The sequence below is a fragment of the Hibiscus syriacus genome, unplaced genomic scaffold (genome assembly GCF_006381635.1).
Source record: "Hibiscus syriacus cultivar Baekdansim isolate YM2019G1 unplaced genomic scaffold, ASM638163v2 tig00111542_pilon, whole genome shotgun sequence".
NCBI classification, from domain to species: Eukaryota; Viridiplantae; Streptophyta; class Magnoliopsida; order Malvales; family Malvaceae; genus Hibiscus; species Hibiscus syriacus.
In genome coordinates this window covers 543,009-657,432 of record NW_024063115.1, presented here as the reverse complement: position 1 = coordinate 657,432, position 114,424 = coordinate 543,009, and the positions used below count along the sequence as shown (strand labels likewise).

Here is a 114,424-nt window from a genome sequence, read left to right as displayed (position 1 = left end):
CAAATTTTCGTCTGGTGGAGTTGAAGATTGAATAGAAAAACTCCCTGTCGAATGGGGTTGCGGATGGCTCCTCCGTCGCGAAGTCGAGTCCATCTCGAAATGATATAGAATTGAAGCCGCAGTTCGAGATTTGAATCGGGATGTGGCTTCTCGTTGTAGTCCGCCTCGGTCTTTTCCTTGGTTTAAAGATCTGGGTTGGAAAATTCGACTTGAAAGTAGTTTCTTGACTCCACCCTGTGGTTGATAGGCCCTCGAGCTGAATAAAATCGAACTCCGAAGGTCTTCGTTGACAAATAGTTTTTCTCGACTTAAGCTATGCTGTCGGAAAGCGATTTTTTTTGCCACTAAGGCACGGTTAACCCAGGTGTTCTTCTTGACTTTGAAAACCTTGATTGCAGCCGGACAGTAGTGTGATTGAGGTATCGTTGAGCTGAATAGAGTCGAACTCGACAATTTTATTGACAAATAGCCCTTCTTGCCTTGAGCTATGTTGTAAATGATATGACCTCGAAGTTGAGTGTAATCGAACTCGGGGGTCTTTGGCAGATAGCCCTTCTCGACTTAAGCTATGCTGCAAATGATGTGCAGTTGAGCTGAGCGTAGCCGAACTCAAAGGTCTTTTGGTCACAGATAACCCTTCTAGCCTTGAGTTATGCTGCAAATAATGTGCCCTCGAAGCTGAGTGTAATCTAACTAGGGGGTCTTTGGCAGATAGCCCTTCTCGACTTAAGCTATACTGCAAATGATGTGCCTTGGAGCTGAGCGTAGTCGAACTCGAAGGTCTTTGGTTGGCAGATAACCCTTCTCGACTTAAGTTATGCTGCAAATGATGTGCCCTCGAAGCTGAGTGTAATCGAACTCGGGGGTCTTTTGGTCACAGATAACCCTTCTAGCCTTGAGTTATGCTGTAAATGATGTGCCCTCGAAACTGAGTGTAATCTAACTCGGGGGTCTTTGGCAGATAGCCCTTCTCGACTTAAGCTATACTGCAAATGATGTGCCTTGGAGCTGAGCGTAGTCGAACTCGAAGGTCTTTGGTTGGCAGATAACCCTTCTCGACTTAAGTTATGCTGCAAATGATGTGCCCTCGAAGCTGAGTGTAATCGAACTCGGGGGTCTTTTGGTCATAAATAACCCTTCTAGCCTTGAGTTATGCTGTAAATGATGTGCCCTCGAAGCTGAGTGTAATCGAACTCGGGGGTCTTTGGTCGGCAGATAACCCTTCTCGACTTAAGTTATGCTGCAAATAGTTTGTTTAAAAAATGGCTTCCCTTAACGGGTCGAAGCCGGTCATGATTCTTCAGGTGGTTCCTCTGAGCGAGAATCAAGTAAGACAATCTTTGGATGACTCCCATTTTATGGGAAAGCCCGTTGATGAATTCTGATAGCCAAATATCTTCCGTTGTGGAATTGAAATCTGGCTTGAAGACATAAACTGGAAACATGTTGCTCATTGTTGAGTTGAGCTGAACTGAATTTGATCTGAATTGGTTCTCGAACCCATCTGAAATTGGTTCTGAGATCTGTAGATATGTAAAGTCGGTTGAGGTGTAGCTTCTTACTGCTGAGTTACACGATCGTTCTTTAAAGGTGCCTCCAAGTCGAGTAGCCTTCATCCTGAAGTCGAAGCTTGACTCTGAAAGCTGCAAAATTATGCATGCTAAAATGATGGATGTGATGCACCTAGGTATGTCTAAGATGCATGCAATCATGAATGAATTATGATTTATTTCTTGGATGGAGTCTCGTGCTTTGTCTGCCAATCTGGTCCTTGGAATCGATCGTGCCCCATTTGCTTCTCGAGCTTGGGTTTTACAGACATTTCATATCTGAGATTGTTCTGTTTGAAAACGTTTTTCTCCTTTTTCTTGTTTTAGGAGAGAGAAATGATAAAAATGTTGTAAAGTATTGTTCGCAATTGAATCAAATTGTAAATGTGAGTTCAAAAAAATATCAAAGGAATCAAGAGCACTTTTAATGCTTTCAGAGTTACAAATCTTTGACAAATGTTCAAAGGGACGAGTCGGCTTTAGGTTGGCCTCATTTCTATGGTTTTTGGTAAAAAATGTCATTTTTTTAAATATCGCAACATGCTTTGGCACTTTAATTGGGTGCGGACAAAATGACACAACTAGCATAATTACTAGACCTTTTATCTCAGTCCTCTGAAATCTTCCATTTGTTCAAGCTTTGTAGGCTCTTCCAACAAAGGCAGTGCAAAAAATATCGATCTAAAAAATGAAATTCTTGAGTGCTTGTGTCTAGTCAACTATAACAGGTGTTCCTTAACTCCCTTAGTCCAACATTACCGAAAATTTCTTTTTTAGATAAATTTCATTTACTTTTCCATTGTCTGGCTAGCAAAATCCATAAAGCCGGGGCGTTCAACCAATTGCTTTAGAGGGACAGCTTAGTATTATAATCACTTTTATCAGGTTTAACTGAAGGGTTTGTCTCATCACAAAGTCTTCAGTCTGACATAAGCAGTGGAGCAAACACCGAATTGCCAAGTTTTCGAGCAATGTCATGGTTTGAACGTAATCTACTCATAAGGCCAGGGCTTTCAAGTTTCCTCTATAACCAATTGCCTTAGCGGAATAGCTCAGTTTTTACGGATTTAATTTCTTAAGATTATCAAGAAGAACCTGTTATAGCCTAGGTATTTGTTGAAAGTCAAAAATTTCATCTTTAGAGTTTAATTTTCAAGCAACTGACCTAAACTGGATTCACCTACTCGACTCTTTCATTTGTAAAGATCATCATCGTCATTGAAAGTCTTAAATAAAAAACATAGTAATTGTCATATGCAAATGATGCCCCGTGTTGTCCGCATCTTATGAAAGGAAAAGGGTATATTGGTTAATTCCAAGAGCGGGGTATGGTGTTTGAGGGTATATTCTGGATAAGGTCAAAGTCCTTGTTTTAAATCATGTTACTTCGTCAAAGATTCGTAACTTTGAACCGTTTACAGAGTTTCTTAATTCAAATGATATGCAAAGAATTGCAAATTTGCAAATATGATCCATTGCTTAACATCTTTTAAAGTAACATAAATTTGATTTAAAAACTTGAGAAGAAATGGAAGAAAAACAAAGTCAAACAGAATGCCTCAAATGATGAAATGATATTCCTCACTTGGATGCCCCCAAGTTGTTGAAGTCGATCCAGTTCTGGTTACGCATCTTTTGTACAACCCTCTTGAATGCGTAACAGTTCTCAATTGTGTGCCCTGGGACTCCGCCGTGATATTCACAATACGCATTCTCATCATACCACTTGGGGTATGGGGGCTTCATGGGTTCTACTGGATATGGTGACACCACATGGGTGTCAAGAAGTTGCTGGTAAAGCTCTTTGTAGGTCATGGGAATTGGGTCGAAATGTTCCCTTTCCCTCCTGGAATCTTGTTTAGAAGTACCTAACGGTACAGCTGCAGTTGATTTTGGGCTGGAGATTGTAACACCTTTGCTGGAGTGTTTGATGTTGTTAACCTCTCCATCCCTCTCCCTCATAGGAGGCTTCTTACTGGCTTCCCCATCCTTAATCTTGCCTTGCTTTATGGCTGACTCAATCATTTCTCCGGCCATAACCAAGTCTGAAAAGCTTCCTGATGTGATCGCCACCAGATGCCCGAAGTATGGAGCCTTCAGAGTCTGCACGAAAAGTTTTCGGGTTTCCTTTTCATCTAACGGTGGATGAACTTGCACAGCCAAGTCCCTCCATTTTTGTGTGTACTGCCTGAAACTCTCGTTATGCTTCTTTTCCATGTTTTGTAGCATAACTCGATCTGGCCTTATGTCATTGTTATGCTTGTATTGTTCCAGAAATGACTTGGCCAGGTCCTTCCAGGTCTTGATATTTGATCGGCTTAGCTGGTTGTACCACCGAATGGCTGAGCCCGACAGACTATCCTGAAAGCAGTTGATCAGGAGTTGGTCGTTTCCTCCATATCCTGTCATCTTTCGGCAGAACATGGTGATGTGAGCGGATGGGCAACTATTCCCGTCAAACTTCTCGAACTCTGGGGACTTAAATTTCGGGGGAAGAACCAAGTCTGGGACTAGACTAAGTTCCGTTGCATCGATTTCATGGTAGTCACGGTCTCCTTTGACTATATTCATTTGGTCCTCCAATTGTTTGATTTTTTCCTCCATCTTCCTCGCTTTTTCCTCTTCGTCCAAATCCGGTACATGGTAATAACCCGGATTGTTCCTAGGGTTAAATACAGAGGACAAGGGCTTTGTTTTTGCAGCAGATGAGTCCCCTCGAAGTTCTGGTAGGATTTCAGGTGAGATAACTACTTGCGGGGTAGGTTGTATAGTTACCCCTTCCGGTGAACCTGCCCCGGGCGCACTGGTCTGTTGTAGGCCAACTAACTTGGCAACGATCTGGTCAACCAAGGACTCTTGGTTCTTTGTGATTGTTTCCAGAGTATTTCGACTGTTCTGGTTTATCTTGTCTTCTAGCTCCTTCTGTAGTTTTAACATATTCTCCTCGATTTGTGTAATTCTGGCTTCCATCCTCTTCTTCTTCAAACGAGTGTTATGTGGATGGGGCGTGTCCAATGCTTGAGGCGGTGTATCCAGTATTTGTTTCCTTTGATGAGACATGTTTATGTTAGTTAATGTGAATGCAAAGAAAATAACAAAATGTAAAGAAAATAAGAAATGCAAAATGTCTAAATATATGATGCATGAAATGTCCGAGGCATTGATCCAAAAAATGTGCCTGTTATTCTGAATAACCCTTATTGGGGACAAAAGTGTTACGTCTGAAGAGACAAAAAACTCTTTTTGATGGTACAAATCCTGTACAGCTTCTGACAAGTTGATTCTTCTTTTTCACTAGTTGAATATCCTGTCGAACCATTCCGGTTCCTTTGGCTAAAATGTGCAAATAATGAGATGTTTGCCCCAAAAAAGATCTCGAAAAATTGCATCTCCGACTTTCACTTTCTACCGAGCTTATTTCTAACGAAAGTGTCATTGGAGCCCTCCATCGAGAGAAACTATCCGAAGCTTGCTTCTTGAATTCGTCAGTAATGGCATCCAGCTTAGCTAGGGTTTCACCATCTTGTTCTTGTAGTTTTCAAAAGGAGCGACCGGGTCAGTGACCTTTTCCTCGTATTGCCCCTGCAACTTTACCTTTGAGTATTCTTTGACCACAGTTGGACTTCTGAGTTTTTTTATCTCTTTGTATTATAACCCCTTTGTCCATTAATGCAGATTATTCATGTTTAACAAACATATTTTTGGTGGATCAACACATCGTTTTAAATGATGCAAACGATGAACACAAAATAAAAGAGAACAAAAATAAAAGGGTTAGTGAGGTAAATCAAAAAATGAAAAATGCTACCCCACATGATATCCTACCCCACATGCTTATTATTCCTACCCGGACATGATCTCTATCCCGCATGCTAATTTCAAACAAAACCTAACCACATGTTTGTCTAGTTCGCATGCTTTGAACAGAAAATAAAGTAGGAAATAAAACAGCCTAGGGTTTGGAATGAGGTTTTGGGGTGGGCTCTAATTCCTTGTACTCTCCCGGTATAGGTTCTAAAAAATGGTACTCGAGTTCTCCTTGTCGGTGCCCCCTTGGGCTTACCAGACCCTTAGTCCTAAACCCATCACAGGCTTGTGTGGACTAAGTTAAACTCGAAGGGACACATTCCCTTATGCCCACACGGTGAATAAATTCACACGAATACATAAGGTATATGAATCCCGAAGGCTACTTGCTAGGCATATGCGGTGAATAAATTCACACGAATGCGTCGCTTTCACCCCCACTTAAAAGGGTTCGGAGCTCGGGTATAGAGCCTGAGATGAAACTTTTCGAAAATCTGAAATCATTGAAAAAATGTTAGTACAACTATTTACTTGGAAAAATAATCAAAGGTAAATAATTGGAATCGAATAAATAAATTTAAATTTAAATTTACAATCTTCGCATAAAAAGACAACCGAAAATTAATTCTGGCCTGACTCACTTACCGGTCCCCAGCGGAGTCGCCAAGCTGTCGTGACCGTCTTTCGGTTTGGGCCCCGGAATTGGGCTTCGACTTGAATGAATTGGGTTAGAGTCGCCACCGACCATTTTAAAACGAATTTAGGTAGGTCGGACACCATCTTACCTGATCTGCGTTTTACCAGAAGTGAATCGGGTTCGGGAGTCGGTTACGGTCAAGGAAGGATTAGCACCCTTGAACCGCCCTTTCGGTACCAATTAATTTGCTGATTGTCTTTAATTACGAAAATTAGAAAATTTAAATTGAAATTTAGAAATCCGATTCGAATTACTTACCTTTGATCGGTTGAAATTCTTCTAAAAGAAAAATCGAAAATGTTAGATAAAAAACAATAAACAAATATTAAATGAATCGCAAACAAAAATAGTAATAATAATAACAAGTCAAAAGAAAAAAAAATTAATAAGTGAAAAAGAAATAAATAGACAGAAATAAGTCAAAGAGGAAAGAAAAATATGATAGATAAAAATAAAATTAAAAAAGTAAAAAAAAAAAAAAGGTAAAGTTCAATAGTAACAAAAAAAATATGACGGAATAATAATAATAATGATAGCGATAAAATACAGTAAGACGTTGGGGGACCAAATTAAAAAGAATAAAATTAACGGGCCAAATTGACATTAAAATGGACTGTAAAAAAAATTGAAAAAGTTAGGAGCCAATTCACAAAAGATAAAAGAAATGTAAACCGGGACCAAATTAATTGAATTGCAAATTCGGAGTCAAAATTACAAATAGTGACCAAAATGAAAACGATCCAAAATACCAGGGACTGCGGAGAGGATTTAAAAATCCTCTATTTGCAGACCAATCCTTCGTAAAACGATGCCGTTTTGAATTTCGTATTTAAAGCCGAAAATAGGGTTATGTTTCTTCATTTCTCTCATTTGGTCGTTTTTCCCTCTCTCTCTCTGCGCTCTCTCTCGTCTCTCAAACTCTCTCAAATGGGAGATATTAGGCCACAGCTCCGGTGGTCTCCCCGTCGTGCCAACGCCGTGCCGGCCGCCGCTGCCGGCGGCCGTAGGAAACCCAAACCTACCAAAATAACTCCCCCAACGTCGTGCACCCGAATCTGAGCCCCAAATCTTTAAAACACACCCAAATAACCGTAGATCTACAAAAAATCGTTCGACATCTACCCGTCTCCGGCGACCTTTCCGCTTCCAATGGCCCTTCGTGGCCTAGATCGGGGCTGTCTGCTTTTGTTTTTGTTTTTTGCTGTTGTTTTGGTTTATTTTGCGTTCTGGTTGTGTTTTGTTTGGACTTGTGTTTGGTTATGGCTCTCGGTGTACTGTGGTTATGTATGTGGTTGACGTTTGGTGTAGATCTGTGTTCTCTGTTGGATGGTACAGTGGGTTTGAGCCCTCAGCTTACTGTGATGGTTTTTTGTTTACTGTCTTCAAAAAAATCCCCCCCGTTGATGATGGTGTTCTGGTTGGTATTTATAGGCCTCCACCGGCCGTTGTGGTCCCGAAATAGGGGCGCTCGTGACCGGTCACCCCGGGATGGGTCAGTCCCGGGGATCTCGGCCGTCGTTGGCACTGTTGCCCGTCTGTTTCGCGTGGCTTTTGGTTGCCCGGGTCGTGCGGCGCCTTGGTTGAAACTGGATATGAAACCTAACATGCTGCTGGGCTGGTTCAGGCCCAGTCTTTGTTTTTGGACCCCGTTTGGACCCTGACAAAAACAAATAATAATAATAATAATAAATTAAATTAAGTTAATAAAATGAAATGAAATAAAATAAAATAAATATTAATAATAATATAGATTATATAATATATATGTTTCAAAAAAATAAATAAATTATATATTATATATAAAAACATTTTCAAAACTATATATTATATAGTTTTCAAAAATGATTTTAAAAATATTATATAAGTTTTCCAAAATGTTTTGTTAAAACTATATATTATATAAATTTTCCCAAAATGTTTTTAAAAAATATATATTATATTTTCAAAATGATTTCAAAACTATATACTACATAATTTCCAAAATGTTTTAAAACTTGTATATTGTACATAAGTTTTCAAAAACGTTTTAAAAAAACTATATAATACCTATTTCAAAAATATATTTTTCAAAAACATTTTCAAAAATTATACTATATTACTATAATAAAAATAAATAAATAAAACGCCCAAAATCCGGACGAAAATGAGTGTCTACACTAACAAAACCCATAGCCTACCATTATCAACAGTATTGTAATTACAAATAACATGCTAATCCACAACTAACTTAGAGACAATACCAACAACATTTATATATCTAACTCGAGTCTCTATAAGACAAAAAACATCAACCTTCTAGCTATTAATTCTCTTCAGCGCCTTGACCTGCTTATGGGGATTATTAAATCCCCTAATATTCCAAAAACACATTAACATTGAGCCATTATGTCCCCCAAACCACATTATCACCACATAACTTAACCTTATCAGTATTATCCTTTTTTCTAACCTTCGTTTCATTTAAAATTGCTGCCACCCCTAAATAAGCCATATGAGGCTTCCTAGGAACATCCACGACCTCATTATTCAGAACAACAAACCTATTTGAAGAACTAACCAAAGCCCTCTTATCCTTAGCTCTCCCTTTGGCTTCTGCTTTTGCACCAAGGAATCTTGCAAACGACGTCTTTTTACATCTATATAAAAGCTCATTTTAATAATGTTAACTATTTAACGGGTCGAGTGACCAAAAAACTCAATGTATTAGGTTTAGTGAGGAAATTGAAAAGATTCTCTTTAAAGTACAATGAGTGAAATAAGAGAGATATTAAAGTTCAGTTACCAAATTTGCAATTTACCAAAAAAGTAGGGAAGTTGAAGAATTATTCAAGGGGATGGAGTAAAATTTAGGGTAAACTAAACATTTAGTACCCAAACTATTAATTTTGGCCTATTTTAGTACCTATAATTTTTATCCTTTTAGTACCTAAACTTTCATTTTTTTCAATATTTAAATTTTGAACAATGGTACTAAAATGAAACAAAAATTAAACTTTAAGTATGATTTGGAAAAAAAAAAAGTTAAGATATTAAAACAAATTAAAACTGATAGTTTAAGTACTAAATACTAATTTACCCTAAAAATATGATAAAACCGAAGTTGCCTTTATTTAAGTGTCGATTTTAGGTAGAGTTAGTTGTGTGATGGAAGAAATTGAGATCGTATTTATAAGAAAAATTTGTGATGAAAAAGGTTTAGAGATTGTTTTCATTGTTTAAGAGATGTTGGGACGTTGTTAAAAATTCTCTCATAATTAAAGATTGTCAAGTAAAATTAGTTTATAATTATTGATAAATATAATGATTTTGGAGAGGGCCTCGACTCTATTTTCTTAATGAATATAGTTAAAAATTATTATTAAATACTTGATAAAATTAATATTCAACTTGTATATGATTACAAAAATAATAATATCACGTAGATTTATATTCTTCATATGAGTACGAATTAAGTAACCTCCGTGATAAAATAATTGTTGTTATTCTAGAAGACTTGGATTCAAGTATTATGAATATCAGGGGTGTGAGCGTTCAATGTCAAAAATTTGAGAGTTATTTTTTAACATATAATTTCTTGAACTTATCTCAAATTAATTTAAAAAAAACTTCTTCCTATGTGGGTTGTTGCTTTCATTTGGCCAAGTCTATGTCAATAAATAAATACACATGTTTCTTTCTTAACAAAATATACTTAATTATATTTTAATTTAATTTAGTTCCTATCTGTTTTTTTTTTATTCATTTGAGTCTTTGATTACTTTGTTTGAATCTAAGTACAACTTTGATAAAGTCGTCAATTCCACTTATAAAATACAATCTCAAAATCTTTATATCACATAACAATTTCACTCAAAATCAATAATTAATGAAGATGACTTTATTTTTACGATATTTTATTTTATTTATTTTATTTTTCTATATATTTTGAATAAATAAGAGTACGCTTAATTAGGGATGGGCATGGGTCGGATCGGATTTTCGGTCCACCTAACTTGACCCGAAAATTACAAATCCTCCATTTGACCTGAACCCGACCCGAAAAATATACACCTTTCACCCGACTCGAATCTGATCCGATTTTTTAGAAAATTATATATAGACGGATATTATTGCAATTATCCCTAAACACGAACCCGACCTAACCCAAACACAACCTTAAAAAATCCCGACCTCAATTATTTTCTTTAAAAAATCTGACTCAATCAGGTCAGGTCGGGTCTGATAAAAACTCGTCGGATTCGGGTTCCATGCACATCTCTACATTTAACAATAATTTTGAATTTTTTTAAAAAAAAACTTATTAGAATTCAATTATTTAATTACCTCTCCTATTCATGTATTAGGAATGGCAACGGGTCGTGTTAGGGGCGGATTTTGCTCGCCCCGTCCCCAAACCCGAAATGAATCCTTGACCTCGACTTGATCCCCAACGGGTTTTTTATCGGGGAGCCCCGTCGGGGATTTTTTTGCCCCATCCCCGAACCCGACCCGAAATATTATACCCAAACCCGAACTCAAAAATATTTTATATATAATTAATATAAAAATATAAAATATTATATATATATATATATATAATCGGGGCGGGGCGGGGATACCTTGCCCCGAACCCGAACCCGACCCGAACTTGACCGGGTTTCGGATTTCCCCGTCGGATTCGGGTCATATTGTCATCCCTATCATGTATTAACGGCAAAATCTCGTTGATAGTGCGTTGAAATTTTTTTATTCGTTAAATAGTGGGATCGCCAGATTAATTGCTAAAGTAGTGTCCTCTACAGTAACGGAGGTAGGTCGCCATGTACGCCCGGCGACCAACCAGGTCGCCATGCACGCCCGGCGACCAACCAGGTCGCCATGCACGCCATATACTCACCATGCAGACGAGCCATACCCATGCAGACGCCATACAAGCCATATACTCACCATGCAGACGAGCCAGCCAACGGAGAACCATGCAGACGAGCCAGCCAACGGAGAGGTCGCCATGCGAGCCAGCCAATAGAGAGGTCGCCATGCAGTCTGGGCGACCTTGTAGGTCGCCATGTAGATGTAGTCCCGGCGACCTTGTAGGTCGCCCCCTGCAAACCATGCATGCACCAGCCGACCATGCATGCACCAGCCAAATAACTTCACGTGCTCCTGCTCCCGCTGCATGCCTGCATGCATGCCAAGATAACTTCACGTGCTCCTGCTCCCCGCTGCATGCCTACAGCATGCCATGTGATCCTAGCTCACGAGACGAGACCATGCATGAACAATAATTGAACCATTGTTGGTGAAATAATTGAGGCAGCCGGTTATATATGGGGTGTGCAAATTGCAAGAAGAAAGATCACACATAAAAGAAAGAAAGAAAGGGAGAAGAGATTCAGCCGAGAAAGAAAGAAAGGGAGAAAGAAAGGAAAGTAAGAAGAAGAAAGGGAGATAAGGTAAATTTGTTTATATTTAAATTAGTTTATTATTATAAATGTTAATTAGTTTATTAGTTTAGGGTTATATGATTGTTAGTTTAAGTTATAGTATACATAAATTAAAAATTATTTAATTAGTATATGTTTGATAGTTATATAGTTAAAAAATAATTAATTAGTTTGTTTTGTTAATAGTTAGTTATATAAAAAAATTATTTAATTAGTTTTTGTTAGTTAAATAGTTAAGTTATATTTGTTTGTTGAATATATATTATATAAAAAATTAGTTAGTTATTAGTTAGTTTTAGTTAGTAAGTTTATTAGTAGTATATAATGAAAAAATAGTTTATTAGTTAGTTTTAGTTATATAAAAAAATATTTTATTAGTTGTTTAAGGGTTTGGTGTTTACGTTTATATTTTAAAAAGTTTAGTTTGTTAGTTTATTAGTTTCTTATATTATAAGTTATTATATTAAAGTTTAGTGTTGTAAATTAGTTAGTTAGTTTATATTAGATTATATTAAATGATTTTTTTAAATATTGTTGTTTAATTTTTTTTACAGATTCATTCCAATGGCTGACCAAATTCCACTGTTGAGGCTTGACAATGAACATATTTCAAGTCATTTGGGAATAATGGTGAATAAAATATTTGTTTAATGAATTATAATTAATAAATATTTGAATATTATTTTATGATTGTGATAATTTTTTTGAAATATTTAATTGTAGGAGGACGAGCAGCGAGTCCTTCGTCATATGCTTGTGACCATTTTTCCCGCGGTATTTTTGAAGCCCACTTCCAAACACGCTGATCATCGTAAAATACCTTCAAATTCTCCAATCTCTTATCAAAATTTGGTCGACGTAGTTCGTATCCTGTTTCATAATATACTGTGTTAAACCGCAATTAAAAAAACCATGTAAAAAATGCACAAATATTGAAAATAAAACTTACCCATGCTGACTATCTCGCTACGAATGTGTGCGTTATGAAATTGGTCGATACTATTCTTGCCAATATGACGGATACAATATGTCGGATATGCATACGGAGGTATCCAACGACTTCCTGGTCGTTCAATTGCCGCCAAAATACCCGTTCCTCTATCGGATATCAAGCAAACTCCATCTTCACGAACGACATATTGACGTAGATTGGTCAGAAAGAAATCCCAAGCCTCTGTTGTCTCTCCCTCAACAATGGCGAATGCAATTGGGAAGATATTTCGCTCACCATCTTGAGCAACTGCCATCAAAAGTACATGCCTATATTGACCATACAGCCACGTACCATCTACTTGGATCATACGTTTACAAAATGGAAATCCTTCAATACATGCCTTGAATGCCCAAAATAGTCTATGAAATATTTTCTTCCCTGGCAGAAGTTGACCTTCTTCGTCATATGCGGGCATGGTTTGAGACTTCACTATGGTTCCTGGGATAAATCGCTTCATTGCTTGTAGCAAATGTGGTAGCTCATTGTACGATGTATCCCAATCTCCATACGTCAGCTTCATTGCCTTCATCTTCGCATTCCACACCTTGCCATATTTTACTTGATATCCAAATTGGCTTCGAATAGATGCAGCTAACACTGAACAAGATATCCTTGGATCCTTTTCAACCATCGCCTTCACGTATTCACATATTACATCGGAGTCCAATAGTCGGTGGTCTTGTTCGATGAAGTTTCGCAAACACGTGTGCGGACCATTGTACCTCGTGATGACCCAAACATCGTGCCTTTGATTTTTCGACACTCTGATCTTCCACTTGCACTCTAGGCCATATTTTACACACTTCGCGTATAGGGTTTTCTGGTTGGACTCTGCAACATGGATATCAACATGGCATTTTATGCAGTACTCTTTAATCGCTAGGGTAGCTTCATTTTTTCCTCTGAATTGCACCCCAACTGAAAATTCACCAGAATTATCGAATGATGCAGTCATTTGGTATGGAGGTAAATGTGGCATGTCTGGGAATTCAGGTGCCCTCATCGCATCATAGTCTATCTCGTACATGTGAGGAGTAGCTTCATACGGTGCCGGAACTTCATCAATTGCACCTCCACCAAAAATATTTTCGTCGCCGCCCAAAACGGGTTCTTCGGTTTCTTCATCTTCGCTTGAATCATCATGAATTTCTCCCCATCGATTTTCAGCGTCAATATCAATAACCAATTCCGGTATGTTTTCGTCTCACACTCTTCTGTTGCAGATGTCCCCCGACTTCATTTACACTTTCCAATAGTGCCATAAAACTGTTCGGGAACCTGTATGTCGGCTCCTCAAACTGACTATATAAAGTCATTTCAGATGGATTTGAGCCACACCTCTTGATGACCCAGGAACATCACATATGTTATGCACATCAACAAATAACTCAATAACTGCTATATTGGTTAACTCATGTAATCGAACCATGGTTCCAATATCATCATCTTCTTCAAGTGGAACTGCAGCATATTTGACTGGGTTGGGGCATATCATAAACCTATACCTCAAACCATCAACTGCAACTCGAATTTTTCTTTCTATCTTATGCTTCATTTCTATAAATGTGATGTCTTTTTTGAACATCATATTTATTGGTTTTTCAGACTGAAAAACTACTCCGATCTCATTTTCCATAATCTGTCCATTATAATGGACAATCGTGAAAAAGTTGTTGCTCATTCCTTTCCTTTCCTTTCCTTTATTGTTTCTTTCTTCGAATCAATATGTGCGTGGAAAATGTTGTGGAATAATGCTCTGTACGTGTAAAAAAATTATTTCTTTAAACAACAATAAATTAAAAAAATTAAATTATATAATCTAATATATTATAATATAACTTAAACTAATAAACTTTTTCTTTATTATATAATTTAGTTAAAATAACAAACTAACAAACTAATTAAGCACTAATTAACTTTTTTAATATTTTAACTTAAACTTCAACAAACAACTTAATATACGTTTAAACACACTAACAAATTAATTAAATATTTTTTACATTTAATAACTTAAACTAAGAAACTAATTAACTAATTTTTTATATAATCTAATATATAACTTAAACTAACAAATTAATAATATAACTTAAACTAACAAACTAATAATTTATACTAACAAACTAATTAACTAAATTTCTGTTTTATCCTAAACCCTAAACTAACAAACTAATTATTTCATAATTCATATTAATAAACTAAATTAAACAATTAAAAATTACCTCACAAACGATATTTGAGCCTTTATCTCCATTTCCTTTGATTCTACCCTAAACCCCTCATATCCAATATATAATGATATTTCAACGGTTGGTAGGTAAGTTGCAATCAATTTGAGCTGTATAATTCACGTTAAAAGCTGTAAATTTTTCAACCGTTGAACGCTGCAATAATACAACACAGCTGATTTTATGCTGCACCAATACAGCTATGATAACAAGAGTGAACAGTCTCGAAGCTATGGCATGAGGGACAAGCTATGGCTAGAAGCTAGGGCACGAATCTATGACACTTTGCAGCTCAAATCATGCTGCAATAATACAGCAGATGTAAGAGGAATCACGCGAGGAGCAGGAGGAATAGGTTCTCCTGAGCAGCTGCAAGTGGAGAGGATTGTATGGCTACCTATCCTACATGGCCCAACGTTGTTCAGTCCAAGCATGGACTGCATGGTGACCTTTGGCGAGCTGGGCGTGTATGGAGGTCGTTGGGCGTGCATGGCCGTGCATGGAGGTCGTTGGACGTGCCTGGGCATGCATGGAGGTCGTTGGGCGTGCATGGGCGTGCATGGGCGTGCATGGAGGTCGTGGGGTAGGTCGCAGGGCGTGCATGGCGACCTGGTTGGTCGCCGGGCGTGCATGGCGACCTGGTTGGTCGCCGGGCGTGCATGGCGACCTGGTTGGTCGCCGGGCGTACATGGCGACCTACCCCCGTTACTGTAGAGGACACTACTTTAGCAATTAATCTGGCGATCCCACTATTTAACGAATAAAAAAATTTCAACGCACTATCAACGAGATTTTGCCATGTATTAACATTAGCTATACAAGTTTTTAACTTTTTTAAGTTGGAAAAATGAGGTTAAAATATTTGATGATTGTAAATAAAAAATCGTAATGAAAGTCAAATGAGATGGATTAAAAGTTAGAAATGACGACCAGTTTAGTAGATATATAGGAAAGGGTTGATATAATCATTTAGTAACAAGAGGCTCATAGCAGCCAAATACATGGGAATCGTTGATGAGCTATGTATAGGATGGAGGTTTGGGCAATCCCTTGACGATGCCGCATAATAGAGCGTTCTCGGGGATGTTGTACTCATCCCTCAGTGATCTTTCGGGTGATAGAATGCTAGCGTAGAGCTGTTGGCCCAGGTATGTCCTCTCCCATCTCTCGGACCTGATATTCCACATGCCTGCATTGTCGAACGTCAGAAGGATGGCTGCCCATGACTTTGGGAACACCTGTATAGTGTGCCTGCTCACTGCGTCAAGAAGGTTATAGTTCATCCTCTTCTCCGGACTCCATGTCCCTGGTTCGACGGCCACCGCAAAGAACGAATATCCGTCGATGTGGTACGACTGGATGCTTTTCTCGTGGTTCTCAAATATGATCTCCACGAAGTTACGGAATGTCATGTTGAGTACATTTGGCTGCACGCTGAGGTCTGTGGTGTTTTCTGGTTCATCCTTGATCACGTCGTATTTGAAAACCTTGTCCGCCACGTTAAAATATTCCGCCAACTTCAGTGGAGTAGTTGGGTCGGTATGGGAGACACCGTTAAAGCCGTAGCGGAGCTTGCCGTTGGTTTTGATAACACTGTTCACCAGCCTGATGGTACGAGTGATGTTAATAGCACCATAGTGGTAGGATCCCTGTGGATTTGGCCTTGCAGCACTGGCAGTGAGATTCCACCGGAAGGTGCGGAATTGATTCAGTGACCAAGCCCAACCAACAGGGGCCGGAGGAAGCTCAGATGAAGCTTCTCTTTTGCCGTTGGAGTAGCTAATGATGGCAGTGCCAGTCTGCACTTCCCTAAGAAATCTTGTGGATGCTACAATGTAGTAGTCCTTAGGATCTTGGTCGGCAGTCACAAGCACCGTAAAACACTGTCCGATATGTACATCCAAGGAATCGTACACGTTCTGAACGGTGTGGGAACCTTCCATTTCCACAAGTTTCATCGTGTGGCCCTGGATCCTGAAGTTGAGAGAGGCTTTGAGTCCAACATTGCAGACTCTGTACCTATATGTCTTGCCAGGCTCCATGGTGAACAACGGTTCCTGTTTGGCTCCAACTTTACCAGCTTTCCCATTAATGAGAACCCCATCAGGCCTGCCCAAAGGGCGACCGCTGTCTAAGAAGCCCCTCAATTCCTTGTGGCTCTTGGTGTACCAGTCACCAATGAGAACAGTATAATCATCGGAGGGTTCATCATAGGGCACAGGAATGAGCGCACGACTGTGGATCCTAAGACCACCAAAAGCACCAGCCGCCCTATGCATTCCCATGGAAGGATAGTAGATGTAGCTTCCAATTTGGTCCTTCACTTGGAACTTGTATGTGAAGTTGGTTCCTGGGGCAATGGGACAGTTGGTTCCGGGCACTCCATCTTCCCATGAATTTTTCCTCTGCTGGATTCCACTCCTGAAGATAAAAATATGAAAACAATCACTGAATGATATATAATTAGTGAGATATGTAGAATGCATATAATGTGAAAATAGCATACCATGTAAAGAGGAAGGGCTCATCAAGATGGTTAAAGACATTGACGACAACATTATTATTGGTGGTGGAGTTGATATTGGGGCCCGGGAATTCACCATTGATGAGAATGACTTGTTGATCAACTCCCAATGGAGAGATGGTGCCGTAGGTGACGTTCCATGTGAAGAACAAGTAGGGGTCTTCACCTCGGACGCCATGCATAAGTGCTCCCACTAAGAAGCACACGATAAGCTTAAGGATCACCCCGGAAGCCATCTCTCTTCTGTAATCGGCTACTAGGCTCTCTTTGCAAATATTTAAGTTATAATAAATGTATCAAACCCTTTCCCTGTATTATTAAACCCACCTATTTAGTAAGCTGCGAGGAAGAAGATGCTTTGCTTCTTCCGCACTGCCTTATCTCTGCGTATGTTCCCCCCAATTTTATAGCACAATCTGGGGAATGCCCCATCTCCAAAAATCCTCCCACCATCTCTATTTTTGGCTATTTTGTTGCTCTAACTTAGAATAACGTCCGATTCCACTGCCTTATATTACTCTCTTCTTCATTTTTCTTTCTTGGTTTAATACAACTCAGTTTCTTTACCTATTTTTGTCCATTTAATATCTAATAAATATTTGGTTTTACCCATTTTTTTCTCCCTAAAATTATAAGATTATGTTAACATATAAGACAATACATGGTAAAATTACATTTTGAGCCTTTTTAACCGATGGAAAATGATAATTCCATCCTTTTACAAATTACATTTTGCTTAATCATTCATTTGATTAGAAAAATATCATATGTTGTTTGATTGTGAAATTGGGTTGTTTGAAGCTTAAGTCCAATCATGTTCGAAGGACAAAGATAAAGTCGTAGATTAACGGATTAGAGGTTAATTGATAGTAGGTAAGGTTAACAACAAAATCGAGCCACAACGGTCAATTGATTTATTTGGTTTAAATTTATCTATTGAGTGGTTCAATTGTTATGAATTTACCTATTGAATTGTTATTATATGTTCAAGGTACATATGCTTCATACCAATATTGTTGGTTGTTATAATATTTGATTTAAATGACATTTGAATTGATTATTACGTTTAAACATATGATAATTAAATGGTTTAAAACTGAAAAATTAAATCTTGATTGTATTAGTATTATATTGTGTATAAATTGATACATCATAGAGTTATGGCTTAATAAAAAAAAGTGTACGAACTATGTCTCGAAAGACGTTTTTTCTTAAAGAATTGTTCGTTAAAAATAGGTGTCTAATGTTTCAAATGTATATTTTTAGGTGACTAGACGTTAACCGCCGTTAAAAATCTCAGTTAAGTGAGACATGTCACGTTATGATAATTTTGAGAAATTATTTAAAAAATAAAAATACTTTTTTTTGTTAAAAAAACCACCTGCATAAGCCCCTGTGCTCCATCCCCTCTCCGCCTTCTCCCTTCACCCTCCTATAGTCATTGGGCGACCGGAGGTGATTGTCACCTCCATCGTCATCAGCACCGGCGTCGACCCCGTTGAACTTTCATTGTAATATGCCACCGCTTGTCGTGGAGAAGCGTTCAAAGATTCATCGGATACCGTCACCGTCCTTCGTCAATTCTGATCGATTCCGACGTCCATAAGGCACACCGCAGCCACCATTCAAACCACTGTGCAATTTCGATCAAAACCCAACCACTCGGCGATGATGATGATGGTCAGAGATGATCGACGACCGTTTCGGTTTCGAAATTGAAATTGAGAATTAGTTATTTGGATTTTGGGAATTTTAGATTTAGGGATTTCGGGTGACGGTTAGGACAACGATTGATCAATGGGTGGGTAGCGACGGGTAGATGACCGTTCGGCGATGACAATGGTGATCGGAGATGACCGACGACGGTTATAATAGGGGTTAAAATGAGAGATTTTAGTTTTTACGATTTTTTTTATAATTTCAGTAAAAATTGTGTTTTTTATAAATAAATTTTTTAATATATTTTTTAATTAAAATAATATTTTTATTATTAAAAAATTTAAAAAAATAAACGGTAGACATCTAAAAGTATAACTGAGAAAATGTTAGACACCTATTTTTAATGAAAAATTATTTAGACACTAAAACGTTTTTAGAAGCAAAGTTTGGATACTTATTTTTGTATTAAATCTAGAGTTATGATAGCTTCAATACGAGTTAATAAAGGTATGAGTAACACTCTGATACGTGTGACACACTTCAGTGCTTTATATTTTGATTTTTATACTTGATTAAAGATATTTTTAGGCAAAACTTTCGAGATAACGTTATCGAATTTTTTATTTAAGGATATAACGTACTCCCAAAATTAATTGCTCAAATAGGACGAATTGCACAGTATTGGCCGTAGGTCGCCATGCACGCTGGGCGACATGGTAGGTCGCCATGCACGCTGGGCGACCTTGTCCTGCGCCTTGCTCCCTGTTGCATGCTCGCTTGCTCCCCACTGCATACAGGCGACCTCTTCCGACGTGCATGGCGCATGCAAAGCTTCATCCTCTCGCCACAGCTCGTAGCAAAGCTTCATCCTCTCGCCACAGCTCGTAGCAAAGCTTCATCCTCTCGCCACAACTCGTATAGAACACTTTTATCGTGATTTCATAGCTGCATGCATGAGGGAGACAAGGGTGAGGGAGGCAGAGCCACCTTTGTCGTGATTTCAGCAGAATCACGGAGGAATTCGAGCCATTTGCATGGCGACCTACAAGGTCGCACCGAGTGTATGGCGACCTATGATCTAGTTTGGCTTGCATGGCGACCAATCCATGCACTGTATAATTCACACCATTTGAACAATTATTTCTTGGACAACATTATCACGTGAATTATTTTTTTTCATAGCAATATCTCGTGAGTTTTGCCGATATTTTTACTACCAACGAAACTCAAGAAAAATACCTCATTAAAAATTCTTTCTTTAACGGAGGAAAATAATATATTTTTTCGGGAAACAAAGAGGAGAGGCTTCCCAACAAATAATACAATTCAAAATCATACAATCAACTCCCATGGAAAAAAAATGAAAGAGCAGCACCCAAACTCATACATGTTGACCACATGCTTACCATTTTCTTATTTTAACCAAACCAAAGCTCAAGTTTAGAATCAAATATGGCGTCTCTCATATTAATTGATTTCTTGTTAAACATAAAATCATTACGATGCCGCATAGTAGAGCGTTGTCGGAGATGTTGTACTCATCCTTCGGTGATCTTTCGGGGGATAGAACGCTGGCGTAGAGCTGTTGACCCTACGTCCTCTCCCATCTCTCCGACCTGATATTCCACATGTCCGCGTTGTCGAACGTACGTCAAAAGGATTGTTTCCCATGACTTTGGGAACACATGTATGATGTGCCTGCTCACTGCGTCAAGAAGTTTATAGTCCATCCTCTTCTCCGGACTCCATGTCCCTGGTTCAACGGCCACCGCAAAGAACGAATACCCGTCGATGTGGTACGACTGGATGTTTTTCTCGTGGTTCTCAAATATGAGCTCCACGAAGTTACGGAATGTCATGTTGAGTACATTTGGCTGCTCGCTGAGGTCTGTAGTGTTTTCCGGTTCATCCTTGATCATGTTGTATTTGAAAACCTTATTCTCCACGTTAAAGTATTCTGTCAACTTCAGTGGGGTGGTTGGGTCGGTGTGGGAGACATCGTTAAAGTCGTAGCGGAGCTTACCGTTGGCTCTGCTAACATTGTTCACCAGCCTGATGGTACGAGTGATGTTAATAGCACCGTAGTGGTAGGATACCTGAGGATTTGGTCTTGCAGCACTGGCGGTAAGATTCCAACGGTGGGGTGGTTGGGTCGGTGTGGGAGACATCGTTAAAGTCGTAGCGGAGCTTACCGTTGGCTCTGCTAACATTGTTCACCAGCCTGATGGTACGAGTGATGTTAATAGCACCGTAGTGGTAGGATACCTGAGGATTTGGTCTTGCAGCACTGGCGGTAAGATTCCAACGGAAGGTGCGGAATTGATTCAGTGACCAAGCCCAACCAACAGGGGCCGGAGGAAGCTCAGGTGAGGCTTCTCCTTTGCTATTGGTGTAGCTAATGATGGCAGTGCCAGTCTGTACTTCCTTCAGAAATCAGGTGGACGCTACAATGTAGTAGTCCTTAGGGGCTTGGTCGGCAGTCACAAGCACCGTACAACACTGTACGATATGTACATCCAAGGAATCATACACATTCTGAACGGTGTGGGAACCCTCCATTTCCACAAGTTTCATGGTGTGGCCTTGGATCCTAAAGTTGAGGGAGGCCTTGAGTCCAACATTGCAAACCATGTACTTGTATTTCTTGCCAGGCTCCATGGTGAACAACGGTTCCTGTTTGGCTCCAACTTTACCAGATTTCCCATTAATGAGAACCCCATCAGGCCTGCCTAAAGGACGACCGCTGTCTAAGAAGCCCCAGAGTTCCTTGTGGCTCTTGGTGTACCAGTCGCCAATGAGAACAGTATAATCATTGGCGGGTTCATCATAGTGAACAGGAATGAGCACACGACTGTGGATCCTAAGACCTCCAAAAGCACCAGTCTCCCTATGCATTCCCATAGACGGATAGTAGACGTAGTTACCAATCTGGTCTTTCACCTGAAACTTGTATGTGAAGTTGGTTCCTAGGGCAATGGGACAGTTGGTTCCGGGCACTCCATCTTCCCATGAATTTTTCCTCTGCTGGATTCCACTCCTGAAGATAAAAATATGAAAACAATCACTGAATGATACATAATTAGTGAGATATGTAGAATGCATATAATGTGAAAATAGCATACCATGTAAAGAGGAAGGGCTCATCAAGATGGTTAAAGACATTGACGAAAACATATTATTGGTAGTGGAGTTAATATCGAGGCCTGGGAATTCACCATTGATGAGAATGAGTTGCTGAGCAAATCCCAACGGAGAGATGGTGCCGTAGGTGACGTTCCATGTGAAGACATATACACCATGAAACTTGTGGAAATAGAGGGTTCCCACACCGTTCAGAACGTGTACGATTCCTTGGATGTACATATCGGAAAGTGTTTTACGGTGCTTGTGACTGCCGACCAAGCCCCTAAGAACTACTACATTGTAGCGTCCACCCGATTTCTGAAGGAAGTGCAGACTGGCACTGCCATCATTAGCCACACCAATAGCAAAGGAGAAGCCTCACCTGAGCTTCCTCCGGCCCCTGTTGGGCTTGGTCAATGAATCAATTCCACACCTTCCGGTGGAATCTCACTGCCAGTGCTGCAAGGCTAAATCCTCAGGGATCCTACCACCATGGTGCTATTTACATCACTCGTACCATCAGGCTGGTGAACAGTGTTAGCAGAGACAACGGTAAGCTTCGCTACGGCTTTAACGGTGTCTCCCATACAGACCCAACTACCCCACTGAAGTTGGCGGAATACTTTAACATGGCGTACAAGGTTTTCAAATACTACATAATCAAGGATGAGCCAGAAAAACACGAGAGACCTCAGCGTGCAACCAGATGTACTCAACATGACATTCCGTAACTTCGTGGAGATCATATTCGAGAACCACGAGAAAAGCATACAGTCATACCACATCGACGGGTATTCGTTCTTTGCGGTGGCCGTCGAACCAGGGACATGGAGTCCGAAGAAGAGGATGAACTATAACCTTCTTGACGCAGTGAGCAGGCACGCCATACAGGTGTTCCCAAAGTCATGGGCAGCAATCCTTTTGACGTTCGACAACGCGGGCATGTGGAATATCAAGTCGGAGAGATGGGAGAGGGCGTACCTGGGCCAACAGCTTTACGCCAGCATTCTATCCCCCGAAAGATCACTGAGGGATGAGTACAACATCCCCGGCAACGCTCTACTATGCGGCATCGTCAAGGGATTGCCCAAGCCTCCATCCTATACATAGTTGATCAACGATTCCCTTGTATTTGGCTGCTATGATCCTCTTGTTACTACTACGTGATTATATCAGCCCTTTCTTATATATCTACTAAACTTTTATTATTATTTTTCGCATTATTTCTAGCTTTGAATCTATCTCGTTTTACTTACATTACTATTTCTTATGTACAATCATCAAATATTTTGACCTCATTTTTGCAACTTAAAAGTGAAAACTTGCATAATTGAAGTTAATACAAGCGTAAAAAAGATAATTAAATTCTAATGAATTTATTTTAAATTAAAAGTAATTAAAAATAATTGAATCATATGCGATATTGATGTATTTGAGAACTTTTTGTTAATTCAAGCACAAAAGAAGGAAATTCTAATAATTTGAGTTAATTCATTTTAAAAATATATGATTCAATAATTAAATTATAAATTTTTAACAATAAAATTATGTGATGTTGACATTTTTGAAAATCTCTTTTCATTTAATATTTTTTTAATTATGTTTAGTCGAATACCATGTCAATTTGTGGGGGGGGGGGGGACTTCTTTTAATATTAACAGATATATGATTATGGTGTATTTGTCTTTCATAATTTTATATAATCTTTCAATATATTGAACTAAAATTCTATTTGAGGATTAAATAAGGGATAACTCTTTTCGTGTACAATTTACTTTCCATTTCACCCACAACCAATTGATGAATAATTTATTTTGCATAAACATTAACACTTTTGTTTTGATGAATAATTTATTTTGTATAAGCTTTAACGCTTTTGTTTTATTAATCTAGGTATGTCTAATTTGAGTAAGTACAAGATAATACATGTTCAAGGATAATTCTTGACCGTTTGACATTAAATGCTCACATCGTAGCATTCATTGTGCTCAAAATTAGACCATCAAGGAAGAACAGCAATTTCTGATGCAACCTTTAACACTTACATACATATGTCATCAATAATCCTCCTAAACACTTAAAACGAAGAAAATTCGGTTTAAATACATTCAATTTTCCATGATCTAAACGCATATATGGCAAAAAACGAAGGGGGAAAATGAATTTATGTCTCATAATTCAATTGTACTCGTATTATTATTTTGGCCGAATTAAGTTGAAGCTCTACGAGTAACATTGTATCTAGAAAATGCAGGCACCAGTTCAGAGATCCTTCCAAAACATCAATTTTAATAACAGGAGACTTTGCCAAAGTTATCAGACAGGTACCCCCAATTCGGATACCTTCCTTATCCTTTTGTCAAGTGAAACTCTCTGCTTCCTCAAATGCGATGTCATCGAAGCAACCTAAAATAAATGTTATTCCGTAACGACATCAACACGCACCGTCGGTAAAATTCTGATCGAGAACTGCAAAAGCACTGCAAAGATAATAAAGAAAATGCACGACTTGCCTCTGCTCGTAGTTTCAGTGCCTCCCTGCCAGGGATTTCTCGCAGCCCATCCATCAAATCTATAGACAACATTAAAGTAATTGTAAAGATGCAATATCATCCCGTAAAATTTCAAAACAATCAGTAGATTCCACTAGTTCACATTCTTTAACCCGTATTTGACCTAAAAATGGCAAGACTTCATGCCACATGTGTGGATAAGAATGGCAATTGGAAACGCAAGGTGCTTCTTAATGTTGATACCAAGTGCAAGTAACATGCTTGACTACAGTCCAATCTAAGTGCTAATGTCGGCCTACAGAACTATATTGTCTAAATGGCAGTATCAGAGAGAAGACGTTGTAGCGCATGCTAGAATCATTTATGCAAAATTTGAGTTTCTAAACTTCCTATTATGAACATCCTTCTTAGCTGTATTAAGAAGAGAGAAAAGGGGAGGCCAGAGGGAACAGAATGTTTGAAAACACCAGTGTCATTAAACGTAAATAATGACAAACTATATATACGGGAAATCAAATTCAGCTAAGGCTTCCGAAAGGGCCCAACATGGCAACAACTGTTTATCAAAGGATGACAATCCATATATACACTCATATATAAAGGAAAGGTGACTTTTGACCATACCTGCAGCTTCAGCCTCAACCTTGTAAACTGATTTTGCAAGACGGTGAAATTGGCCTCCAGCATTCCTACACATACAACTAGTTAAACAATAAAATTAATGATAATTTAGAACCATAACATAAAAGAAGTTCATACTACATACATGAGCTCTTTATGGCCACGTTTCATATCCTTTTCAGCAAGAGCTGCCCTTTCAAGCAGCTTAGAGCTCTCCTTTTTCATTACATCAACAGATAGACTTAACTCTTTTACATTCTTCTCGGTCCTAAGAAATTTTGCCTGCAGGAAAGTTTAGCACAAATGCAATGTATATGAGAGCTTAGAGTCAAACCTTAAATCAAGACGCATAATCTCTATAACCTGAGGTTTTTGCTTAGGCTTAGGAAAGAATTCAAAATGGAAGGTCATTCACCAAATAGTTCTAGAGTAAAGGAAACTTCTATCATATTAACAGGGTAGTTACCTCCACACTTTGAAATCGACCCAATGTATTACGGAATAGAAACCTTCTTGGGCCTGCAATAAATACACCGCATCAGTTTGCATTAAAGTTAAAAATCAAACTAAACTGAAAGTTGGGCACAGATGTCAAATGGAAGGACATAAAGACACTCGATACTTTCATTTATAACTTGCACATGAGATCTAAAGAAGGGAAAACAGAGTCACAAGAAGGATGTAACGCAGCAAAAATCAATGAAACTTAGCCTCATAAACCAAGAAGTACAAATCATCACAGGACATGAAAAATCTTAAATCTTAGGCCAAACTTAATGAACCTTTAAAAATATATATACATTGCAACTTCTAGTTAATTATTGCAAGTTAGGTTTTTTTTTTGGGGGGGGGGATGATTCTAAGTCTGATTTATAAGGCACAAAATGGCTTCTGAACAATATATGAACAAAAGAGACCAGCATATTTAACAGCTATTGGAAAAGCAAGATGGTGAAAGCCCATCGTTCAAAATTGCCAAAGAAGAATCCTGAGCAGACTTACTAACAACAACAGAATGATTATGTTACCTCACAAGCATAACTTCTAACAACGCTAACTAGTTTTACCAATTTGATCACAACCATAAACTAATAAACGGCATCTAAATAACACATTTCAATAGACAAAAAAAAAAAGAATGACAACTATGAATAAAAGATGTTAGAATCACAAACAAAATCTTATAGACAACGAACCTCAATTGTTTATACTACATCAAAGCAACAATGCTGAAAATATTGTTTTCTTCATTGGTTTTCAGATCAGAGAAGAGTTCAGTGTTGTTGCAGGAAATTGTCGAGTGAGAAATGACAATCAGGAAAGAACAAACCTCGCATAAGAAAGAGAGCAGCAGTAATGGTAATCCCAACAGCTGCGCCTGGGTGTTCCTTTGCACTCATCACCCCCTCTTTTTTTTTTTTTTGCAATTAAAGAAAAGATTACTAACCATCCAGTTATAAAAACATCAAAAAATCAATTGAAACGAAAGATAAAAAGGTAAAAACCTTTGAGTTTGTTGAAAAATGCATCTTCATAAGATTTGTAATGGGAAGATGCTTGCGGTAGAAAATCCTGCAAAACCCCAAAAAATCAAAATCATTTAAAAAAAATTCCTAGGTTATTACATGATATGACATTAAATTATTACGAGTATTGTAATTATTAGATGATAAGAAAAAAATAAGAAACCTGGAAAGAGCGTAGATGGGTAGACGAGTTATGGAGAAGGGAACGAGCAGAGCGAATGGCGGAGTCTTTCGAATCTTTAAGGCTTCCGATGGCCTGCAATTCCTCTGCCGATGGCTTTGTTGCAGAATTGTTACTAGCAGCCGCGTCGTCGCCGCCGCCTTCTTCTCCGCTCATTCCTCTTTCGGATGCTCCAAATCCTAACTCCGACACGATGACGATCACTCCTGCTTTTTCTTTCTTTCCGCTTTGCACTTCCCTTTTTCCCTAGACACTAAATTTTGTGGTGTATTAATTTTGTAACTAAATTTTAGCAAAAAATACACGTTTAAGTATCTATATTATTAGTTTTGTTTTAATATTTGATCTTTTAATTTTTTTTAAAATCATATTTAAAGTTTAATTTTTATTTATTTTATTGTATGTTTAAAATTAACGTTAAATTTTAAAAAATTAAAAAATTAGGTAATAAAACGAACCAAAATTAATGATTTAAATACTAAACATGTTAACTTATGTATCATTTTTTAAGTACTCATTTGTAAATTAGTAGTTATAATGCTTATATCTGTTGTTTATTTTTTTTCCAGGCCGTGGGTGCTGCCCTTATGATGAATATTTATATTGTTGGTCTAAATCAGTTGTCTGAGATTGAGATCGACAAGGTAGCTTGATATGCACATACAATTGCAAGAAGTTCATGTATTTACATAAGAATGAAAGATTATGCACTTTTATCTTGCAGGGCTTTTCTTTCTCTATTATTTGAATCTCCTTTTGTCAATATTTGTTTGAATAAACTTGGTTGTAATTTAAATAATTAAATATAATAATTAAGATTTTCTTCATATTTTTTTAAAAAAAAATTCACAAAATTTTCATTGTTTCGTGTGACCAATATTCCATCTACATATAAAGAAATAACATCAAAATTGATTTCATCACCTTTGATATAGATTGTAGAGGGTAACTTCGTTGAGACTTCTTTTGAAATCCAGTTGTATTTAGTGTTTATTAATTCTGTTATACCAAGCTCTTCGAGCCTGTTTCAAGTCATACAATGCCTTATTGAGTATGTACACATCATTTTTATACCCTTTCACAGTAAAACCTTAAGGTTGTCCGACATAGATTTCTTCGTCCAAAAAACCATTAAAAAATCTCAAGTTGATAGGCTTTTTATCCCTTTTACGCAGCTACTGAAAATAACAACCTGATCATATCGAGTCTAGCAATAGGAGCAAAAGTATCACACAATTCCACCCTTTATTCTCCATAAAATGAACACATTGCTTATCAAAGCTTTTTTAATGTTTGGTTGAAAAATTCTAAAGGCTTTAGATACTGTATTGCAGCTAAAGAAGACCCTTGCTTCCTCCTTTTAGCTGATTTGTCCTTCTTAATTCGAGGAACACAAACAAAGCACAACCATCTAAATATTTGAGATTTTAAAAGAAGGTTTAAAATCATATCAGGTTTTAAACAGAGTCGTATTTACAACAGTTTTTGTCGGAAGCCTGCTGCGGAGGAAGACTACAGTGTGAGTTGAACTGTGAGTTTCCCATCAAATGGATACATGAAGCAAAAATTATATCATGCATCATTATTATATAAATACCATAGTAAGTTACAAAAAAACATTGATATGGCCTGGCTTAATGATATTTAACAGTAGTTTTCTTTAGATGATACTGTAAACTTCCTGTAATTTCAGCTGCCGCAATTGCGATGGAAAAGGTTTGCTTTGGTTGCAGCAATGTGCATCCTAGCTGTTCGAGCTGTGATCGTTCAACTTGCCTTTTATCTGCACACACACACACACACACTGACACGTATATATATATTTCATGGTCCAAAAAAAGGTGCCTCCCTGTTCACCTGCAGAAAATCATTTTGAAACGTTGATGTTTCTTCTTAAAAGTCTGATAGTGCTTGAAACGTTGATGTTTCAGACCCATGTATTAAGCAGAGCGGCTGTCTTTTCGAAGCCTCTAATTTTTGCTACTGCGTTCATGAGCTTCTTCTCAGTAGTTATAGCACTGTTTAAGGTAAATGTTGCTCACTATACTGATGAATTCCTTATCTTCTTATTGTTGTTTGATTTTAGTCCTACAACTTATTTAATAATTCATGAGTCTGTTCTATGTTTGTGATGGATATTGCGCAGAATATACCTGATATTGAAGGAGATAAAATATTCGGAATCAAATCTTACACAGTACGTCTCGGTCAAGAACGGATGAGTTCAAGCGCATCGAGAGTTCATAGGGCCTATATTTCACTTCTCGATTTTACTTCCGCAGGTGTTTTGGACCTGTATTTCACTTCTTGAAATGGCCTATGGTGTTTCTGTTTTGGTTGGAGCAACTTCTTCCTACACCTGGAGCAATGTCATTACTGTATGTATTCAAGATTACTCGTTGAATGTTTCGACATTTCTCCGTTTCTTTGTTTAAAGAAATATAGTGTTTACTGTCACTACATCTGTTATTTGAGCAAGGACTGATGTACAATCGTTTCTCCATGAAACGGAACTAGGTTTTGGGGCATTCCATCTTGGCTGCAGTTTTATGGATCCGTGTCAAATCCGTCGATTTGAAGAGCAAAGCTGCATTAACATCATGTTACAGTTTTATTTGGAAGGTAGTCTTTAATATTGCATTTGCATGACAAATATGGCTAACCCTGCTTGTCTGGGAAAAGTATAATCTTCATGTTAATGTTTCAGTTAAATCTTAAACACGAATACGACGTGAGTTAAACATATCGTGTTAATCATGTTTAAATGACCCCTTTCATATGTTTGTGTCCAACATTACCGAGTTCTTCGAGTTTGTGTTTGTCAAAATCAAAATGTTTGAGACTTTTGTTGTTCATCTTCAATAACTAATTGATTTCTCCTTGCAGCTCTTTTATGCAGAGTACCTTCTGATACCACTTATAAGGTGAGTGGTGGAGCATTTTATATAGCCCTAAAGGTGGCTTCCTCCGCAAGTAAATATCGAAAGATGTCAACGAAACGCGATAGTCGAAGATGTAAAAAAATTAATGATCCGAGAAAATTTGCAGAACTGTATGAATGTAGAGGGGAAGTTCATGAATAAAATAGACAAATGCTCATTACATGCCCCAGTGGAAAATTAATCAATTTGAAGCATGGAAATAAGAACATTCACATGTAACTCAAGACATGAAACATAACTTCCCAGTTCACTTAACAATGTTTCATCATCAACCATCATCTCAGAACTCCCTCCTGGTATAAGCTTTCCTTAGGTACGTCCACCGCTCCTGCTCAGCGGCCGGCTTCCGTTTTGCTTCTTTTAGGATCCCTTTTCGGTTTCCTAGTTTCCAGCTCATGGTTTATCAGCATTGTATTTCGGTGATCGTCATTAGTTGAATAACTTTTGGACTTGCCTACATAGTCATGGTTAACAGTCACTCGAAGCTTGTGTTTCAAGGCACAGCTCCAAGCGAAACCTTTCGGCTGATAACACCAATGCCATGTCGAGTTCGTACCTCACAATCTTCTCTCTTTCCTTATCAATGCATCACCCGGTCGACGCCGATATTTGTTTAGCGATGTCCGTTAGTCCGGGAACCAAGGAATTCGCGTATTTCGTCGTGAAACTCGCCTGCATTGTCTTCCTGTTTTCCGTAGGATAAACACGCCTTCGTCCCTTCATGTATCATTCCATCCCAAATAAATAATGACACCATTAACAACAACAACAACAACAACAATAATAAATTGATCAAAATATCTCAGAGAATTGTTTTATATTGCATTTAACTGTTGATTAGAATAAAAGCTTGAAGAACAACAACTGGTTTTGGACGCCGTACAGCTTAAGCATTTAGAGACCAATGACTACAATTTAGTGTATAATACTAAAATTAACAGCATAATTTGAGTTTACATATTGCACGGTTAATATTTCAACAAGGACTGCAATTTCAAATTTTGTAAAATATAAGAACTAAAATTGAAGAAATTAAAATGTAATAATTAAAGGGTAAATTACGCATTTAGTACCTAAACTATCAATTTTGGTCCATTGTAGCACCTAAACTTTCATTTTTTTCAAAACCATACCTAAAGTTTAGTTTTTGTTTCATTTAGTATCACGTCATTAAAAACTTTAATTTTTATTTCATTTTAGTATCCCGTTCAGAATTTAATGTTAAGTTTGGAAAAAAATTGAAAGTTTAGGTACTAAAACAAACCAAAATCGATAGTTTAGGTACTAAATGCGTTAAGTTTTTAACGGAAGGTACTAAAATAAAATGAAAACTAAAAGTTAGGTATGATTTTGAAACGATTGAAAGTTATATGCTAAAACAGACCAAAACTTATAGTATAGGTACTAAATGTGTAGTTTACCCATAAGTAAATCCGATATTTAAGTACGGTACATGGACTAATAGAATAATTTGACCAGTTTTTATTAGAAGTAAATTAAAATATGAATTCTAGTATAACTCGAAATGGAACAAAAATCTTCTAGTATAAGTCTTCTTCCACCTGCCGGTCTTGGAAACAAAAAGAAGCAAATGCAGGAAGCAGAACTAGAAGAGTTGAGCCACCATTTTGAGCTTGTTTTGCTTCCACTTTGGAAACTTATAGAATTCAGCCCTTTTCATTCCCAGATTCTCCATGAACTCCGCCGATGACATGTAAGCCTACAAGACAAGCAACGATCAGAAGAAGGATGTAATGAAAAAGCCAATACCATTGATCTTAGAAGCCATACCTCTCGCTTGGTCACATCTATATCAGTGACGGGATCTTCTGATGTTGTTTTAAGACGATCGTACGGGTATATCGGACCACCTTCCTGATCTTCTTCTCCATCTCCATTGTCAGCCTTACCTCCTTTTAATGCCAGGGATTCTATTCTGATGCTCCTGGAACTCTCCTTGGTGTTGGTCTCCGCTGTTGTTTTGGATGCTGCCGGTCTCGCATCATCATGAAAGAAAACGTACGTGGATTTTTGTTGGAAGATTGAGGATTGAATAATAAATTATTGATCTACATTCTACTCCGTGAGAGCTTCGGCATGGTGTATAGTATGATTAAAAAGGTTAAGTGATGAATGAAAAATCGATGTTCAAAGTGAACTACTTGCAAATGCGTACCGTACCTTTCACGGTTCTAGCCATGAGAGACTCTGCTATGGCTGCCAACTTCGTCCCTGAATCCAACTTCGTACCCGAATCCTGTGTTCCTGATTTCGGGTAGAGTTTTCGGACCACCGGGGGTGGTGTAGAAAGGTTCCTGTCTTTAGGATTCTCGAATGTAGCCGCAAGTTTATTGAAGGCCGGAGACCTGCCCCGAACACGAGGTCGATCGGGGCTGAACGACACGCTTCGAGAACACTGCAGTTTCTCCATCTTACCAGATGACCTTCCTCCTAATGATGCCGTTACTCTCCTCTTCGGTTTCTATGCACCCACATTTAAGTGTTCAAATAATTCGAAATGGTACAACAAAGTCTTACATCTGTTACTGGTGTGCTCCCATGTTTCATTATGTCAAGTTTCCTTTTGAAATGAGTTTCCATGCATCTGCAAGCAAATAAGAAACACTGAAACAACCATTGATCACATTTCATGCAGCAAGCAAAGGTACATACATTGGACTTTGTAGGGTCCCAGGTGAAAAAACGTGTGAAGAACGGCGGCTCGCTCCCTTCGATGACTATGTATATCGGAGTTTCACGAGATATTTTCTCGAATAGGAAATCATGCTCGAGAAATTTCTGTGCAACAACAGAGGGAAAGGTAAGAGCACACCAAGCACTAGGAACATGTAAATGCAATGGCACTAGCTTCTACCTGCAATGAAACCAGTTGGTCTTACCTCACCAATTGTTAAGGCCTGCAATTTATTCTTGGCATCAATTGCTAGTCCCACCCAGACAAAGATATTTGAATGACAATCTAGGATGAATATGTCTTCGGTCATCAGATCGTCCTGCATGAAGTTATATATCTCCGTTACCTGCAAGAGAACTTCGGCGGCTCAAATCGATGAAGCAGATAAAAACCAAGTATCTGAAAGTAGATACACACCTTCAGATCTCCTGCAGATTCGAGCGAAATCGTCAAGTAACCATGACAACGAAGCAAGATAAGGAAATAGAAAGTAAAGGTTTACGTTTCTCGAATAAAACCTTATAATCACCGGGGAGAGTAAGCAATACCTTTCGAGAATGTGCACGAGAACAAATGAGGATCACCTTCGGGTACGGTTGAGATCTTGTGGTTCGGGTGTTCAGTTTTTCCTCCTAGCAACTCCCAGAACTGATCAAACTCCAATCCCTCTTTTTGCGGCCTGGTTTGCAACTCCGGCTGGCGATATTTAAAAGGGTATCATGAGACCAACACAAAGGAAAAAAGAGACATTACCTTGAATGGAAACTTAACTAACTGTTTCTAAAGTGATACGCAACATGCAGTACATATAAATGCTCCATCCCGTTCTATCGAGCCAACATCGAGTTCTGATCACGAAGTTGCTTAAAAATACACATCAAACCTTTATGAGATCGAGCTGTCTCTCAACAATGTCCTGGTCATCCGGGGAAGTTAGGCTTCCAGCCCATGTAAAGACAGTGGAACCACTATGTAGTATGTAACAGTAGGAGGAGTTCAACGAGGATGCGACCTGAAGAAGAAAAGGAAAAGCATAAGTTCCATCTACATTGCTAAGGTGGATAATATATGCAAACCACAGACCGAAGCGATAGATCGAAGACATGAGAAAGGGCAGAATATGGGACATACTGCTTCAACTTGTATTGTCTGCATATTCTCGGGTCCAGAACCCTGAACTCGAAAAAGTGCAAGACCTTCTTCTGTGTATGTATCATCTGGGATTCCCTTCTCAGCAATGTAATTCTTGTATCCATCACTAAGACTAATAATTGAACCAGTCATTAGAGAAAGCCTCAATATAAAGTATGAGTACTCATCATTGAAGTAAATGTTACATATCGAAATTCCTCGAACCTTGAACACGATAAAGCTCTGGAAGATCAAGAAGAACAGAACAGGTTCACTTCCTTCGTGAAAGCAAGCCTAATGATCAGATAAGACAGCATGAGAATGAAAATAGAAAGGGATGGAAATGACGGCGTCAACAGAAGAACAACAATGTTGTAGATAAAAGAAAACTACTTGGGCAACCATGAACTTCATCGATTCAACTATTTTGCTTGCCAAAGAAACAGCAGAAGCTCTTTCATTCTGTCATAAAAAAAAGCCAATGAAGTAACTGCTAAAGTACAAGCATTCCGATAAGCATACGCATACAGTCAAACACAACGAATTTACATGGGGAAATTTAAAAGAAATTAAAGTCCAACATCCAGAACCAATGCCAGCAAGCAAGCTGAAACAGAATGGTGATCTCTAATGCAGTATTCTAACATTTCCAAAGCTATTTAGTGAAGATATTATGGCTAAAGAACGGTTAATCACCTCGACGCTATGCTTTCCAAACCATGTTCCTATAAGATGCTCTTCTTTTTCATCTCCGGAATAAGAATACTGAAAAATGTAACAGTCCCCGCTGTAAAATTTGGACTGAGTTTCTGCTGAAAGGAGAACCTTTTCCTGGCCATTCACACGCCAAACCTGTGTAGCCAAGTCAAATGCTGTCATCAGTGAACTGGCTTAAAATCGGGGCCGATATTCTGCATAAAATATGTCCATAGCATGGAGAGAAGTGCTTCACCTCAACTCAATCCAATCAGACAGCATATGATATATATATAAACACATGCAAATTTAATTGTCCTCAAACCATATACCCTTTAACATTAGTTAGATTTCAAGTTCAATTCCATTAATATACCTGCAAATTTCCTGTGCAATCAATTTGTTCTTGTGGATCTTCTTCCTCCACGGGAGCAGCTTTTAGAAGACCCTTGGCATCCATCCCCTGGCGTCGTAAAAGAGCTACAAAAACCATTGATGATATGTTAATGACACATCTTCAAGTGATTACCTGCTAGTAAAAATGGTGAAAAATCTCAAGTAAAATTCATACTGCAAACGCCAAACAGAGCTACATTGAAAAGATGATTTCAATTTCTAACCAGCAACTTTGCCTCTACCCTCCTCGGTAACAGTAGCATTGGTGGTATGGGGCCAGCACTCGAACTTGGACCGAAATATAACAGTCTCGAATCCCTCGATCACAAGGATTAAGCGTGATTTCGATCGATTAGAACCTTGAATCAACTCCTATTTAGTTGCATGAGCAATTTAAAAGAGGTGAATTGAGAAATTCAAGTAGAAGTTTGGTCTAAACCGCATCAGAAACAACTTGCTATTACCTCGTCCTCTTTACTTGCAGTCTTCCTTTCATCAAGAGAAGTATTTCTTCCCCATCCATACATAGAATTCTAATCCACAATCCAAAATATAGCATTTATCATTGGCTAACAACTCCCTCGTCAAGGAATCAGCCTCAACGGGCTCTGCCTTACCCTTCTCAATACTTGACAATCAAACATAATCGAATGAGAACTTTCTTCGATTTACAAACCATATAGTTTCAAACACACACACACTGTATTTTACCTTAGCAGCTTCTTGGTTGGATGAGGATCGGAAATCTTGTCCTCGTCACGATCTTTCTTCCTAAGAAGTGGAGCATAGCCACCAAATAATGCCCAAAATTCTCCACTGGCAGCATCAGCCATCAACTTTCCATCCTCTGCATGGAGTAATTAGATTGAAACCATTATTCTAAAACAGTTAACCACTTCTCACCTCATTCATATTATCCTTGATCAGTTAGTTTACTTACCAATGGAAGCTATTTCACATTTCCCATCATGGTAATTATCTCTAATGTATTGTGCAACTTCAAGTGCTTTTGCTCTCTCTTGAATGGATGTATTGGAACCATTGAACTGAAAGATTTTGGGCTTAGTATCCAATATAAAGATGTTATCATGGTTGAGTGTGGATCGAGCGAAAGGAACCTGACACGAAACACATCAATAACTTTGATTCAATCGCATCCTCGAAAGATTATCAGTCCTTAAAAGATCAATGAGGTCTAAGGACTTGCCTCTTTTATATGAACAATATGTTTCCCTCTGCAAAGGAGCAAACGTGTCCTGTATTCACTTTCCTCAACGTCCTTGAATCCAGATGCAAAACTCCACCTTCCCGGGACATGATGCACAGCTTGAAAAGGGAAAGAAACTTGTCGGTTTCATTTCCCTGTACTTCACGATATTGAACCACACGTCCTCCGAGAGCAGCATCGAGTTCAAGAGTTTTGGATGAGGCAACACCTGCTTCATCCTATGTTAAAAGACTAGTGGTCATAAAATCGATCTAAAAATGCCAAGAGTTGTACAAGAAATAAACATTTGTGACAAGAGGTTTACCTGGGATGTATATTTACCGAGTCAGTAGTGGATTTCATGGCGTAAGGAGCCACTTTTCGAGGCGAACGTCTGCGCCAACAAATAGTAAAATTACAGATAATAATGCATCTTGGACCCTAAAACCATTAGCATAATCAAAGTTATATATATCAGGACACATTCTTTAATAAGACTCTCTAGCAAACCCTTTTTCTACATTAACATGGCCTGTTAGCACTTGCAAGAAAAATCCAAGTGCTTCAATTTTTACCATCTCATGCCAAATTTTGGAACCAAAAGAAAGGTGTAACATCTGTAGATACTCGTCTCCCGGAAATACAATTCCGTGCAGGACACTATTCACCAAGGAGTGATCCTTCACGAAATTGTATTTCATGGCACTACTATTGCCAAAACCGTAATGAGTATCAACGACAAGGCAACAAGCCAATTCGATACTTGCCTTCATAACAATATAGGAGTCTCCGGTGAAAAATTTTCCATAGGATGAAGCTGGAAGAGAAACAGGGCTAGACTTTTCGATGCGCCAGATTTCGAGTCCACTGCATAATGTGTCAAGGAGAACAATTCATTCAAAAACCAGACATACCCCAACATTAAAAACAACAGTACTTGTGATTCTTTCTCATGTTCTCTAAATTTTGTCACCCTGCACTCAATGTACAACCAAAGTTTTGCTGAAATTCAATGATTTCGATACATGAAATGCTACGAGTTCGTAAAGGATACGCTTTCTGGCCAGCTCCTTGGAAAGCTGGATCTACATTTCTCATGGAAACCGCCAGACTCGTTGGAAAGAAGAAAGCAACACACTCCTACACAATGTTCAAGGTAATTAATTCCTATTGAAAAAGGTAATCAAATTTGTAGTATCAGAATCAAACAAGGAGATGGACAGAATCCATATTACCTCTGTTTATGTGTCTTAAATTGCATTACAGATTCAATTTTTTGTTGATGGTGATCTTGTTTTGTAAGAACATGAGTGCTCCTTTTTGTTTTTTTTTAATTAAATATTTTTTTAATATTTTATTTGATTACAAGTTAATGAAGAGATAAAAAAAATACTAATTTAGGAAAAACATTGAGAGGGAATGGCCCGAGAAAGGCGAGTTTCATGTGGAAATTAAGGTGTGGCTTGATGCTAGGCCCTTGTGTTTCTCCTTGTATATAATTGTTGAAATAAAAAAGTCCGAATCGTAGTATTTGTACGGTTTTTATTAAATATAATTTAAGTAAAATTATGATAAATATATATATATATTTTGAAAGAATATGATAAATATATTTGATTTAGTAATATTGCACCAAAAAATAATGTTGTAAGGCATATTTGTTAACCGTTCTAACTGCATTTACATTACTTGAAAACTGCTTACAATCTTTTGGCATCAGTACTTAAAGTTTGTTGCAGCTTGGCTACGAGTTCCGCATAGCCATCCGCTGAACCGATCGCAAACTCGCTCAGTGAACTCATTGCGACACACATTCCGGCACAGAGTACCCTTACGGAAACGTCACTCTGTTTCTCTGGCGTCATCACCTCTTCCTCTTCATCAATGTTTACCAACTCCATGTTTTCCCCGGATACAAACCTTTTCGACCCGACTCGAGATTCTTCTCGTAGTTGTTGTGCATAGAGTGACCCCATTCCTGCTGTGAATAAATCTATACCGTTGAGGACTTTCAGCTCTCGAGTAGCATCGAGGAACCTTGACCATTGTATGCAAAGTCCGAATATTGCAAGTGTCCCACTGGACCGGCGAGGGGAAAATGGCAACTTGGATGTATCAGGGTCTGACCTCAAGCAGCGGAGGAGCCAGCCGCTTAGAGCCTGCAAGTAGGACCGCTGAGAAGCAATCCATGACTCGAAACAGGCTCTCCAATTCCTTAGCTCAGCTTCAAGATTTGCAGCAGCCGAAAGAGAAGACTGCCTTTTCGCTTCCATCTTCGAAGGGGCTCCTGCTAGTAAAAGCTTAGCCTCGTCCAAGGTTCGCTTTTGCGCCTGGTGACACTCTGCCATCACTTTCCACATCCTGGCTAACCTGTAGTTTTCAAAATTGAAATTTTAGTTTGCACATGATAGGGGTGCATTTGAGCGTACTTACATTGAAACTGACATACCCTTGAACCAATTCCACAAGTTGTGGTTGCAACTCCTCATCCCTTAGAGTTTCGATTCTATTTGAAATAGCTTCAACTGATTGTATTGAAACCTTCATCTGGGTATCCAGATCTCTAATGGCTGCCCTCGTTTTATCTACTGCATTCGGGTCGTCTCCCTTCACATCTTGGTTCCTCAGCTGCCTGTTTTTCTTCTCATAAGAAATTCGAGCCTTTTCTCCGGACTGCTCGGAAAGATAAGCAATCAGTTTCCTCTATTAAGTAGTAGAATTAGAAACATTCATAATTCTCTCTGCCACTATTTATATATATAAATGATTCGTTAAATGTATACCTTGACTTCCTCATAAAGTTTCTTTTCCCAGACATACAATCTATCCAATGTTGATTGGTGGCTACCATGAAACATGCAGGTTTCTTCTGAGAAGGAGCTGCTGCTTTCATAACCTGTCTCTCTGGAACTTGAAGAATTGATTAAGAATCTTGATGAGGACGAGCGTGATGAAGCAGACCGCAATAAAGCTACCGGATTCAGCATTTTCACGGCTGCAGCAACGGTGAACCTTTGAGTTCAATATGCTGAAACAATAAAAGGCCATAAAAACTTCCAACTAAAACAATGGACAGCCAAAGTTTGAGGTTCAACCTGGAAGCTCATTTGAGGTTGATGAGTACTGAGCTCTACTAGCCTCTAACATTACTGACACTTCACTCGCTGCATCACAAGCCGCTGTGAATTGAGCCTCGAGATCATTGATGACTTCCGCCATGCTCATTGGCCTTCGGTTTACATAAACTGTAAAACCCGGTGTTTCTTCTTTAGCTTCACTACCTCTGACTGCAATTTTTTTGTTACTGACTTCGACTTGTCCGGAAGCTTGTGATCGTACTACTTCTACGCTCACTTTCCTTTGTGGCTGTATATCTTTTGCATCATGCTCATCTTCAACTCCACTATCTATTCCCTCCTCATCCTCATCGACATCTTCAACGGTAACTTCTTCTCTAGTATAGTTTGTATGCATTTTAGATTTCTCTTCTGCCAATTTCACCTTACTCTCATGTTCTTCTTGTTCGGTTTCATCTTCTTCTAGATCAGGAATTCCTTCTTCCTCCCTTACCTGCCTTAGTCCTCTGACATCATCGTCCATCACTGCCTGATCGAGACTTCTTCGATTAGGATAACTGTAGTAATCCAACGACGAAAATGGATTCCAAAAAAAGTCCCATTGTGATGTTTGAGGTGAATGGGGAGGTATATTGGGTCTATTGTTGGGAGAATAAGAAAAGAATGAGGAACTCATAGTCGAGGGTTGCATTGTGAAAATACCATCCATGTTATAATGGTGCACCGGAGAGTAAGCTTGGATTCGGACTGTTTCCGGTGATTGAGGTCTCTCCTCAACCGCAACTGCAGGGTGACCACCTGATCTCATGTAACTTACTTTCAATGTAGACTTGGGATTAGATTTAATTGTTGCCGGCGAGAAGGATGAGGGCGGAAGTGATATGAATTCAGCACTTCCTTTCTTAAGAGGGGCGTAAAAGGCAGGGTTATAAACGAATCTAATAAGAACTCGCGGCCCTCATCTCCTTCGACATAGAATCGTAAAGCCGCCGAAACTCTTCTCAAGGATTGAATGTAGGCTATATGCCCAGAGGCAAATCTAGTTCGTTGCTCTACTGCCTGCTTAATGAAATTCTTCCTATCTTTACAAAGTTGAACCGACTCTTCATCATCAAGTTTTGATGTAGAACATCCCATGATCCACTTCTTTACTTACCGGTTGCAACTTGAACGAAAGGCGATATACAATGTGTTCCGAGTGTTTCCAATCAGATTCAAATGTATTCTCCTCTGGCAGTTGAGCAAAACAATCAATCGAGTTCAGCAACTTGAACCAATATGAATGTTAACATGACCCCAGATTCTTTAGCTAAATATACAAGGAAACAACTCGAGAAAGCTAATTGTTGTTATCCTTTCCTTGAATTTCAAGTATGAGAACATCTCAAACTTCTATACCATAACAAAGAAATGGAACATCCTCCTAAGCTAAACTCTCTCAAATCCAAAAACAATAATTGAGGAAAATTCTGGAAACGGCAAATGCTAGTGTGTGTAATAAAATATAATCTAAATATCAATAAAATTGAAAAGGAAAGTGATAATAACATAGAAGAAAAATGCATAGGATCCTGAATGAATGAAGATGAAAGACAAAGCAAAAGAATGAAGGTTTAGAAGAGTACAAAAGGAACTAATCAAATGTTTCGATTCTCAATGACTAACTTCTACCTCTAATTTCAAAACAAACTTGCAACATGAACTTTTAAGATCGGATCAAGAGTAATTCAGATCACAGAACTCCAACAGTAATATCATAAGTGAAATCCTAAATGAGCTGTTCATTAGAAAAGTAATCATCTCTTATTCAAGAAGGAAGAGCAAAAGAAACTAAGAATCTAACATCGAAACAAAAAGGAACTCATTTAAAAAAAGAAACGCGGTCAGCGCCGACTGCACACACACGCGAAAATGCAGCAAAACAAACAGCGAAAATCTAAATCCAAAAACAAACAGAAAAGAGCTTCGCCATTTCATTGCTAAACGAAGACGAAGAGTGCTCTAATTATTAAATAAAATAAAGGGGGGAAAACTCTGTCATTTACCTGGGAAGAAATGTAGGCGGGAGTTGTTTTGCTTTGCTTGGGCTTTGACCGGAGGGAGAAGAGAGAGAGAGAGAGACGTTGTGAAAAGCAACGGTCAAAAAGCCTAAAGCCTAGTGAAGAAGGAAAAAATGGGAAAACAAAAAATAAAAGTAATTAAAGTGAGATAAAGGCAGGGGACAACGAATATGAACCTGCCAAATCTTTTACCCTTCATACTTCACTTTATTTCAGAACTGCCACTCCAGCCCTTTTTCGTGAACCAGTACCATTACATATAGTTTTTAGCATTTAATATTTATTTATCTATTTTTATAGCATTATATATATTTTAAAATAATTTGAATTTTCGTATAATTATTATTGCATTTTTTCCATAATATAATTCTAGTGAAATCATGCCACTTGCATTTTAAGCGGTTACAAATAGGAGAAGAAATTATTGTAATCGCATGCATCACTAATGGTCACCAAATAAAAGAGGAATGAAACTAAAAAATAAACATTATTTTTATCTTTAACTTTGGTTTATATATATTCATGCATTGATAGTTAGGGATAGATCGAAAGTGTGCGATAAATTTTCAATTTTCTTATATTTTAAACTTTTTTTTTACTTTCTATTAATTATTTAACTTCGTGTTTTTAAAATTTTATAATTTGCACTTCCTACAATTTTTTTATATAACTTTTTAAGTTTGTACCCCCTAACATAAATTTTTACGCCCGTTCCTGTTGATAGTTACTCTCCCTTTTCTTTAATTTGAGTTTGTGTCGTTTTTATAAATTAAATCAATTTTTCTTCTTTGATTTTGTTTAGTCAACGAAAGTACCGATTTTGATGCTAATTGTCGACCGTCGGTTATCTTTTCTCTTTTTTAAATTTTTTAATAAGAATAAATTTGCCTTTGTGCCATGTTTGTATCTGTATTTGTGACACGTTTATCTCTTCGTTGTGGTAAGTTTTTTATTTTTTTCTCAGTCGTTTGGTCGTTCTTTTATTTATGTTTTCTCATGGTTGGATTTGATGATGTTACGACTGATTAAGATGTCGCTCATTTGAAATCTTGTTGATCTTCTCTGTTATGGACCTTTAGATTGAATTTGGATGTGTGATTTTACGTTCGTTGATAGCTTCTCACTATGTTTGGATATGATTTGTGGTTCCTGATGGTTTCTCAATAGTTTAATTTTATTTTGTGGTTTGTTTCCCGATATAATCAGGTTTGTTCGTATCTATTTTTGTTCGAGTATTTTGGTTGGGTTTTTAACCTTCTAGATGTATAGATCTTATACGGTCGAAAGTAACTAGTTTTAATGTTATACGAAAATGTTCAATTTATGTATTTAGTTTACAATGATAAATGTAAACTTTTATTGTAATTTTAGATATTTTCACTTTTTAATAATAGGTTTTTATTCAAATATATATATATATATATATATATATATATATATATATATATATATATATTCATTCATTGAGAGTGAATTTTTTTCCACAATTGAGTTTTAACGTTATCGTATATGTTTATGAATTTAGGTTTAAAAGTTTAGGATTTAAATTTAAAGTTTAAAATTTAAGTTTATAATTTAAAATATAAGGTTAAAATTTCTACATAAAATACATAACAATATTAGAATTTTGATAGTGAAAAATCACTGTAAGTGCATGAGATAAAATCTTTTATAATTTCTCACTTGAAATTCTCGTAGTTATGATTGAGAATATCAATTTTCGTTTCCTTCACTTCATTGGTTCTTTCATGAGTGACTTGGAGCTTATCCCAAATTCCTTGGCATTTAAATAAGAGGAGATTATTCTATATTCATCCGGGCCTAATGTACAAAACAAAATGTGCATGGCGTTAGCATTGAGTTGGAACTCTTTCTTCTCTCTTTCACTCTATTATGCAATAGCCCTAGTTGGAGTAGAGTGACCCGTCAAGATAGAGCTTCAAGCATCTAGATCGGTTGCTTGAATGAAGAGCATCATCTTATTCTTCCAATAAGTATAATTTGCTCTATTGAAATAGGGTGATTTGTTAACCGGTTGAGAATCTTCGTTGTAGTAAGAGTTAGAGGTTGAAGCTATCTTTATCGATTAATTGAAAAAGTTGATAGAGCTATTCTATGATCTTCACAAGGTTGTTAAATTGTCGATTGTGGCATACTCTGATACCAATTGTTAGGTTCGATGAAACTCATTCGATCAATCAAAATATGCCAAGAGGTGTAAATAGGCTTTTTGAGATTTAGAGAGTAAGGGGTATAAAGATAGGAAAACTTGCACAATTATTTATAGCGGTTCAACTTCCTCAATGAAGTCTATATCCACTACCTAAGCTACTCACTTAGGATTTTTCAACAAATCCACTCATTTGTTCTTTCTTTTTCAATGACAAAGAGATAACCTTTACAAACTCCCTAATTTTTCAAAAGGCTTAACTAGAACCAAAACCCCTTTACAAATAAAAAAGAATTGTAAAGAAGAAAACCTATAAAAATGAAGGTATTTACAAATCAAAGCTCACAAAAATACAAATACTTACAAAAGAAAGAAAATAAATAATGAAAAGATTTTCTCATGTGTTTGATTACTTGGATAGGTGTTGGCAACCTTCTCCAAGTGTCTTGAACTTGTTTTTATATGTTGGAATGAGTTACTAACCGTTTCTATATTGGAGATGTTTTGGAGCAGTTAGGGATCAAAATAGTCGTTACCTGCAACTTTTAAGGCACAAGGGATCGATCTTTTTACTAAAGGGATTGATTATTTTTTTCAAATATTTCGACCGTTATACTAAAGGGATCGATCCTTTTGTCAATGGATCGATCCCAAACTCACTGTTATCCAGGGGATCAATCTTTTAGTCAAAAGATCGATCCCTTTAACCAAAGGATCGATCCTTTTGCTAAGGGATCGATCCTTTTGCTAAAGGCTCGATCCTTTGAGCCAGAGAAGCTTGGAAACATGATTTTAAAACACGAAACTGATCGAGTATGTTTTGAAAAGGTTCGACTAAGTTTGAAAAATGTTTAAAAACATATTTTTAACTTTTATTTGGACTTTAAATTATTTTTAAAGACTTCAAATAAATTAAATTTAATCCAAAAATATTTTTTTTACTTATTTAATATATCAAAATATAAGTTATACATAAGAACAAATAACTTTAATCATTATAATTAAGACATTAATTAATATATATTATTATTATTATCATTCCAAGACAAAATCATATTATTAGCACTTGTCCGATTAGAATTTGAAGACAGCTCTTATAGTCGATTGTCAAAGGTGGTTACCGTGACAGGGGGTATTTTGGTTAATCGAGCGGGAATTTGTGCAAAGCTGTCGGGAATCTTGGATTTCGGGAAAAAGTGGAAAAGAAAGTCGGCTCTAAAGCAAAGCGAAAACACCACCGTAGGTCCCACTGATTACGGAAAGACTCGGGACGGGAATGGAATTGATGCTTCCTCCGTTACGGTTTTCTCAAATATCGCCCACCATTTTATTAATAATTTATCAACATTGCCATTGATCGTTAATCACAATACCTATTAATAATTTTGATTTGTTTTAATACTTAAATTTTTATTTTTTTTAAATTTAACGTTATATTTTTAATAGAATAACTAAAAAACAAAATTAAACATCAAGCATGATTTGAAAAATTAAAAGTTTAAGTGTTAAAACGTATTAAACTGATAATTTAAATATTAAATATATATACTTTACCTTTTATTTATTTATAGTTAGTGAGTAAGATTTAATTATTTTCGATGATAGTCTCTAAGCTGAAATAAAAACTAAATATTAATATGAATTTGAAAAAAATTAAAAGTTAAGGTACTAAAATGGGTTTGAGTATTTTCATTTACTGGAGTTTGAACAACTTTGTCTATAGAGTATGTATAGGTTGTCACTAGAATAAAAAAATTGAACAAATAAATAATATCTTGTTATTTTAAAATATTATTAAAAAAATTACAGCACATACAAGTTGAAGCCCAAGAATAAAATGGGCCAACAAAAGCCCATCAATCAAAGCCTAAAAAAACATTAAACACGAGGTGGGCGGCAGAGTGAGGTAAAATAGTAGTATATGAACCAATGGCCGAAAACGTTCTACATCTTACTTCGAATTTAGAAATAGGGATGGAAACGAGTCGGGTTAGAGTCGGGTTAGCGTCGGGTTTTTGGTCAATTTGTTCCGATTCCGAATTCGATTCAATTCAAAAATTTGATATTCTTCATCCGATTCAACCTAATCCGAATTTTTAGAGTAGAAATCTGATCCGACTCAATTTGGTATAAAAGGAGGACTTAAGTAAAAGAAATAATTTTTAAAAAATTACACTTTTATCAGCAGGCCGGGTTGGATTAGAATTTTTTTATCCTCAACTCGAACCAGACCTTACCCCTTAAAAATTTTGATCTGACCTGACCCAAATCTATTTTTTTAAGTCTGACTCTATTGAATCGGTTTGGATCGAAACCCGTAAAATTCGGACCGAATCAACATCCCTGCTTAGAAATGTAGACATGCACAATCGTAGGGATCTTTCCTTCACACCCAATCAATTAATTTTCTTTTAGAGATATGCACTGATTCTGTAACACAATGAAATGAATTTAGACCACACCAACATAAAGCAAAACTTGCACATTCAATTTCCCAATGTCAACTGTTTTCCTCGGAATTTGTCTATAAAATCCTCACATCATCTTCCAAAACATTCACAGCTCAATTCACTGAAAAGTAAAAATAGCCATGAAGTCGCTAACCATCCTCTTTGCAATCTCGGCGGCGGTTGCCATTTTGGCCGCAACAATTCGGGCCGACTTCGACGAAGAACCCCATGTTCGAACCAACCAAGCTCCGTTGCGTCGATTCCTGGCTTGGCGGTACCCGAAACACGGCATGACGTGCGACAGGTTTCCGCGTATTTGTCGTCGAGAGAAGGGGAGTCCGGGGCCGGATTGTTGCAGGAAGAAATGTGTTAACGTGAAGAAAGATCGGTTCAACTGTGGGATGTGCGGTTATAAGTGCAAGTACGGTGAAATATGCTGCAGAGGGCAATGCGTGAATGCTTCGTTTGATAAAAGAAACTGCGGTGGGTGCAATAACAAATGCAAAAGGGGCGAATTATGCGTTTATGGGATGTGCAATTATGCTTGACTGCTCTGTATTAATCCATTGTATACTACTGGACCTGACCGAGTTAATCTGGTCCGTTAATATAGTTTATGAAATCAAGTAATTAATTCCAATAATTTAAAATTTATTAATTATAATTATATAACTATAATATGTTAAAATAATTATCGTAATTTATGAATACTGTTGAATTAGAAACCTCTTAAAATTAGAACATGCTTGTAACCAAAAAAAAATTAGAACATGCTTGTTATTGACCTTCTTCTTTTTAACCTAATTTTGTTTCAGTATTTTTGTGTCGTATTTTTCTCTCTTTGATTTTTATTTAGTCAGTATTAATGTTAGTTGTCGACCGCTGGTGACTATTTGTTCTCTTATTTTTTATATTGTCTTTTATTCTCTCTTTTTTCTTGAATTTTAAAATTTTGAATAATCTGTCTTTGTGACACGTTTGTTCTTGCGACACGCTTTTCCTCTACATACTTTTGCGGTCATTTTGATACTAAACACAAAAATCATCACAACATTTATTTTCTAATTAGTTTATCAATAGTCAGATTCATTTTTTGGTAAAAGGTTGTATTGTAACCTAATTTTGTTCGAGCTAGAAAATTGAATTGACGTCGTAGCAGTTCGATCGGTATTGGCAGCGTGGATAGAAGTGGTTCAAGTCGAGGACGATTTAACTCAAGTAAACGGTGATGGGCACTTGTGAAAATGGTTCAGGGAATCATGCAATTATTGGGAGCGTTGGAGATTTGTGGCCATTGGGCTTGAAACCATGTGAAATTGAAACTCACCCTTATTAAATTCAAAACAACACAGGAATCAAATTCACATTTTACAAATCACTGGCCAAATCTTTAAACTTTAACCCATTATCCATTTACCATTCACTTAACCCATTACTCATAAAAAATTTGCATCAATATGACCCAAACCTAAACCCATTACATTAAACCTCATGTCCAATTACATTCATATAATCCATTTCCTAAGCCCAGTTACATTTGATCCACTACACCAAAACCAATTGAACCTTACAACCCAAATGCCCAAGTTCAATGAAACCCTAAACTGATATGGGAAATAACCAAACCCTATTCAATTCCAGAACCTTCCCTTGACGCTTGAACGCCCACCACAGCCAGCAACCAACAGTGGTCCCAAGGCTTCCCACCAGCGAGCAATGTGTCGTGATCGTCCCTTTTTGTGTGTTACAACCGGATAAGCATGTCAAGACTAATTATGTATAGAGTCTATTAGCATGGTATAATAAGCTTTTACTCTTTTCAAGTATTTTAATGTTTAAATAGAGAATGCGAGGTAGGATATATAATCCCCAGTTCGAACGTTTTAATGTTTATAAATAATATTTCTATTATTTTATTTTTACATAAATATAGGATAATATTTCTATTATTTTATTTTTACATAAATATAGGAGGTGAACAGCCCGCAGAATTTGAGTTGATCACAAGTAAAGGTATGTGTGTAGATACATCATCGAAGGTTACCCCTGCATCTTAATCGATGGTATGGGTGAGTATGGACAATGTAATCCGATACCTTTCAATAATAAACTATTTTTTCTCAACAGAGAGGTTAGGGTCAGTTGTATGCATCCGTTATATCTCACGACCTCGACCCTTAGTTTGGAAAACTCTACGGTGATGATAATAATAATAATGGTCCTGTAGTTATTTGTTAGACAAATAATCGAGGATTAAGGTTGACTTGGCTTGGGAATATTTCATTTTCAGGTGCTACACGGATTAGAAACCTAGTTGAAAATGAAAGTCCGTGAATTGAGCCTCACGAGCAAAGTGCCAAAGTGGTTCCCGTCCTCCTCACGTACACCAGCAGCCACGGAGTGGTGTCATAACCGTTTTGGCAAGCATTGTAAAAGGGTATTCCCCTTCGATTTACGCAAAAGAAATAAAAAGAGAAAGCCTTTTTGTTTTTCAACAACCAAACTACATATTTATTCTTTATTTTTATTTCATTCGAATATAATACCAAACAAAACCAAAATTGAAAAACGAGAGAGGAATTTTACCCTTTCGTCCTAAGCCTCTCGTCGGCAATAAGAGCCTCGAACGATGAATTCCAACGGTGAAAAGAAGCTTGAGGGAAGACGAACGACATAGCTCGTAGCCGAGGTGATCCAACAGAGATTGGAGCGTTGGAAGCTGAGAGGTGCTTATTTCATGGAGTTGGGGGCGATTCTTGCAAAATCGAGCCCAGATCTACGTTCCCAGCGTCAAAATGATTCAACCGGTGTAGTTTAGAGAGCCCAACGGCCACCGACTACGGCGAAGCGTTCACCGGCTTCTAAAAACTTAGACAGAGGGGAGAGAGTTTGAAAGATAGAGAGAAAGAAGAAATAAGAAAATGAGACAAATGAAAGAGATGGGGCCCTTTTACATCCCAGCTAAACGGCGCCGTTTGGGTTGCCATAGCTGTGTGTTTTGGACTGAATGGTTTAAATCTCTCCGCAGTCATCCTAATGTTTCCATGTATTCTATTTGGTCACTATTTTCATGATTAATTTCTTATTTATTTAAAATATGTGTCCTTAATCTGTTGTTTTTCATTTTATGCTTTAACACTAATTTTATGGTTTATTTTCTTTAAAGTCCCCCATATTTAGCCGAGTATGTGCATTATGGTCACTAGGGTTCATTTTTAAACTCTTTGAATTTAGCATGTTGTTTCGGTTTATTTCAATTTAATCACCTTTTATGCTTCCTTATTTTAAATTAATTGTTTTATTTATTGCAATTTAATCCTTTCACTAATTTATTTTTCTAACCAAGGCAATGTTTGATTTAGTAGGGAATCAATAGTATAGTCCTCACCATTGATAGACCATTATGCTTTAGGGGCTATCACCGGTGATTCCCAAAGTATGTCAACATCTTTTTTCAAAATCTTTCATTTTTTTAAAATCGAAGGTAATGTCTGATTATTGGACACAGTAATTGATCTCCCACAATTCATGTTAGTGGGTAAATATTATTGGCTTTAATAAACGAGCACCCTCTTTAACTTTGTATCCATAATGAATTTTGAATTAAATAAATATTCAAACTCCAAATTTCCAAATTTTAAAGTAGGGTAATCAACTAGGTACTATTTTCTGAGCGCTGTGGGGATGATAATCCTTCCTCACGTGTAACCGACTCTCGAACCTATTTTCTGGTTTTCGCAGACCCCAAACTTTATGTTTTGATAAAAATAAAATATTTTATTAAAATTACTCGATTTTTATGGTGTTCCAATCGCACCTTAAAATAGTTAGTGGAGACTCTCAACATTTCATAAAATAATTTCAAAACCTTTTCAAAAACCTCATATTTCCAACTCATCAACCTTTCTCCTTGAGGGGTCGGTTGCGACAGGTTGTTGTAGATGTAGTCAAAATTGTGTAACAAAACAACATGTTAGATGTTTGGTTCGCTCACCACTCCTTTATTACTCCGTAAAACGTCTCATTCGATAGAGACATTGAATTTTTACGAATGTTATTAAGTTCTGATTTTTGTCGTCATTTTCAATGTAAGGTTTTATTTTTTTTCGTATTTTAGGTTTAATATTTTATTTTGATGTTGTTATTCACGTACAAATGGAAGTTTCCCTAGCTTTTGGGAAACCTGATTTGTCTGCTTTCCTGCAACAGAATTATTGGGTGCATTTGTCATGTTTCTTAAGTTTCGTGACTTACAAATCAATTAGACCAAATTGGGAAAGTTCATAGCTTATGGGAACCGGTTTTACGTGTATAATAACAAGCCTTTGATTTTGTTTTATTCTTACGATATAATTATTACTCGTTTTTAATAAAAGACAAATAGTTTGAACACTATCCCGATAATGAGTGACTAGAGGAAACAATAAAATAAATTTTAATTATTGAAATAAAGTCAATTTCCAACTTAGATGACAAGTCTATTATATAAATATTGTATTTTTCATGAATTTAAAACATTATAAAATATCATATATCTATATATGTTTAAATTTTAAGATCTTACTTAACTTTTTTTTGGATAAGTCGAATTTTTATTATCCAATAGCACTGTTTGCTACAAAAATCACTAATTTCAGGAAACAGAAAGAAAATACAGGCTAAAACAAAATGAACGATCGATATTAGTCAATACCCCAGACAATACAAAGACTGGAGTTTACATCATCAAGCCTATTAATATTTTCACCTCTAAGTTTAATACGTACATAATCTTTGATGGTGCTAAGTATTTCTTCAATGCTTTAAGAGCATCCTTTGAAGATTCTTCGGTTGCATTCCTCCCACAAAACGTATATGGTGGCGTTCCAAGCAAGTTTTAGAATAGTGACTAGTAGTGTTTTACCTTTCCAAGTTTTGCTTGCCCAAGTAATCATATTCTCCCAAGATAAGACAGTATTGTGAATTCCATTAAGGTGAAAAATATGCTCTCGTAAATGAGAGGCAGTCTTGCAGTCGAAGAACTTGTGGTTACGGTTTTCCAAAGTCTCATTACATAAAATACAGTTTCCATTAGAAACAATGCCTATGCGTTGAAGGCGATCTCGAGTAGGCAATCTATCGATCATTGCCATCTAAGCTATCATACTGTGCTTAGGAATGTTCTGTGGGAACCAAATTAGAGATTGCCAAGGAACTTTATCCCCCTTCATTCTAATCTCTTGCCATATTAACCTTATCGATGGTGTTCCGTTTTAAAGGATTGGATGGGCTTCAGTTCGTAGCTTAAGTAATTTGTTGATGCCCCAGCTCATTGTTGAACCTGTTTCCATTTGTCAAAAGTACTTGCCCTTTAGATCTTATTTAACTTATATCAGTGTAAATGAATGTTATTTTTTACATACACCAATAAAAATAATTTAATAATATTTTCATCATAAATGCTATCAAAAAAATTATTTTAATATTTTAAAATATAATATAAAAACTTTATACTAAATAATATTAAATTAATTATATTAAAATAAGACAGAATATAATTAAATTATATTAAAAATAAGCCGCCGGCTTCGTTTTGTTTCCATTTTTTGAGCCAAGTTATCTGAAATAAAAATTCTAACCCGCCTCAGCCCTCCACTGATTCTTTGACCCTGCTATTTTCTCTCTCTCTCTCTCATAAACGAATAATCAAATACCCACTTTACACAGATTATTGTTTTTTCTTCTTGTTTTTTCGTTGTATATTTATATAACCAATACAAATCTGCTTCCCGGTTTCTTGATCCATGCTTGGGCTGCCCTAGATCTTCGAAAATCCTGGGAATTTTGAGATTTCCTTCCATTTTAGCTGATCACCTTCATTCCTTAATCCTCAGGTAACTTGCTTATCTGTTTATATAAGCTACTTCCTCGTTTTACTGTTTCTTTTTCCCCTTTTTATTTGAAGTAAGAGAGATTGTTTCGTTCTTTATGTTTCTTTCTAGATGAGGAAGTTATTGACTATGGAGGGAAACTGAGTGTGAAAATGTTCTTTTGTTAGTTTTGAATCGGTCTAAGGCTTTTGGTAGGCTGGAGCAGCGAGGTCGTCGATTTGGGTCGATGCTTTTTTTTTTGCAACACGTTTTTCCTTTTGTTTTGATAGAAATTGTTGAAAGGAAGTAACTGTGTTTGGTTTTAGTAATTACGAAAATCCAGAACTTTGTATTTCTTTCTTAATTTCATGCTATCTGTGTTGTATCAGTTGATTGATTTTTGCTCTTGAGCGGGTTGATTATTACCTGCTAAGAGAACGGTAAAATTTTTATTCGGGTTTTAATTTACCTTGAAATGCATAGAACATAAGCTTGACTGCGCGGGATTTTTTATTTGTTTTTATTATAACTTCATTGCTGAAGTTTTAGGGTTAAGGATTCGATCGGGTTTTTGTTGCTCCTTGTATTCCAGTCCTGTACCAATTTTTGTTTCATGTCTCACAGATATTTGTTTCATGAACTTGAATTTCTGATGCTTTCCCTTGTGGTTTCCTTTCTCAGATCACATTGAATTGACGGTTTGAAGAACCTGTGGTTGGTTGTTGGAAACCTAAAGAGAATTGTATGAATATAAAGCTGCGGTGTTTGTACTAGATGAAGGGAGCTCAGGCTTGGCGGCCAGGCAGCATGGGTGATCTGCAAATCTTGCCTGTGCCTCGCCACCGCCCTCCATTGAAGAGGCCAATATGGATTCTTTTCTTCGTTTCTTTAGTTAGCCTTTTTCTAGTTTGTGCTTTTATCTATCCACCTAAAGGCACTGCAGCTTGTTATGTATTTTCTTCTAGAGGCTGCAAGGTCCTTACTAAATGGCTTCCCCCCTCACCTTCAAGGGAATTAAGTGATGAGGAGATTGCTTCACAGGTCGTGATTAGAGATATTTTGAATATTCCTCCTGCCCAATCTGAAAATTCTAAAATTGCATTCATGTTCTTAACTCCAAATGCACTTCCTTTCGAGAAGCTTTGGGAATTGTTCTTCCGTGTAAGTTATTACCTTTTCAGCCGTCCTTTCTGATGTCATCATATTCTTCATGGATATTTTATTATCCCATTTAATATCATAATCATTATTCTTGAGCTTAGCTTTTATTAACTGCTTTTTGTGAAAACATTCGTTCAAGGTTTGTTTCATGTATAACAAGGTCGGTTGGTTCATATACGAAATATACCATGTAACAGATGTTTGCTACGAAAGAGCACATATTTTGTCTGCTGGACTCAAGTACTCTGCCTGTTTTGTGTTATAGTTTCTAGTCTGAACTGATATGTATTTGTTTATTTTTTTAGTGAACCTTGGTATAGATTCAAAAGAGCACCAATATTATTTAAGATTTTAATCCCCCTGAATCTTTATCAAACGTTTTCTCATTTTTCCTGGCAGGGGCACGAGAGAAAATTTTCAGTTTATGTCCATGCATCAAAAGAAAAACCAGTTCATTTGAGCCGTTACTTTCTTAATCGGGAAATTCGCAGTGATCAGGTCAATGTCTTAGATTAATTTTGCCGATTGGTTGATGTATATATCTCTTGCTTTCTTTCTTTTTCCCTTCTTCCCTCTGATATGATATTTTATTATGATTGAATTACCTTTCCATTGGGGGTACAAGTATCTCGATTTCACAATGCTCATTAAAGAAAATACTGTGATTCATCCACTGTGGACTTGAAAATGTTTCCAGCAGGAAACCTGATAAGCAACAACTTAATTGCAGTATGTCAGAGGGAAAGGGGTAGATTTCCCTGTATCCTTCCTTGTCTGAAGCATCAAGAGCCTATCTCTATTCACGTTTCTGCTTTATGAGTTGTCATAATTCATGGCCCAGCTTTGTTTTTAGTTTGGGTAAATCTCTCGGAATGTAAGCCCAAAGACATTACTGTAGCTCTTACCATGTCACCCGAGTTCTATGTTAAAGATTGCTAGTAATTATATATACATCATAATTTTACACTCAACTACTAGATGCTTGTATGTAGTTCTTTTCTAGTTAGGTGCTTGTATGCATGTTATTTTTAATTTCAAAATTTTGGTTAAACTTTGTAATCTTAGAGGGATATTCGTCAATTAAAACTATTGTTATATGGCAATTCATCTACTTTTTATTGACATGATTATTACTTTAAGATTTCTTGTCGGTGGTGGCATTTTGATATGATTGTATGGAGTTTGCAGATTGTATGGGGGAAAATTTCTATGATTGATGCAGAGAGACGACTATTGGCACGTGCTCTAGAAGACCCTTATAACCAACATTTTGTGTTACTTTCTGATAGGTAAGTACAGTTTAATTATTTCCCCTCTTCCACCCAAAGGATTTCTTTACACTAACACCAATTTGTGAGATTGCAGCTGTGTTCCGTTGCATAATTTTGATTATGTCTATGACTATCTCTGATGCATGCTAATATGAGTTTTGTCGACTGGTAAGTAAAATTTTGAGAGTGAATGGCATGCATTCAGAGCACTGTTTTCCCTTATTTGACCCCTCCCCAATACACACCCTTTTTCCAGCTTTTTGGATCCTGGACCACATGGAAATGGCAGGTATTCAGAGCACATGTTACCTGAAGTAGAAAAGAAAGACTTCAGAAAGGGTGCACAGGTATATGTCTGAATTGATATGCTATAAGCCATAAGTATTTATATAAAAAACACACTACAATAGGTCGATCTGAATGGTAATCTGTTGCTGGGACATGTTAATAGGTCAATCTGAATGGTAAATCTGTAGCTGTGTCTTGTTAATGAACTTTACCACATTGAACTCTAATGACAATATGAAGCCAATGTATCTGTGCTGGTGTTTCTATATTTGTCAAATTTGATTCCCGATCCCATAGTTTGATGCATTTGTGTATTCCCATTTTGAATTTTCACTCTCCTGTCCAGCTACAAAGTCTGTCAGCATTCAACATACCTCTTTTAACCTAATTATTTAGTGTCTTGTTGCGGCAATAAATGAGTGAATTTTGTGCAGTGGTTCTCAATGAAGCGGCAACATGCTCTGATAGTTATGGCTGACAATCTTTACTACTCAAGATTCAGGGATTACTGCAAGGTGAAATAGATCTTAAAATGTGGTTTGATTTACTCTAATCTGCTAGTGTAAATGAGTTAAGAAACCCCTTTTCAAAAAAAAAAAAAAAAAAGAAAGGGAAAGAAAAAGAAAAAAGAGTCGAGATACTCATGAGCTACTCTAGTGTGGCTGAAGAAAAGCTCAAACTCAAGTCCGATTAGTGCTTGGCTGAAGAGGCTTGTGCACCTACTCTAGCCTTGTTTTTTTAACAATTATTTTTTTTACATGTGAAATGAATGAATTCAACATGGAGATGTGAATTGTATGATTCAAGTATCCGGTAATAATAATTGTAGAAATTTGAAGTAAAATAGAATTAATGCACAAGTTTTATGTTGCTGACTTGTCATTCATGTTCTTGATTATTACAGCCAGGTTTTGATGGCAAAAATTGCATTGCAGATGAGCATAACCTTCCAACTTTCTTCAGTGTGAGACTGGGTCTTGATCGTGCTTCCCACTTTTCACTTTAGCTTTGCCTAATTATTTTTTTCTTTTTCATTTTTGATGTCATCAGATGATTGATCCTGGAGGTATTGCCAACTGGTCAGTAACACATGTTGATTGGTCCGAGAGGAAGTGGCACCCTAAGTCGTATAGGTCTCGGGATGTTACCGAGGATCTTCTGAAGAATATCACGGTACACATGTTTGTCTTGCATTATTTTTCATCAGGAATACTATGGTAGTCTGGTAGATTGGGGTTTGCCAATAATGATAAACTCTGCATTATGCTTTTTGCAGTCAATTGACTTGAGTATCCACGTAACAAGTGAAGCAAAGGTATACATTTCAAGCACTTCTTCATGCTTTCACGACTCGGTAAAGTCTCGAGATTCCGAATGTAGTTTCATTCTTTCCCGGTTGTTCGCAGAGTGTAGAACTGGTACAACCTTGCCTCTGGAATGGTATCAAACGGCCATGCTACCTATTTGCAAGGAAATTCCATCCCGAAACCATAGATAAACTGATGATACACCTCGATTTTTGACTGAATCCGTTGGTCGGTTTTACGATGATCATTCCGCCCCATCCTTGGTTTCGCACACGGATCGTACATTTTTGTAAACAGCCAATGTTCTGGTACTGCAATTATCGATTCCCAGGGCAACAGGAACATTAGGCCGGAGAAGGAGGCGTGTCGGTGTTGCGGTTGCCTCCTTCCATATGGGTAACTTCTTCTCCATCATATACGTAGGAATTTGGTAGTGTGCTATGGTCAATGGTGACTTGAAACCTGCCCGGATCCGAATCCGGATAAAAAGTAATCTAAGTTTAGAACAATTTAAATATGATCTAAACAAGAAATTGATTTGAATTAAAAATTAAGTTGTTTATTAAAGAATCAAATTTATTAATTGTTAAATCGGTTTTTATCCATAACTAAGAACTTGATTACATGCATATTAATTTAAGATGAGCTAAAATCACAATGTTATTTGTTTATTTATCACACGGAAGAGTTAAAATCACATCCATTATTTAATATTTGTCTTATTTTTCATTCAGATTCAACCAAGAAATTTTATCATTATATACGTATAAAAGTTAGGATCTACTTGTGTAAAATTCTTTTAATTTTACACATTTTTAAGATCGTTGAATTAAGGGAAACTAAAGGATCATAATAATTTTGTTTTTTCCCTAGTGAATATCTTATCATTTTTTAACGATAATCTCAGCTTTTAATTTTAGACGTAAAATTGAAAGAGTTTTACACAATATAATTGGATTATACTTATATATATATGATTAATTTTGGATAAATACAATGTAATATTTGTTTAAATATTACTCTCAATCATTTAACCCTCTAATATTATTGGTGTTTGAATTCAAGATCTCAAAGAATAACAATAATTCTTTTATCATCAAATTCGCGTGATTCGTACTCATATATATCAAGAAAGTTCAACGTGTGTGACCATGTCCATAATCCATATCACGCGGTTTTGCCCTGTATCACCGATTGCGATTCGTGGTGCCCTCGGATACCTCTACATGGGAATTGAATATTTGTAGGAATTTCCTTTTATATCGACAATGTATGATATTATATAATTTATTAAAAATAAAATAAAAAATCATGATTTGATACAAAATTCCTAAACCGTCCATATTAATTTATTGTACATCAATTACAACCTGTCAGTATTCAAAAAATAATTTATAATTTTATTTCATTTTGTTTGAATTAAGAATTAGAATAATATATTGTTGGACATTTCTAGCCAAACTTCATTTTCTAGCATTGACCAAGTACAGAAGACAGACACATAACATAAAATTAAAATGCAAATACTCCAAACATCAAGTGTCACGTTTTCGAAAACACCCTTTTTTCGGTTAAATCATTGTTATTGTGTCTTTATTATACAAAAATTTAGGATTTAATCCTTATATTTATAGTTAACATAATTTTATCTCTAACTTATGGTCAATTATATTCATGATCATTTCAGTCTGATCATTTATCTTTTGATTTTATAAGTCAGACCACTTAACTTTTTAAACGATGTTAATCAAGCCACGTGTTGTTAATATTTGACAGAAGAACTGACGTGGCAATTAATGATATTAGTATAATTATACATTTTGTTCCATTACTTACATATTTTATCACTTTGGTCATAATTTTAATTTAATTCAATAAATTTAATCATCTAATCATATGGAGACTAAATATGTAATTATATAAATTTTATTACTATCATGTCAGCTCCTCCATAAAAAATTAATGATAAGTGACTTGATTGACATCATTTTAATAGTTAAATGATCTAATTGACAAAATAAAAAAAGTGGTGATCAGATTGAAATTCTCTCATAACTAAGTGGTCATGGTGCAATTTTTTTTAAAAAAAAGGATAAACTACGCGTTTAGTGTAAACTATCAATTTTAATCTGTTTTAATACCTAAACATTTATTTTTTTCAAAATCATATCTAACGTCTAGTTTTTGTTTCATTTTAGTACCTCACCGTTAAAAACTTAGTACCTAAACTATCAATTTTAGTACGTTTTAGTACCTAAACTTTCAAAAAAAAAACAAAACTCGATGTAAATTTTGAACGGGTATTAAAATAAAATGAAACAAAAACTAGACATTATGTATAATTTCGAGGGGAAATGAAAGATTAGGTACTAAAACAGATTAAAAATGATAGTTTAAGTACTAAATCGTAGTTTACCCTTTTTAAAAAATTATGAGAATTTTGAGGAAGTAGTTGACCAGCCTAGCCTATTACTTGAAAACATGCTCAATCAATTCAATTCGCATATAATTGTTTAAACACATAATTGAAGAGAGAAACACCAAACCACAACAAAATGGGGTGCTGTTTATCTTCTTCTTCTTGCTCCTGCAAATACGCATCTCCAAACACGGTTCGTGTGATTCACTTCAATGGACACGTGGAGGACTTTGAGCATCCCATCACAGTGAGTGAAGTCATCGGCAATCTCCCGAAGCAATATCTCTGCACTGCCGCTCAGCTTTTGTCGGCCGGCACCAAGCCTTTGAACCCCGATGCTCCGCTCCAACCGGGCCACCTCTACTTTGTGCTGCCGTTTTCCACCTTACAAGACGACGTTTCTCCTCTGGATATGGCGTCTGTTGTGAAGAGGCTTACGGCGAGAGCCAAATCCCACGACGGGTCGCGGAGAACTGGACCGTTATCGGCCGTTAACGGCGGACTCACGAGAAGGGGGACGACGAGGTCATGGAAGCCCATTTTGGATACCATTAGAGAAATGTCTTTTACTGGAAGGAGTGATTCTGACATACAAGCGATGCGTGTTATTACAACCACAGTAGCTTCAAACTGAGAGGTTTGGTCGTAGATATAGATATTGAGATTTAAACTTTTAATTTTATTTAATGTACATATTAAGATAATTGTGTGAATTAACTTGAGTTATTTGTAATATATATTATATGAATCTATGAGATGACAACATGTAGGTAGAGGTGTAGATTAACAAAGCTTTTGATGAATGATTCATGAATTATTCGTATAACGTTTATTTATGTTGGTTCATTAAGTTAAATAAACAATTATCAGTAAAATTTAGGTTAACTATGCATTTAGTACATAAATTATCAGTTTTTGTACGTTTTAGTATTTAAACTTTCAATTTTTTCAAAACCATAATTAAAGTTTTAGTATTTATAGTTAACTATGCGTTATAAACTTCACGCATTTAGTACCTAAACTATCCGGTTTGTTTCAATACCTAAACTTTCATTTTTTCCCCTCAAAATTTAACGATACATTTTGAACGGAGTACTAAAATGAAACAAAATTTAAACTTTAGGTAAGGTTTTGAGAAAATTGAAAGTTTATGTATTAAAATGGACAAAAACACAAAACTTTTATATTCATTTAATAAATGAATAAATACAAACAGAGGTGTGTTCGATTTATTTATGTTCACAAAAAAACTCATTTATTGACTCATAACTCGTTTATAAGTTTGTTTACTCAATTCTTTTCCTTTTCTTATTTTACATTTTAAAATTAGTGATGGTAGGGAGTAAATTGAATATGAGGTAAATTTTAGAGTTTAAACTGTAAAATCTAAGGAATTTAATTATTAGTGGAATAATTGTGCCATTTTCATGAATATATAAATGAACATAGAGACAAATGCTAAACAAACATATTAACAAACCGAAAATTAACACTTTCAAAAGCAAACAAATAAATACGAACACAATATTAAAAATTTAAATAAACACGAATCAAACATAAATAACTTAAAAAACAAACAAATGAGCACAAATATAATATTATTCATAATGGTATTCATGTAAGCCAAATTGATTTACACTCATACATGTAGGTTTAATTTCAGCTTATCAATTTTTGACCTTAAGTACAATTTATAGCTTAGGAAAGAGGGACAACAATTGGGCAGTTGGAACTCATTGTTGCAGTTGTTGAAAAGTCCTCAACCACCATGTAACTTGTAATAAAACTTAGGATTTATTGTTTAAGTTGATTTTTTAATAGTAAATTTTAAGGAGCTCGACGAGTAGCGATGAACATCATTAACAACGAGCACTATTAATTTAATTTATAAAAATTTAAATTCTAAGTACTAAATATATAACTATAAATTAATTAAAAATTTAAAGATAAATTATTTAAAACAAAGGGTAAACTATACCAGTGACCACCTAACTGTTGTCCCTTTTCATTTTGACCAATATCAGACCACTTAACTATTTAAATGCATTCAATTAAGCCATTTGCCATTAATATTTAACGGAGAAGCCGATGTGTCAATTAAAATATTTGGTATAATTATACATTTGGTCACTGTTAATTATATATTCTATCATTTTGCTCATAAGTTTAATAAATTAAAATAAACTTCGCCCTCAAATCTTTAATTTTAAAAGATTTTAAAAGTTGTGACATATTCTATATTTATAACAAAACAAATTTTTTACTATAAATTCCATTTATAGTTCTTAAAAGTATCCCGTCAATGGTACCATAACCTCTCTTAGTTTTAAAGAAAGCATCCCGTCAATGGTACCATAACCTCTCTTAGTTTTAAAGAAAATATAGTTTATTAGTCCATGCATATAAAGTTCGTTGGACAAAATTTTTATCTTACTGCTATTTGTAAATGGCATTCCACTAGAAAAAGGTGATATAGTCTAACCTGTAAAACTAATAATTTTTTATCTAGTAAATTTATAATAGAAAAATGTGACATATATTTCTTTCACGATTGATACGGTCTTCTTTTAAAATTTTAAAAATTCATTTCATACCGTAAAATTTTATGTTTATCTTTAATAAAAGTTTATACTGATAAGATTCTTGATGGACTTAGCTCGAAAAAAACTAAGAGATTAACCTATATCAAAAAGGCATTAAATTTAGTTTGCTTAAATTAAATATTATAAATTATTGCTTGAGTTATTAAATTTTTTTAGAAAAAAAGTTTTGTTATAAATTTTGTTTTTTATAAATATATATAATATGTCGTAACTTTTAAAATTAAAATAAATAAAAATAAAAAGTTGAATTTTGGGTCATTATATCTGACACCATTTGTTTTGAGGGTTAATTTTTTTAATTTTATTAAAATTAAGACCAAATTGATAGAATATATAAGTAACAATGACCAAATATGTAATTATATTAAATATTTTAACTGCCACACCAGCTTCTCCGTTAAATATTAACGATAAGTGGCTTAATTGAATGCATTTAAATAGTTGAGTGACTTGATTGACAAATTTTCAAAAATATTAATCAAAATGAAAAAAGACAATAGTTAGATGGTCACTGATATAGTTTATGCTTTATTTTAAATTATTTATCTTTAAATTTTGAACTAATTTATAATTATATATTGAGTCATTTAAAATTTAAATTTTTATAAATTAAATTAATGATACTCATTACTTTTCGTCAAACGTTGAAGAATTATCATTTTTTTAATATCTCATTTATTTTGAGTCGTGAAATGGTTCAAACTTAAATGGAATTGGGCAAGTATTTTTGCAGGCCATATATTAGGATTATAAATAAATGATTCTCCAAGCCCAACTGAAATTAATGTTTAGCGATATAAATAAATTAAAGTAAAATATGCATTTAGTATTTAAACTATTAATTTTAATTATTTTGGTACTTAAACTTTAAAATTTTTAGAACCATATTTAATATTTAGTTTTGTTTTATTTTAGTACCCGCCGTTAAAAACTTAATGCGTTTAGTACTTAAACTATCAGTTTTAGTCCGTTTTAATACCTGAACTTTCAATTTTTTCAAAACTTAACGTTAAATTTTGAACACGTGTACTAAAATGAAATAAAAACTAAACCTTATGTACGGTTTTGAAAAAACTAATAGTTTAGGTACTAAAATAGACTAAAACTAATTGTTTATGTACTAAACTGTTATTTACCCAATAAATTAATATATTGGAATGGCCCACTATTTTCAATAGGAGTTTAACGTGGGTCCCATCAAAAACGATCTAGTTGTTGATGGGTCACTCATGTTTCTTGTGTATAATATATTAGGCTGAACTTCATCTAATGTAATATCAATGACTGGATCTGTTATAATTAATAATTTTATTTTTTATTTACATATTTAAGAAAATAGTACAAATAAATTTTCAAAATTTTAAAGACAAAAATAAATTTTTAATAAAAAATCTAAAATATAAATAAAAACTTAAAATTTTATCCTCACTCACCCTTGTTTTTCATGTTCAGATTATTTCAAAAACATTATTTTCGTTAATTAAATTACAATAATCAATTATTAGAGTTTTTATTTCCATTTTTACATTTTTTTAATAGAATAAAAGCTAACTGTCGTAGTCTCAAATCTCTGGTTTTATGAGCATTTAGATATGCTGGTTTGAGAAGGCAACTGCTGGTGGATCCACACGTTCCCAATTCCCAAAGATGGAGCAAGAAATTCCCGCGATCTTGTTATGGATAATCCACTCTCACAAAACCCAGGTAATTGTAATCGGTTTTTGTTCTATGATTTTAGGTGCCTTAGACACCCAGACTGCGGTTATAGACAAGGTATTTTGTTAACCGCTTTGCACGCATGTGTTATTACTTTTTATGCTATCTCATTGTAGATTTTGAAAAATGAAATGAGCAAATGCCTTGCAATGCAAAACATTTATTGTGTTTTCAAGGTTTTGGATCCTAATGTTTAAGACATAAAAGTAATATGGTGTTGATCATCGTAGGCGAAGGCTAGTTGGAGTTGGTAATTCAAATCTTATTTCGTAGTGTCCTATGAAAAACCGTTGGATTTGGAAGACAAAATCCTGGGTCAACTAAATTTTAACTCTTATTATATGAATATGTGAGGCATCAAAAACTGGTTCATAATCTGTTTCTCTTTCTTGCTTATTTGTAGGAATGCATGAACTCTTGGCTCCTCTGCTGTACGTTCTTCATATTGATGTTGAACGTCTCTCAGAAGTGCGGAAGCTATATGAAGATCGGTTCATTGACAAATTTGATGGATTTCCATTTGAAGAGAATGGTGGTGCTTACAATTTTGATTTTAAGAAGTTTTCAGATTCTATGGAAGATGAGGTAGGATCTCAACGCAATTCAAAGAAAGTCTGCAGTCTTTATGAGCTTGACTCCGAGATACAGGCTATTGTATTGCTAAGTGATGCTTATGGAGCTGAAGGTGAACTTGGTATTGTCTTGTCTGAGAAATTTATGGAACATGATGCCTATTGTATGTTTGATGCTCTGATGATTGGGGCACGTGGGTCAGTTGCTATGGCAGATTTTTTTGCTTCCTCTCCTTTAGCCGAGTCCCAAAGTGGCTTGCCTCCTGTCATTGAAGCCTCGGCTGCACCATATCATTTACTGTCAATCGTTGATTCATCTCTGCATACCCATCTTGTTGAGCTTGGCGTTGAACCGCAGTATTTTGCACTTCGCTGGTTGCGGGTTTTATTTGGACGGGAATTTTCACTTCAAAATCTCTTAGTTGTATGGGATGAGATTTTCTCAGAATAAAATAGCCCACTCGATAAAGTTTCTGAGGACGTTGACCATTTCAGTTTTAAACTACACAGTTCACGCCGTGGAGCACTAATTGCTGCTATGGCAGTCTCTATGATACTTTATCTGAGATCTTCCTTGCTTGCCACTGAAACTGCAACTTCTTGTCTTCAGAGACTCTTGAATTTTCCAGAGTATAAATCTGGAAAATCGTATAGAGAAGGCAAGGTCACTGCAAAGTCTTGCATTGGAATCTAACAAAGCATCTTTATCGTCCGCATTTGGTGGGGCTTATAACTGCATGAAATCTCCATCGAGCGGTCACAAAATTTCATCTGATTTAGGTTCTCCAAAACCTGCTCCAAGCCCGCTGCTTGACAGCTATTGGGAAGAAAAATGGAGAGTGCTTCATAAGGTAGAGGAATTAAGGCAAAATAGTTTAGAAAAGCATACTACAAGTGGGAAAAAGGGATGGTCTGAAAGAGTAAAGTTTGGCCTACTTAGAACTGAATCTGCCCCATCACCTGCAATAAAAGAAAAATTCAAAAAGGACAATCATTCCATTAGGCGTAGTTTGCTTGAAGATTTGTCCAAGAAGCTCGGCTTGGAGGATGATGCTGTAAAGGGAGGGTTTAATTCAGACGACTATCGTTCTGAAGAGGTTCAGGGGGAGGGGCAAAATTGTGCTAACAAAGGTCTATTTGCACAGCTGTGAGAATGGAAGTGGAGCTGTTGTCAGTGAAGAGAACTCATCTATTTTTTCAGACCCACCAAGTCCTCCCGGTTGTAGCATTAATGATCATGAAAACGACACAGAAAAGAGTAGTGTTACTTCAAATTTATCGGTAGATGATAACGATGATCACCGGCAGAGAAGCTCAGAAGATTTACCTCATCAGGTTCCCCTTCCTCCCGAATATGTCTCTCGAAGTCCTCTGCATGGGAATGAATCTTCAGGGAAGACCTCATCAACAAAGGAGAGAAGGCATCTTTCAGGTAAATTCCAGTGGTTTCGGAAGTTTGGGCGAAGCAATGTCAGTGAGGAGACATCCGATAAACGAGGAGGTACCAAGGAGGCTGCAAAACCTCCAATTCATGATGGCAAGAGCAGTACAGCAGACTCATCTGCTGCTGGTGCTTCTTGTAACTTGCATCCGACCAGCAAAGGTGATACTGTGGACCAGAGTATGATGGGGACATTGAAGAATCTTGGGCAGGCTATGCTTGACCAAATCCAGGTAATATTCCCGTTTAATTCCATGGAAAATGTTTATTGTTGAATCACTAAAACCTGAACCGGTTTAATTCCATGGAATTGTCGAATGAGCGAGTTTTGATTGACAGTTTCTGGAGTCGGTTTTCCAGCAAGATCAAGTAGGATCATTGGAGAATTTGTCTAAAAACAATCTAGTTGGTAAAGGGCAAGGTACAACCATTACAGCTCTCAAGGAGCTTCGAAAGATCAGCAAACTTTTATCAGAAATGTGAGATTTTTTTGTTTCTTTTTCCTTTTAAGGCAACCTGTATATACTTATGTAATTACCATTTTTACTCTAATAAAACAAGTTTTGTTGGTTTCTTGATTTGTTGGCCACTGTATGTAGAAGTCTTTGTCAGTGTGAGAGAATCAGGGATGTGCATACACTTCTGTTGTAACTTATTGTACGAGGAAATAGAATTGCAACAAGATTCTTAGTTTTATGATGAGCTTTATTTTTGTATATCCGCCCATTGATATTTGACTGAATGATCGATTAATTCGGATGATATATTGTATAAGTCTATTATAAAAAGATCTCAATTTATAAGATTCCGTACAAATAATAAATTGATTTAGATGTTGACATGAATAACAAATAATAAAGGTCAAGTACGCAACAATAGAAATGACCCAAAACTCTGTCAAGAAAACATCCATAAATGAAGTCAGCCTCTCGTTCCATAGCTGCATTACAAAGAAATCTGCATCTCATTTGCTTGCCATTTCAACAACCAAACAACTACATAAAGCGTGCTGGTTCGTAAATAAAACAGAAATGCCTGTTGCAGATGCAGTGGGGCTACCAAGCACCGTACAACGACTGCACCTATATAAACATCGGTTTCAACTTTTCCTCTTACTCTTATGATTAATTAGCAAGGATAAGATTGTCAGATCTCTGAAGTATGACCTACTCTATGTTGTGGAAGCCTGGGAGGAGAGACGTGATGAAGCCGAAAACAATCATCTGGATTTCCTTTATGATCCCCCACCATTGATTACGAGCATTTCCTAAACCGGGGTCGGCTTCATTCTCATTCTCAACTGCCTGGTTGCCATCATCTGCTGGTCGGTTCTCATTCTCCGCTCCTGCTGGTCAGTTAAGATATGATGTTAAATAAATAAAATATGAATGAAAGGCTGAACGAATTTAGATTCACAAAAATATTAAACATTAAAAGAGAGTACCAGCCAAAGCCGCATTTTCATTGCCCTGCCTTCCAGCAGCAGGAACATTCTCTGCTCTGGCAGCAGGCGCACGTGGATGAGGAGGTGCGGCCGCCCTCTGCATGCCTTGGGAAAGCCATCTTATCAATGGCGTGAGGGCTCCAGTTTGATACCTGCAAGAAAACAATTGTCATTGTTTATCTCGACCAAAAAACAAAAAACAATGTGGAAGTGAAAGGTTAGTGAAAAGGGAACCACCCATCATTATTTTAGAAAAACTAGACCCCCCCCATTTATTAGCCTAAACTCTAACGCCATTAGTGAAGTATATGTGATTCCAACGGTAAAAATGCCCCCCTTTCACCCAACATCCAAAGAAAGGATCACAATTTCTTTTAAAGCAAAAGTCACATTCTCCATTCTACAGAAGAAGAAAAACCTTCTTCCTAAACCCTTACTCATGCACAAGGACCCATCAAGCCATAGCAACCCAATCAGTACAAAGATGGTCAAAAGCAGGATTCTAGGACTTGTATCTAAACTTAAACTAAATAATAAGGAAAATGGCAGTCCTGATGAGCAGAGCAAGCGTTAAATTCAAAGCAATTAGAAGCTCAGAACTTACAAATAGACAAGTGAAGCAAAGAACACAAGGACAGCCAGCCTCTGTCTTGATCCATCTTGGTTGAACAAAAATATTACAGCTGCTAGCTTAAGTATAAGCAACAAATCTAGCTGAAATACAATTTGGAATCTTCTTACAACAACTTGTCTTTGAGGTCCCATCTGTTGATGTTGCGGTTGTTGTGCTCCTTGCTCTTGCTCCTCAACTGTGGCTCCTGCCTCCGACCGTCTGTTAATGGAAACCATGCAACAAAGTAAGGTAAAAGTAAATCAGGAGATTTGAATCGGATGTATGATAGCAATGTAAGATAAAAGGAAAAGGGAGGATGGAAATTTAAACAAGTTAAAAGCATGAAGACTGATAACATCAGGAGATTTGAATCGGATGTCTGAAATTATTTTTATTTCAGCGCAAGTTAGCAAATCCATTTTCTTCCTACAGCGTAATAAAAATTCCCTTTTCCTAGAAAATGAATGTAAGATTATTTTTATTTCAGTGCCAGTTAGCAAATCCATTTTCTTCCTACAGCGTAATAAAATCCCCTTTTCCTAGAAATTGAATGTATAGCACTATAGCTAATTTTTTATCTTTAAATATATGTAAATAAAAAGGAGAAAAAGAAGAAGCAAAATATATAGAAAATAACAAAATGAGGCGCCTAATTGTCTAGTAATGGCAGCTGCTCAAAAGCTTGTGCTAGGTGCTGAATGTTGTAACAATAAAAGGAAAGTTAACAGGCTGGATATAGCGAAGGGAAAAAGACAGTAAACCAGGATGAAATTTGAAATCTAATACATACTCACATTAATTTAAATAGCTTGGTCATGAATTTATCTTAAAAAACAATCAAACATACCCAGCATACCAACTTCTTTGTCCAAACTCAACCAAATTGACTGGAATCAGATTTCGTGGTAAAAGTTGGACGAATAAAGTATTGTACAGGATATCACTTACAGGTGCTGAATCCTAATCCAATAGAATGGTAGGTGAACATCTTCATTTAACAAGAGGTAGATAGATAAACTACAGAAATATACAAGCTGCAAATTTACTTACGTGGGTATATTATAGGTGAGGGGAATGAGATTGTTAGATGGAATTCCAGCAATATGCCCCATAAATGGTTGAACAGGAACAGCATAAACGCCTGCTCCACGGTTCATCTGTTCCTGATTTTGTAATGAAGTTAAACCCGGGATAATTGCAGGATACATAACCGGAAACATCTGGAAATCACCATTTTGAAAATCTGGAACACCAAAGTATCCAGGAAGCTGCAACATAAAAGATACATAGAAACTAAGAGTGGAAAGAAAATTACAGACACAAAGCGGTAGAACTCAACATAATAATAATAATAATAATAATCAAAGTTATTGTATTAAACAAATTAAATTTTAACTCAAAACATATGATATCATCGGCCAATAATTTGCCAGAAGATAGATATAGCTAGAACTCAGATCTCATAATTCATAGACATTAGATGAATCAAAACCATCGTTTTATATCCACCCCACTGAAAACCCCAATATTTTATCTCGACTAAAAGGGGGGAAGCTAAGAAATACCTAGAAAAACCCAGCCCCATAAGCCAGCGAAATTCCCCAAGAGGTAATTGGAAAAAATTGAATAAAAAATTATTCTTCTCAAGCTACCAAAATATATAATCTCTATCGAAAAACGCACGGATGCAAACGAATAAAGGAACAATTGAATTGTAGGGAAAAGATCGCTCAAGAGATAAATTGTGAATTGAAGATGAAAACCTGGGGTGCTTTTGCAGTGTTAACGGAGGACATTGGTTGTGAGCTAGATGACGCCGTTTCAGATTCTACAGCCATGACGAGGGTGGAATCAAATTCAAATCAGCTCGATTGTTCTAAATTTCAATCACTAAAATTTGTCGGATCAATTTTATAGATAAACCTTTTCCTTTCCAAGGTTTTTTTTAAATATTGATAAAAAATGTTGTGGTGTTTTTGCCAATTGAAACATGCCACGTATCATGTAATTATTATTTTTTATTAAATTAAGGTGATTATAAAGTATTATGTATTATAAATACTTATAATTATTTGACAATGAATATTCAATCATCTCTAAGAATAACAACAATTTCTTTAATTACTGAAATAAATTAATAATTAATTTTGTTGGGATACGCTTTTTACCCAAACAATTGTTATATATATATATCTTAACTCTGAAGTTCTATAAATAAAAGGTTTTTTTCCCGACTATAGCGATTAATTTTTAGGGAAAATTATAAATTTGGTAAATAAATTTTACTATATCTTCTATTTTCACTTACCGTACTTTAAATCTTTTTAATTTCCTCACTGAATTTAATATATTAGGTTTTTTGGTTATTTGATCATTAAATAGTTAACGACATTAAATTGGACTCTTATATTGATTCAAAATGACTTTTTTTTGGATAAGTAAAAATTTTATTATCCAAATAAGAGAAAGTACATTACAATACAATCAAAGATCAAATAAAGCTAATTACAACAAAAGAATGGTTAACAAATACCCCAATTGGTACAAAGTTGCATATTAACAAAATCAAGTCTATTAAGTTATCTATTCTCTATTCCTAAGTAGAGAACCAACAGTCTCCTTAATAGCAATGAGCAAGTCATCCATAGTTCTAGCTCTACCTTGGAATAGACGTCTATTTCTTTCTTCCCAAACAAAATAGATGAAAGTGCTCCAAGCAATCTTCAAAATAGAGGAAAGAAGAGATTTACCTTTCCAACAAGAAATAGCCCAAGCAAGCTTGATATCCCAAGGCATATGAGGCTTGGTTAAGAGTGAAAGATGCAGAATTCTATTCCAAAGAGAATCAACCATAGCACAATCAGCAAATAAATGGTTTCTTGTTTCAAGGCCCTCGTTGCAGAAAGCACAAGAACCTTCAGTGGTTATCCCCATTCGAATGAGTCTTTCCCGAGTAGGAAGTCTATCAAAAATTGCCATCCAAGACGAAATTGTTTTGGTAAAAAAATGTTTCTTTTTAAAAACAGTGTCATTTTTAATGTTGTTAACTATTTAACAAATGAGTGACCAAAATGAGAAATAGAGTAAAATTCAGTGATACAAAAACTCTAACGTTAAGTTTAGTGACGAGATTGAAAACTTTTAAAGTTCAGTGAACAAAATATGAGAGAGTAAAGTTCAATGATGAAATTTGTAATGTACTCTAATTTTTAAAATAAGTTAGAGTGTTTAGTGACGAGATTGAAAACTTTTAAAGTTCAGTGAACAAAATATGAGAGAGTAAAGTTCAATGATGAAATTTGTAATGTACTCTAATTTTTAAAATAAGCTTAGAGTAATTTTCTTTTGTTAATAGTTCAGACTTTGATTAAAATCAAATTTCATAATTTTTGTGAGAAGACCTCGTGTAGTTTACTAATTTGGAATTGAGAGGTGATTAGAGTTTATGATTTAATTTTCTTAATCATTTTTATTAAGAACTCGACTATGATTAGAATCGAATTTTCCAAATTATTTCACTTAAAAAGAGCAATGGCCTTGGCCTTGGGTATTAAATTGAAAAAGCTAACTCTTATAGTTCATCCATAAAAAATTATATATTACATACTAATTCAATTGAAAACTAAAATACTATTCCTTTAAATCATAGATAATATTAGTATAAATTTATTTTTACATATTTATATAATCATTTTAGTATGATAAAACAATTAACAATCATAATTTACCAATGTATCATTGCTGTTGCAACATCCAAGAAAAAAAAACTAGGTTTGAATGCACTTGGACATAAATATATTACCATCCAAGCATGAGCCTGTGCCGAACCGGTTTTCTTGCTAATATTTAACGAACCAATCAGTCGATTTTAAAATACAAAGGATTTTCAGGGTAAAGAATGCATATGGTCTCCGACTATAAGGTACCGCTCTATTAAATCACTCGACTACTAGAAGTTACAAAATGATCATTCGACTATAAAATATTGTTTTGTTGAGTCCCTCGACTATTAAAGGTTACAAAATAATAACTCGACTATTCATTATATTCTAATCTTGTCATTTCCCGTTAAAAAATAGACGATATTCTGAGTTGAACGTTAACTTGTTGGCTGTGACATGATAAAATTTAATCTTAAAATCTCAAAATACTATCATATCTCAACCATCATGTTGTCATACAACTTAAACAACCGACAATTTTTTAATGGAAAAAGACGACTATGGAATATAATGAATAGTCGAGTGATCATTTTGTAACTTTTAATAGTCGAGGGACTCAACAAAACAACATTTCATAGTCGAAGGATAATTTTGTAACTTTTAATAATTGAAGGACTTAATAAAATAATACCCTATAGTCGGGGACCATTTGTGTTCTTTAACCCATTTTTTTATGTATATACTTGAATATGTCTTAGTGTAGCTTTTGATCACTTGAACTAGGAAATTCATGCAATCGATAACCAATCGATCCAAGAAACCCACCATAACAGTGTGATGCAAAGCTCTGTACAAAATCATTAAAAATACTGTACACTGATCAAAGTAGGCTTGGGGAAAATTCATGACAATACCGAGGCAAGTCGACTGATGCTGAATTGTAATGATCGAAGACAAAAGTACTAATAGCCTTAAAGCAGAACACACGATATAAACCATGGGATTTTTATGTTAATTAACTTTAAAAGCTTAAATAAACTAAACAACGAGTCGCCAATACGTACAAATGTACAGTAAACATCGGTAACTGGCGCTCAACCAAGCATCAACCACTTCCACGGTAGAATAAAGTTAAAGAGGTATTAAGCAAAGAACAACATTAAACTCTCTATACTAAGACTATGGAAATTGTATCTATACAACATCTTACTTGCATTCCATTAAGCAGCCTCTCCCGTAATGAACTAGATGTGAAAGGTGAGCAAGCCTGCATATGCAAAACATTAATTCGATAGAAATATAACAAAAGGGTGGAGATCTATCACCACAGTTTCAGATCTGAACCAGAGGGGAAAATGAAAAGCCTAATCAACAAAAACATGACGTATCGATTAGAATTTTGTAAATTATCTACCGTGGCGGAAACAAGATAATTGTTCAAATGAACTGATCTGATAGCTGCGTATTGAAAATAAAAATGGCAATGTTTCGCTCTCAAAGACACATGGCAATATGGTTGCTGCTATGAAAGTAATACTAATACATATCACGATCATTACTTCGATTTTCCAACCGTTCAGATCATATTAACAAAATGAATATTAAAAATCATTATTCATTTTCAGCTCTTGCAGCAACACAATAGTTTTCTAGACTTTACTTGTACAAGCATGCAGACAACTTTCACTCCATGTTCTAGCTCCAAGAAACACAATTGCTTTGAGTATACATCGAGCATTGACATATATTTGCCAAAAATCATAGAACTACAAAATATGTCACAAAATCCCTGTCAATAACACACCCTAACTTCCATGAAGTAAAACCAAAACCAGTTTTTGAATATACGTATTTAAGGACTTTCATATCCGATCACTAATGGCCATCACTGGATTAAACTCAGGATACTAATTGTCAGCTAATTTTTTTTGGCAGCTTCAAGAGAAAAAGGAAACTGTCCTTCAAAGTGTCAACAACCCTCTATTGCTTTTTTTCGATGGTAAGTTAACAAGCATTTCTGTTGCTTTTATACATGTATAGAGTTACCCAGAGTTAGTGGATTGAACCCCTAGCATAAAAACCATGTAAACAGGAAGTAAAGCTTGACAAAAAAGAGAGCAGCTTTCAGCTAGAAAAAAGTGAAATTAATTTAAAGTTGTTAACCAGATGACTCGGGAAAAAGAAAACGATGAAATTAAACAAAACTATATATTGTCAGCTTAAAGTTCCGTCCTGGAAGCTAATTCAGTTAAACCAATTGCATAATTTGACTGATGCTGAAGAAACATCATACTTCAGCTGTTAATCATATTCCAAAAGAACTGAGCTACTCAGGCAAAGTACCGAAAAGAAACGACTCACCTGAGACGAGAGGAAGCATGTTGCGAGAGATGGAAATAATTCAGTAGGATAATCATAACCATCCGCGTGTCAAGAAGATTCACCGTCCGAATCACTCGAAATTTCCACCTCTTCTTCCTCTTCCTGCTGCTCTGGATTTTTCAATTTCACATCCATGCTTGAAACATCTGTATGCTCACCATCTACAACCCAAATCACAAAATTATTTCTCTGATGAAAACAACTCAACGCCGATTTCTTCAATAATGGATGAAATGCAGATTACCTGAAACAAAAAAGGAGGAGCAGGGCCAGCCGCGGCCAGTGGTGAGAGAGAGGTACTCGTCGGGAGTGAGTTGATTGGTCAACTGGTCAATAATATCGGAAACTCGCTTGGAACCATGGCGAGGCAGAGGGACCCAGAAGGAGGAGCCCGGGAAGAAAGGGAGCCAATCAGGTGTGGATCTCTGGACTACTATGGCGTGGATGATTTCCTCCATTTTGTTAATGGCGGAGGCTGATGAAGAGGCGGAGTCCAGATCGATTTCGAAAAGCTCAGGCTTTGATGAAAAGCGGCGGATGAAGGAGGAGCGGTGGTGGAGAACGGACCGGCTGAGGAGTAGGGTTCTCGATAGCGTTCGGGCCATAACTTTTTCTTTGTTTTCGATTTCGGATCTGTTTGGTTTGGCTTTGAGTAGTCTTCTTCTTGCTCTGCATTTATATTTTCTTCAATTTAGTTAAAATTTAGGCTTAATACCAAACTAAGCTCCCAAACTATACCCTAAAATTCAAATAGGTGTTTAAACTAATTTTCGTCTCATTCAGGTATCTAACGTTACAAACATTATCTATTTAGGTGTCTGGGTTGGTAACGGTGTTAATTTTTCCATTAAATGGCACGTGTCACAATATAGTAATTTTAAAAATTTTATTTAAAAATTAAAAGATTAAAATTATATATTTTAAAAAAACAGAAAACATAAATTTTGAAATAAACCCAAAACTTTGAAAACCTTCATTTCAATCCTTAAACCCATGTCGCCCGTCGTCTTTTGTCGTCGACGAAGCTCTACCCGACATCCCCTCCCCCAGTGACCAAAAAATCATTACTAATAGACAGCCTATCGAAGACGAATCAACGTTTTAAACCGTTTTAACCCTAGGATTAAAATCATAATTCCACGCGATTCCGACTGTCGATCGACTAAAAATGCGACGGTGTATGAGTAGGAGGATGGTAGGGACTACTTTGGTGGTCGTGGCCATGGTCGAAAAGGGCAACAATGACGAATTAAGGTTGGGATTAAGATTCTAGGGTTGTTTTATAATATATGAAAAGTTATTTTTTATAAATATCTTAATATTTTTAATAATTTATTTTAAAAAATAAATTTTAAAATCACTAGATTGTGACTCGTGTCACTTAACGACATAAAATTAACGTCGTTGACAGCCCGAGCACCTAAATGAGTAACGGTTGTAACGTTAGCTACCTGGATGAGACGAAAATTAGTTTAGGCATCTATTTAGGTTTTAGGGTATAATTTGGACACTTATTTTGGTATTAAGCTAAAATTTATCTCATGTTATTTAATTATTTGTTTTTTTAATTTTTATTTTATTAAAAATATCTCAAAATATACAAATCTAACATATAAGTTGAATACACAAATTTAGTCTCACTATACATATTTTAACTTGCAATTTTTTTGTTAAAAAAATGACAAACTAAGTTGGATGTTAATCTACTGATTATAATATAATAAAATCTAATTTCATAACTGTTTGAGCTGCATTTTATGGATATAGTCTTTATCTATATTATTATCGAAATGGTGCTTGAAAGCAATGACAGTATCAATAAACATCATTAAAAATGATTTTATTATATCTCAAACAATAAGTTAAAGCCTAGCTCAGATGATCCTAAATTTTTAACGAAAATGGACAAGTTTAAAATATATAAATAATTGAGTTGTCAATTTGTAACTTTTAATAGTTAGAGACTCAACAAAGCAGTGCCCTAAAGTCAAGAGATCATTTGCGTACTTTGTTCAATATTTAATGTATTATATATAATTTTATTAATCTATGGTGATTACAAGTGGTATTATACGTTTTGAAAATATTCAATTATTTGACAATGAACACTCAATTATCCTGTAATCATTGGTGTTCAAACCTGAATCCTTTATATATAACAAATATTTTTTAACGACCGAGATCATTTGGTTCGTGATTAAGAATAAAATTACTAAAGGAAGAAAATGATTACATATACAAAAAGATTGATTATAAATTAAATGAGATTTGAATTTGATATATAAAAATATTAAGGATTACTTAATTACTATTAAGCCAAAGTTTTATGAATAATAATTAATTATATATTTTAGAAAATTTATTTATAAAGAAAAACTAATATACTATTATTAAAGAAGATGAATAACCAAGCTGGCCCAACCAATTGAGGCTTAAGGCCATTGTTTTATTTGGTCTTAAAATGACAATCTCGTCTAAGTTTCATCCTTGTTCAAGTTTGTTTTAGATCTCCGTACGCCACGCAGAGAGCCAAAAAAGGGGGAAATTAGGGTCTGCTTGAAATTGGGAAAATGGCAATGAGAAAAGTTTATAGCGAGATAAAAGGGATGAAATTGAAGGAAGTCCCGGGCTATTTCAAGCCGATGATATCTGTTGGGTACGTGAAGAAGGCTGTTCAGAGGGGTTTGGACAATTACCATGCCAAGTACATCGAGACGGACTCCATCGAACCTCTTTACCATCTCTGCTTCGGGGGGATGATCTTTTCCTACCTCGTCGCTCTTCCCAACGAGCGTCGTCATCTCGAGCACAAGCAACATGCCGAGCAGCATGGCCATCACTGATCCCATCTTGGTACTCCTCATCTCTTTTTTATTTTTATTTTCGAGTGTTTCGTTGTTCTGGGTAGTCCTTTGGAATGAGTATTCATTTATCGTTGTTGAAATGCGGGTAATTTTAGTTTTAGAGTCTTTATTTTCATGAATGCTGATACAATCGAACTTTTGGCCTGGTTTTTATGAATATATGATAGGTGCTTATTCCATGGCTAATGTTTTTTAGTCCATAGTTTATGTGTTTCATAAACTAGATAATCTTAGACTTAGTTGGCATCCGTAGCATCCTCATTTCCTATGCCGACCTGATAAGTTTCATAATAATTATAGAGGAAAAACATTGTGGCTGATATGAGAAGATGGTTTTCGATACATTTATTGGAATTTAAATTGCAGTGCGTTGCTGCTATGTGTGACACATTTGTAATGTTTGCGATGCGGTCGCATCACTTTTATTTGAGAAATTCGGTCATAAGGGCTATGTTAAAGTTCAAGTGATAAATATGTGTTATGGGTTCTTTTTTTACCCTCTTTTTTTATTCGGAGCAGTGGGGAGTTGTGAAGGGTGGCATAGAAACTTATTTGAAGCTGTGTGAAGTTGGTAGTGTAGGATATGAATTCCATCTCTAGAAGATAATTATTCCCTCATAAATATGTCTGTGCTATGGAAACTTGGTTTATTAAACGGTGTTATGCTATTCTCATTTGCCATTTTCATAAGAAAAAATAATTGGTGTTATGATCTGATTATATAGTCATATTGCCTTTCAACGTTCCCTCCATTCCAAAACCAATATATTTTCTCTATTACTTGATGTTTGTCTTTTTTATTATATTTATCACACACACACACGCATATATATATATATATATTGCATAGTTGACTTTTTGTTTTTTGGATGTCCTATTTTAAACCATCTTAGCTTATTATTTTACTGATTGGTTGTAATACTCTCATGTCGTATAATAAAGGCTTTCTTCATGATTAAGCTATTGAACTGTACCTGTTTTCCCATTTTGGTACCTAAATTTTTCAACACATTTTGATAATTAAGACTATCGTTGCCCCTCTTTACCCTAAAAACTTAACAATGTTAAAAAAAAAAAGGTAGCAGTGCCAGTCAATAAGAATGTGCTATGTGTTTGCCTTATCTATGTCATTGATAACGCTGTCTACTACATGTCTTCTTATCAGCTAGCATTGACAGTAATTTTCCTTTCTCTGGGGCGGAATGATAGTTTAAGTATCAAAGTGAATATAAAAACAGTTTATGGACCAAAGTAAAAACATGAGTAGTTTGTGGGGCTAAATTGATGTGTCTCCACCTACCACTTATCGGTTGCAATTGCAAGTTTTTTTTAATCTGTGGCCGAATGATATTATAATGACCAAAGTGAGCAAAAAAATGTTTGGAAAAACGAGTATAGTATGAGTGGCTAAATTGTGTATTAAGCCTATAATAAATATCACCTTCTGTGAAGCATAGCCATGCCTAATATCTGAATACTTGTATTTTAATTTATTCTAGCGTATATTACAAATATTAGTGCTTTCACAAATTTTTTTTTCGCAGCTTAAAGATGGTTCGGGTCCTGTTCTGTCCATCTCGGGTTTATCCGGTGACAAATGGATTTGCTTAAATACTTCTGGTTGTAATTTCTGAAACTATAAGCACAAAGATGATGTCTTCATCGATGCAAAAATAAAGATAACTTATTTTCCTTTTATTTAAGTGAAAAACTACCATGGAAACACAATTTGATGTTTGGTATGACATGTATTGCTGCTTTCTTTGGATTTGATCGATATGGATTCGCGCCTTTTTCTTTTACTTGATGGTGGTTGTTGATGTAGATAAAGTCGAGAATCGATTTTACTATAGTTATATAACATTTTTTTCTTGATTGATACTTGAGCCGAGTATCATATGAGACGGCCCTTTTGCAGCATCTAATGCATGGTTTTCCTTCCATTTCAATGGGATCTAGAAACTACCCAACTGGAACTTCCTTTGCTTATGATGTCAAAAACATTGGTTTACGACATGCTCGACGACTTGATCAATGTTATGGAGTGATACTGTAAAGTACAACATAAATGCAGCTTGAAGTAACATATTGGAGCAAAGGGGCTATCATTTCCTAGTCTCAGATGCAAGCAAGCAAACAAACAAACAAGAAGCACATGATTAACCATTTCGTGCTTCATAGGGATTAATGTTACAAGATTACCATCCATACTTGGCTTGTGTTTCAGCTTTAGTAAGCAAACCTCTAGATCGCCTCTCTTGCAGCTCCATCTCCTTTTGCTTCATATCAAAGTACAGTGACCCGATTTGATGCTTCCTCTTGTGAAGTTTATTCGGTTTACCCTTCGAAGAAGCAGGCTGCAATGCATGCAAAGCGAGGATGGTAAATACCATAAAAATTTAAGGGTATAAAAACAAACATAGCTGTCAGTGCATAATGCGAACGGTATCAACAAAACAGACAGTTTAGATCTTTTGATTTAGTACTCAAAATTTCATAGAAATCGTGAAGATTAAACAACTTGAAGAACAAGATTTAGGCTTCAAAACTAGGGTCAGAACGGTTGAAATACTAAACTTTGTACTTGCAACAAGCTATTAATGTTAGTTTGTGCAGCCTACTTCACAAGGATGACTACATTGTGAACAATTTAATCTTCCTTCAAATTGCCATAGAACAGCATGAATACCATGGCATATCAGAGTGAGAAGGTAAAAGATTACTTCAAAAGGTTAATTTGCTTGTCCTAAGGCCAACCTCTCCTTTATTCTTTGTTTATTATTTCCTCACTAGATCGGATACGTCTAGAGAATGCTTTAGTCAAACTAGCATTAATATCCTTCAAAATGCACTTTCTTTCATAGTTCTCATCTTTTTTTTTTCAATAATCTTGTAAACCGGGGGTGAAAAATACCAGTCATATTCCTCAAACAACCAATAAAATCCAAATTTCCATTAAAAAATACTGCAAAAAAATTAGTACCATATTCCAAGTTTTCAGGAATAAGAAGAGCGTGACATAAGCTTCTTTTACATCATGCACACATCAACAATTTGCTTATTCACATTGTAAGTGTTATGCTACATATGGAGCACTGTATGTATCATCAGCTTTTGCTTGTCGATGGGAATAAGGTTGATTGGTATGCTATTTCATGGAAATAATCTTCTCGAAATCTAAAACCTAAACAGCAATACATGGCATGAGAAATATAATGATTTCATTGACCATTTCTATTAAGTGACTTAACAAGTGTATGAAAGTAACACAAAAGCGAGTGCAATACATGGCATAAGAAATTTATCAGACAAGAACAAAAATTAAACCGACATGCCGAAAAAGAAGCTTAGCTTTCAAGTTCAATACCTGATAAGAAGGCCCGAAAGCTATTCCAGTCATCTTGACCTGGTCTTCCCTTGGCCGATTCTTCATAAGCTCATCCTGCTTCACCAACAATTTCTGTTGGTATATTCCTCCCTCGCTTCCCTTAACTTTAACCCCAAGTTCAGCCATCCCTGAGGAATCTGGTAATATAGTAGTAGCTGACCCATCAGCCCAATCATTCTCATATTGGGCATGGTAATTCCCATAATTCTCATAACTCCCATAAGCAGTAGCAACATCACTGCTCGCAATGTTCAGGTCACTACTCGATTGATAGCTACTATAATCAGCATAATTCACATAATGACCTATATTTTGATCAGAACAGTTCCCAGAATTTTGATCACTACTTGACAAGTAATCGGCGTAATTACTGTAGTTCATAGAATTTCCGGCATTTGCATCTGTACCCATATCGTAGTTCGAATAATCGGGCGCATTATGATAAATACCTGCCTCGCTCTTGTCTTCAACGGTGGTTGGAGTCGATGTGGGGACTTGGGTGGTTTCGATAATGGATCTTCTTCCTGAACCTGAAGAGGGGGCAACGCCCAAAGTAGTCGAGTTCCTTGGCGCAGGTATGGTCGATAGAAAGGATTTCACAGAGGGGCCTTGGGATAGGTTTTCGGATTCTCTGCGCTTTCGTCTTTCTTCCTCTTCGGCATCATCGTCATCATCGGAGTCAACGTGGCTGATGGGGTTTATAGGGGGCTTGAATTGAACAATTCTCTTGGCAGTTGGGGGATTGGGCGGCTGTTGTGGTTGAGGGGTTTGGGATTTGGGTTGGGGGAGATTAGAGAAGAGCTTGGATGTGTTATTGGAATTAGGAATTGAGGGTTTGGGGATAGCCACAGCTACTTTGCCGCCGCCGTCTTCTTTTTGGAGCGATTTGAGGGGTTGATTAGGCTGGGGAATAGAGGAGAAAAGGGAAGAAGATTTGGGTGGAGGGAGAGAAGGACTCTTCGTCGTCGGAGGCCGTGTGATTTTTTGGGGTTCTTCTTCGTCGTCGGAAGCATAGTTGGCCAGCAAAGACTCCATTATTGCCGTCCCGGAGAGAATAAACACCACGAGAAATTAAATCTGTTTACGGTGGCTGAAGCTTTAGCCTTTTGCTATAAAGTCCGCCGTAAGATATAAATACAGCTCGAAAACAAAACAAGAAGACACGCCCAAGCCCAACTATAGACATCCCACGTCAACTATGTCTAGGATGTCAACGGGCCACCGGGCCGGGTTTTCTCAGCAAAAATTGCCTAACAGATCATCTTTGAAATTAAATTGAGATCTACAGTATTATTATGGTGATTTGAAATTTATCACGCTCACATAAAGAGTTTTAATAAAATATTTTTTTTATTAAAAATTACCATATCGATGAGACAAATTTTAATAAGATATTATATTTTTTAAAATTCATCACGTCGACGTAACGAGTTTAAATAAAAAAATTATTTAGATAAACTAATCATGTAATTGTTACGAGTTTTTCATGTAATGTTGTATTTGTCGTAGATTTCAAATAAATTTAGAAATGACGTAATGAGCTATTTTTTTATCCGCTTGGCCTTCTCTATCAATTTTCTTTTCTTTTTCCTAATGTATTTTAGTTTTTTTTTCTAATAATACAACTTTAAGTAGAAACCATTTAAATTTGAATTTTTAAGAGAATAATATTTTTATTTGTCATAAAAGTCACTCAATATATTTATAATTTAGGTCAAGTCAAATTCAAAATTTGAATTTCATGAATTAGCATGCATTATATTTGTTCAAATTAAATTTAACCTTAAATATGAACTTTAAATTTAGGTCAATATTTTCGTTATTTATAAACGTTTGGTGGTTTGATTGTTACTATTTAAATACTTAAGTGATTCGATTGAATAAATTATAATTTAATGATCTAAATAAAACATATCCTATAGTTTAGTGGCTATACAAGTAGCTCTCCCAAAATAATACTTGAGTTTTGAGTTTGACGGAAAAGATTTACCCTTCTTGGCTCTTGCTCGATTTGCTCTAGTTTTTCAAGTATTATTTATATTAGTTTATATAGAAAATTAAACAAAACAAATGTTATAATTTTATAGAACTAAGAAGTTACCATTAACAAATATATGTCATTAATTCTTAAATTTCATATTTATAACAACTCCATTGGATTTGGGATTTACAATTGTCAAATGTAAAAGTGATTACTAAAAACATGTTGGACGTAGAATAATTAATCCTTTGGTTAATCTAACTTCAATCTAAGCAATTTGATCCCTGCCTAGAGGTGGCAAATGGGTCATTCGGATTGGGTTCAGTTCGAGTCATTTCGGTTGGTTTGGGTCGAATTGGGTCATTTTGGGTTTAAGTTTTACTTGGGTTTATAGTAAGTCGAGTTGTGTCCTAGTCGGGTCATTTCGGGTTTCGATTTTATTCAAGTCTATAGTAAGTTGGGTTAATATCAAATTAGATTGGTTGATTTTCGGGTTAGGTCAATATCCGATTAATTATTTTCAGTTTTGGTCAACTTTGGATCTTCATGTCAATTCAGGTTGAGTTGGGTATAAGTCAAATCAATTATATATAGAATTATTGATATATTTTTGTAAAAAATATCAGGTTTGGGTAAATTAAATTCGAGTTATTTTCGGTTAGGGTTGCTTTCGGTTTGGTTAAATTTGGGTCGGTTTCGATTCGGTTCAATTTACTTTCAATTTGGTTAAAATTCGGGTCGGTTTTGGTTTTTTCGAGTTTTGAGCCAAATTTGGGTCATCATGTTCAGATCTATTTCGGGTATTGATTCGTAAATCAATTCGGACAATCGGGTTTGGGTCAGATTTGCCAGGTCTACCCCGCCTTCTATCTTCGAAAATATGATCCTTCCATGGAGTAGGCCCAGAATTTCAGGAGTATTTCTATAATGAAATTCTATAATACTCGAATTTAATTAACAAGGTGGAGTGGCATCAGTTTCACAACCCTAAGCACCCAATCACTTTTGGATGACTACTTTGAATAGGTTACATATAAAAGATAGGTTGTTGTCTTTTGATATTAATGTGGATGTTGTTTGTGTTCTTTGTGGTAGTGAACTTGAGTGTAGGGACCATAGCTTCTTTGGTTGCCTTTTCTCTAAATTAGTCTGGTTGAGTGTCCTACAGGCTTGCCTTTTGCAGCGTAGTGTGGGGAGTTGGAGCTGGAAGCTTGCCTGGGCGATTTCTCGCCTTAAGGGTCAGTCTTTGCTCACTGCTGTTTTGGAAGTTGTATGAAATTCGTTTATTTATCATGTGTGGAGAGGAATTTGCAGATCTTCCAACAAAATTCTTGTAGGAAGAGGCAATTTTTCAATGTATTAAGGAAACAGTTAGAGGTAGACTGATTGGATTGCCGTTTGTAAAGATTCCCTACTTAATAGATCTCTTTGGGTACAGTGGAATCTGTTTTAGGGGCTGTTTCCCTTTATTTGTGGTTTTGATTATGTTTGATTGTTTGTACTCTAGGGTTTTTTTCTGGATAAATAAAATTCATTTATTCAAAAAAAAAACTACACATGTATTACCTAAACTATCAATTTTGACCCGTTTTAGTAACTAAACTTTCAATTCTTTTTTTTCAAAATTTACCATTAAATTTTAAATTTTGAACGGGATACTAAAACAGATCAAAACTAATAGTTTAGGTACTAAAAGTATAATTTACCGTTTAATAATTTAAGCAGATTCTTAACTTAATTAAGAGAGAATTGGTGTCTTCTTTCATTGAAAGGTCGAAAATTATTATTCTATTGAAAATTCAGACACAGGACAATGGAGCATACACTTATTTTACAAAGACATGGACTCATTAAGCTTACATTTCGAACATAAAAGACGGCATAAAGCTAAATACTCTACGAGGCAAGACGATGGTGAAATGAAATGGCAACGCATATTATTCGCTCACTCATTCATTCATCACATGCTCATTGGACTCTGCGGTTCGTTCAGAGCTGCAATGGCTGCTTCAATCTGCACCTTTACGTCATCCTTCTCCCTTTCATCTGCCTGCATTTATGTATGTCAAGCCACAAGACTAGTGAATAAGACTAGAATTTATCAAATGCATGTGAGAATTATATTATGCTCCTAGAATAAACTTTTTAAAGAAATAAGTTAAAATTATATTATACTTTTTGGGTAAAGTACACAAATGGTCCACCAACTATAGGGTATTGCTTTATTAAGTCCCTTGATTATTAAAAGTTACGAAATAATCATTCGACTATAGAATGTTACTTTGTTAAGTCCTTTGACTGTTAAAAGTTATAAAATAATCACCCGACTATTTATTATATTCTCAACTCGTCCTTTTATGTTAAAAATTTGTTAGTTGTCTAAGCTGAACGGTAACATGATGGATGAGATATGATAGCCGTTTGAGATTCTAGGATCAAATTTTATCATATCTCATTCAGCATGTTAACATTAAGCTCATAATACCGTCAATTTTTTAATGAAAAGGGCGAGTTTAGAACATAATGAATAGTCGAGTGACCATTTTATAACTTTTAATAGTTGAGGGACTCAACAAAGCAACACTTTATAGTCGAATGACCATTTTATAATCAATGGACTTAATAAAGTTGTATGCTATAGTCGAAGGACCATTTATGTACATTACCCTTTATTTTTTAAAAGAAATTATATTATGCTCTTAGAATTTATATAACCGTAAATCATATAACATAAAAATTAATAAACAACAAAAAACTTAAAATGAAAAGATGAACACATCTAAGGGCCTTTAGCCTCTTTTCTATTAAAAAAATTGAACACATCAAGAGGTCGGTCGCAGTGATAAATAGGGATGGGCACGAGTCGGTTTGGGTCAAATTTTGGTCAACCCGACTCGAAAAATCTATACCCTTCACCCGACCTGACCCGATCCGAAAATTTAATACCCTCAACTCAACCCAAATCCTATCCGAATTATTGTAGTAAAAATTCGAACCCGACCTGACCCGAAATAAAAAAATATATTTTTTTATCCGATAAAAATATAGATTTAATTTAAAAATCTAATATATAGATATGTATTATTGTAATTACCCCTAAATAAATAAGGTGAAATTATATTTTTTGGGTCGGATAAAGTATTTTTCACCCTAAACCCGAACCCGACCAGACCCGAACATCACTTTTAAAAAAATCCGATTGGATTGGGTCGGAACCCATCAAGTTCGGGTCTCATACCCATCCCTAATGATAAAATAAAATATTATTATTTCTAGAAATTTTAGAATCGAGCAATTATATATACAACGTGTGTGTATGTCATCAACTAGTTAAATATTTTTTAAATATGTATATTACTTTATAATCATTCTATATTAATAAAAAAAAGTTGAAATATATAAATCTATGAAATTCCTCAAGAGGAGCAGTTACGTATCCTGAGGGAAAACATATTTGAATATATTCACATTTATGAAAAGGAAATGTGAAAAGGTGACATATTAAACCACATCCATCATATTTTTTTCTATTTCAGGGTAAGACCACGTTTTAATAGCAACTTTATATATAAAAATATTTTGACGCATGAGGTTACCATGTGGTTTGCGGACGATTATGGACTTTTGTCCGATAATTTCATGAAAATCACAGCAATGATTTATGGGAAACACGATATGGTGTGTTGGTCCAAGTACTAGCGTGATGATTCGGAAACGTCAGAATTACTGGGACCGGTTGGAGACAAAGAGGAAAAGTTTTGATTACTGTGTATGAAATAGGAAAGAAATACAATAAAACAAATTCCTAGCAGATTCTAAAAACTCTCAATATGCCTTTGCCTTTAAATTGTAATTACTTGAAGAAGATTTTGAATTAAATTGTTTAAAACAATCTATTTTCTTAAATAATATTTAATCATCCCTATTCTTTGAAACTATTTCTCTAAGTAAACCACTTTCAAATGATATAATTTATGATTTTATTTCTTTTTTATATTGTTTTTTACTTTGATATTGTAATTAGGTTTTATAATCTGAAATATCATTTTATCCCGTTTCGAGTTTTAGCCAAAAAAGTTAACAAAAACCTAATATATGACACAATTTTATCAATGAAAAAAAGAGGAGTAAAATTAACATTCAATAATAATTAAGATTCTCAAAATAAAAAAAACAATATATTTTAAAACTAAATCACAAATAAAATCTTTATAAATCTTGATTCCTCCTCTATCATCATAGTATTTTCTTTAGTTATCTAAAAGTAATTATACGAAAATATCTATTAAGAATTCTTTTAGATTATTGGTAATTTATACATACTACAAACACAGGTGCTCGAATCTAAAATTTTTAAGAACAATAATTTTTTTTTACCATTTAGATCACTTGATGAATTCACTCTATTAACAAATTAATCTCAACATTTGTCTTTTATTTTATTTTCGATTATAATCTTAGTGGACTTACCTGATGGCGGGTGTATGATTTTTTTGACAGAGTGACGTGTTTGATTGAAGCAGTTGAAACTTTATATATCTTGAATAAGAAATTAATAGAACAAAATAGCATAATCGATGATAGATTGTAATGTTGGACGTTTAAAGTGAGAGTGATCTGGTCCTTTCACTTTCTCTTTTCCTTTCCTACTTTAGTTGTGTCGGAGCTGTTCTTATTCGGACACTCTGTATCTCACTAACCCTAAATGATTAAATTATCAAATTATTATAAATTACATGACAACAATTCAATTTAAATACTTGTTAAGTTAAATTATAATAATAATAATAATAATAGTAAAGTTACATGGTAGTTTAAGTTTTAAGCAAAAGGTTAAAACTGATATTTTCTGTATTTGGGATGTAAATTACTAAAGTACTTAACTACTACATTATTATTTTTATTGTTATATTAATTATTTATTTCTCACGTTTGTGAGTATATATTAAACTAGTCAATAGAAAATGGTAATGGATAGTCCACTTTATTAAAGTTTATCCCTCGGTGTCCAATCTTTTTGGCCCCACGTGTCTGGCCGTTTTTTTATTTTATTTGATACCCTTCGAACTATGTGTTGTACGCCACTATTTATTGTATTTTATTTGTCATTACATCATCCAGCAATTAGTGATCTTATTTTTTATTTTACAATTATTTTTTTAAAGATCTTCTAGTGGTCATATAAACTTGGAGGCTATATAAAATTTGAATAGAACTTTCAAATTTATCTAGGCTTAGTTAAGGATATGTAATTTCTTACCATTTTACTTAATAAATAAAGTGCGACTACTCATTTGTTTATGAATTTTTTTTTACTGATTGTTCTTTTATTGAATAATTTAATATAATATTTGTATTATTGAGATCTTTTTTTGACTAATTATTTCTTTTTAAATAAGCTGAGAATTAGACCTAAATAATCAACTTAATTGCTTTTAAGCATGGACCTGAGGATTTAAATTCCATTTTTTTATCTTATTTTTATTAAGCATGCAGATATTATATTACGAAAATAATCAAAATTTGTTGAACTCGTGCAAAATAAAGAAAATTAAGGATAAATTATGAATATAGTACTTAAACTATCAGTTTTAATTTGTTTTAGTATCTCAACTTTTATTTTTTTCAAAACCACACCTAAAATTTTGGTTTTTGTTTCAATTTAATACCCCGTTAAAAACTTAACGTTAAGTTTTGAAAAAAAAAATAGATACTAAATAGATCAAAACCGATAGTTTAGGTACTAAACACGATAAGTTTTTAATAACGATGTACTAAAATAAAATAAAAACTAAACTTTAGGTATAGTTTTAAAAGAATTAAAATTTTAAATACTAAAACGAACCTAAATTGACAGTTTATACACTAAAGTTGTAGTTTACTCTAAAATGTTAGAGTCTTAAATATATGCACAGATTTTGCGGGTTGTGTTGTCGCGTATCACGACACAGAAAAAAAGATATATAAAATGGTGAATTGGAAGTGAAAAAAACCAGTTAGAAGAAATGGACTTACCTCGATAAACACGGTTTTCAACAGCCTACCGGAGACCGCTGTGATGTTTGCCGTGATAATTTTGAGATTCAAAGATTCAAAAACCTCGCACAGTTTGACCATCGTGTCTGTCCTTTTGCTGCACGTTATGCTCACCACAATCGTCTTTTCTCCCATCTGAGTCATTTTCAGCTTCAAAAACAAAATTAATTGGGAGTCAAAAAATTTGAAAACAATTATCAGCTTGAGAGAGAGGGAGATAGAGATTATTAGTACTTCAAGAACTTCAATGGGGGAAGCCGTTGATCCTCCATAATCAAAAATGTTGTCGAGCTTGGTCTTCTTGGATCTCAGCACAGGTAGCAGCTCTTGGTCGTGCTGGAACCCTGGATTGTTCTTCAATTTTCCAGACTCTAATTCCGTGATCTCAGCCAGGATTCTGCTCTCTTGATCGTGCAGTTCCTGGATGTAATCGATGGCATCCTTGATAATTGAAGCCTTGTCCATCTGCGAACATTTCATCAAACAACAAACGAACTAAGGATCCATGCCATTTCTTCAATTGTTTTCTTCTCTAAAAACAAAAACAAACATACTTTGCTGATATTTGGAACAACAGCTCTGAGAGCAAAGAGGCGTTCGTTAAGCTTTTTCCTTCTGTTTCTCTCGGAAACGATGTTCTTAGAGGCGACGGAGGAGCTTCCTCCGTCGGGAGAACTCGAATCGTAGTAGCCGGAGAACTCATCCATCGCCCAACTGTTTCATTTCGGATTCAAATAAAAAGAAAAATTAAAATCTCTTTTCTAATTTGTAATAATTCAGATTCAATTCTCTACTGTTTTCTTATGCACTATATGCCTTAGCCAAAGCCGTTTCACCTTTTAAAGGATTACTAGCACTGCGAATTGAAATGGAAAAAGGTAAGAAGGTACCTGTACTCTTCGTTTTCAAGGAAATATTTTGTCTCCCAATAATTTTTGTACTCATCGCCAATATTCTCAATATTTTCCATTGCAAGCATGTGATTGTTTGATGGGAAAATTTAAATTTTCTTTTCCGCGAAAAGAAAAAAAAAGATTCGTTTTCAATCTAGCTAACTGGATGGGGAAAAAGAAGCCAAACAGAAGCGAAAGGGTTGAAACCTGAGACGGGGGAGTACGAATTATTGTGAACTAAGTTGGGGGGGCTGGGGAGGTTACATATTTATACCACGTGGGGGTGCGTTGCATGACGTTCGAATTGGCTTCTTCAAATGATCAGAGCCGTTGATTTAATCCAACAAGATGTGGTTTTCATGGACGCGTATGTAAACAGCACATACGATAGGCTCCGCACTACCACCACCACTCTCTCTAGACGACGCTTGTACCCACGCTCCCAAATAATTGAAAGTTAAGTTTTGTTCTTTTAATTTTTGTGTTTAAATTAGAGATGTGAGTTGATTCGGTCGGTTGTCACGAATTAATTTACCTCAGTAGTTAAAGAAGTCGTTATTATTATTATATAACATGGGTTCGAGCACTAACAACTACAACAAGGTGATTGAGTATTCATTGTCAAATGACTTAAAATATTTAAAACAAATATTATTTTGTAATCATCTTAGCTTAATTAAAAAAATATTGATCCTGTTTGATTAAATGCATGATATAATTTTAGAAAAAATGAAATTTAATCGAATTTATTAAACAATATTAATGATTAAAAGGTGTTTTTTTACATGTCTTTAAGTTTAAATAATTGTATGGGAAAATTGTGTATATCATGAACAAAATTACTTGAGAACTTAAGTCACTAACGCAATCTTTAGCTCAAACAACTTAAACTCTATAACCCATTAATTGACCTTAGGAACTAAATTACTTCATTCACTATCAAACAAGAGTCGATTGTAAATTTACGTGTTGCTTAAAGATAAAAATTAACTCTATAAATTTACATGTTTAAATTTAAAATTTCTAAAAAGAAACATATTTTATTTAATAATTAAAGTCACATAGGTTCTTAAATCTAATATTCAAAGGATTGTAAAATTAAATAGCGATTAATTTGGATACAATAATTAAAATTGTGAGTAATTTTAAAATTAATAACTTATTTTAAATATCAGCCCCACAACTCATTTCCCGAATTAATGAATCAATTAAAATGATTGAGAATTATCTCAGCAATAGATAGTGAAGTAGACGGATAGCCACACAATCTATATAAATACGAATATGTGATAATTATTAATTAATAAATCACTAAAGTTAAAATATATTAGTGGGATAACCAGGGATGGATCGATCGATGGGGGCGGACAGGGACAATTTCTGTTGGGGAAAATGGGTTATTTCTCACACGAACGTAGTTTTAAAATTGACCTAAAATGTTAAGATTAAAACCGCCAAAGGTTGCACAGCGGATAAACCTGTCAAACTATTGAATATTGAAACACAATGGAAAAGAACCGAATAAAAACAATAAAGGAGAGAACACACCAAATTTACGAGGTTCGACGAGAATATCGTCTACTCCTCGGGCACCACACCGGATGATAACTTCACTATATCGCCAATATTACAACAAATGGAATTCTTTAGAATTCCCAAAGTGGGAGAATGAATAATACAAGAGGAAGAGAGAACTTGTTTTTGGGATGATTTCTAATAGAAATTCTTAGGCCTATTTATAGTTGAGTTTTAAGAACAATATATTAAAAGTTTGGCCACATACCAAAGAATTTTCCAATGTGTACAAGTTAGCCACCAAATATGAAATTCACATGTTCAAAGTTTGGCTACCAACCAAGATGAAATTTTCAATAAGTTGGCCACCAACCAAGATGAAATTTCCAACTTGTCAACTTAATTTCTAGACAAATCTCCACCTTGGCTTGAAATTACCAAGCCTACTCAACTTCTTCAACTCCCCAAATTTGTAGTGCCTCTAATTGCGCTTACAAACGCCACACACCCGAAGGTGTTCATACTTTCAGGATGTTAATCAAGTTCAAACAATGATTGAACTTGATTACTATTACCACCTTGGCCATCATATCTGCAGGATTTTCTGATGTCGCAATTTTCTGAAGTAGAATCTTTCATTCTTCAAAGATCTCCCGTACAAAGTGATACCTCACGTCGATATGCTTAGTCCTTGAATGGTAGACTTGATTTTTCGCTAAGTGAATAGCGCCGTGACTGTCACAATAGAGACTAATGTGACTTTGAACAACTCCCAAGTCTTCCATCAACCCGTTAAGCCAAATTGTTTCCTTTACAGCCTCTGAAACTGCCATGTATTTTGCCTCTGTAGTAGACAAGGCCACCGTAGATTGCAATGTAGACTTCCAACTTACTAGGGCTTTAGCAAGAGTAAACAAATACCCAGTAGTTGATCGACGCTTATCCAAATCAACAGCATAATCAGAATCAGCATATCCAACCACATACTTACAAAGTGCTTCATCCTGTTAAAAAACTAAACCAACATCCACGGTTTGTTGGAGATACCGTAGAATCCATTTCACAGCTTGCCAATGTCCTTCTCCAGGATCATGCATGTACCTACTCACAACTCCAACTGCTTGTGAAATGTCAGGACGCGTGCACACCATTGCATACATCAAGCTCTCAACTGCATTAGCATATGGAACTTTTACCATATACACTCGTTCTTCATTAGTTTTAGGAGATAATTGAGAACTAAGTTTTAAATGATAAGCCAATGGGATACTTACATGTTTGGTATTTTCATTCATGCCAAAACATTATAATACCTTTCTCAGATACTGCTTCTGTGTTAAACAAAGCTTCCCTCTCTGTCTATCTCTGCTTATCTCCATACCAAGAATCTTCTTGGCCTCACCTAGATCTTTCATCTCAAACTCTTGATTCAGCTGAGCCTTTAATTTGTCTATCTCCTTTTGACTCTTTGAAGCGATCAACATATCGTCAACGTACAAGAGAAGATAAATGAAAGATCCATCTTTGAGCTTTGCAAATACACACAATGATCATATTTGCTTGTAGTATATTTTTGCCTCCTCATAAAGCTATCAAATCGCTTGTACCACTGCCTCAGAGATTACTTCAATCCATATAGTGATTTGTTCAGCTTACAAACCCATTTCTCACAACCGCCATCTTTGTATCCTTCTGGCTGAGTCATATAGATCTCCTATTCTAAATCACCGTACAAGAAAACCATCTTTACATCAAGTTGAGCTAGCTCCAAATTCAACTGTGCTACCAAGGCCAACAATATTCTAATGGAGGAATGCTTCACAACAGGGGAAAATACTTCATTGTAGTCGATTCCCTCCTTTTGAGCGTAGCCTTTAGCTACCAACCGTGCCTTATAGCGAACATATTTCTTGTTATGAGATCCATCTTTCTTTACAAATACACACTTGCATCTAATGGCTCTTTTACCTTTCGGTAATTGTGCCAGTTTCCAAGTGTTGTTGTTTTAGAGAGATTGCATTTCTTCATCCATGACACTTTTCCAATTATCACTTTCCAAGATTTGTATTGCTTCTTGGTAAGTGATAGGGATATCATCATCAACAACTAGAAGATCATAGGCCACCATATCAACAAATCGAACAGGTCTACGAATTTCTCTCATTGGCCTTGTAACTGCAAGTGATTCTGGTGTCTCCAATGGTTCTTGGGTTTGAACATCTTCATTTTCTGATTCTTCTATTGGAGTTAAAGAATCAGCTGCATCAACTTCTGGGATCATCATCTGCTGAAACTTCACCTATTTTGGAGTATGCTCCACCTGCTGCGGAGTTCTACTTGTCTGGACAGCTTCAATTGTTACCTTCTTTACTAGGGCAGATTCATCAAAGGTAACATTTCTGCTACAAATTATCTTATTGATGTCTAAACACCAAAGGCGAAATCCCTTCACTCCATAGGTGATTCCCATAAAGAGAGCCTTCTTTGCTCTCGGATCAAGCTTAGATTCCTTCACATGATAATAAGCAGTGGATCCAAATACATGTACGGAATCATAATCAGTAGCAGGTTTTCCAGACCATACCTCCAATGATGTTTTTCCTCCTATCGCTAATGATGGCAGATGATTGATGAGATGACCAACATATGTCACAGCCTCAGCCCAAATTGCCTTGCCTAACCCAGCATTAGACAACATACATTGAACTTTCTCCAATAGTTTTAGATTCATACGCTCTGCCACCCCAATCTGTTGTGGTGTATGTCAAACAGTGAAGTGTAGAACAATACCATACTCATGGCAAACGTCAAAGAATTGGTCACTTTTATATTCCCCTCCTTGTCCGTCATAAGACGTTTGATCTTTCTACCAGTATGGTTTTCGATCATATTTTTCCATTTAAGGAAAATTTGAAGCACTTCATCTTTAGACTTGATCGGATACACCCAAACTCTTCTAGAAAAGTCATCTACAAAAGTTACAAAATAATGGTTTCCTCCCAAAGACGATGTCTTTGAAGGACCCCATACATCTGAGTGAATATAATCTACAATACCTTTTGTATTATGTATAGTGGTGCCAAACTTCACTCTCTTCTACTTTCCCATAACACAATGCTTGCAAAAGTTCAATTTGCAAGCCTTATCACCTTTCAACAATCATTTCTTTGCCAGAATTTGTAAGGATTTCTCTCCAGCATGTCCCAACCGCATATGTCACAACTGGGTTGCGTCCAAATCATCACCTCCGGAAGCTGCTGTAACTGCTCCAATAATTATACTACCTTGGTAGTAATACAAATTATTTTTCCTGATGCCCTTCATCATCACAAGTGCGCCATATGTGACTTTTATAACTCCATCTCTCATAGTGACTACTGAGCCTTTGGATTCCAAGGCTCCCAACGAGATGAGATTTTTCTTCAAACTGGGCACGTATCGGACATCTGTCAGAACTCTGGTTGATCCATCTTGATTCTTCAATCGAATTGAACATATCCCAACAGTTTTACAGGCATTGTCATTGCCTATATAAATAACTCATGTATTTAGTTCCACTAAATCGGAGAACCACTCCCGATTATGAGACATATGATAGGTGCAACCCGAATCTAATATCCACTTATCGGAATGGAATGTTGTTGATGAAGCAACCAGTTATATGTCAGAGTCATGTGCATCATGCTCTGCAACACATGTATCTGGAGCAGCTTTTCCTTTCTTCTTCAGCTTCGGACAATCTTTCTTCCAATGGTCTTTCTCATGACAAAAGGCACATTCATCTTTTCCAGTCTGGACTTCAACTTTGATCTCCCTCTCCACTTTGGCTTTTGACTTTTCGAGCGACCTCTTGCCACCATGGCCTCCGATGCTTCGTACTTGCTCTCATTCTTGGTTTTCTTCCTGAGTTCATAACTATACAAAGTAGTAGTTACATCTTTAAGGGTAACATTATCCTTACCATGAAGTAACGTTGTCTCAAGGTGCTCAAATTCATCTGGAATATATGACAACAACATCAAAGCCAAATCTTCATATTTGAAGGTTTTATCCATACCCAATAAGTCTTCCACTAGCTCATTGAACGCAATGATGTGTTCATTCATACTGGTGTCTGGTTGATAATCAAATCTGAACAATCTTTTCTTCATGTGGAGACGATTCTGAGAGCTTTTCATCAGGAATTTTTCCTCCAAAGCTTTCCACATCTTACTTGCAGAAGTCTCATTCTTGTAGCCATACTTCTGCTCCCTGGAAAGACAAGATCGAATCGTGCTGCACGCCAAACGATTGATTATTCCCCATTCTTTCTCCTCCATATATTCGGGCTTTTCTTCCTCAATGGCGATGTCTAGACCTTGTTGGAATAAAGCGTCTAACACCTCGCATTGCCACATGCCAAAATGACCGGATCCATCGAACAACTCCACCATGAAATTTGCATTTGACATCACCCTCCTCAATGGTCCAGATGAAGAGCTTGATGTCTCAACTGATCCGTATTTTGGCATTTTAATTCTAACAAACAATATTCAATATCACGAACTTTATCTTTTCAGCAACGGAACCACCAGGATAACCTCAACTGAAGCTCTGATGCCAATTATTGGGGAAAACGGGTTATTTCTCACACGAACATAGTTTTAAAATTGACCTAAAATGTCAAGATTAAAACCACCAAAGGTTGCACAACGGATAAACCTGTTAAACTATTGAATATTGAAACACAATGGAAAAGAACCGAATAAAAACAATAAATGAGAGAACACACCAAATTTACGAGGTTCGACGAGAATATCATCTACTCCTCGGGCACCACACCGGATGATAACTTCACTATATCACCAATATTACAACAAATGGAATTCTTTAGAATTCCCAGAGTGAGAGAATGAAGAATACAAGAGGAAGAGAGAACTTGTTTTTGGGATGATTTCTAATGGAAATACTTAGGCCTATTTATAGTTGAGTTTTAAGAACAATATGTTCAAAGTTTGGCCACCTACCAAAGAATTTTCCAATGTATACAAGTTAGCCACCAAATATGAAATTCACATGTTCAAAGTTTGGCCACCAACCAAGATGAAATTTCCAATAAGTTGGCCACTAACCAAGATGAAATTTCCAACTTGTCAACTTAATTTCTAGACAAATCTACAATTTCTCCTTGAAAATTTAAAATTGTTATATATTTTAGACGTTATATATATATATATATTCTATTGAAAATTTGTTCCCCGAAATTAAGTTCGCCCCCAAAAATTTAAATTCACCTCATAATATAAAATAATGTGTCTGTCCCGAGATAACGATGTAAATTAACAACATTTGTTAATGATACACAACATTAAAATCAACCTTGTTCAACGTAGTTTGTCTTTTATCTTTAAGCTTTTTTCGATATACGAAGACATTAATTTTGATGTTGACAATTGATCATCGTATTTTCCTTATTTTTCATTTATTTTCTATATGATATTTTTGTTTCTCTTTGGTCCATTTCTAATTTCTAATAACTTATTTTCATGGTATGTTTTTCTGTCTTATAATGCACTTTCAGTCTTCTTTGTCAACTCTTTGGTCGTCATTTTTATTTTTATTTTCTTAGGGTTAAATTTAATTTCATCTTAGATGATAAAGATTAACTTTATTTATTATATTATTGATCTTTCCTATTTTAGATCTTTAGATTGAGTTTAATACAAGGTTTACGTTCATGAATAGTTTTTTTACGAGACTCAACTTTGACTTACGATTATTAGTGGTCTTTCAATATTTTGATCATCTTTAATGATTCGTTTACCTAGCAATCATAGTTGTTTATATCTATCTTTTGTTCAAAAATTTTTACTAAATCTTTAATATCTTTTTAATATATCATTTTTATATAATATTGTTGACTAATTTTTTATTCAATAACAATAAAAAAATATCTCAAAGTTTTGTCAAAATTATTTTCCATCACACCAAGACGTTGTTTTTATGATAGACATTTCAACTCATAAATAAATGAATGAATAATTCCCGCTTACTCATGGATGATGGCAAGAGTTGAAGGTTTTTTCCTAGGGTAAAGTACAAAATTAGTCTCAGACTATAAGATATTATTTTATTAAGTCTTTTGACTATTAAATATTACAAAACAACCCATTATCTATAAAATATTACTTTATTAAGTCCCTTAATTATTAAAAGTTACAAAATGGTCACCCAACTATTCACTATGTTTTAAATTTATCCATTTTCGTTGAAAAATTATTGGTTTTCTAAGCTTGATGTTAACATAATGATTGAGATATGATAGTCGTTTAAGATTATTGGATTAGATTTTATCATATCACGGTCAGTAGATTAACATTCTGTTGAGAATACAATCAAGTTTTTTAACAGAAAATAACAAATTTGAAACATAATGAATAGTCGAGTGAACATTTTACAACTTTTAATAGTCAGAGTACTCAACAAAACAATACTATGTAATCGAAAGATGATTTTATAATTTTTAATAGTCGACAAACTTAATAAATAAATATCCTATAATCATGGGACTTTTTGTGTTGAAAACCGTTATTATTATTAAAAGGGTTGAAGGTCAAAATTGATTGAATAGGAGTATAGGACACAACAACCATACGTGTGCCGCGCGTGGTAGATGAATTATTTAATTCTCGTGGGCTTGTGCCACGCACTGCTAATTAATATTATGATTTTTTTTTTATAGAAAATTAATGTTATGATTAAGTACACGTTAATTTGACTCACAACTAGAGATAGGTATACGGGGCTACCGTCTATTTAGCCCACGGATTTTGATGGTGCAGGTTTAAATCGAGTTATTTAAAAAGTCCATAATTATAAATGGTCTTAAATTCTAAGACCCGTGACCCGTCCATTTGACTCGCGGACTAAACGAGCTTACCCATTTAATGTTTATTGTTTATGTGAAAAAAGAGAAAAATTTGAGAGATAGAGAAAAACGGCGGAGAAGGGAAACAAAAAAATGAGGGTATAATTTCTAAATTTTTATAATGGCGTATATATCACATAAGTCACACAAAACAACGTATTTTAGGGATTTAGGGCAACCATGACAAGTTTTAATAAGCTAATTGTGTAAGGGATACACCCACTTTTGAATTAATGCAATATAATCCTCAAATATAATTTATTATTTTAATTTTGCACTCCAATTTTATGTATGTTTTTTTATCACTGTCTCAAGTTTTATATATTATTTGCATATTAGGTTATTTTACCTTTTAAATTTAATTATTATATTTATACATGATTAATACTTTGATTTGTTTTTTTATGTTTTTTTAACGTATATATAGAGTTTTTCTTATGATTAATTATTGGAGTATAATAAACATTTTATGGCTTATTTATATATATATTGATGGTATTAATTATAAATGGTAAATACATATATAAAAAGATGGAAACCTTTTTGTTTATGTTATCATATTACGTGACCATAGGTATAATTAATACATTCGAACTTCAAAATTAGATATCATCAAATTAAAACGTGAATTGAGCTTTAAATTTCAGTGCACATAAAACTTGAATTGGGTTATGGCTAATATGCACATAAAACAGATTTAACGGTCCCGGCTAAAAAGTTCGCAATTTAAACGAGCTTTATTTTTTGATGCCTGAAGCCCGCACAAGCCGCAGGTTATATTGGTAGCCCGCGGGCCTTAGCCCATATACCCAACTTTACTCCAACTTTACTCACAACATGATTTTTCCCCAAAAACATATTTAAAAATATGTTAAAAAATATAAGTTAATTATAAAGTCTTGATTGAGTAGACACGATTTATTATTTTAATTTTTAAAGATTTAGGTTTATTTTTATCTTATGGATTTTATAAATTATAAAATTAAAAATATTAAAAAATGTAAAATAATTAATTATTACAAATTAAATGTTTATAAATTAATAATATATATATATATATATATATATAAAATTATTTATCGTTAATATCAATTTATTGTTATTTTCAAATATATTTTTAATAAAATTAATTTACATTACACTAACAATCATCTTTAAAATTCATTTATATAATTTAAAAATGTTGAGATAATGTTTATACTAAATTAATATCAATTACTCAATTGAATTTATTTAATAGAAACGTAGATATTTTAAAGATGAATTTTGAAATATTAAAAAATTTATGCATTAATAAATCATATATTATGCATGTGTTTAATTCTTTTTAGTCAATTGATAATAAATGTGTCCACACCTTATATATATTTGTCTTGTATTCATACATACCCACAGTTGGGTGAGAAGAGACGTGTCCCTCATCACTTTTATGGTATAGTTACATAAAGGCCCCAATATTTCTTTGACTATTAAAGTTAAATTACAACTTTAAATTTTTTTTGTGTAATTATTCCTAGGATCATATTGGTTTTCAAATTAATAAAATTCACGTATGACCCTAGCTTTTTTAATTTATTTTATTTTATGATTTATTAATTATAAAATTAATTAAATTAAGTCATGATCCCTTAAATTTATGTTTTGAATATTTTTTATGACCTAGTTAGTTTCATTATCAAGCAATTTAGCCCCTCTCATAGTCTCATACATATTGATTTCGTCCCTCCATATTTATCATTGATTTCATAACATTTTCTAACTTAAATTATATTTATATAACATTTAGCAATAATAGTTTACATCTTACAAACATTTTTATATTCATATTTTAATATTGTGTTCATATTTTATTTTTATATTACATTATATAATATAATTTTGGGTAAACTATATGCGTAGTCACTAAATTATATGATAAGTTTTTTCCATCATTGAACTAGAAAATTTTTCAATCGTGTCACTTTACTATATAAATGGTACCAATCGAACCACCAATCGTTGACTTTTAGCAAGAATATTAATGTGACAATTAAAAAAATTATATAATTATATATTTATTCCTCGTTAATTACCTATTACATCAATTTGATCATAATTCTAATTAAAAATAACATGGAACTATTATTTTTAGGGTTAGAGTTTGATTGTTATATTTTTACGCCCTTCGCTATTAAGTTGTTACTTTAGCTTTAGCTCATCAAAATCCATCTTTTTTTTTGGTCCAATAAGGTAGACGACCAAATTATTTGGCTCAATAACTCACTTCAAAATTTATTTTGGGATCTACGGTATTCTTTACAGTACAGGAGTTCCACGTTATATTATTTTTTATGAGATTCCCATTGTTTTAATATTTAATATTTCTTGTATAACTCGTCACTAAAAAATTATTTATTTCATAACATTAATTTGAATTTGAATTTGAAAAAAATAATTGAAAATCGTCACCTCGAAGTGACAAGTTACATATGGTTTAAAAATATATAGCCGTTTAGATTTGAAAAATAGATTTTGGAACTCATCACATCGAGGTTAGGAGTTCCAACGTTCAATTTTACAAATTTTAACTTTAAATAGGAGTTGGGTTAGTTGATAGAGTTATAGGAGAACAAAAACATGCATTTATGAGAATAATATTTCAGACAATTTTCGGAAGTCCATTTTGGGTATGATTACTCTGATATTAATGATTCGGATTCAAATTTATCTTCAGATGAGGAGTGGGTATTTTTTATCAACATAAAGAGTTGAAAAGGGAAGAGGAGGAGGAGAAGAATAATGAAGAGTTAGCAACCTGACACAACAAATGACTCATTGAAAATAATGAGAATAAGAAAAATAAAATGTAAAAAATAAGAGGAAGAAAAAGTGGAAAAGTTTTTTATTTTGTTGAAAAAACATTTTAAATAAATGTATGGATTTGAGTTTAGTAAAACATTATATTTTTCAATTATATATGAACGTGAAAAACTGAAAATTTATCATTGATATTGATACATTTGTAAAATAGGTACAACATGAGAATATAATTACAAAGGATTTATCGGCCCGCTCTATATCGTATAAGATGTGGACAATGCTTCTTGTTGTGGCCTTCACCTTTGTAGTTGCCATATAGCTTTGGCAGACATTGATCGTTTTGAGAGTTATCCATATCAATATGAATTTGACTAGATTTAGTACGATCCCTCAACTTCATTCGCAATTATGGATCGAGCAATCATTCTTCGAAAAGGAACCATATTGTTCGGAGGGTTTTCTTTCATGAGTGTATGAGAGACTCGTCTTTGAAAGGAACCAGATGCTTCATGCTGTTGGAACGATACGTCACCAGGCAATACGTATTGTAGTGACGTTTGTAGTGACGTGAGTTTCATTCACAATAAGGCAAGACCTACGAAACCCACAAAAACCGAAGTTTCACAACTTCCGCCCTCTCCACTTTTGATCGATGTTTGTTTCCTTGGATTCAGACGGCCTTCCGTGACACACGTGTAGGAGATTTACATAAATAATCATATAATTATTTATCTTCTAAAATACTCGATATTTTAATATCGAACATTATCTTTAGTTATCATACTAACACGACCATAATAAGTTTAAGATATGTCTTCAACAACTTAAAATTAGTATATTTGATCATGAACTTTTCAAATAACATATTATTACGTAGATGTGTGATTTTTGAGTACCAGCGAACCAAAAAAAAAAAAATCGAGCTTGATTTTTGAGTCGCTCTTTGAGCACATTCGATCCAGGATGCGAGATGAAGATATTGCTTATTTGTGCGGTTTATGTTGTCTAAACTCTTAACATGTATCCACGTTATTGTCTGGTTTGTGTAAACATATCTTTGGATGATTGAAGATAAGATATTTACACTCACTGTCACTGTAAAATAATAATTATTACTGATTAATTTTCAAATTAATATTCTTGTAGTAGAAGATTAATTGGAAAACCTTTACAGACGACTTGAGGCAAAAGAAAGAAAAAGTAAAGAAGTATGCTTTTGTCTTGTGCGGCACGTCATGGAGTATACGCGTTCACACATTTTCAGATTGGTTCCACGTGGGTACAGGCCGAAGACCAGTCGATAATCACCGAGTTGACTTGAACATCGATGTGATACTTCAACAATCGTTACTGTTCCCATTTGTGCTCTTCAATTTCATTTTGTCTGTTCGAAAAAAAATTATAATATGATTTATTTAACAAATAAATAAGAATATATATATATATAATGTTAAGATTTGCTTACACAATAAAAAAATATTTTAGTTTTATACATATATAAGACCGTTGAATGAGTGAAAATATATATATGAGATTAAAAAGTAAGAAATTTGAAGATGTTATGACACATTTAGATTTTATTGTACTTTTTTATAATCACCCTTGTAATTTTATTTGATATAATGATGTTACTTAAACTTAGTGACTCGATCTTATATAAGGTGTCACATTAAAGTCACGGGAGTGACCTATGATAAAAATACAGAAAAAGTAAAATTTTTGTCAAACCATTTAAATCGTAAAAAGTTTATGAATAAATTATACAAATTAAGAGATTATTTACACATTTAAACAAATTTCAATAATACATAAATTTTAAAATAAGTTTCGGACTCGATATAAAAATAAATTCAATTATAACCAATCGGTTAATGGACCCTCGTTCCTCCAATGAGTGAATTGAATGGTGGTGCAAAGGAGTAAAAACCATCAATTACTTGTCTGGATTTCACTGCATGAATTTAAAAATCAAAGGACCTAAATTGAAATATTGTATCTCATCTAAGTCAAAACCCGGAGGTTGAAAACAATTCATTCGATTGCTATAGTGGATTCTTTTGTTGTTTTGACACCTAAAGTGACATAACGTGTTGAATTTATGACATTTGAGACTGCGATTTTATTGCCATTGGAATTTGTTACCCTTGGAAGATTAAAGTTTAATTATGATTTTAATCCCTCTGTTGTATTAAAATTTGAGATTTAATCTATCTTCATTAATCTGACATAATTTGGTTTTTATTCTTTTATATTAGAAATTTAGAAGAGTGAAGAATGAACTCTTATTAATATGATTCAAAAAGTGTACACCGGTGAACAATAGTGCTATCGTTTATATACACCTCAAGATGCTAATTAATGCTTAACAGACTTCTCAACATACTCTAACAACCAAATAACCTCTGCTTAACTGCTTAACAACTCAACTAACATTCCGTGCAAGCTAAGCAACCACGAATACACATATGGCAACACATATGAGGCCGAGCACACTGCTGATATACCATGCTAACATTCTCCCTACTTCTTCTTCTTCTTTTCTTCTGATTGGACACATTCTTGGACCCCAATTTTCATTCGAAACATTTCAAACGAACCTCTGGACAATGGTTTGGTAAAGCCATCAGCCACTTGATGAGGAGCAGGAATATAGTTCACACAAAGCTGTTGAGCGGCCACCTTCTCTCGAACAAAGTGCACATCAAGATCAACATGCTTAGATTGAGCATGGTAAACCGGATTGGCACTCATGGCAACAGCGCCAGTGTTATCACACCAAATCACTGGTTTTGCATGCTTCTTCAAGCCAAGTTCAGCCAGCAAAGTACTTATCCATGTAACTTCAGCAGTAGCATCAGCCAGGCTTTTATATTCAGCCTCCATTGTTGAACGAGAGACAAACTTTTGCTTCTTTGAACTCCAAGCAACCAGGTGATTATCAAGGAAAACTCCATACCCTGAAATTGACCTACGATCAACAACATTTGCACCCCAATCAACATCAGCAAATGCTGACACTTTAAGTTTTGATTTAGAAGGTAGAAAAACCAGGCCAAAGTCAACCGTTCCTGCAAGGTACCTCAGGATACATTTTACTGCTACAAGATGCATTTCTCGCGGTGCATGCATGAATTGAGCCACCTTCCCCACGCTGAAGGCAAGGTCAGGTCTGGTATGACAGATGTAAAGTAAGGAACCTACAATAGATCGATACATGGTAGCATCAGCCAGTAACTCCCCATCTTCAGACAATTTAGATGAAATCACCATAGATGTGGCGCATGGTGAAGAATTCCTCATGCCAGTCTTTTCCAACAACTCCAAAACAGATTTCCTTTGACTGAGAATTAGAGCTCCATTGCTTCGTTTTACTTCAACTCCTAGAAAAAAACTGAGTGGTCCCAAGTCTTTTAGGGAAAATGTGTTTTGCAACATGCTTGTGACATTGGTAATCATTGATGACGAGGAGCTTGTAAGAACTATGTCATCAACATAGACCAGAACATATAACCTCTCTGCCCCTGTGCTGGTAAAGAACAATAAAGTGTCAGCTCGAGACACCTGAAATCCCATCTGTAGCAGCACATCTTTTAATTTTGTATGCCAGTTACGAGGGGCTTGCTTAAGTCCATATAGAGCCTTTTGTAGCTGACAAACAAGAGGGGTGCCATCAGGAGCAGATTGAACAAATCCTGGTTGTTGCTTCATAAAAACAGCCTCTTGTAAGTCTCCATTAAGGAAGGCATTGTTGATGTCAACATGTCTCAGCTCCCAGTTGTTTGCTACAGCAACTGATAAGATAACATTGAGAGTTGTAAACCTTACAACTGGGCTGAAGGTGTCAAGATAATCTTGACTAGGGACTTGAGAGAACCCTTTTGCAACTAGGCGTGCTTTGTACCTGTGTACTGAGCCATCTGGATTCCTCTTTACTTTGAACAGCCACTTGCAACCTACTGTTGTACGCCCAGAAGGAAGCTTGACAAGCTTTCAGGTACGACTTCGCTGAAGCGCATCGAACTCATCCTGGACTGCTGCAGCCCAATGTGGGGACTGCAAGGCTTCTGTAACATTTGATGGAAGATTCTCGTCAAAGAAGCTGGAATAGGCTTTGGGTTTGACAATGCCGTATTTCCCTCTTGTAAGCATGGGGTGAGTGTTGATGGGAGGTGGAACAACACCAGAAGAGGTTTCAGGCTCAACCGTGGGGGGATTTTCATTTTCTTCACTGGTAGGCTCATTATTTGATGTAGTCATGCTAGAGGGAAGATTCTCATCACCATGTTAGAAATTTAGAAGAGTGAAGAATGAACTCTTATTAATATGATTCAAAAAGTGTACACCGGTGAACAATAGTGCTATCGTTTATATACACCTCAAGATGCTAATTAATGCTTAACAGACTTCTCAACAGACTCTAACAACCAAATAACCTCTGCTTAACTGCTTAACAGCTCAACTAACATTCCATGCAAGCTAAGCAACCACGAATACACATATGGCAACACATATGAGGCCGAGCACACTGCTGATATACCATGCTAACATTTTATAATATTATTTTTGGATCTAAATTGACCACCATTAGTTGTTACTATTAAAGTGACGATGTGAGCATGGAGGAACACATGATTTTATACCATGGGAGAACTTGTGATATTTTTATGAGGAGGGTGAAAATATGGGTAGATACATGATTTTATGTTGGGGGATAAATTTTTAATTTTTTTAATGAGACAAATTTATAAAATTACAAGGGAACGAAAACATTTTATCAATAAAAAATATAAAAAAAATTAAAAATTTCAAAGTGACGAATGCCCCCTAACTCCCTCGATCCATACCTAAGTGAGATAATTTACCAATAAAATATAAAGATAAAATTTTTCAGGTAGCGATCGCCAGCGTCAACCCCATCGATCCATCCATGTGTGTGAAATATTGTTAAAAAAACTTTCCAGTATTCACATGACAGAGAACTTTATTACTAACTGAACATAAGTGTTTTCAAATTATCCTAAATATGTGGTTAATTGAATAATAGTACGAGGAACGAAAAATCATATCGATGTCATTAAGTGATCTCATTTGTTAAATGAAGTGTTATTCTTTATTAAGTTATTGAATCCATGCCATTGTATTTGTATGGTTTGGTTAAAAATTATTATGGACATATACTATTTTATAATCACTACTGACTATTCATTAAGCAAATGTCTCATTTGTAAGGATAGTTTATATTAAATTTATTTATGGGTAAAGAACACAAATGGTCCCCGACTATAGGGTATTGCTTTATTAAGTCTTTCGGCTATTAATAGTTACAAAATGATCATCTGACTATAGAGTATTGTTTTGTTGAGTCCCTCGACTATTAAAAGTTACAAAATGATCATTCGACTATTCAATATGTTCCAAACTCGTCATTTTTCGTTTAAAATTTGATGGTATTTTGAGCTGAACATTAACCTGCTGAATGTGATATGATAAAATTCAATCATTGAATCTCAAACGACTATTATATCTTGGTCATAATGTTAACGTTCAGCTTAAAATACCGTCAATTTTTTAACAGAAAATGACAAGTTTGGAACATATTGATTAGTCGGATGATCATTTTGTAACTTTTGATAGTTGAGGGACTCAACAAAGCAACGCTCTATAGTCGAACGACCATTTTGTAACTTTTAATAATCGATAGACTTAATAAAGCAATACCCTATAGTCGGAGACCATTTGTGTACTTCACCCATCAATAAGTGTAGATGTAAATTTTTCACATGGAGAGTGGTAATACTTACATGTAGCACATGACTTGATCCTACGTCTTAGAATCAAGACAAGTCTCATTTTACGTGTGTAATACTTTAAGCATTGCATTTGGGCCTTGTGTAGTTGGTCTGGGTTAGTATTAGGTTATGCCTACATTTGGGGTCACGGGCCTATTTAGTATCATGTTTCGGCCTAGGCCAGCCATAAATAAGTCTAGGTGAGAGTGAGTCCCATGAGATAAGTTATTACCACATTATAAACTACCACATTTTCACGTTGTATATGTAATATTTCGGCACGAAAGAGGTGGTCTCCGTGGTAAAGGAATTGTTATTATTCTTCGAGGACTCGGGTTTAAGTACTATGAATATTAAGGGTGTAAGCATTTCATGTTAAAATGTTAAGATTTATCTTTGAACAGATAGTGCATTTGCGTTTATCAATCATATAATACACTACAACAATTATTATTTTTGTTGACAACATTATTGTAATATAAATAATAAATGTTATGTAAAAGAATTTACGTTAAATCTTATTAGTATAAAGAATTGTGGTGTGGTGTCATTTGATTATTAATATTATAATAATTGATTATCATTTAAACTTTGAATAAACCGAAAGTCAAATAAAACCATTATATTTAGAGTATTGATAATTCAATAATTTAGGGATTGTAATGATCTAAATTTAATTAAATTGTATATCTTACTTTACTTTTATTTTATAACATGAAACTGAATATTTTATATTTTAATTAATAAAAATAACTTAGAATGCAATATTTTTATTTACTTGAACCTAAACTTAGTGGAATAACATGTAAGCACGAGCCAAAAGAATAAAAAGAAAATCCAGAAAAGAAGTATGAAATGTGAAGGAAGCAAAGAGACATTCCTTCAACCCTACCAAAAAGGGAAAAAGCAGCCTATTCTCCGACAACATTAGCTGCATCTTGCAGAGTCAATTATTACACCTAACCATGATATGTGGTATGAGTTCGAGTCAGTGTGAATACACAAAATTTCTGTTGAGAGAATCACACACTAAAATTAGGTGTACGACGTGGGTCGGTCCAGATTAATAAGGGTTAGGGTTATAAACGAGTTGAGTCGAGTTCAAGTATTATCGAGCTCGACTCAACTCAAAAATTCGTGAGCCTAAATTTTCAAACTCGACTCAAAACCTTAAATTGAAGCTCAAAATGAAAAAAACCTTAAACTTAACTCAATTGAAGTTTCAAACTCGAACATGAACATTAAATAAAAGAAAACCTTATACTATCTTTTTTTTTAAATCAACACATAAATGTTAGTATTATTAATAAATTATTTTTTTAAATCTTAATATATTATATTTTCAAGTTGCTCGTAAGTTTTTTGAGTCGAGTATCAAGTAATTCATTTTGACTCGTCAAAAGTTCGAATTGAGTCAATTCGAGTCGATTTTTAATCGATCTATGACTAAATTAATATCGGGTAACCCATAATTTGTCTGATCTTATTTACATTCTTAGTCAAGATAAAACCCTAAATTAAGGAGGACAACAACAAAAATATACATAAAAATATATATATTAATTACATTAAAAAAAAAGTCTAATGATAATATGCTATTTGAGTAATTTATTTGGATCTTAACACCAAAACCCAGGACAGACTCCCGTGTGTTTACGTTGGTTCAATAAATATGAAGAAATCTGGTATAACGAGAGGATAAATTAAATTTATTAAATAAAATTAAAATTTTAAATTATAATATTTATAAATGAAAAAAAAATTAAATAAATAAATCGTTGAGACGTGAGTCCCATCAAATATATTTTATACTATTGATAATAAGGATCCATGTCAGAGGTAGAAAAGGTGAATATAACTTTTGACTGCAATAGTGGGTGGGTGAGTGGGTTTGTCTATACAGAAAAGCATTATAGTATCAAAATAAAGTATTTGTAAGTACGAATCAATTTATTTCGAGTTTTTTTTAAATATTGTTATTTTTAAAGGTTAGGGTTTAAGTATCAGCGATTATATCAAAATGATCGAATGTTATTATCAAATGATTGAGAATATTTAGAATATATACTACTATGTAAACCCTTAGCTTAATTAAAAAAACGTATTATGACTAAAAGGCCTCACACAGATACTAAAGTTTTGCATTATCATAATCATAGCTTGTAAATCTATTTATAAGGTTAATTATTTGGGAAATAAATATAAATTTAGAAGTGTCTTTCTTATAATATATTTTACTTCTAGTCGGAAGTTAACAAAAACAATAAATTTATATTCCTTCTCTTGGGAGTTAAGAACGGCCACGTCAACACAGTAGATCGTCACGTTAGCATAGTAAATTATCACGTCAGTATTGTGACAGTCAACGATAAAAAATATTGGTCAAAATGTCACATTAGATTTATTTTCTAAATTAAAAGGTTACGAGATACATATTAGTTTTTTAAATACAGTTACCTCTGATGCTTTTTTTTACCTATTTTATTCCAAACAATTTAAATGTAATAATTATATTTTAGAAAATACTATTCATACACAAGTGACTCATTAAACTTTTGGCAAAGGGGGCGGGCCTTGAGTGTTCCAATTCAGAAAAATCGTAAATTATGAATTCACTGCTTTGTTGATTACACTTCTCTCGTTTGGGTCCCAATCATTGGGATACTTTCCTTGCCTGCAGATTTATCCAATTCACGGGAGCCATAAAAATTATTATTATGTTCCAATGATTTGGCCATTAGCCCTGCAAAGGAGTGATCCAATTGATTAAAATTAAAGGTCTAATTCTAGCTTTGCTCCCTCTACTATGTTTAAACTTCGACCATTTACAATTTGAAAACAATTGTAGTTGTTGCGAATAATAGAATGATGTGGTTTCTTCTTCTTTGTATGATTCTTATATATATAGACATACACGTAGTGGCGAAACTTGATGATAGAATTGGGGAGGAGAAACTTAAAGTTTTTAAAAATTTTAGGTTCAATTTATACTTTTCCCCCCAAAAATAGGGTATAACTAAAAATTTTTATATTTTGAGAGAATCAATAAGATTTTTTTTAAATCATGGGAGGGATTTAATTAAAGATTATTCAAAAGATTAAAAATAAATATGGATTTTTATAAAAATTTAAATGTCTAAACTATAATTTTTAAATTTTTTTTTAATTTTTTGATGATAATAAGCCCTCACTAGTCTCCATTATCTTCCGCCACAATATATATATATATATATATAAAGTAACCCTCTAAAAGTAAAGAAATAAAGAGTAGAGTTTATAAATGGTCATCTTACTACAAGATAATGTTTTATTGAGTCCATTGACTATTACAAGTTACAAAATGCCCACTAATTATAAGGAGTTACTTTTTTTAGTCCCTCAACTACTAAAAGTTATAAAATGACTATTCGACTATTCATTATGGTTAAAACTTGTCATTTTCCGTTAAAAAATTAACAGTCGTCTGAGCTGAACGTTAATATGTTAACTGAGATAGTCGTTTGAGATTATGAGATTAAATTTTATCATATTTCAGTCAATAGGTTAACGATACCGTTAAATTTTTAACGGGAAAAAAGACGAGCTTAGAACATAATGGATAGTCGAGTGATCATTTTGTAACTTTTAATAGTCAAGGTACTCCACAAAGCAACTTTCTACAATCATAAGATCATTTTATAACTTTTTAATGGTTAAAAGATTTAATAAAATAATATTTTATAACTAGGACCATTTATGTACTTGCTTTTTTTTTAAATAATAATTAAATTTCTTCGATTACAAATAGATAGACAGGGTAAAAGATGGATTAAAAAGAGTATTTATTAGCAAATTGCGTTAATCACCTTCCTTTAGACTTTGAACATAGAAAAGGCTTATCTTAACTAATCATAAAAGTTTAACCATAAAGTTGATTTCTCTCTCTCTCTCTCTCTCTCTCTCTCTCTGGATTTTTATCCTAAAAGAGTATATATCACGTTCGTATTTTAAATTAGGGTAAAGTATAATAATGGCCACTGAACATTTCTGAAGCTTGCATTTAGGTCCCCCAACTTTTAAAACTTGCAATACAGTCCCCCAACATTTATTCCATTTGCAATATGGTCCCCCAACTTAAATCACTGTTAAAAAATTAGGGTAAATTATATAAACGGTCATTGAACTTTTCAGACACTTGAATTTAGGTCCCCAACTTTTAAAACTTGCAAAACAGTCCCCCAATAATTTTATTTTCTTATTAAATATAGATGTATAGAAAATATAAATGATTCAATTTATATTTAAATGTATGAATCATTTATATTTTTGATATATTTTATTTTTCTTGTATAAACTAGTATTTAAAATATGTTTATATTTTAATCAAAATATTTCAATATACGAATAAAATATATTTATAAATGTATATTATATTTAGATGTATAAATAAAATATATATTCATATATTAATGTATGAATCATTTATATTTTTGAATATTTTATTTTTAATAAGAAATTAAAATTATTAATTATATTAGAAATACTCAACTTAAGATTATATATAATCATGAATTATAAATATGAAAAAATAATTATTAAATTTAGTTTAAAAATATAAATCTTAAATTTATTCTTTTAAAATATTGTATCAACTAATATTAAAAATATATTAAATCTATAAAACAATTTATCAAATATAATATTTTATTGTAAAAAATATATAATATTTTCCCATCATTTATTGCTTTCAAATTTTTTTCCGAAGTTCAAATCTCATTATTTCCATTTTCCATTATATTCTTTTTTTTTCTGGCATTGGTCATACTATTAGTATATGTATTATTGTATATCTCTTAACACAAACGATGGTGTTAGCTTAGTGGCTCCACCATGTATCTTTCATTTGCGTGACTCAGGTTTGAGTTTGCCCAAGACCCAAATTTTACTTCTTTGTAACTTAATTTTCTTCTAATTAGGTGGTGACATGTGTCACCAATAACATATATCATGATCATGTGTTAACACATGTCAGATCCTGGTTAAATGATTAATTTATTAAATTTTATTTAATTTAGGACCAAATTGATAGCATATAAATAATTAGGTGGTGACATGTGTCACCAATGACACGTGTCATGATCATGTGCTAACACATGTCAGATCCTAATTAAATGATTAATTTATTAAATTCTATTTAATTTAGGACCAAATTGATTATATAAATAATAAAGACTGAATGTATAATAATGTCAATTACTTTTAACTACCACTTCATCATTTGTATCAATTGGTAACGACTAGTGGCTTAGTTGAAACAGTTAAATAATTATGTTGTATGATTGATAAATTTAAAAGATCGATGACAAAAGTAAAAAGGGCTAGATAGTTAAGTTGTCAACCTAGTAGTTTACACTTTTATTTATACGTCAAAATAACATTTTATAAATTTAAAATTCGAATTATTTTCAACCTCTTCTATATCCTAACTACTTTTTTTAATTAAAAAATTTCTTCAACAGATAAGAATTATACTATTATATTTATATAAAAAATACGTATCACATGAAATAAGATGAAATTAAATAATAATAAATCTGACATAATTGAATTGAATTGAATTATTTTGGAATTTAAGGTTTAGAATGAAATTGAATTACTTTGGAAATTGGGGTTTAGAATGAAATTGAGGACTGTTTTGCAAGTTTTAAAAGTTGGGGGACCTAAATTCAAGTGTTTGAAAAGTTCAATAACCTTTTATATAATTTACCCTACTTTCTAACGGTGGTTTAAGTTGGGGGACCATATTGTAAACGGAATAAATATTGGGGGACTGTATTGCAAGTTTTAAAAGTTGGGGGACCTAAATGCAAGCTTCAGAAATGTTCAGTGACCATTACTATACTTTACCCTTTAAATTAATATCACGTTATAATGAACACGTCTTATAAAATAAATGTTTTTAAAATTATATTGGGATTCTTCTCTCGAGCTTACCTAAATTTTATGGATAAAGTACACAAATGCTCCCTCAACTATAAGATACTACTATATCGAGTCCATTTACTATTAAAAGTTACAAAACGTTATCTCGATTATAGGGGGTTGATCTTTTAGTTCATCGACTATTAAAAGTTACAAAATGATTACTCGACGATTCATTATGTTCTAAACTAGTCATTTTCCGTTTAAAAAATAACGGTCATCTGAATTGGACGTTAACATGTTTTTGAGATATGATAGTCGTTTGAGATTCTGAGATTAAATTTTAGGGTAAATTATGCATTTAGTACCTAAACTATCAGTTTTGGTTCATTTTAGTACATGAACTTTCAATCTTTTCAAAACCATACATGAAGTTTAGTTTTTGTTTCATTTTAGTATATCGCTGTTAAAAACTTTAATTTTTGTTTCATTTTAGTATCCCCATTCAAAATTTAATGTTTGATTTTTTTGAAAGTTTAGGTACTAAAATGGAATAAAACTGATAGTTTAGGTACTAAACGCGTTAAATTTTTAACGACGAACTAGTAAATGAAATAAAAACTAAACGTTAGGTATGATTTTGAAAAAATTAAAAGTTTAGGCATTAAAAAGGACCAAACTGATAGTTTATGTACTGAATGCATAGTTTATCTTGGATTTTATCATATCTCAATCAATATGTTAACGTTCAACTCAAACATTCGTCAACTTAATAACGAACAAAGGATAAGTTTATAACATAACAAATAGTTGAGTGACCATTTTGTTAATTTTAATACTCGAGGGACTCAACAAAATAATTTCCTATAATCGAATTATTATTTTATAATTTTTAATAATCGACGAACTTAATAAAGTAATCATCTATAACCAAGGGATCATTTGTGTACTCTACCCTGTTTTTATTTATTTTGAAAATATAAAGATGGAAGTTATGGTGAAAAAAAGGAGCAATAATTCAAAAGTGTAGGTTAGCAGACAGAGAGTTGCCTTTTGGGTACTTGAGGAATAATATGTTGTCTCTCTGCAAGAATTGGCGTGAAGTTTAACTCTGCTTTCTCTTTTTTCTCTATCGCCTGGATAACCGCATTATTATTATTATTATTATTATTATTATTATTATTATTATTATTATTATTATTATTATTATTATTATTATTATTATTATTATTATTATTATTATTATTATTATTATTATTATTATTATTATTTTAAAATAAAAGTGTCTCGTTAAGAATCCCTTCTAAACCTAAAAAGGGAAAAGAGTATCCGAATTCATTAACTATTGATAACATCGTTTACAATAACATCATTTAAACATAAGGGATAATCATTGATAACCACATTATTTACTGCACCATTTTAAATTATACACATGATCGAATATACATGGAAGTGTTAAATTTCATTTGAAATATAAAAATATTTTCGAACAATTCATTTTCAATCAAAATTTGACGTTTGAAACGTGATTATTGACTCAAACTAAAAAAATAGGGAAAAAAACGGTATTTTACGTCATAAAAACTCGTTTCGATAAACACTTTTAAACAAAATCAATTGTGATCGGATCAAATAATAAACAGTTTTTATATTACGTGAAGTTTCATATTTAAAATTCAAGAGTGAAAAAAGGTTGGAGAGAACTTATCTTAAAAAATGTTTTTTAATCAAAGTTTAAATTTTAATATTTTTCAATCAAATCCCTTAACTCCAACAACATCTAATTGACGATAGAGGCAAAAAAGAATAGTTACAACTACATCTAAATGACCATCCACTTAGGTGGTGTTTGTTTTTGCAGAGGTAAAAGGTCTGCAGTCTGCGGACCACATCTGCAGGCATCTGCAGCAGAAGAGGTGGACCAAAAGTCTGCAGTCTGCAAAAAGAAGACTGTTTATTTTTTAACGTCTGCAGACTGATAAAATGAACTGAAATATAAATAAACTGATTTTTTAAACTTAAAAGAGTTTTGCAATACTGAGATTTAAATAATTTTAGTTTTACAATACTGAAATTTAAATAATCCATACAACTACAATAATAAATTATTTAAAATAAATCAATTCATATTTTAAAATAAATCAATCCATACTAATAAATTATTTAAAATAAATCAATCCATATTTTAAAATAAATCAATTCATACTAATAAATTATTTAAAATAAATCAATCCATATTTGAAAATAAATCAATCCATACTAATAAAGTAATTAAAATAAATAAATCCATATTTTAAAATAAATCAATCCATACTAATAAATTATTTAAAATAAATCAATCCATATTTTAAAATAAATCAATCCATACTAATAAAGTATTTAAAATAAATCAATTCATACAACTACAATAATAAATCAATCCATATTTTAAAATAAATCAATTCATACTAATAAAGTATTTAAAATAAATCAATCCATACAACTACAATAATAAATCAATCCATATTTTAAAATAAATCAATCCATACTAATAAATTATTTAAAATAAATCAATCCATATTTTAAAATAAATCAATACATACTAATAAATTATTTAAAATAAATCAATCCATATTTTAAAATAAATCAATCAATACTAATAAATTATTTAAAATAAATCAATCCATATTTTAAAATAAATCAATCCATACTAATAAAGTATTTAAAATAATTCAATCCATACAACTACAATAATAAATCAATCCATATTTTAAAATAAATCAATTCATACTAATAAAGTATTTAAAATAAATCAATCCATACAACTACAATAATAAATCAATCCATATTTTAAAATAAATCAATCCATACTAATAAATTATTTAAAATAAATCAATTCATATTTTAAAATAAATCAATACATACTAATAAATTATTTAAAATAAATCAATCCATATTTTAAAATAAATCAATTCATACTAATAAATTATTTAAAATAAATTATTTTAAAATAAATCAATCCATATTTTATAATAATTTATTTTAAAATAAATTATTTTAAAATAAATAACCTTATTAAATTATTTAAAATTATTTTAATAAATAACTATATTTTATAATTGTTTTTGAAGAGGTTTGAAGACCTTTGAAGACATAAAACCAAGTCTGCACCAAGAAGAGCTCGCGCAGACGTTTGAAGAGCTTCTGTCTTCTAAAAAACAAACAGTCTGCGAAGCCTAATGTCTGCGCGTGGTCTGCGCGACGCAGACATAAGTGGTTTGAAGAGCTTGCACAGTGAAAACAAACACCACCTTAGTTAGTTGGTAGAGTACAAGGCTCTTAATTTTGGAGTCGTGGGATCGAGTCTCACGGAGGACATTTTATAATTTGGAGGTCTCCTACGAAAGCTGCTCTCAACCTAGCGTTGGGACAGCCTACTATCCTAACTCCCCTCACCCCATTACATATGGGAACAATAATCAACTTATTTTTTTGCCACTTTCCTTGAATTTCTGCCTTTGTTTGTCCATTCAAAGGAGGGAGCTTCTCTCACTTCCTTTCAATTTTGAGACGTGGGTCTCCCTCTCCCTTTTCCCTTTCACTCTATTCTATAAATGCAACCACTTTTCGTTTTTATCTTTTCTAACTATAATAAGGGTAAAGTACACAGATGATCCCCGACTATAGGGAAATGCTCTATTAAGTCATTTAACTATTAAAAGTTATAAAATAGTTATCCGACAATAGAGTATTACTTTGTTGTGTTCCTCGACTATTAAAAGTTACAAAATAGACACCCGACTATTCATTATGTTTTAAACTCGTCATCTTCTATTAAAAAAATTAACCGTCGCCTAAGTTGGATGTTAATACGATGACTGAAATATGATAATCGTTATCATATAACAATCAACAAGTTAACATTCACGTCAGATTTTTGTATATTTTTTAACGGAAAAGGGTGAGTTCGGAAC

At 34.4% G+C, this 114,424-nt stretch overlaps 9 protein-coding genes and 7 pseudogenes across 9 annotated transcripts; 6 read left to right on the top strand and 10 right to left on the bottom strand.

Moving 5' to 3' along the window:
• Window positions 1-15,640: 15,640 nt before the first annotated feature.
• On the bottom strand, window positions 15,641-17,508 carry LOC120164765 (L-ascorbate oxidase homolog). Its single transcript, XM_039174431.1, has 2 exons — window positions 17,203-17,508; window positions 15,641-17,117 (listed from the first exon to the last, which is right to left on the bottom strand). The coding sequence occupies exons 1-2, from the start codon at window positions 17,454-17,456 to the stop codon at window positions 15,716-15,718; spliced, it is 1,656 nt and encodes a 551-aa protein (XP_039030362.1). The 5' UTR covers window positions 17,457-17,508; the 3' UTR covers window positions 15,641-15,715.
• A 2,833-nt stretch (window positions 17,509-20,341) lies between these two features.
• Window positions 20,342-22,170, bottom strand: LOC120164782 (annotated as a pseudogene).
• Window positions 22,171-22,176: 6 nt separating this feature from the next.
• On the top strand, window positions 22,177-23,118 carry LOC120164766 (annotated as a pseudogene).
• A 1,020-nt stretch (window positions 23,119-24,138) lies between these two features.
• On the bottom strand, window positions 24,139-27,107 carry LOC120164767 (RGS1-HXK1-interacting protein 1-like). The gene is made up of 8 exons (XM_039174432.1): window positions 26,826-27,107; window positions 26,642-26,708; window positions 26,467-26,544; window positions 25,603-25,655; window positions 25,282-25,418; window positions 25,140-25,204; window positions 24,516-24,574; window positions 24,139-24,408 (listed from the first exon to the last, which is right to left on the bottom strand). Exons 1-8 carry the CDS (start codon window positions 26,997-26,999, stop codon window positions 24,319-24,321), a joined length of 723 nt encoding a protein of 240 aa, XP_039030363.1. The 5' UTR covers window positions 27,000-27,107; the 3' UTR covers window positions 24,139-24,318.
• Window positions 27,108-27,327: 220 nt separating this feature from the next.
• Window positions 27,328-29,865, top strand: LOC120164780 (homogentisate phytyltransferase 1, chloroplastic-like). Its single transcript, XM_039174442.1, has 8 exons — window positions 27,328-27,339; window positions 27,413-27,487; window positions 28,537-28,633; window positions 28,770-28,870; window positions 28,990-29,082; window positions 29,126-29,221; window positions 29,361-29,465; window positions 29,730-29,865. The coding sequence occupies exons 1-8, from the start codon at window positions 27,328-27,330 to the stop codon at window positions 29,769-29,771; spliced, it is 621 nt and encodes a 206-aa protein (XP_039030373.1). The 3' UTR covers window positions 29,772-29,865.
• Window positions 29,866-29,962: 97 nt separating this feature from the next.
• On the bottom strand, window positions 29,963-30,508 carry LOC120164779 (annotated as a pseudogene).
• An 883-nt stretch (window positions 30,509-31,391) lies between these two features.
• On the bottom strand, window positions 31,392-37,140 carry LOC120164778 (annotated as a pseudogene).
• A 443-nt stretch (window positions 37,141-37,583) lies between these two features.
• On the bottom strand, window positions 37,584-40,258 carry LOC120164695 (annotated as a pseudogene).
• A 5,549-nt stretch (window positions 40,259-45,807) lies between these two features.
• Window positions 45,808-46,215, top strand: LOC120164777 (stigma-specific STIG1-like protein 1). The gene has a single exon (XM_039174441.1). It carries the CDS (start codon window positions 45,808-45,810, stop codon window positions 46,213-46,215), a length of 408 nt encoding a protein of 135 aa, XP_039030372.1.
• A 5,071-nt stretch (window positions 46,216-51,286) lies between these two features.
• On the top strand, window positions 51,287-56,057 carry LOC120164799 (annotated as a pseudogene).
• Window positions 56,058-62,226: 6,169 nt separating this feature from the next.
• On the top strand, window positions 62,227-64,584 carry LOC120164805 (annotated as a pseudogene).
• A 644-nt stretch (window positions 64,585-65,228) lies between these two features.
• LOC120164801 lies at window positions 65,229-68,225 on the bottom strand. The gene is made up of 5 exons (XM_039174451.1): window positions 68,115-68,225; window positions 67,402-67,619; window positions 66,343-66,570; window positions 65,739-65,890; window positions 65,229-65,639 (listed from the first exon to the last, which is right to left on the bottom strand). Exons 1-5 carry the CDS (start codon window positions 68,187-68,189, stop codon window positions 65,461-65,463), a joined length of 852 nt encoding a protein of 283 aa, XP_039030382.1. The 5' UTR covers window positions 68,190-68,225; the 3' UTR covers window positions 65,229-65,460.
• Window positions 68,226-70,944: 2,719 nt separating this feature from the next.
• LOC120164803 lies at window positions 70,945-73,029 on the bottom strand. The gene is made up of 3 exons (XM_039174453.1): window positions 72,640-73,029; window positions 72,375-72,556; window positions 70,945-71,280 (listed from the first exon to the last, which is right to left on the bottom strand). Exons 1-2 carry the CDS (start codon window positions 72,998-73,000, stop codon window positions 72,444-72,446), a joined length of 474 nt encoding a protein of 157 aa, XP_039030384.1. The 5' UTR covers window positions 73,001-73,029; the 3' UTR covers window positions 70,945-71,280; window positions 72,375-72,443.
• A 1,845-nt stretch (window positions 73,030-74,874) lies between these two features.
• LOC120164804 lies at window positions 74,875-75,245 on the top strand. Its single transcript, XM_039174455.1, has one exon. It carries the CDS (start codon window positions 74,966-74,968, stop codon window positions 75,236-75,238), a length of 273 nt encoding a protein of 90 aa, XP_039030386.1. The 5' UTR covers window positions 74,875-74,965; the 3' UTR covers window positions 75,239-75,245.
• A 2,134-nt stretch (window positions 75,246-77,379) lies between these two features.
• Window positions 77,380-79,747, bottom strand: LOC120164798. Its single transcript, XM_039174450.1, has 2 exons — window positions 78,627-79,747; window positions 77,380-77,616 (listed from the first exon to the last, which is right to left on the bottom strand). Exons 1-2 carry the CDS (start codon window positions 79,680-79,682, stop codon window positions 77,458-77,460), a joined length of 1,215 nt encoding a protein of 404 aa, XP_039030381.1. The 5' UTR covers window positions 79,683-79,747; the 3' UTR covers window positions 77,380-77,457.
• Window positions 79,748-82,451: 2,704 nt separating this feature from the next.
• LOC120164802 (transcription factor bHLH35-like) lies at window positions 82,452-87,783 on the bottom strand. The gene is made up of 5 exons (XM_039174452.1): window positions 87,555-87,783; window positions 87,219-87,378; window positions 86,899-87,129; window positions 86,644-86,814; window positions 82,452-82,678 (listed from the first exon to the last, which is right to left on the bottom strand). The coding sequence occupies exons 1-5, from the start codon at window positions 87,641-87,643 to the stop codon at window positions 82,589-82,591; spliced, it is 741 nt and encodes a 246-aa protein (XP_039030383.1). The 5' UTR covers window positions 87,644-87,783; the 3' UTR covers window positions 82,452-82,588.
• Window positions 87,784-114,424: the final 26,641 nt, after the last annotated feature.

Coding starts and splice junctions, on each gene's coding strand:
- LOC120164765 (XM_039174431.1), bottom strand. CDS start 17,456: ATGGCTTCCGGGGTGATCCTTAAGCTTATCGTGTGCTTCTTAGTGGGA. Junction 17,118..17,202: donor GAGCCCTTCCTCTTTACATG/GTATGCTATTTT, acceptor TTTTATCTTCAG/GAGTGGAATCCAGCAGAGGA.
- LOC120164767 (XM_039174432.1), bottom strand. CDS start 26,999: ATGAGCGGAGAAGAAGGCGGCGGCGACGACGCGGCTGCTAGTAACAAT. Junction 26,545..26,641: donor ATTTTTCAACAAACTCAAAG/GTTTTTACCTTT, acceptor AAAAAAAAAAAG/AGGGGGTGATGAGTGCAAAG. Junction 24,575..25,139: donor GGTTGAGGCTGAAGCTGCAG/GTATGGTCAAAA, acceptor TGTTGTCTATAG/ATTTGATGGATGGGCTGCGA.
- LOC120164780 (XM_039174442.1), top strand. Junction 28,634..28,769: donor ACTTGCCTTTTATCTGCACA/CACACACACACA, acceptor AAACGTTGATGT/TTCAGACCCATGTATTAAGC. Junction 28,871..28,989: donor TAGTTATAGCACTGTTTAAG/GTAAATGTTGCT, acceptor GATATTGCGCAG/AATATACCTGATATTGAAGG.
- LOC120164777 (XM_039174441.1), top strand. CDS start 45,808: ATGAAGTCGCTAACCATCCTCTTTGCAATCTCGGCGGCGGTTGCCATT.
- LOC120164801 (XM_039174451.1), bottom strand. CDS start 68,189: ATGGCTGTAGAATCTGAAACGGCGTCATCTAGCTCACAACCAATGTCC. Junction 67,620..68,114: donor ACACTGCAAAAGCACCCCAG/GTTTTCATCTTC, acceptor TTTATGTTGCAG/CTTCCTGGATACTTTGGTGT. Junction 65,891..66,342: donor TTTGCTTCACTTGTCTATTT/GTAAGTTCTGAG, acceptor GTTTTCTTGCAG/GTATCAAACTGGAGCCCTCA.
- LOC120164803 (XM_039174453.1), bottom strand. CDS start 73,000: ATGGCCCGAACGCTATCGAGAACCCTACTCCTCAGCCGGTCCGTTCTC. Junction 72,557..72,639: donor CTCCTCCTTTTTTGTTTCAG/GTAATCTGCATT, acceptor TTTGGGTTGTAG/ATGGTGAGCATACAGATGTT.
- LOC120164804 (XM_039174455.1), top strand. CDS start 74,966: ATGGCAATGAGAAAAGTTTATAGCGAGATAAAAGGGATGAAATTGAAG.
- LOC120164798 (XM_039174450.1), bottom strand. CDS start 79,682: ATGGAGTCTTTGCTGGCCAACTATGCTTCCGACGACGAAGAAGAACCC. Junction 77,617..78,626: donor CTTTCGGGCCTTCTTATCAG/GTATTGAACTTG, acceptor CATGCATTGCAG/CCTGCTTCTTCGAAGGGTAA.
- LOC120164802 (XM_039174452.1), bottom strand. CDS start 87,643: ATGCTTGCAATGGAAAATATTGAGAATATTGGCGATGAGTACAAAAAT. Junction 87,130..87,218: donor TTGTTCCAAATATCAGCAAA/GTATGTTTGTTT, acceptor AAATGTTCGCAG/ATGGACAAGGCTTCAATTAT. Junction 86,815..86,898: donor CCCCCATTGAAGTTCTTGAA/GTACTAATAATC, acceptor TTGTTTTTGAAG/CTGAAAATGACTCAGATGGG.